The 144,179-nt window shown below is 43.0% G+C and overlaps 2 protein-coding genes and 1 long non-coding RNA gene across 8 annotated transcripts; 1 reads left to right on the top strand and 2 right to left on the bottom strand.

Moving 5' to 3' along the window:
* Positions 1-46,794: 46,794 nt before the first annotated feature.
* Positions 46,795-96,409, bottom strand: Fbxo15 (F-box protein 15). 3 transcript variants are annotated; one of them, XM_038329390.1, is made up of 11 exons: positions 95,658-96,409; positions 91,328-91,438; positions 86,671-86,775; positions 84,529-84,771; positions 83,692-83,901; positions 80,586-80,712; positions 77,256-77,338; positions 76,206-76,351; positions 51,114-51,238; positions 49,067-49,113; positions 47,002-47,167 (listed from the first exon to the last, which is right to left on the bottom strand). In XM_038329390.1, the coding sequence occupies exons 1-11, from the start codon at positions 95,783-95,785 to the stop codon at positions 47,146-47,148; spliced, it is 1,347 nt and encodes a 448-aa protein (XP_038185318.1). In that variant the 5' UTR covers positions 95,786-96,409; the 3' UTR covers positions 47,002-47,145. The 3 variants fall into 3 exon arrangements, with proteins under 3 accessions (XP_038185315.1, XP_038185317.1, XP_038185318.1); XM_038329387.1 differs by lacking the exon at positions 49,067-49,113 and having other exon boundaries at positions 46,795-47,167; positions 95,658-96,407; XM_038329389.1 differs by lacking the exons at positions 49,067-49,113; positions 86,671-86,775 and having other exon boundaries at positions 46,795-47,167; positions 95,658-96,406.
* On the top strand, positions 95,886-104,717 carry Timm21 (translocase of inner mitochondrial membrane 21). The gene is made up of 6 exons (XM_038329391.2): positions 95,886-96,926; positions 99,116-99,178; positions 99,264-99,361; positions 103,957-104,030; positions 104,113-104,218; positions 104,318-104,717. Exons 1-6 carry the CDS (start codon positions 96,632-96,634, stop codon positions 104,414-104,416), a joined length of 735 nt encoding a protein of 244 aa, XP_038185319.1. The 5' UTR covers positions 95,886-96,631; the 3' UTR covers positions 104,417-104,717.
* Positions 98,548-134,537, bottom strand: LOC119814090. Of its 4 annotated transcripts, XR_005285354.1 has the most exons (6): positions 133,837-134,537; positions 117,544-117,603; positions 110,584-110,737; positions 105,305-105,430; positions 99,087-99,844; positions 98,548-98,803 (listed from the first exon to the last, which is right to left on the bottom strand). It is a non-coding gene; the product is annotated as an uncharacterized LOC119814090 (long non-coding RNA). The 4 variants fall into 4 exon arrangements; XR_005285356.1 differs by lacking the exon at positions 105,305-105,430 and having other exon boundaries at positions 133,837-134,157; XR_005285357.1 differs by lacking the exon at positions 110,584-110,737 and having other exon boundaries at positions 133,837-134,156.
* Between the last annotated feature and the right edge of the window lie 9,642 nt (positions 134,538-144,179).

Below are 144,179 nucleotides of genomic sequence, written 5' to 3'. Positions count from 1 at the left end.
AATTTGTCAGAGTTCCAATCTATATAATTTCCTATTACATAGATTGAGAACTATATTTGTTTGCTGCTATATAGGTGAGAACTCTGACCAGCTCCTACTCTTCCGTGTCTGAAATTATCCCAACTGTGTATTGTTTTACTACTTATCTACTAGTTATCTCCTGACTTCTTATGGGAAGAAATTCTAACTTACCATTTTATCCCAGTATATAACAGTTTCTCAATAAAGACCAATTGATTGGTTTATTGATTGACTGAAATAGCTAAGAAACACCTTATATTTTATGTACTTCATGATGTCCCCTAAGACGTCCATGCAGATTTTTTTAAGACACTATATTTAAATTCTGGAAAAAGCAAGATAACTTTTGAAAGGATTCTTCGGTGGTGAGAAAACCAATGCCAGAACTAAAGCTCTATGTCTCTGATTCATCTGTTTGAATTGAGGCCAGAAGTATGTGAAGTGAACTCTAAATCTGGAATCTGGAAGTTATCTAACATTTTTCAAGTGCAAACCACTCAACATTTATCTCCCAGTACTGCGCTCTGTAAGGGGGTCCAGTGGAAGCTGCTTGAAAATTGCATGGTAGGAGCGAAGAGTTCCACGGTGGCAAAAGACCCACAGCTTTGTGCTCAGAGGGCTATCAAGACCCCAGAGGCCTGTTCTTCCTCCCTAGTGAAAGACACCAGGACTGGACTTCGGGAGAATGGTGCAAACACCCAATCACAGAGCACCCAGCATGCAGACACCAGAACCCTGCCTCTGTCTACACAGCATGGTTTATAACTTCCAGAAGTAGGAAGGAACTGTTTCCTGATTCCTGGTAGGTGAAATAACACCTCAAGGAGAGTAGGAAGTGAGACTGGCAAACACTGGAGAAGCTCTCAGATATCACTTCTGGGATAGCTTACATCTTTTACAGAAACTGCAAGAACCAATCAGCTCCACACAAGGCCAGACACATGGTCAATACCGAATAAGAAATCTCCCTAATTGCAGGGCTGAAGCGAGCAGAGTTTGCTCATGTTGTCCTACAGGCATCAAGATCTCTTTGTGGGACACCGTGAACGCAGTGGGTGCTGTCTTCTGAATAGCACACATCTGAAAATCCATGAGTATTTCACAAGCAGCGAATGCTGACCCAGTAACACCAGAAGCAAATCTCTATCTTCCTTGAAAATCCAATTGAAGATCTGGATTTAGCACACACTGTGGGACTTGAAGGAGGAAGCAGCAGGAGTGAAGCAAACTTGCTCTCTCCTGGGTATCAGCCTGCCTGTGTCTAGTGAGAGAGAGCAGCCCCACGCCCCAGGGACATGGAACAAGTCCATTGTTTACAGAAGGGCAGCAGTCAGGGACAGCAGAAGCCTTGCCAGCCAGTCCCCTGAGGTTCAAGAGAGCGTTCCAGAGTGAATGGGTTTCACTCTGCACATGTCCTGCTAAGACAACCACGAAGTTTTGAATGCAGCGCTCTCTAGATGTTATGCCCTAGAGAGTCCAAGCCCTAAACCAAGGAATCATAGGACATCCTGTTTCTGGGAAACACTAGATACAAACCACCTTGCTGGCCAGTTCCTCCTTATCCCAGGATGCTGCATCACCCCAGCATTCTCCAGTTGTTCCTGGGAAGTTCAGGCAAACAGGCAGGGAGATCCAGGGCAGTTCGCTCAACCCCCCCCCCCCCCAGGAGGGACTCTCCTTCAGAGGTAATGGAAACCACAAGAATCTGAGTCTGAGTGGCCCATGTGTCAAGAAGCATTATCTCTGATCCATGGTTTTTCGGGTGACCTGGCAGGAACTGATTAACCTGTCTCCTGTCTGCACCTCATCTTTGATTCATCAAAAAAAAAAAAAAAAAAAAAAAACTTGGTAGTGAGAATGGGTGACTCCGAGCTCTCATCCAACTGGGAAATCCAATGACACTCTATAGTCCTCAGTGAAAGTTCTCTCTGTCATCCTCAAGCCGACAAAGTTCTCAAGGAAAAGAAGCAATAAAATAAAATAAAATAAAACTGCTGGTGAAGTCTCTTTAGGAAGTACCCTTTTAGGAAGAAAAAAATAACATTTCCAAAAATAAGGTGTTCCCTTAAATAGTTATCTGGCTGTCTTATGCATGGCTGGAATTGTCACTTGAGAATAAATGTAAGAGTCAATCAAGAGGCGTCATAAATATTCTGAGCTCTTGCCTCCCACCACCTCTGCAAGGCATTCATTATATGGTGAGCAGAAAGGATTACCGTCTCCCCGCCTCTGTGGGGAGATAATTGCAGAGTGCCCGTTTGTGTTAGTGTGAATTAAAGGATGTCAACAACTTCACAACAAATTCTGGCCAAAAGGACTTCTGAGTCTCCTTAGAAGCCAGATTCCAGCTGCAGGGGAAAGCCCAGCTCAAGCCACGAAGTGATGGCATCTGAGGGCTCAGCCAGAAGCCACCAGCTTGGACTCCGTGGTGCGTGATGGTGCACTGTCCCAGAGAAGAATGCCTTACAGGTACGTATACAAGGAAACGGGAATGCAGCACTTCCTGTGTAGCTCTCAGCAGGCCAGCCTCTGCGCCCAGTGCATCTGACACTTTGTAACTTCTCAGGTGCATGCTGGAGGGAGCAGAGAACCGAGGCCATCAGCCTGGCTCTACGAAGACCCACTGTGCCATGTCCTCCCCTGCCCTCCTGCCATGCTACCTTCTACTCACAAGAGTCCAGTAATTTCATCCCAAAGAAGCTTGAGTTACAAGTCAATGTACTTCCCTTTTCCCCCTCTCTGCTCCCCCACCCTGTACCCCCTCTCTCCCTTGCTACTGAAACTGCACTAAACCTGTTGTTTTCCTTTGGATTGCTGCCTCATGTCCTAGAAAGGGCCCAGTGGGTCATCTGTACATAAGACTGTCAATTACTTCAAAGACACCAGGGAATTTCAGTTAAAAGATACATTGAGGAAGAGGGGGCAGACCCCTCTTCTGTAAGACCCATCGGCAGTGAATGAATACAAGGAAACAATGTCCTCAAGGCATAACAGAGCAGCTGCAGATGGACTCACAGAAACTGTGAGTTAGTATACACAGTCAGTCTACATAAGCTCAAGCCAAACCAGATCTCGGCATGGAAAGGGAGGCAGGCGTGCAGCTATTCACAACTAATCAAGCTGTTGAGAGAGAGAAAGTCAGTTTCTGACAACTTAAGCTGGAGAGGTTGTGAGGAAAAGACAACACTTTTGCATTGCTGGTGGGAGTGCAAGCTGCTACAGCCCTTTTGGATGTCAGTGTGGCGATTTCTCAGAAAATTAGAAAACAACCTTCCTTAAGACCCAGTAATACCACTTTGGGGTATATATCCAAAGGATGCTCAACTGTGCCACAAGGACATGTGCTTAACTATGGTCATAGCAGCTTTGTTTGTCATAGCCAGAACCTGGAAACAACCTAAATGCCCCTTGACTGAAGAATGGATAAGGAAAATGTGGTACATTTACACAACGGAGTACTACACAGCAGAAAAAAATAATGACATCTTGAATTTTGCAGGCAAATGGATGGACATCATTTTGAGTGAGGTAACCCAGATCCAGAAAGATAATTATCACATGTACTCACTCATAAGTAATTTTTAAACATAAAGCAAAGAAAACCAGCCCACAAATCACAATCCCAGAGAACATAGACAACAATGAGGACCCTAAGAGAGACATACGTGGATCTAATCTACATGGGAAGTAGAAAAGGACAAGATCTCCTGAGTAAATTGGGAGCATGGGGACCATGGGAGAGGGTTGAAGGGGAGGGGAGAGGTAAGGAACGGTGCAGAGAAAAATGTAGCACTTGATAATAATAATAATAATAATAATAATAATAATAATAATTAATAATAATAAATGTTGCCCTTGATGAGCCAGCCGCGCTCCAGTGCAAGGCTACCCATCCATGAGCATACGGGCAGCAGACTGGACATAACAGATGAAAAGGTCTTAAATGACATAAAGCTGAGTGGATAGGGAAAGGGGTGGAGCTAGGAAGAGTTGGGGGAAGGGCAAATATGATCAAAACACATTATATAAAATTCTCAAAGACCCAATAAACAAGAAAATAACAAAAAGTTTAGTAAAAGCATAGACTTCATGTTGTGTCTTAACTACAAAGTAATTTTTTAAAGTAGAAATGGACGTTTCGGGCATAATTAATCGTAAGTAAAGACAGCTGCCATGGAGCTCAGCCACAGTAAGACCGGCAACCTGATTTTCCACCCCACAATTCTTAGAGCTGTCTACACAAGAGAGGCCATGGGGCTCAAAATCAAGCTCATAGTGCACTTGTGGGAAAGTCCCAGGCTGTGACTTGCTGGAACCCCGTTTCCCCACCAGTCCTTGCCTTGTTCTGAGAGGTGACGGGGCTCAGAGGAGCAGTTGATGCTTTGGGTGGACTTGACTCCGAGCAGGAGACCAGCACAGGTGATGGGAGTTGAGCACAAGAAGCAAACTAGACACGACTCCCTGCTTTGTTTCACGGGAAGAACCCAAGCAATGAAAATGTGATTTAAAAAAGTAAGAGAGAGAGAAAGGAATGAAGGAGGGAGGGAGGGAGGGAGGGAGGGAGGGAGGAAAGAAGAAAGGAAGGAACCACACCAGCTATAGAAGGGAGGGATGTCATCAGGACTGACTGCGCAGGCCCCCACCTCTAGAACCATTTGTGGGAGGACCCCAATGGCTACCTGAGGCAGCCTGTAAGATTTTCGTGAGAACCCACATACATTCCTGCCCAACTCCTACATCCTCCGCCTCTGAGAATACAACCCTCTGAAGTGCTAAGATGTAGAAGTGTGAACTCATGCTATGTCCATTCATACTCTTGGCGAAATGACTGAGCAGCAGCTCTGGCTATGTAGGGCCTGCAGGATTTTACTAATTCCACTCCTCACAATACACAAAGCCTCCTAAGTGGACCAGCGTCGATTGTTGTCTGCTCTAAGACCTGGATCAACCTCCACCCTCCTTCACTGCAGTCTGAACTTAACTCAGAAAGGGTTTGACAACTAATTAACTCAGTAGCATTCTTGGTACTAACAGCTGACGGTGGCGCAGCCAGGAACACGTGGGCACTAACAATGATGGAGCGCTAAGGATGAGGAGGGTTTTTATGCGTTCTCCTGTCAGAGCTGCCAGCCCAGGGTGTGGCTCCCCCAGCACTCCGCTACACCCCGAAAAGCCCGTCTCTGCAGCAGACAAGTGCTCGCCCCATGAATCTCTATTGCTGCTCGCAGAACATCCCACTTTCATTGTTTTATGATGGGGATTTAACCAAAACTGCCGAGTGACTGGACTTTTTAAGCACGCAGATAAGTTAGTCGGTGATATTTATTGACTGCCCGCTCTCAGAGGAAACTATGAGGCGCGGTGTTTGTCAAGTAGATGGAAGCCACCCAGATTCCAAGACAAACAGTGACAAGCCACACGGCACCTCAGTTCTCTGAAGAGAACGTGTACCATACAACATAAAGCAGACAAATAGCATATTTATCTTTCTTCCACGAGCAATTAAAAGGAAGTTGAGCATGCTGGAAAATGGAGGTCTTGGAACTGGAGGTAATTTATTCAGACTTCCTACTCTCTGAGGATAATAAAAGGTAGTAAATCCTAAACTAAGCACAGTCGGCAGCAGGGAGCCTCTCAGAATTTATTTTGTTCTAGATTAGCAATGATTAAATCATGCAGTTATTCACTTTAAAATACCGTGGTTTTCCGCACCTCAGAGACTATGCTTAAAACATTAGTTTTTCTCTTTCAGCTTAAAACAAGGCTGGATAATGCTGTCATTTTCCCACACAATAGTTCTCGATGCTTCTTCCCTTGCACAGCTGAGAAAGATTTTGTGTCCAAAACCCAATTCCTGCATCTGTAAAACAAGTCAATTTTTTCTCTGTTTTGGATGAGAATTTACATGATTTCCCACACGAGGGACTTCGCATGAATTAACCAGAGCCTTGTCCAGGAGTCACCTGCATACATAGCTGGAGCTTCCGTTGTTAAGCCTAGAACAGACTAGACGCTTGGTATAGCCTTCCTTCCCTGCCCTCCTCTTCGTTTTCCCCTTCTGCCTTTATTTCTCAGTGTTACCACTGAGGTGTCACCCCCACCATTTGATGGTCTAAAAGAGCATGCAGGAAGGACCATCAAGCATGTGGTCCCCTAACTCACCCTGGCCGCCAGCTGAGAGGGGATGTTTTCTCAGCCCTCCCTACCGGAGTTTATTACTGTCTGATGCTACTACTCAAAGGTCGATTTATAGTGAGCAGGAAATACAATACAGCCTTTTGGTGAGCATTAATGGAATTAAATGTTTCAATCTGATAAACATGAGGATAAGCAAGTTCAACAGTATAAAATGAGACAATGTTCATATGTTAAAAATGGTCCATATTGGGTGTGAACATCAGGCCTGAGACGTGCTTCTCATGATGCTATTCACACACATTTAAAATCATTGACTCTGACACACACAGGCCTTGGCTGCTACTCATTTTCTCCCCCAGTCCTGTGAGATCTGGCACACAGCTCCCTCTAAGGCTAAACTCAGCCATTTGCCCCACTCATGTAACCTCGTCTAACTTGTGGCAATTGGGAGAGTGATATTCTGTGTCCCAAGAAGGCTGAATTATTTTCATACACTAGAATGAGTCACAAAGACTGAAGACGCTAGTCCATGGCTGACTCCTCTCTGACGGGGACCTGACACACTCCCTGCAGCCTCATGCTGGACGGCCGGGCGTCCAGCAGAAGTCTCTCTGCCCTCGTCTCTGACGGGGACCTGACACACTCCCTGCAGCCTCATGCTGGACGGCCGGGAGTCCAGCAGAAGTCTCTCTGCCCTCATCTCTGATGGGGACCTGACACACTCCCTGCAGCCTCATGCTGGACGGCCGGGCATCAAGCAGAAGTCTCTCTGCCCTCTGCTTTTCCAGATGCCTCTTTTCTGTTCCTTTGTCACTGTTTCCTCTGCTTGATAAATTAGAATGCGTGGGAAAGGAGGCTCCGTTTCTCTCCACCCCTTTGTGTCTCCATCATCCTTCATGCCCACTGGAAACACGGGACAGCTTTCCCTTGCTGTCCCACAGAAAGGTCATTCATCATTACCTTCTTCCTCCTGACCCACAGACTTTTCTATCACATCAGCAGCGGGGGTAGGGGGAGTGGAGAGACAGAGAACCACAGCAAGGTTCACCATCATGTCCTTTCTGTCTATTTCTCTTTCTTGTTACGCTGAACCTGAAAAGGCCTAAGTAGGAAGGGAGAGATTTAGGCAGTGGGATCCCGGCGCAGGAGCATGCTGTTCAGATTTTTTCCAAGACGACCCTGTGATTAAGAGGTTGGTTCTAGGTGATGTTTCTTGATATGACAGAGATCTTCATGCAGAGGATGGAAGTAGCTCTGAGACCCTAATCAGCAGAAACCAACAGAACCTGCATAACTGTGACGAGAGAGCAAATTCCATTCCCTTCATTAAGTAGCCTCGTGACTTCCCCAGTTAAAGGATGCAAATGTGTCAGAAGCCCATAGAGATACAGAGCACTTTTAAGATGTGTTTCAGCTGGGCTGGCAAGATGGCTCGGAACTCACTACCAGGCCTGACCTGAGTCCAATTCAAGGAACCCGAATAGTATAAGGAGAATCAGCACCCAGAAGCTGTCCTTTGGCCTCATGTATATTCACAGAAAATGATGATGATGATGATGATAAATCTGAAATGTAAAAACTGTATTTAAATTAATATCCAATAAAAGGTAGCTATTTCTTCATTTAGGTTACTTCATTAGATGACTTTTATCACCCTGAGGAAAAATTGTGGCCTTTTATTATAAAGTTAGTGTTGCTAATAGTCAAACACGTGACTTGGCACACTTCAGTCCAACAATGGCAACTAAGACTCCAGGTCTCCAGTGCAAGAGCAGCAGGGAATGTGGTAAGGTTGTCTTTGTCCTGGATTTGCTGCACATCATTGCAAACTGTGATGCTGAAGACAGACCCTGTGCAGAAGAACTAGGTAGGAAGCTTATGGACCATATGTTAGTCCTCGTGTTGTCTTAAACACGCCCTATGTGCAGCACACAATGAGGAGAGTGTGTTGTGAGATTAACAGAGTTCAGCCAGGATTTATTAGAAGTCTTTCCAATACCATGGCTTCTGAGGGACCTTAGATGCCTCTTGCCATCCAGAATCATCAGTTCCGAGCACTAGCCACCATGAGAGGCCGTCCTGGACTGGGGATTTTATGTAAAATAAGTAATGTGTTAACAGTCCTAGCCTATGATAAGTATAGTTTGGGGTCATTTTCATAAAAATTCTTTAAAGTAACCCATTAGAAAGCCATTATAGCTCTTATCCTTCTGGAAAATGTCATGCTTTAGAAACAACCTCTCATAGTATGAGAAAAATTGCCCTTTGAGACCTAAGGAAATTCAAGCATTGATAGGACTTGATTTCCCTCAGGTCAACCTGTAGGTCATTGGTAATGCTTAAACAAGCGACTGTATCCCTTCCCCATCCATCAGATGATGCCATTCCCCTGGTAAGAATTAGCCTCCAGTTCTCGCTCAAAGGAAGCAGAGCTCTTACACACTTCCTCTAGTCTTCTTGACAACTTAAACTCGTAGAATCGATGTGTTAGAGGATAAAGAAGCTTTAGAAATTACATCCTAAATAGTTCATAACTAAGCAGTGAAAATAGGATTTCTAAACCACACACTATTTAACTACAGACCTCAACAGTAAAAGCCTGATCCTCTGAGCCCCGGGCCAGGATTCCTTTACTTAACAACCTGAATAATTCAAACTGTATCTTAGCCAGCTCAGCCTTAAGCAATTACAACTTCTCTTCCTCTTTGAGTCAGTTCACTAAGTTTCCTCTAAGCTCTCAGACCATCTTGAGTATGTGGAAAAGCTAAATTTTAGATATAGCTTGTCATACTCATACATGTTGCTAGCCCTGGTTCACTGCTGGATAAAATGAGGTTAAAAAAAACAAATGAATCCAACTCTTAATGAGCTGGGTGTCACTCAATAGTAGAATGAGTTCATCAGGCTTCTTTCCTGTAATAACAACAACACCTACTCCATAAGAATCAAATACAGTTGCTTCTAAAGCAAAAAGTCATTCACCTTCCAAGTTATCTGTGGTGCTTACCTTAACTACAGACATGTTCATTCAGTTTGTGAAGGATGTAAAGGCTAGTGTGGGGTGAGGGAGAAGAAAATTTTTAAAAAATATAAAGAAAGAAATATCTGCAGGAGAACACCTGGTTCTCTGACCTGGTCTGCATAGACAAAAAAAAAGTAGCACTCAGTGCAGGGGCTGAAGCCTTCCTTTCCAGTAAAGACTAGTATACAGCCAAAGACATTTTCTTCTGTTGGAGCAAAGGAATCAAATAAGGTTGGACTACTGAGAGAATACCACAAGTAAAATGTTATGTGGCATTACAAACTACTAACTGTTGTGTGTGCTAGGTATGCCAGTTGTGCCCTGAGGCTCTAAGGAAAGATGTCATTGTCAAAAAAACTCAAGTCATATTCTGTAAGCACCTGTGATGTGGGAGCCCCCTCTGTATGCTGTGAGTACCATTAATGAATCATGAAACTGCTTTGCCAAAGTTGGTTGCTCTAATGTTGCAAATGAAACTGGGTGACTGTTCAGGCAGTGATGTGTCTCTGTCAATTCTAGAGTTTTGAAAGCTGCTTACAATGCACTTCCTGTTAACTTAGGTAATATTGTATCCTTCTGGAGTCTTTGATGGAGTTGAAGAATATAGTTTTCCTTAATCATGATAAAAGATAAAGTAGATATAAATGTTGTAATTATAATTCTTGCTTGATAGCTGTTTTGTTATATGTAATTTTACTATGTTAAAGTTAAAATCTTCCTTTTTTTATTTAAACAGAAAATGGGAGGTGATGTGGGATTCCCCCTCTGTATGCTGTAATTACCATTAATGAATAAAGAAACTGCTTTGGACCTACAGCAGGGGAAACTAAACTGAATGCTGGGAGAAAGGAGATGGAGTCAATGAGAAGCCATTGAGCTGCTGCTGGAGACAGACACATTGAAACCTTGCTGGTAGGCCACAAGCCTCATAGTAAAATATAAAATAATGAAAATGGGTTAAATTAAAATGTAAAAGCTAACCAATAAGACATTAGAGCTAATAGGCTCTAATTAATTAATTAATACAGTTTCTGTGTGGTTATTTTTGGTCTGGGCCGATAGGTGGTGAGGAAACAAACAAGCGGCCCTTTTACAGCACACCTGATGTGTGGTAGAAGCGCTCATTGCCTTGTAGACCTGGACTCCATGCCACCTTATGCTACCAAGAGATAAGCTGGTAAGTCCTTCCTTTTCCCAGGAGAAATTCACCTGCCTTGTAAGAAATCTAACTGCACCAAGCCATTTGTTGATGGGAAACCTGGCTAGTCACATGAAGAGACTGTGAGAACTGGAGTTCCAGATCTGGAAGTGAGATCTTCTTAGGGCAGATGGCTCAGTCCATCCACCTGCTGAACACTCTCCTAAGGAGAATCCCAACCAAATTCCCACAGGAGTGAGGTGCTTCTCCTCTAACTACCAAAAAGCCCACTTTACAAAAGCATAAGGAACAATAAATTGGTTAATGGCAGGGCTGTGCAAGCATGAGGACCTGAGTTTGGATGCCCAGGAGCTATGTAAAAAGCCAAACACAGTGGCCCATGTCTGTTAGCTCATAGCTGGAGAACAGACACAGGAAGCTACCTGAAGCTTATTAGTTACTGAGTCTCACCACAACAGTGAGCTCCAAGACCAGTGAGAGACCCTCTCTCCAATGATGATGACGACGACGATGATGATGATGATTATGAAGACGATGATGATGAAAATGATGATAATTATGACAATGATGGTTATGACAATGATGATGATGTTGATAATTATGATGACAATGATGATGATGTTGATAATTATGATGACAATGATGATTATGACAATGACAATGATGATGACAACGATAATAATTGTGACAAAAATGATGATGATGATGATGATGATGATGATGATGCAGAAAGCAACTGATGAAAATTCCCAATAATAGCCTGGCTTCCACATATGTGGTGTACACAAGTGCAAGCACACCTGCATGCACATACACATATGCACACACACATCACATATACATATGCACATATACCATGAAAAACAAGTAAAAATAAATAAATAAATTGGCTTACTCCATTGCATTAGATTAGGTTTCAGATTTCTCTTAGGGTTTCTATCGCTGTGAGGAAACACCTTGACCAAAAATCAAGTTGGGGAAAAAAGTGTTTATTTGGCTTACACTTCCACACTATAGCCCATAATTGAAGAAAGCTAGGACAGGAATTCAAATATGACAAGACCCTGGAGGCACGAGCTGAGGCAGAGGCCATGGAGGGGTGCTGCTTACTGGCTTGCTTCCTATGGCTTGCTCAACCTGCTTTCTTATAGAACACAGGACCACCAGCCCAGGGATGGCACCACCCACAATGGGCTGGGCCCTCATCCACTGATCACTAATTAAGAAAATGCTCTATAGCTGGATCTTATGGAGGCATTTCCTTTCAACTGAAGTTCCTTCTTTCAGACAACTCTAGCTTGTGTCAAGCTGACATAAAGCTAGCAAAGACAAGATTCTAGGATGTTATTTGCTTATTTGATAGTGTGTTTAAATGCACTTTGAAAAGCATTTTGTACTCTGATGTATTCACTTAGACACACTCTTCATTTTCATTAAATAGTTTCACTCTCCTGCAATGTGATGTTTAAGTGCTCAGAGGGTATTTTATCTGGAGTTACCACACTTTATACGATGATCCTATTGCACCCATGTGTTCCTGTCACCCATGACACCTATAAGGAGCACACCTGTACACATATTCAAGGACTTCACAACCTTCATTGGATGAATTCTGAATGTGCTATTAGATTATCAAGCATTAATAATTTTGGCAAATCATTCTCAGCAAAAAATTGTCCCTATGACCCTCGAATATCAGCTGCGAATGGAAACTCCTCTCTACACACAGTCGGGAAGGATCTTTTTTTTTTAACTCTCTTTCAGTTTTCAAGATGAAAACTGACTCCTCGTCTTGCTTTAATTTTTCTCTCATGGACACTAAGCCTCTCAATGGGGTGGAAGATGCTCATGCTCCTGCCTCCCTGAACTCTGAGCAGCTGATAAGGTCATCTATAACGGGGTGGAAGATGCTCGTGCTCCTGCCTCCCTGAACTCTGAGCAGCTGATAAGGTCGTCTATAACACTACCTGACAGTCAGATAAGTGGACATGGCTTCTGTGAAAGCTACATGACAGAGAGAAGATTTTTAATATAGGAACGATAGGAACGATTTTCATAGTCGAGCCTAAAGAGTCACAGTCAATTTTTCTGACAGAAGAATTTCACAATTCATTGACCTAAAAGCATAGGATGAATGCTGGCATTTTCAGAGCGGCTAAACCTGCCACTCACAATTGTTCCCTGTGTACCCAGGTAAGTCTAAGCCATTCCTTGGGCAAATCACTAGTTACAAAAATAGATTTCAAACTGATAATTGCTAGAGCAATTGTTTAACGTTATAAGCAATTTTTTCTCAGGCTTCTGTTCTACATTAGTTAACTTTTATCTTTTTAAATTCTATTTCTTTTTGAGGGTGTCTTGGTGAATGCATGGGCCACAGCATATGTGCATCCTCAGACTGTGGGACCTCGGGTTGCCAGGCTTGATAGTGATTACCTCTACACACTGGGCAATCCAGCCAGCCTCGGAGTTCTTTAAATTAAAACTCCATTAAGATATCTCTTATCTTAATCATTTGAAATATAATGGAGTAGGGCAAATGAAAAATGCTTAAAAGATATTGATATTTAAATTCCCCCAAAGTTATTATTTAGGAGAATAATACAAATGTAACTTTAGAATTAAGCTGCGCTTCCCAAATTTTTACTAAGAAAAGCATCTAACTTTGTTACAGACATCTGCCCATGCTTTTATTTTGTTCCTGATCACTCCCCCACATGCTCATTATTATTTCCCCTGGGTTTGGACCTCTTCTTTCTGCTATTGTTTATTTGTGTGCTCTGGGGTAGATAATAGGCTAACCCTTCCAAGACCTGTAATAACCACAGTAGCCCAAGGCAGGTGTTATTGGCCCCAACTGACACAAGAGAGAACGGAAAGTCAGAGAGTTCAAGGAACATTCTAAGTTGTAAGAGACTCTCTTCCAGCCTGTGAATGGAACTCACTCACTCCAGACAGTTCAAGAAGGTAATGCAGGGAGGTCTCTGATCTGTGCCTTTGCAGGCCCAAATTCATCTTGTGTTCCAGACCCATGTATCGGCTGCTCTTCCTATGCACACCTGACATGCAGTCTCATGTTCATGGCATCACTGGCTGCTTTCAGGATCATGCAAGACATGAAATGTGTGCACATGCTGCATGCCAGTCCATGTCAAGTCCTGAGGATCCGATTCTGAACAAGGACCTTTGAGTACAGAGATTGTGTCTCCTCAGAATGTCAGAAGTTACACCTATGAAGTCTCACCAACATGGCTGCCCAAACATGAGCTGAACAAAGACAACAATAAACATGCCAAGGTGGATGGACGAGACCTCACAAGACCTCAACCCTACTGATGTAACTACAGGGAGCTGGAGGGATACTGAGAATGGGAGGAATAGTCTCCCCAGGAAGAGCATGAATGGAAGGAATAGTCTTCCCAGTGAAGAGCATGAATGGGAGGAATAATCTCTCTGGGAAGAGCATGAATGGGAGGAATAGTCTCCCCAGGAAGAGCATGAATGGGAGGAATAGTCTCCCCAGGAAGAACATGAATGGGAGGAATAGTCTCCCCAGGAAGAGCATGAATGGGAGGAATAGTCTCCCCAGGAAGAGCATGAATGGGAGGAATAATCTTCCCAGTGAAGAGCATGAATGGGAGGAATAGTCTCCCTGGGAAGAGCATGAATGGGAGGAATAATCTTCCCAGTGAAGAGCATGAATGGGAGGAATAGTCTCCCTGGGAAGAGCATGAATGGGAGGAATAGTCTCCCCAGGAAGAGCATGAATGGGAGGAATAGTCTCTCCAGGAAGAGCATGAATGGGAGGAATAGTTTCCCCAGGGAAGAACACGCCAATTGGCTACACAGTATTAAATGGTCACCCCTGACAACATTCATACAATTAACACTAACTAGACTGAGCAGACTATTTAGGAATACATACATACATATGTGTGTATGTATATGTATGTCTATATACATATATATATATATATATGAAAAAGGAGACTATGAATTTGAAATGGAACAAGAAGGGTTACATGGGAGGGTTTGTAGGGAGCAAGGAGAAGGGGAAAATGAGATGTATATAATAATCTCAAAAATAAAAGAAATAATTTTGAAACAGGGAAAACGTAAACACAGACTCCATCATGAACTTACTTGCGTTCTACTGGTGAAGAATGAAAACGAAGGCCATCACTGATCAAAGGGAACACACAGGGTGTGGTGTAGACAAATGTCTACAAAGGCCATCATTGATCAAAGGGAACACACAGGGTGTGGTGTGTCAGGAATGAAGTGCTCGAGAAAATTGCTGAAGGTCTCAGCTGAGATGTGAAGGTTGACAGACAGTTGATGCCAGTAGTTAGAACAGCATGCTCCAGGATGCTGAAGGAGATAGAGTATGACCAGGGGGATCCTGAGCAAGGGCAAAGCAAGAAGGGAAATGTGGAATGGAGGTTAGAGAGAGCCAGAAATCAGATTAAACCGTCGGAATTCTTCCTCTAAATATTTCCCAAATTATCTCCTCCTCTCCTCTCCAGAGGGTTCAAGGACACCATGAGAACATGACCCATAGCATCAACTAAACAGGGCACATAGAGTCTCACAGAGACTGAACTGACAATCAGGGGGCCTGTATGGCTCTCACCTAGGTCCTCAGCATATATGTATGGTTGTATAGCTTGGTGCTCTTCTGGAATTCCAAACAGTGGGAGTGGGAGCTGCCTTTCCAGCCTAGTATTGTTGTTAATTTGTTGTGTCATGTCCAGTTGATATCCCTGCGAGGCCTGCTGAAGGGAAAACAGGAGAAGTGGATCTGGGAGAGAGGAGATGTTTTAGAGGAGGGGGAGGTTGCAGGGGAAGACTGGAAGGAGTGGAGGGAGGGCAAACTGTGGTCAGGCTGTGATGTATGAGATAAGAATAAACTATATAAATATAGAATATATATATAGAGAGAACATATATGTAGAATATAGATAGGATATATATACATAGGACATACACAGAATATATTTGGAATCTACATACAGTGGAGAGGGCAGTATTTCATATACAAATAGTCTGCCAACTGCCTTCTGTTGCTCACTCTCATTCTTCCTCATTCTGCTCACCTTGTGCACTGCTGTTGGCCACTGCCCACTTTGCATTCCCGTTTAGGAGCTCTCCTCTCTAAATTGCTTGCAGACTAGATTGGAGGTCCGCGGTGGGGCTGCTGCTGCACAGGGCAGGCTGGCTCTCCTGTGCATCCCTCTGGACTTCTAGTGCTCAGCCTCAGGGCGTCCACCCCCAGCACCGATCCTGTGTGAGGCTTCCCTTTCTCCTTTCCACACAGTTCGCCACACATCTGTGCAGGCTTCCCTTCTTCCTTCCTCTTCACTCTAAGGCTCAAGTCTTTCTGGTGAGTCATTTTGGCATTCATCACTTTAGAAAAGAAAATGCCTAGGAATTCAGTTCTCAGAAAAGTCAATGGTGTTGATAGGCCAAAGCAACCTTCTTTAGCCCATGACTCAGAGCTGAGGAGCCAGTGTCTAGGAGACTAAAGATCAGGCAGGATGATATGTTCTTTGGCCTCACCTCTCCATTGAGTTGAGGTGGCTCCATCCTGTGGAGTAAGCAACTCAGATCAACTCAGCCTGCTCCCAGAAAGGGCCCTGGAAATCATAACCAAATTGATAACCGTGGGTGGTGAAAGAAAATCACTCATGGTAACAATTAGTGTTTTGGTGAGCAAGGTTTTTCAATTCCCGTCTGGGTGCATATGTGTTGTTAACTAGTCTAGACTCTACTGTGCTCACCTTATATAACCACACACAGTAGGTTCACATCTTAGCAGACAAAGACAAAACCAGCACAGTGAAGAAAGGGGAAGAGAAACGACATATCACCTGCAGTGTGCATATAAATCACAGGAGTTACTTCCCAGTGACCTCCCTTGACAAAGACAACACAGAGATTAGAGAGGGTTTAGAAACTGTCATAGACGGTACTTCAGGGACAGACACATTTGTTCCTGAGCATGCTCAGTGTAAGAACAGAAGGGAAAACGGTAGATACATGTGAGGCTTGGTCAGTTAAGTTGTGATGGTTTTGACTGCCACCGATGTGACATGATCTAGAATAACCCGGAAAGAGAGTCTCAATGAAGTATTGTCAAGATCAGCTTGGCCTGTGAACGTGTGTATGAGGGATTGTCTTGATTGTATTCGCTGCTGTGAGAACACCCAGTCTAAAAGTAGGCAGCACTATCACTGCTTTGGGTCTTGAATGTGTAACAGTAGATGAAATGGGCTAGACACAAGCAGGTGTGTGCTCATTCTCCCTGTGCTCTTAGACCTTGTCATGTGACTAGCTCTTTCAAGTTCCTGCCTTGCCGTCTCCACAGGTCTCCACAGTGATGGACTGGAGAACCTAGAACTGAGAGCCAATCAACCCTTTCTTCCCTACGTTGCTTCCTGTTGGGGAATTGGTGACAGCAACAGAAAGGAAACTAGAAAAAAAAAACTTCATGGAGTTTGAGAGGTTAAGATGGTGGACACAAAAAAAACTTTGGGCATGTTAAGTTAGTGTGATAAAGATGAGCTGGCATACTTGGATTTTTCCAAAATGGTTTAACTAAGAAAAGGGAGAAAATTATTTGAAAGCATGTTAATAAAGGACTTCACCCCTCTGAAAATGGACTAACTTGTTGGCTAACCCAGGACCACAGCTGGTCATCTCACAAGGCAACCAGCCCAGCTATGCTTTTCCTGAGAAAGTCTACTTTCACCCTGTGCTCTCCTTGTGAGCTCTCCCAATTTAGACCCCAACTTTCTTAGCATGGTTGCCTAAAGCAGGATCAATTCAACACGTCATAAATGTTCCTCATGATGGTCCAGGAACACGCAGACAGCATCTGCTGGTTCCCACATGCACACAGAAGCTGCTTTCCTTCACATGCTCCCAAGAGGATGCTGTCTTCATCCCTCCATAAGCAGAGCCACCTCCATGATGACTTCTCAGAAGGAAGCTTTTCTCAACCCTCAACCTCAGCTGGAACTCAAAAGCTGGGACAACCTATGGGCTTCCCCTGTCTTGGGTGAAAGAGCAAGCCTCTCCTCAGGCTGCTCGGGCCTGGGCCTGGTACAATACAGTGACGAATTCTCTTCTGCATTCTTTGAGAGAGTTGGGTTAGCAGAAAGGACAACGCTGCATTTTAAAGTCAAACAGTCATTCCCCAGAGAAAATCCTTGCAGAAAAACTTTCTTTAAAAAACAAAGGGGCAGTTTTCACTCCCATATAATTTAAAACAGACTGGAGGACGCACATTTTCTAAAGGATGAACGTGTCAGACGTGGGAGAAAACACTGAATCCCATGCCTAGACAGCAGACTCTGGTGTAGTTTCTAATTGTTCTAGTAACTCGTGTTTACTGGGGGAATCGAGTCATCATCAAAGCAAATGATATCCTCTTAATGTCTTATTAATAACAGCTATATTCTTCAGAAATTGATATCTAAGGGAACTCAACTGGGTCAGATGCAACTTCAACTGCGTCACTGTGTGGAAGTGGGCTGCTCGCAGAACGTCCACAATTACTGCAATTCTGCTTCTTGTTCAAGTCTGAAATTACATGGCTGACATTCCCTTTGTGACAAAAACACGTTTAAAGGACAGAAAGTTTCAGGCATGCTGGTGAGAACGCTTTGATTAGAAGTTTCTTGGCCCCAGCTGCAGCATTTCCAAGCGAAGCTGTGCTTGAGTGTTTTCCTTCTGCTCAGAACATTCCAGGATCTGTTGTTTTGATTGCAACATTGTCCAGCAGGCCAGACTGATGATTAATTTGTGTTATTAAGATGACTAAACGCTCCTTTCAGATGGCCGTTGAAAATCTACCCTAAGCGCAGCCTTGAAAGTGACTTGATTGCTGATCCTGGGCAGTCCAGACGAGCTACGTGGTCCCTCCTTTTAATCAGTAAGCGCTGGTGTCCCGTGGGCCAGCATGGCTCCTTGAGGACCCAGTAGGAAGCGGGAAGAAAAGCCGCAACTGCTGCACTCCCAGGCATCAGTCCTATAAGGAGCACAATGACTGGAGGGGAAAAGTCGGTCGCTCACCAGATGAGTGGCAGTCTCGTGACACAGACACCAACATGGTTGATGAGAACGTACACCTTCTTCATGGCCGACACTCCAGCAGTCTTAGCTAAGAGGTCAGCTGATCAGCAGCGTGCCATCGTGGGCATGTGACCCAATGTTCTAGAAAACGTCCCATGATCCAATCTCATAAAGGCAATTCTTCAGCTGAGGTTTTTTTTTTTTTCCATTAGACTAAGGGAACTGTGTTTCCAGAAACTGTCGCCAATGCATTTACACAAAGACAAGCCCCAGTGTATCTGGCACAGAGTGTGTTCTCTGAGGAAATGGCTGTCTTTCAGATGGCCTTTGTGGCTATTGGGAGGGACAATGGGGTATAATATCCTGAAATTAATGTAACTCCCCACAAGAATTATCTGTTTCTCCATCTCAGTTTCCAAGCCCATTTTTACTGCTGAAAGATCTATGCAAACTAGAATCTGAGTATTTCTAATCTCTCCTTCCCCATTTTAAAATAAAATAATCAATTTTCAATGAATTATTTTCTTTTTCTATTTTAAAAAATTATACAACATATTTTGACTGTTTCTCCTTCTCCAACTCCTCCCAGATCCACCCCACCTCCCTACCTACCCAACTTTATGTTCTATCTATCTACCTATCCATCTATCCACCCATCATCTATCCATCTATCATCTATCTATCCATCTAGCTCAAAAATCAAACAGAAAAATGAAAATCAAAACAAAAAAGCCAACAAGACAAAAATTCCCAAAACAAATCATAAGGCCCACAGACAACAACATAGAGTTGATTTAGTGTTGCCCACCATGGGGCCTGCCCTGGAATATGGTTGATATACCCACTTGCTGACTCAAAATCTAAAAGCTTCTTACACGTGAGGTGCTGTTCTTGTATTGAGGACAAACTATTTAGGCAAAGGTCTCTGAGCTTCCACTCTAATGTGCTGGGGTGAGGAGAGACTTCAAACAGGTGATTGTGTAAACAAATAAATGAATATTCATGAATGTTAGGAAGAAAGGAGGTTGCACCATCTTTCCTGTAGTAAGGCTCTACCCTTTGTGTTGTTGTTGTTGTTGTTTTGCTTGCAGTGCTTGGCATGAATCAATCCTAAGCAAATGCTATCCCACTGAACTGCCATCTCCCAGGCTGGTCTGTTTCTCTGGTATCCTCTGGACTCCCTTTTAGTTTATCTCCCTCAAAACAGGACTTTAAGCCAACTAAGAATTCATTGAAGTTAATTTTCCTAAAATATAAATTTGATCACATTACTCTTACTTCAAAAGCTAGGTTGGGCTCCCATTTTGCATAAAGCGATGCTCAAATAATTTGCTCATGCTGACGGCCATGCACCACGTGGCCAGACCCTTTTCATCTTCATCCCCAGCACTCCCACACACGCCCTCCCTACAGCACCCAATTCCTTTTCACTCCGTAAACTCAGTTTCCTCCTTATTGTGTGTTACCAGAAGAAACCCTAAATCGATATTCTGGCTCTACTTGATTTCAGCTGATTTAAAAGTCATTGCTTTTAGAGGTTGCAAAGTTGAGGAGAAGAGGAGGAGGAGGAGGAGGAGGATGCTGCTCCTCTCTGCCATTCTGTAGATGATGCCTCAGACGGTGAGCCAGCTAAGCAGTTGAAACTGTTCTCAAGGTTTCATTCACCAGCTTGTCCTGACAGTTGCCTTCCAGGTACCTTCCCCTGTCCTCCAAGGGAAAGGTCTTTATCTCTCTCTCTTGTCCTCTTGGCCATTTTCTGTTTTCCCAAGAAAAGATAGCTTAGTTATGCTAATCACTAACTACAAATAGGGAAAGAACTAGTAAGAGAGGAGTCATCCAGTTTTCTCAGCGGCACCTTTTCTTTAAATGCGCAGAACCCACAATGCCCAGTCAGAACAGCAAGCCCCCATGTTTGCGACTGCCTTTGAGCTAACTATCTGCTGTGCCTCCCACAGCTCGGTATCTCAGCCTTATACCTGCTCCCTCAGGCAAGACAGTCCTCGATGGTGATAAGCTTCCTATTCATTATCTTCCTAGCTTTTCAAGTAAATGCTTTCCTTTGCTCCAACAATTTATCCTCAAGTAACTGTTCCTCCCTTGGGTTTCCAGTTACACAATCTTAACTTCTCTTCATGGCCAACCTGAGGGCTGCTGTATGACTGAGCTTCACACTGCAATAAGGGAATCAAACGTGAGTCCAGCTAACACATTACTAGTCAGCACTGTTTCTTTGTTAATATTTTTATTTAAATTATATTCATACATGTGTGAGGGCTTATATAAATGAGTGCAGTAACAGAAGGTTCCAGAAGAGGATGTCAGACACCTGGGCGCTTGAGTTACCACAGTTGTGAGCCACCCAACATGGGTGCTGAGACATGAACTCAGGTCTTCAGTGAGAACAGTGCTTACTCTTAACCACTGAACCAAGCCTCCAGCCCTCATCAATACTCTTTCTGAAATTACTCCAGAAATGTTTTTCTGCCCTTAAAGGTTAGAGTTGTTTTATATGGTTCTTAAAAAAATCACGAGTGCTTCATGACTTCTTTAGCTAACGGCACCTAATTCTGACTAACAAACCTTCTGAGGAATCATTAAGGTGTTGGGACAAAGCAGAATTGAGACCTTTCCCACAGGAAGCTTATGATGGAACGAGCACTCCCATTAGCCTCACTAATGCCGCTGACACAGGCAGGTCACACAGGGGCATGAGGAAAGTGAGAGGATCTATGAGCACAGGCAGAGAGGACACCTTGCACCTGAGGACAGTGGCAGGGGCTGTGGTCCCTGGAGGATGATCAGCATGGTGGAGGCAAAAGAGCCAGGGGAGAAGGAAAACGAGGGAAGATTTTCACAGGGGACTCTTATAAGCATGCATAGGAAGAAGTGGGGAAAGTCCGAGGTTCAGCTGGGTATGAAAATTAGAAGCAGATCCTTCAAAAGTTGCCTTTCATCTGCCCAGTGAGGACTCCCTACTCTGTGGGAAACTCATGAAGAGCGTGGGGGTTGGACCAGCCATATCCTCTATGGGCAGCATCTGTGGGATTTTCCCAGATGGTAGCAGAGGCACAAGGTCAGACAGAGACCAGTACAAACATCCTGAAATAATAACAGAACAAACCAGAAGTGTGTCTGATGTTGACAATTGGGACTACCTGAATGACAACAGTGTCTCTGATGTCGGAATGAATGGCTTACTTTCAATCACCAGCAGATTCTTCTTCTGGTGAATCTGTGAGTAGCAGGACTTAGGAACTAGCACACCTGCCCTCTCCTAGAGTACCAGCACTTGAGGGACTAAGGCAAGAGGGAACACCTTCAGGAGTTCAGAGTCAGCCTGCGTTCTAGATCAGCCTAGGCTACAGAGTGAGACTCGGCCTCAAACAAAAAACAGAAAACCTTGAATAGGACTTAGCACCATCTGAACCACACTTGTCGCCAGAGCTAAAACCTCTCGTCACTGCCCTCCAGTAATCTCTCTCCAAGTGTCAGTGCTTCCCGCTCCTCTGCAGAACCCCAGGGCCTAAGATTCTGAGTGTGCAGCACGGGACGAGCTCCTAGCACACTGGACAAGGAAGGGCTACTCTGTAAGATGGGGAGAACCCACAGCTAACACGATGGCGCTGGCCAGTAAAAACAACATGAAGGAGGACTTTAAAGAGTAGCACTGGAAGACCAGGAATGCTACTCAGACGGAATATTGTGGTGGGTGATATTCACATATGAGCACCAGGAGGCTTTTGTTGTTGCTATAAATCTAGGTTCTGCGGCAAACTCATCCACCAATTGCCGACGCCGCAGTCAAGTCGAATCAAGCATTGGCACGACGTCTACACAAGGTCACAGACTAATGGGAGATCACCAACTCCAGTTGGAATGGGACTGATGGACCATGCAACCAAACCCGTCTCTCTGAATGTGGCCAACAGCGGGGGCTGACTGAGAAGCAAAGGACAATGGCTCTGGGCTCTGATTGTTCTTCATGGACGGGCTCTGTGGGAGCCTTCTCAGCTTGGTCTATCACCTTCCTGGACCTGGGGGGAGTTGGGAGGACCTTGGTCTTAGCATAGAGTGGGGAACCCTGATGGCTCCTTGGCCTTGAGAAGGAGGGAGGGGAGGTATGGGTGGAGGGGAGGGGAGGGAAGGGGGAGGAGGAGGAGAGGGAGGGGGAGGAGGAGGGAAGGAGATGGAAATTTTTAAATATAAAAAAATAAACCATGAAAAAAAATAAATAAATTAATGCAAAGAAAAGAAAAAAAAAAAAAGATCCAAAGAGGTCTTGCTATGGCAGCTCAGGTGGCCTAAAGGCTAAGGGCATTGATGCCCTTCCAGAGGACCTGGGTTTGCATCCCAAAGCCCACACGGTCTCTCAAAAGTTTCTGTAGCATCTGCCCCAGAAGACCCCATCCCCTCTTCTGGCCTCCACAGGTGCTGCCCCCAATCGGTGCACAGACATGTATGCAGGCAAAAGACCCATATTTATAAAGTATAATAAAGATTAATTTAGAGAGGGGACAAATAATTAATTATATAGTTCTGATATGTGTGTCAGAATTCAATGTAAAATTCCTTCAATATTTCTTTAAGTTTGGACATTTTTATGATTTTAAAAAAAGTTAAGAAAATGCCTCTGACATTCTACAGGAATGATTTTTGCATTCCTGTTGAGAAGTCAGTCAGCACTAGGTGCTGGGTTCTCACGTGGTCTGATGGCCGACACCACAGAGATTAAAGAGCAAGGCCTAGCAGTTGAAAATAAAGATTGAACAATAAGGACTACAAGTCCCACGCTCCACCTAGCCATCCCATTCTGCCAGGTGTCCTGTGTCCTGTGAGGTTTTGTTTTCTCCATCCCTCCCCAACCCCCACCCCAGTGGTTTAGTTGCTAGAATTCTAGCATCTGACTGAGGAAAACACAGCTGAGGTCAATGAAACCTCCGGGAGCTGAGAAGTTGAAGGCTCTGGTTCTGAGTCCTTGGCTGGAAACAAGAAGGTCCTGCTCCGCAGCTTCAAGCTGTTCCGGCAGAGACTCTTTCCAGCAAGGGAACATTAGTGATGCCAGTTAGGTGCTGGTGGTGGGTGGTACATGCCACGTCTGTTACCTTCTGTCTCTAACATACTCATAGTTCTAGGTGGGGGGCACCGTTCAAATGTGTAACTCGGAATATTTCATTTGCAACACTGTATCAGTAGTGCATCCCACTCTTGTTTGAAGGCAGACTCTGGTGAGCTGTCTTTGCACAGGAGAAACTGATGAGCTATCTCTCTACTATAACTAGTTTTCAATACGTAAGTTATTTAATAATTACACAAATTTTAGTTTCGTATTTAGCTTAGATAGATGTTTTTTGAAACTCTCGCAGAGATGGAAGTCGGCAGTGTAAAGAAGAGATGAAGGACGCTCAAGTCACAGGGGTACAGGAAAGCAACGGACAGGATGCCAACAGGCTCCTCTCACCACCACACAACTGAAAACCAGCAACACTAGAATTTCTGGGTTGAATTACATCTACCCTGTTAAGGTTGGGATCTGGAGTGTCCCTGTGGACTCATGGTTGGAACACCCCTTCCCTTGCTAGGGATGACATTTCAGGACATTGTGGGAACTTTAGGATGTGGCACTCAGCTGACACAGTAGAACAGTAGGATGAGCCTCTGGAAGTCCTACCTGGCCTCTGGTTCCAGCTTTATTCTACTTTCTGGTCAACCTCCACCACTACACTATGCCAATGAACTCAGCTGTCCAGCTGTCCCTTTCCACATGACAGATCACAACTCGAAGCCTTAAATTGTTCCTTGAAAGTACTGTTGTCACAACAAAGCAAAGCTAACTAGTACAATCAACAAAATATGTTCAATTCCTAATTCTCAAAATTTCTTTAGAAAGATGGTCTTTGGCATTAGCCATATAGCTTTTTGGTAGAGTCCTTCTCTAGCAGGCTCAGTCCCTAAATTCAATCCTCAATACTAAAATGGAAAAGAGGGAAGAAGGAAGGAAAGGCAGGAGGAAAGGAGGAAAGGAATGGGAGGAAAAGGAGTGGAGTCTTCATGGGTGATCAGGTTGCAGTGAAACTATATTTGTATTGGGTGGACTCTAGTCCAACATGACCAGGTCTTAAGGAAAAGGGAGAGTTTGGATGCAGACTCAGATTACCAACTGAAGATGAAGGCAGAGATTAAGGGATGTTTCTGCATCCCCAGGAATGCCAACTTTTGTTAGCAACCATCTGGAACTGAAGGGATACCTGGAGATGGGACTTTACAACAGCCTCCCAGAGAGTCAACCCAGCCCACATCATCGTCTTGGATTTCTAGTCTTTGGAACTGTGACAGAATGAATTTCTGCTATTCCTACCCCCTCAGCCAGGCAGCTCTTAGTCACAGCAGTGGAGAGAAACTCACCCGGGAAGATCATGCTTTGTTCTCTTGCAGGTTTATGGTTAATGTGACCAAAACCTGATATCCTCATAAGAAGGAGGAAATTGAGACCCAAATGGGGAGGATGTACATGAAAACACAGGCAGAGACAGGAATGGTGGATCAACGAGGAGGCCACAGGCTCCTGGCAGGAATTGAAAAGGCAGGAGGAATCATCCTCAGAGCAGCGAAGGGGAACACGGCCTTGCTGACACTGATTTTGGACTCCTGACCTTCAAAGCTTCTGTAAGCTACTTAGCACCTAGAACTTTGCCGCAGCAGCCCTAGAAAACACAACACCACTGGATCAATGTTTTAGCATCCAGAATTCAGAAATATTTTTAAATGATTATAAAGTTTGGTCGAGTTATCCTTCCCCAATCAAATCTGGTTTACTATCCAAAAATCAAATACTTTAATAGATTATATTGATATAATAATATTCCAAAGAAAAATTACCCTGATAGTCACAAAAAATAGTATTTGACAATACCCCAAATTCATTCATGATTTTTAAGGAAAAGAAATTATCAAATAGAAATAGGAAACCAGACATGGCGGTGCACATCTGTAATTCCAGCACTTGGAAGACAGAGGTGGAACACATTTCAAATCTGAGGTAGTCTGGTCTACATAGCAAATACCAGGCAAGCCTGGTTTACAGGGCAACAACGAAAAGAAACAGAAGGAAATGCCCTTAACCTGACCAAGGACATCTATAAAAATTTTGGTGATATAGTTTAAAACAGAAATGCTTGTTCTCCCTGTTTGGGAAGACCAGAAATGTCCAACACTGAAGTGAATGGCCCTAGACAATGCAATACTAGACGCATCAAACTAAGGAGGGGGAGAAGCAGGAAAGAGGAGAAGGAGGAGGGTGGGAAACAGAAGGGAAGCAGAAAGAAAAATCATCTTCTGGGAAACAGAGAAATTATGTTATGATATTGGGTGTCCTGTGTGAATAAGTCTATAAAAGTCATGGAGCCCTCAATCAACACACAAATGATACGCTTTAGTAACAAACAATTTGAAAATGATATTGGAAAAAATCACTCTTTTCACAAAGCATCCAAAAATGAAACAAAGTTAGAAGAATGGACAAAATATTATCCTGAAGCTCTCGAAATTCCTGAGAGAGATTAAGATAGCATAAAAAATAAAGACATTTCATGTTGAAAGATTGACATATCTAATATTGTCAGGATGGTATTGCCCCATATTTATATGTAAATTATCCCTAAGCCATACTGAAATGCCAATGTAAATCTGTGTATGTGGAGGTGGAATCTACAAACTAGTACCAAAATTCAAATAAAAATATAAAGAAATAACAAAAAACAAGTTTAGTCCAGAATAAGTCAGAGGACTCACAGTTTCTGATCCCAGCACTCACTACAAAGCTGCATTAATCAAGATAGTGGCATTGGCACAGGATAGGCATATAAATCAGTGGAATAGAATTAAGGGTCCAGAAATAAACTCTTATGTAACAATCAGCTTAATTTTGACAAAGGTGCCAAGATAATTAATGGAGACAGAAAAGGAGTCTTCTCAACAATCGGGGCTGGGGTAATTAGATACACACACACACACACACACACACATATGCAAAAGAGTGGCAAGAAAGATCTTAGACCTTCAGCATACACTACACCCAACAGTTAACTCAAAAAGTCCATAGAGCTGAATGAAAGAGGTTAATCCATGAAAATTCTAGAATGAAACACTGGAAAATATCTTCTGACCTTGAGTTGAGCAATGAATTCTGGCAACAGTACCAAAAGCCTGACCCAAAGGGTAGTTGTAGCTTTTTAAACAGAGAAGAAAGGAGAAAGCTTTGAAGCGATCATCTAATGAAAACAAACCTAAGTGGGAGAACAGCGTAAAGATACAAGGGCAGGTTCAACGATATGGACAAGAAGAAATAGAAAGCATTTTCTAAATCAAGACCTATTTACTTACAAAAAAGAGAAAAATGTCCAGAATTATTGGAGTTTTTTGCAAAATTAGAAGCTAAAATTGAAGAAAATAAACTAGAGAGGCAAGATACTGTGTGTGTGTGTGTGTGTGTGTGTGTGTGTGTGTGTGTGTGTGTGTTAAGAACACTAGGGTCTTAAAAGGGGACATAACAACAGATACCAAAGAAATCCAGAGAATTATAAAGACGTACTTTATAATTAATAAACCTGAACTCCATGTTGAAACAGAAATACAAAACCAAACTGACTGACAGAGCTCTGGAAAACACTTCATGTGAGCGCAGGAGCAGGCCCCTCTCCAGCCACAGTGCTAGTGCTCTTCTGTGTCGATACATCAACCTGCAGGCTCTAAATTCAGAACCACTTGAACAGAACAGACTCACCAGCCAGGGTATATGTGGGGCAGTGTCTGGGCTGTGCAGCCGGAAGCTAAAGCTGTTTCTGGGTGAGTCTCAAACGCAGGAAGATGTCCCAGTGAGAGCCCTGGCTATAAGCATCTGTCTAATACGCTGCTCTGAACCCACAAACTGAATGGGACTGATTGACTCGAACCCTCACATAATGACCACATTTAACCCTAAACCCCTATGGAAACCATATTAGGGGAGGTCCTGTTATTACTTCAGTACTACAGTGCTTATTTCTATACTTGAGTTCTTAAGGACAAAAAGTAGGGGTGGTTTCAATAGCATAGTACACATATATATGCATACCATTTTATGACCTCAGAAAACTGACTTGAGACCTTGTGAAGAAATGCTCATGCTGTATATTTCTGCTACCTGAATCTTAATTTGATGGAATATTTTAAGTTTCAGTAAATCAAAACAGTAAATAAACTTTCTCTCAAAGCATACACACACACACACACACACACACACACACACACACACACACACACATGCACGCACGCACGCACATATGCACACACAACTTCACTCTACCAAATTGGAAAATCTAAAACAAATGGATAATTTTCTCAATAAATATCACTTACCAAAGTTAAGCTAAGATCAGAGAAGCAATATAAACAGACCTATTACCACTAATAAAATAGAAGCAGTAGTTTACCAATCAAAAAATAAGGCCAGGGCCAGATGGTTGTAATAAGGAATTCTACCAGTCTTTCAAAGGAGCTAATGCCAATACTCCTCACCTTAGTCCACAAAGTGGAAACAAGGAATAATGCCAAATTTATTTTATGAAGTCATAGTTATCCTGATACCCAAACCACATAAAGACCCAACAAAGAAAGAGAATTTCAGACCAATTTCCCTTATGAACATAGATGCTAAAATTCTCAGTAAAATGCTTGCAAATCAAATCCAAGAACATATCAAAAGGATCATCGACCATGACACCAAAGCCACCTACAGAGCTGGGGACAAAGCAACGCCAGCTCAGAAATACAGACACTTCCAAAAAATAGAGATAAGAGTTCCCAAATATACCTGTTATTTTACAAGGAAAATACACAATAAAGCAGACTCTTAAAAATAAACCGTTGATAGGAAAACTTGATATATTCACACTTGAATTCATATTTTACAGCACATGAAAACTAGCGACCTAGCACACGAGGAATGAAACTTGATGGGTATCGGAAGGGAATTACGCACATCCTGTCATGGGGCTAGTGAGCGAGCTCAGTGGGCAGACAGGCTTGTGCAAGAGCAGCTGAGCCCAATCCCAGATCCTACATAAAGGAGGAAAGAAGAAAACTGGCTGCAAAGTCGCCTTTGACCTCCCTGTGCATGCCAGGGGTCAGCAAAGACCCACAGTGGCCCTGACAATACTTCTCTGTGCTCTAAATAAGGAGGAGGTAGTCCCAATCTGAGATCTTTTCTGCACATTCAGGCCTGAGTGTCTGTCTTACTTTATATGTTTCTTCCTCTTTCCCAAGCCTGCTGGCCAGCCCCCAGGACTGTGCAGTCTCACAATGCTCAGGAAGGGTTCATCAAAATGGCCATATGAATTGAGAAAAGCAAATCTTTTCACGATGACTCATTTAAAATCAGAAGGAATGGAGACTGTCGGGGGGAGTTTTTTACAGTGTCATGGTGAGAATGTTTAGGTTTAAAGAGGAGGCTTCTCTTCTATGTTTTAGCCCCAGCCTCCCAAGGCCACAATTCAGCTGGGGCAAAGACAAATAGACAAGGAAACAGGAACATGCTGACTCTCACAGCACATTCTTTCCCGGCCTCTGCGCCCAAGTTCCTAGGTCCATTCCGCCGTTCATGTTTCAGCCCTACTATAAATAATAATATACCAGCGTGTCCGTTTCCAACACAGCACAATGATAACCAAATTTGCTGGTCGTTTGTCATGGGCAGGTACCACTGTCCTATTTGATACAGCCATCTTGTGAGGAATCTGCTGTCACTCTACAGGTGACACTTCACAAATGAGACAAGTGAGGACCTGAGAATTAAATCTCACCTGCAAGGTGACTCAGCTAGTGGGTGGCAGAGCCCAGGATGGATACTAGGCTGATCCTATGCCAGGAAAAAAGGCTCTTACCCATGGTACCAACTCCGCCCCGTGAGGAAGGACAGAGGCAAACAAACGGACAACACATCTGAGAGATGATCTCAGGGAAAGGAGGCATTCAGCTGTTTAACAGATCAGGTATCTATCGTGATTTTCGCTTCATTGTATTTTATTTTCATTGCCACACTAAAACCTCAAAATTAACGGCTATTGTTAAAATAGTAAAGTTTCTAAAAAGTGTAGGGAGAAGATGTTTATGCTATGACACTGAGCAACCTTTTCTGGTTCGACAACATGCATTTTTCTCTCACTCTTGAAACACCCACAGAACTATCTTTCCAACTTTCTATTTTCATTTTCTTATCTTGTCTCCTGAAAAGAAACAGGAAGTCTTAAAGAGACAGGAAGCCTTGCATCGAATTATGATGGGCAGAACACGCTAAACACAGGCACATAAATAGCAGCTACAAAGTATGTATATTTTAAGAAATGTCTCTTGAAAACATGCCCCCGTATTTCTAGAGTGCTAACGACTCCACACTGTGACAGAGGCAGGTAGAGAACTCAGCAGGATCCGTCGTCTGTTCTTACTGGCCGCTGGTGGATCCTCTGTCCATCTTTCTTTCTGTACCCCAAGGCATAAGTAGCTAGCTGACCACTTCCATTTACATAACCAGGAAGTGTAGAAAAATGCAGAGCACAAAATAAAAGCATAGTGCTATCACTTTCTGTCTAATATAGCTGAGGAACTGAAGTGAAAATGCAGGTGTGTGCTCACGGTGTGCTCACGGCGTGCTCACGGCGTGCTCCACACAGAGACTCACAGCCCGCAGGTCGTACGTGCTCTTAGATCCCGTTCACATCATTAACCTGGCCTCATTTTCATGCTGACTTACTAAGTTCCACCCTAAGGCAGGAATGCACGGATGGTAGGTGTCACGAGTGGGCAAGCACAAGGCCCCTCAGCTGGCCATACAATAGTCAGACAAGTACTGTCTTCATCATCTAAGTGAAGAACTGGGGCAAAAGAAATCAAGTGTCTCCCAGGTTACACTCTAGCAGCTGACCCGGCCATGATTAGAACTTGAACTGGCCTAGCCTCAAAAGGTCTGTTTCCGGTTTTACCTGGCCACCCCGACACTTTATAAAGGGTATTCTGTCTCAAAATGACTGCTTCAGTTACCCGAGAGACAGATGACACAGAGGTCAAGGAGCAGGACAGTCTCCATTGGGGTGTAAAGCTCTTCGGTTCGTGTCTACCTCATCAGAACACTGCCTGGCCATGTCCACTCACCTGTGACCAGACAGATCCCAAGGAACTGCCTCTTCTCACACTCATTACCTTGCAGGGCCATAAGCAGCAACAAATGCTGGCAATCCTTCTTCTGTTATCAGTACAAACTCAATAAGCAACTTGGGCTGTAGGGCCAAACCTTTCATTTACAAAATGTTTTTATTGTCTCCCAGGCACTTAGCCATGGGAGACAGCATTTTATTTATTCCCTGCGGATTCTTTAGGCTTTCTGATTCACAGTGCTTAGAACTACAAGGATGAGTCAAAAGAGTAAAACACAGAGCAGGAGAGCAAGGCTGCAAACCTTCACTATCTGAGACATCTGTTTGCTTTTCAGACATTAAATACCAGTTACCTCCTTGACCTACATAAAGCAGAAGAATGCTGCGGAGTTTGCCAAGCGCCGGAAACTAAGCTGTGGTATAGTCATAAATAAAGTCATTTATAGGGCTGCTAATGAGCAGAGCAATTAAGAACTCGCAGTGCTCTTACAGAGGACCCAAGTTCAAATTCCAGCACCCACATCAGGCAGCTTGCAACTGCCTGGAACTTCAGCTACGGAGGATCTGACGCCCTCTTCTGGCTTCTGTGGGAACCGCACTTGTAGACAAATCTATAGTCTCTTCTCTCTTCCTCTTTCCTTCTCCCTTTCTCTCTCCCTCCCTCTCCCCTCCCCTCCTCTCTCTCTCACACACACCATTCTTTAAATATATTTCAAATAAAATATTTTAAAGTCATTAATAAGTCACATTAAACCAATTTGGCTGACGGTAGCAAACACCAAGACCTATTTTCTTTGCCATTAAGTAAATAACATTTTAATAGGTCCTTACCATAATCTGTCAGTGCTTCGGAAGGAAGTGGAAAACCCACATGTCTCCCCTGCCCCTACGAGTCAGCAGCAGCTGGAATAGAAAGTGCTAGATACTGGGGGTGTTTCTCACTCTGCAGCCATAAGGATTCATAATTTCCTTTTCTCCGTTGCCTGGAACATATCCAGGGGATCTAAGTCGGTGTCTTAGTCAGAGTTCCCATTGCTGTAACAAAACACAACCAAAAACCAAGTTCAGCTTGCCCTTCAGCATTGCTGCTCATTACTGAAGGAAGTCGGAACAGAAACTCAGGCAGAGCAAGATCCCAGAGGCAGGAGCTGTGGCAGAGGCCATGGAGGGGAGATGCTTAATGGCTTGTTTCCCTGGCTTGCTCAGCCTACTTTCTTATAGAACCCAGGACCACAAGCCCAGGGATGGCCCCACCCACCATAGACTGGGCCCTTCTCAGTTGATCAGAAATTGAGAAAATGCCCTACAGCTGGATCTCATGGGGGCTTCTCCTCACCTGAGGCTCTTTACTCTCTGATGACTCTAGCTTGACAAAACCAGCCAGTACAGTCAGCATACTACATATCTCCCCTTTCACCATGGTATTGTCATACATGTACACAACATAAATATGATTACTTAGCCCATATTATCCACACTTATTCTCTCACTCCTTCCCATTGGTCTCTGCCCATTTGCTAGTGGCTAGTACCATTTCCACGCCCTTTAAGTTCCATAACTGACATAATTATGTGACCTCGTCTTTTAGATTTTAGACTATGCCACTGAACACAACAATCCTAGTTCCATGTATTTTTCAAGCAGCAGAGTTTTGGTCTTCCTCCTGCCTGACCAGCACTCCTTCCATCGTGTGTATATTTACTGTGTTCACCTGGCACTGATTCACTATAGAAATATGAGTCTATCGAACGCATTGGCACAGAAGACCACTTCCTAAATAGAACCTCAGCAGCACAGACACTGAGAGAAACAATTAATAAATGGGACCTCCTGAAACTGGAAAGCTTCTGTAAAGCAAAGGACACGGTCAACAAGACAAAACAACAGCCTACAGAATGGGAAAAGATCTTCACTAACCCCACATCAGACAGAGGTCTGATCTCCAAAATATACAAAGAACTCAAGAAATTGGTCATAAAAAGAACAAATAATCCAATTTAAAAAAAATGGAGTACAGACCTAAACAGAGAACTCTCAACAGAGGAATTTAAAATGGCTGAAAGAAACTTAAGGAAATGTTCAACATCCTTAGTCATCAGAGAAATGCAAATCAAAACAACTCTAAGATTCCATCTTACTAAGAATGGCCAAGATCAAAAACACTAATGACAACTTACGCTGGAGAGGTTGTGGGGTAAAGGAAACACTCCTTTATTGCTGGTGGGAATGCAAGCTGGTACAGTTCCTTTGGATATCAGTGTGGCGATTTTTCAGAAAATTAGGAAACAACCTTCCTCAAGACCCAGTAATACCACTTTTGGGTATATATCCAAAGGATGCTCAATTGTGCCACAAAGACATGTGCTCAATTATGTTCATAGCAGCTTTGTTTTTTGTCATAGCCAGAACCTGAAAGCAACCTAAATGCCCCTCAACTGAAGAATGGATAAGGAAAATGTGGTACATTTACACAATGGAGTACTACACAGAAGAAAAAACATGATGACATCTTGAATTCTCAGGAAAATGGATGGAGCTAGAAAATATTATTTTGTGTGAGATAACCCAGACCCAGAAAGACAATTATCACATGTACTCACTCATAAGTGGTTTTTAAACATAAAGCAAAGAAAACCATCCTACAAATCACAATCCCAAAGAATCTAGACAACAATGAGGACTCTAAGAAAGACATACACAGATCTAATCTACATGGGAAGTAGAAAAAGACAAGATCTCCTGAGTAAATTGGGAGCATGGGGACCATGGGAGAGAGTTGAAGGGGAAGAGAGAGGTAGGAAGGGGAGCAGAAAAAATAGAGCTAAATAAAAATAAAAAAAGAAAAAGAAATATGAGTCTAGAACTGGATCGGATATTAGTGGGGGGGGGAGGCACTTGTTGCTGAAGAAAACTGATTATCCCTCTTGTTACAGAGAATTTACTAAAGAGGACCACTAACTAAAGAGCCAGAGATGATACACAGAATGCAAATTTGATCCATATCTTGACTTCAAGACATGCTGACCCTGGAGGAATTTAAATTTCTACCCCGCAGCTTCCGTACAGTCTGTTTGTTTGTTTTTGTTTTTCAAGACTGAGTCTCAGTATGTGCTCACTCTGTAGATGAGCCTGGCCTCAAACCCGGAGACCCACCTGCCTCTGTGTACTGGGTGCTGGGATTAAAGGCATATGCCGCAACCTGGAAAAACTGACCTTCTGTGTCACTTAACCCTTTGGTAGAAGAGTGTGTTTCTTTTACGTTTCCCATGATGCCTAGAGTGATTTCACACCATGGGTATTATGAATGGGGGTCTAGATAGTGCAGCTGTGGACATGGACAGTTGGGGACAGGCAGAGGACAGGTAGGGGACAGGCAGGGACAGGCAGGGGGCAGTCGGGGGCAGGCAGGGGACAGGCAGGGGACAGGCAGGGGACAGGCAGAGGACAGGCAGGGGACAGGCAGGGGACTGACAGGGATGGGCAGGAGACAGGCAGGGGAAAGGCAGGGGACTGACAGGGGACAGTCGGGGGCAGGCAGGGGACAGGCAGGGACAGGCAGGGACAGGCAGGGACAGGCAGGGACAGGCAGTGTGCTGACTTAAATCCTCTGGGTGCATTTCCAGGATCGGTAGACCTCGAGCATATGGTTGTTCTACTTTTAGCACCGAGAACTTCCAAGTTGATTTTCACAGGACCGCACTGCTTAGGTTTCCACCAGCAGTATGTTTGGGCTTTTTTCCCAGCATCCTCACCGGCATTTGAAATGTTTTCCTGATGATATCTTTTCTGCTGGGACTTTTAATTTTCATTTTCCTGATGACTGAGGATTGCGAGCCTTTTCTCATGTATTGATCAGCGTTAAGTATCTCATCTTCTGTGACGTCTGCTCATTTCACTTGCTCTGGCTTCCTAAAACTTAGCTCCCACATCTGATAGCTTGCAGCCACTCCTTACTGCAGGAGCTCCTGCAGGTCAGCATCCCTGATAGATGCCCCGGAAAGAAGTGGTCTACACTTCCCTAATGTCTACCATCACTTCCCATTACTGGTTCTTCCGCCAACAGTTAACGTCCTTAAAGAAACAGCTCTTACCTCCAAAGAACAGAGGACGTGGAGCATACGTGAGTGGCCATGGCCTGGGAACATAAATTTGCATCGCCCTAAATACAATACTCTAGGATTTTTGAGAGCCATTTCATGAAATGTTATGGTTTTACGTAGCAAAGAAAGTCATAATTAAGTCAAATTTAAAATACTTTGGCGAGACTATCAGAGAGTGTCCAGGAATATGAGGAAGCCTTTCAGCCAGCCTCAGCTGCTACATGATGACATTCCTAGCTTTGGGGTTGGCAAAAGTTTGCGGTCTACTGAGGGTTTTCCTCTTCCCCTCACAGGATGTTAGACCTGGCACTCGTGGGCAAGGGACAGCTGTTCAAGCGGCTACAGCTAGCTAAAGCTAGCCTGAGGTAAGGTAAACGCTCCTGGACTGGCAACAACCCACCCTCTCCACAGAAGCTATCAGTCATCATTCTCTGCAGACACAGCGCTTCCCAGGAGCTGGCCCTTGGTTTACCGGGTTCGGTTCGTTACAGAGGCTGTGTTTTAAATCACTAGCTACCAGACTGCTCAGGCCTTAGCCTGGGGGGAGTTCTGTTCCCCTAGACAACGGCTCTGGTGCTGCTGGCTAACGGTAGCTCTAACTAAATCTCTATCATTCTAATAAAACTGAAGATTCAAAGGCTATGGCAAAATACCGCCAAGCTCAGAGTTAGAGTAGCAGCTGGCTAGCTTTCTCTCTTAGCTGGTGTCCCCAGAAGTCACTCCCTTCCACACAGCCCCAACTAAAAACATCCTACATGATGTTCCTTCCTGCTACTTCTTGTCAACCAGGTGTTAATCCTGCCTCTCTGGGCCCAGGTTAATTTTATTTAATTAGTGCAAATGCAAAACATCTTTACACAGTTAACAAATGCACCGTGCACAAATATAACACATCTTTGACCAGTTAAAAAAATCTTCCACGACGTTTGGTCTTCAGACTAGCCAGTTCTCCAAGCCCGCACTCCAGAGGCCTCGCTGTGATTTCCAGACACAGAATAATGCAAGGATTTTGACTGCTCATGCACAGACTCAGAAGTCAAGATGGCTTCCTACTTCTCTACCACAGCCGGTGTGCTGGGAACCAGCGGGAACTCTGCCCAGGAGGCAGTGTGCACAGTCCTCAGCACCCATGCTGCCTTAAAGTCATTGTTAATTTTCTGGGTCCGACCTTCCTTCCTCCCTCTCTCCTTTCCTCCCTCCTTCCCCTCTTTCCTTTCCTTCCTCCCTCCCTCCCTCCCTCCTTTCCCTTCCCTCCCCCCCCCTTCCTTCTTTGCCTCCACTCTCTGCCACACTCCCTCTGCACACACCCCATATATTGGAGCATGCTCTACCCCTACACTCTCCACTCTGAATTCCTCGTGTTTTGTTCTTTTATAAAAACCTTTTTTTTTTTGCTACTGAAGCTACAGTCTGTGCTCTTGGAGACTTGTCGCCTGTTGTCCTGTGCTGCACTGTCTCTGCTTTCCACATGAACACGCTACAACCATCTCCCCCGTCCTTTCTCCAAACTCTCATATATGTGCATGCACAGGAGCCTGTGTGTTTGCTACTGAGATTTGAGTTTCTTTCTGCTGTTACCCACTTAGGAAAGTAGCGGTTCTCCAGCTATTTCCATTCCATCCCCGAGATGGTCGTGATAGATGATGGGTAATACCATGTCTACCAACTACACCACAGAACAAATAAACATTTTATAACATTATCTCTCTGTTAGATCTACATAAGACTTTCACTGGTCCATACTTGCTGCGCTTCTTAGTTTTCCATCAATGTGATACAACCTAGGGTCATCTTTGAAGAGGGAATTTTAATTGAGAAAATCATCAAGTGGTTCTGTAGGCAAGAGATTGATGACTGATGTGGAGAGCCTAGCCCACTGTAGTCCTGGGATGCATAAAAATGCAAGCTGAACAAGCCAGGAGGAGCAAGCCAGTAGCAGCACCCCTCTGTGGTTGCTGCCTCAGTTCCGGCCTCCAGGTTCCTGCCTTGGCATCCATCAGTGGACAGTGATGGGGACACGTAAGCCAAATACACCCCTTCCTTTCTAAGCTGTATGTGGTCAGAGCACTTTATGAAAGCAAATGAGAACACTTTCACATAGTACTGCCAAGCTACATTTCATACGTTTTCAACTTGGTTAGAAAATGTAAGAATATTTTTATAAAGCGGATGCACCAATTTGTACTCAGATGGTTGCAGGAACTGATAAGTTCCACATCCTGGTCAGCACTTGGAATCGTCATGAGAATGGAGAACTCGCCCTGATTTCATCTGAACTTCTTTGAAGACTGGTGGGTGGCAGCTGTCTTCGTGTTTTCTGTCCACTCATGCTTCTGTCCCTGTGACTTGATGTTCACTCAGTCTCGTCTTCCCAAGCTGTGGTCTTTGGCTTACAGGCTAGAGGAGTTTTGTGCTTTGAAAATACACTGAGTAACAATCATAGCAGCTGCATGCTTTTTAGATACATCTCAATGTTTCTGCCGGTGGGTTCCTTTTTGCATGGAAATATTCAACTTGATCTGCAGGTTTCCCTGTGGCTTGTAGTTTTGTTTTCTTGCTTGCTCTGACTGCTTTCCTACCTTGAAGAATCCCTGTGTTTCCGTGAGACCTTCTCCAACACTGTGCTTATGTGCCAGTCCACTGGAAATGGATATTTTGTCATCTTGTGCAAAACAGGGACTACAGTCTTAACCATTCACTTACGGAGATCCAGAACCATTAACTGATGAGCCTTCACACGCCATCCATTCGATAATGTCATTCTGCCATAATTTCTTTTGTTATGCACGCTTTTGTTTTTAGGATCTCTAGATTGGAATGAAAGGGGTATCTTTGTCCCATGTGCTCACTGGCTTAGTATTCTGAAGACCTAATGTTGTACTATTCCAATCAATGTGGGATCCTGGAAACATCTAGTATCTGCAATGAAAATTTTGACAACCTATTTAAAAAAATGATTTTTCTCTAATGAAGACATGTGGATTAATCTGTTTTCACCACGCCCTAATATTCTGTAATAGATGATAGAAATGAAATTTATAAGGGAAATGATTCATTTGCTCTTAAGCAGGAGCCATTTATCAATATGTGACTGTACATTTGCCATGCCACTTAGTTGTATCCCAGTTTTATTTTAAATAGTGATGTGGTCTCAATCCATCACCATCCTGCATTTTAAACTGTACATCACTTACTAATGAGCACCGTCATCCTCGCAAGTCAGTGTGTGTCTATCACCTTGTCTCTTCTCTTCTCACAAGACATTTAGATTACCCAAGTATTTGTCTCTCCTTCCCCATTTCCCTTGGCTGTTAGGAAGTGAATGCAATTGTAATTCCACAAATGATAGACATGGTGATTTATCATTTACGAGGTTGGCAGATGGATAGAGGAGGGCCAGTGCTCGCCAGCGGATTCCTTTCCTGATGTACAGATGCACACTTCAGCTACAAAATGAATCTGTTAATGTCTGAGGACATGCGCAGCTGTCAAAGTTCTATGGGCAGAGACACGGGCACGATTCTCATTTCCATTTGCTTCTAAAGAGAACTCGCCTAATCACACACAGAAAGACTTTTCTAGCGAATACTCACTGTTTTAATTATTTGATTAGTTAGGAAAAGATGTGTAATTGCACTCAGTTCAACAAACTCAGTCACACAGACATTTGTCGGTGGTCTGGTACGTAAAGGATGACATCAGTTATTACCGTGACTTCTCTCCCTGGGCAAACTTTAATGAAGGATGAAGCTTTATCAACTCAACATGCCCTCTTGGCAGGGTTTATCTAGCATGCCAGTGTGTTCAGCAAGACTGTCTGCTTCTAAATGACATTCTGAAGGGTCATTCTGGAGTGAACTGCAAGATTCTCTCTCTCTCTCTCTCTCTCTCTCTCTCTCTCTCTCTCTCTCTCTCTCTCTCTCTCTCTCTCTCTCCCCCTCTCTCTCTCCCCTTCCCTCCTTCACTGCCCCCCCCCGTCTCACAGGCACACACACAGAACTTCAAGTTCAGGTAGCTGTAGCAAACACTACCCGCTATGTGACCATGATAACCCTAACTTTATGAAATTACATGTCTTCAGCCATATCCTGTCTTCCTCGTCTACACATCTAAAGCCTTTCTTCAACACACTCTAGCCGCTGAGGAGGGAGAGTGACACCTTAGCTGTCTGCAATGCAGCTGCTTGCTGATTAAGTGTGTGTGTGTGTGTGTGTGTGTGTGTGCGCGCGTGCGTGCGTACATTTATGTATGCATATATATACACACATATATGTGTATGAATGTATGTATGTATGTATATCAGGTTTCCAGTCCCCAGATAGACATAATATCCTTTCACATGCATTACAGCAAATGAAGAAAAAGTTAGGAGCCTGTCTTTTATTCGTGAGAGGTATCTATTTCCTCCTTAAAAGTTGTTCGATAACTTTAATTTGGGGTCTAAACATTTAAAAACTTCCATGAGTTTTCCATGTGAGTGGTGAAAATGGGAAACCTGCTACTCAATCCTGACAGACACTCTCTGGAGTGTGCTAGGGCAGATGCTATCCAGAGGCAGATTCTAATTTCTTCTTAGTGTTTGCTAACTTATCTGGGAGCATGGAGGAATCTGATCGCAAGCACCCGTCTTCAGTCTCGAATGGGGTTAGCTTCTGCTGAACATCCGTCCTCTGTCGTCTGTCCTCCAGCACCCATCTTAAGGACGCCCGCCAGCTCCAGTAGAGGTTTCCACTCTCCATACATTGCGTCCACGGGCCAGTGAGAACACAGTGATCTACCTCAGGAGGGTTCCTGGTAATCTTTATGACTCAGAATGACTCAGAACTCTTAGGAACTGCTTTCCCAGGACACTGACCCTGCTGACATTTCTGAAGGAAGAAAAGGGGGTGGATGTGCCACAGGACAGTCCATCTTTGTGCATTCAGTGTCGTGATGTGCTTGTCACCCTAAGGTGCCGAAGCCACTCTCCCACAGCCTCCATGCCAATGTCTGCAGCAGCAGCCCCGTCCCGAGCAGTGGTGCTGGTGTCAGCAGGCATTTGGATGTTATCACTCATCCGTCTCCTTGAGGGGCGACATCTGGTGCGAGGGCTCCCACTGTACTCGGGAGCACCTGGTCACCTTTCCAGAGAGCATTATTCATTGTTCAGTACCAACGGACGGGAAAGACAACACTCCTGGTATTAGGAACTATCACTTCCAGATACTCCAGCTAAGTAGGTACCATTTTCCCAAATATGAGGCAGTATGGTTCCTGCCAAGCAGCCAGGGATGTCTCTCACTAAAGGATCCACAGGCTGCTCAGCTCTGCCTATGTGGAGATCTCAGGTATTGGCATCTCTGACTAGGCTGTGTATGTCCTGAACACGTGGGGGGGGGGGGGCTCAGAACATTGTCAGTACACACACGATACCATGTGCCGGCACCTTAGCCAGAGCTCTGCGAGTGGATGAGTGAGTGAGAGGGGGCTTCCTTGGCAGATTCTGCAATACAGCTTAGCTTTCTGCTAGCTGAACTTCTCGGTGGGGTTGGGTATGCATCATCTGGTAGAAGAGAGGCAGATATAGAAAGGAAGGCTCTCTGCCTCAACAGAGTAGCCGTCGCTGCCTTCTTAGCCTGACATCTAGAGCTGACTTTCTGGGAAACATCATGTATGCAATCGATGAACACTTTCAGAGTAAGCTTGTGAGCAGAAAGAACCATGCTATGCTTTGGGAGAAACCTTCTGATGGAATTGGTTGCCTGTCTCGTCGTATACCCTTTGGGCCTTGCTGCTCAGCCAGGACCCACCATGTGCTGCCAATGCTCTCATGTCTGCAAGTAAATATCTTAAATTATTCTGCTTGGAATAAGTCAAGAGCACAGTCACCACCTGCCTCCTCTACCCAGGTCCTGTCTGCTAGTCAGTATCTTCACACACTCTCTGGACTTTGGCTGAGCCAGTGGCTGGGGCTCCTGTTGGGATGGAACAGGTACTAGGTATTACAGGACTTCAGTGGTCTGGTTCCAAATGTTTGGGGCATGGGATGGCCTTCCTTAAGAGGATTCTTCTTTCATCTTGCTCTTTTATGACTTAGCTGCTAAATATTCTCTCTCTCTCTCTCTCTCTCTCTCTCTCTCTCTCTGTTTTTAACACAAATTGAGTAGCTAAAAACATAATTATGGCCTGTGATAGCATGATAGGTTATCAATCTAACTACATCTAGAATTAACTAAAAACAAAGTAGTGCATTATGAAAGATTTTTTTTTCTCTTAATTAAATTATTTGAAGTGGGAAGAACCGCTTTTAATCCAGATTTCTTGAGGTTGGATGAGCCATACCTCCTGCTGGCAGCCTACACAGGGATGTGAGAGAAGGAAGCGCTCTTCCTGCTGTGGCCTCTCACACTCACTGTCAATCCTGCACTGACTCGTGAGCCTCCTCCTTCAGCACGCACTGAAGCCCAACTGAGACGTCCAGCCTCACGGACCGGACAACGGCTGGAGTCTCAGAGCTTCTGCTGATAGACAGCCACTAACTAGAACACACCCTGTACACCACTGTAATGAATACTGTGTGTGTATGTGTGTGTGTTCTAGAAGTTACATTCCTCTAGAGAGCTAATAGTTCCCCTGACTAATGCCCCCTAATTTATAGAACCCATAAACCCGGGACTGTATAGGTCACCAGCTCCAATAGTGGGGTCCGTGTCCAGGGACTGACTACTACAGAAGAGCTTCGAGAACCTGTGAGCTCCCAGGAGCTCCTGGGGAAGAGCAGACATGGCAACTCTAAGGCCAGAATCACATGGACCATTGCTGCCGAAGACGGAGCAAACGGTGAGCAGGAACGTGAGTGCAGCCACTCTGGAGCCCACATGGCCATCCAGCACTGAAGGAGACCAGTAATGGGGGGATAGCGATTAAGTGGCCGAGTGGTGGCCAACAGAATCTCATCACAGAGAAGCGGTGTCCTGTTACAGGAAGGCGGGAGGCGCGGCTGTAAATGTATATGCGGACTATCAGTGAAGAGCTCGCTCCATGACAACAACAACCCTTGCCTAAATGCAGAAAGATCTGCTCGTCCTAGAAAAAGCACAAGAGCCAGGGGGACTAAGGACTCCTGGAACTCGGATTGCGTGTGAACAAATTCAACAATTCTTACTGCAGGCCCCACAGCCAGTCATAGCAGAATTTAGTAATAAAGTTTATAGCCATAAACTAAATGTCTGATGTTTAACTATTTTATCACATTATGGTAACATTAATAGAATTACAAGTAAAAACATTCATAATCTTATGACCTCAACAAATCCAATTATATTTATTTGGTTATTATTCTGTCTATTGAAAAATATGTAATTTTTACTTAGGTTAAAGCACACTACACTTAAGAAGAACTTGGGATTTCAAATAAATACAAAGGGTTCAGTAATTCTTAACCTCACCATTTTCATCCTGAGGATGTTTAGACTATTTTTTAATAAAACATCTTTCTCAGAATCACAGCAACATTAAATACCATTAAAGCAACAAAATTCTTTGACCTGGTCCCTAGACCACATAAGTAAATAGCTTGCAATAGAAAATATGTGTGTTATATAAAATATACATATATTATATGTAATATATATTACAAGCTATTATATATAAATTTTACAATACAGATTTGATTAATTTATTTGATCTCTATCAATCTCATCAATTAGTATTTTTCCACTGAGCATGTTCTTAAGTAACCATTCTTTTTCCAGACCTCATGCTCCTATGTGAAGTTTTATTGACTTAAATGTGGTTAAATTTTACTAGCGAGGATTGTAGGGGATGCAAGAGGCTTTCCTTCACTGTGGGGCCCAGAAGGGAATGCAAGGAGTTCAACAACTGCTTCCTGATGACTTGGAACCTGCCTCCGGTTTCTCCTTTGTGAGCTGAAGTGGTACCAGGTGCAATTAGAAACCTTTATGTATCTGCAGTGGGGATTCGACTGCTGATTCATAGATTCCCCAAGTTTCTGAGAGGCAGATGTTGGCTCTAAGTTGGCCCAGTGTGAAGAGAAATATTCAGCAAGAGCTATCATTAGAGGTTTTCATGCTTGAAAAGAAAACTCTTCACCCACTGAGCCATCTTCCCAGCTGCTGTGATCGTCTTTATTCAGACAGTTTGTCCTCTCACTGCAGAGCCGGGGCTGCCCACACTGTCACCTTGGTGCTTTCTTGCTTTGCTCACTGCAGAGCTGGGGCTGCCCACATTGTCATCTTGCTGCTTTCTTGCTTTGCTCTACAGGTTTGGGTCTATAACCAACCTGGAACATGCCTTTGGGCATGGCATGAAGTAGGTGTTCCTCCTTCAGATGCTGCCACAGCTAACCCCATGCAATCTATTTAAAAGTGACTCACTTTTGCCACAATCATGCGTCTGTTCTGAGTTCTGCTCTGTCCTTCTCTTACCTAGAGTGAAAGGCAGAATTCAGAAAGTCTCCACCCCACCTCCAAGCTCTTGCCTGGAACTCTCAGTTCTGTGTTAAGGGACATCAGCTCCATATAACACAATTCTTTTAACAAGCTTAGTACTCAGTTAGCTGCACAACTCTTTACAGCTCCGCTAAAGACTTGTGCACTTCAATGTCTTACATGGTAATGTTCAGGACAGACCTTTGGCCCCAGCACCAGAGCAGACAGAAGTATGGTTTAGTGATCGGGCCCATGCCTTGGGACCAGGAGCAGACAGAAGTATGGTTTAGTGATCGGGCCCATGCCTTGGGACCAGGGAGATCCCAACTCTCACCACCCGATGTGCTCTTCTCCTCGAGGTATTCAACTTCCCAGATGAGCTCCTTGTGAAGTGTCGTTATCATACCATCTCCCCATAAGGTCTAGGGAGATCTGCAGAGCTGTGTATGACAACGCTACTGCTTAGTGCCTGGCGCACAATAAGCTCTCATCGTTAAAACAGAAAGCTACAATTATTTCACAGTGAAATTTTTATTTTCTTCCCCCACCCCGCCAACCTTGTCAATGAGAAATCACCTGTGTTTTAGCTCACTCTGAGAGCATTTTAGTGATTAGTCCTAGGGAGATGAGTACATCTCATTTCATTATGGCAAGCACATATGTTAACTAGTAGACACAAACTGGCCTTTGCTTGAAGATGGACACTGTAAAGTCATCCTACACTAGCTCAGAATTGAGCATAATAAAGGGTTCTTTATTTAGGGGTAGACTCACAAATCACAGTCCTCCGTAGGAATGAGGAACAAGAACCAAATCCAGAAGTCACAGCCGAGAGAAAGAGAGAGAAAGAGAGAGAGAGAGAGAGAGAGAGAGAGAGAGAGAGAGAGAGCGCTTTATGGCTGCATTTATAGTATAAGAGACAACGCCCAAGTGGGCTGGTATCTTAAAGACTACTGGCTGAAGGCATTCCCACAGCACCTCCCGCTTTTGTCTAAATAAGGGAGTTCTAAGCCTAATACAAAACTATATACAATAAGAACAAATAACAAGTACAAAAATTAGAATTACAATCAGCAAAACAATATCAAGCAAGAAACAAGTGATAAATGTTTCAATAATTATCCTATCCTAATGAGTTTAAGTCTTGTATTGTAAAAAACTTGGCCAAGTCATAAGAGGAAAGTAACTACAACTATCTAGTCTTCAACCCTATCAAAGACCCAAGAAGGAAAATAATATTAATTGAGTAAGCAGGAAGGACAATCAAGCAACTTCCAAAATGTACAATAAATGACAGAGACAACTGGCTACCTGGGTAATCACCCAAAGTCTCATTTGCAATGTTGGAACAATCAATTTTGGCTAAGGCCTGAAGTAACTAACAGGCCATTTTCAGAGGCAGGAAAAAATTCAGAACTGCCTTACCTTGTCTTGAAAAAGTTTGGCAATCTTTTCTCTTGTATCTTGCTTGTCCAGTCTGGATACCGTGCATTTTGTCAGTGGTGGAGGCATGGGCAGTTCTTTGGCCAAAGGTCAGTTTTGCAAAGAAGAAAACAAGCTCCAAGTGGAGTTTCTTCAGTGCCCAACATTCTCTCGGGAAAATAGATCAGTGCTGCCAGGAGCAATTGTGTCTCACATCGCAGAACCCTAAGTTATTTAATGTCATATTCTACAGTTCTTTGAAGTGGATGAAGATTACCTATCTATGCGGAATACAATCTCTACGTATCTAAAGAACTTGATTAGTCTAACTTTAAGTATGACAAACATGGATGACTATGGACCTATAATTCTTAATGCCTATATAGCTTAAAGAGTAAGGCCTCATATTAGAATATTAAACAATCTTTAAAAACTGTGCAGCAAATGCTGACAATGACCTCAAAATGTAAACAACGTAGAAGTATCTTGATCAGAGGTAAAAATCTATAGTGCAATATGATCAATGTATCCTAAAATTGTATCAATATACAAAATGTCTTAAGCAGAAGTAGAAGCATGCATGTATGCAATATGACAAAATAGCTTTGCTTAGGTGTACAAATGTTGTAAACACAAATAGGAGCATATTCAATATAACAAATATAATTTGAATCTATCAATATACAAGAATCTATACAAATGTAAATTATCTATAAATAGCTCTCAAGTATTCACTCTAGTACTATTATTATTAGTGTAAGCTCACACTAATCTACCTATTATCCCATTAAATTTCCCTTTTTTCAAGAAGATCCCTGAGCCTACATAATTTCCACCCTAACCCCCAACCCTATACCAGTTATAATATACCCCTAATTGATGTCCCTAGCTCTAAGAACAAACTGTTGGGAGAGGGGACATCGTCTTCTAGAATTGCTTCCAGCTGTCATGGGGGCTATGTTCTCTCTATGGGATCCTATAAAACTAAAATGATGGTTAAGTTTCAAGATTATTGTCTGGTAAAATTGCAAATATTCTCTGAGTATTCAGTAGGGCTTTTCTGAAGTTCTTATTTGAAGTTTTGGCCAGAACACTGTAAGAAGGTGCACCATTTCAGCTAACCAAGTTGGAATCATTTTAGCAGTTGGTACCCAAAACCAATCTTAAAGTAGCTCTATCAGCATCATGATGTCATAAAAGATAAAGTAGATATAAATAAATATTTTAACTATAATTCTTGCTTGATAACTATTCTGTTGTATGTAATCTTGGTATGTAAAAGTTAAAACCTTTTTATTTAGACAGAAAATGGGGAGGTGAGGGGGGATTCCCCTCTGTATGCTGTTAATATATTTTATTGCCATTGGTTAATAAAGAAGCTGCTTTTGGTCAATGGCTTAACAGAATATAGGCAGGCTGGAAAAGATGCATAGAAAGAGTAGGCAGAGTCAGAGAAATGTCATGTAGCCACCAGAGGAGAAAGACACCCGTGTGCCAGTACAGGTAAACCATGAGCCTCGTGATAAAATATAAAATAATAGAAATAGGTTAATTTAAGATATAAGAGCTAGCAATACACTGAAGTGATTGGCCAAGCAGTGTATAATACAGTTTCTGTGTGGTCATTTTGGGTATGGTTGGCCAGGAACAAACAAGAAGCCTCTGCCAACATTTGGTAAAATGCAGAGTCCTTTTCATGATCACTCAGAAACCGGAGGGTAAAGCAAGCAACGAGCAAAGCCCTTGATGGTGAGGCAAGGACCTGACCCCACAGGCATCCCTTCAGGACCTGAACGTGCCCTTCCATGCCCTCTCCTCTACACAACCTCCAGAAGGAGCACACTGTGCTGCCCAACTGAAGTCTGGGCCTGACCAGGCTGGCACTCACCAGTTCTGACTAACAGAAGGCCTGCTCGTCAACAGCTTTCCTTCCGTCTCTTTTGCCTCTCAACAGCCTAGCCTTGACTCTGCTTCAGCCATGGTGAGCACATGAGGTCTACCACCCAGGACTCTAGCCGTGCATTCTTCTAGGCAGCTCCCTTCCCAGGCACCCTACTGCTTGCCTTTCAGGCCTAACCCTACCAGAATCCAGCCTGGTGATGTTAACTGAGTGTGCCTTTCTGCCTGTGGCTTCTGCAGCTCACACTTATTCAAGAGCAATCTAAGTCCACTACAGCTGAAGAAATCTTCTGAACACTTTACTCAAAGACCAGAGTCGTTAATGGAAAATAAGAAGGCACCAGACTGCTGTGGGTATGCTTTATTTTAACTTTCAATAAGAACAAAATTGTAAAAATAAAAAATAAACACCTCAATAGTAACAAGACTTTGCCACCTATTTCTAAAACTCAGTATGTTGTCCCAAACCAATGGTTTATTTTTGCTACACTGAGGTAAAGGACCAGGCTGACAATGAAGTATTCTTCTGTCTCTTCGATCCACAACAGCTCTGCATGCACTCCTCCTTCTGGGTCCATGTAGTCCACATAGTAAGTGTGCCCCTGGAAATGAGGACCATCGGAGGGGTGTGGGGCAGACCTCAAGTGCACTGGAGAAGTCACACACCAAAAGGGCTTCCTGTACTCTTCCAGAACAGTCAGGTCCATGAAAGAGCAATTCTGCAATGAAGATTCACAGGCATCAGGATAGCAGGCTCATTTCCACAGGCCCTGCGACTCTGTACAACTGACTGCAAAGGCTGCTGTGGCATCCAACTCCAAAGTCCTTTATGCACATCAGAGGACCCACTTTTTATCCAAACCAGTCTGCACTTAGACTTCCTCTGCACGTGCTCATCCTCGTGTGTGCACAAGGAGCTGTCAGTGCTGGAGCCTGGCTAGAGGCAACAGGTCTTCCACAAGAGAGGCCTGCCTGTGCCACTGTTTAAGAGGGCGGCACCCTGCCCTGGACAGCAGTTTCTCAATGCTCAACCAGACTATCGCCTTCCGCTCTTTTGAACTGTGTCCTGGCGGCTCCAAACTTTCAGCTCTCCAACCCTGGCTGTCCCCCATCCTCTGGCTTACACTGTTACTGACACGAGGATCTCGCTCCACCTGTGTGCTCCCCCTCATTAGCTCTCTCAGGCCTCACCATCTCCTGAGTGATCCCAACTGCTAGTGGATCCAGTAACAGACTCTCAGTCTTGGGCTATCTGACTCCTGTATCTACCCGTCAACCTTACCTCAGTTATTCATACTACAGTCTGAATCAACACTGTGGGCCCTGCTTCTAGACTGGGGGTCTCTTCACTTGTCTCTACTCAGCCACTCCTAGTTCCCAGACCACTACACTACAGATTCGCCAGAATTTTGTCATTGTAAGCCACTGCATCCTGAATCACATGTTGTGAGGCACAACTATGTGTTAAAAGGAGAAATTATACACAACACTATCTTAGTAAATTCTGCTTAGATAACAGGAGTATGTGTGATTACATGCATGTTTGTGTGTCTGAAAAGGTTTGGGGAACATCATGGCCCATGACCTCTAGCCTACCAGCCTCCTAACTCTCCTCAGGGCTCATCTCAATCACTTCTGTTTCACCGTTCTTCACTGGATTCACTTCTTCATCAGTTATCTCCCTTTGGCTCCAGATCTACTGAAACTGAGCTGTGCATGAGCTGAGGTATCTCATGCGTTTCTAGATCTGATTGCCCTGCACAGCAGCAGAGCCACAGATAGCGCTATCCCCAGGGAGCCATGACATGCTCAGAAGTCTTCTGAATCTACTGCACATTGTGGGACAGCCCCTCTCCTCTCTGAACTGGCATCCTCATCCTCTCCCATGACCCTCTGTGCCCTACTCACAAGTGCCCCTGCACAGCATGTGCTCCTGCCACACAGATGTGAGAAGAGCACCTTCCTCTCTTTCCAACAGCAAATACACAACTATGTCCCCCACCCTCTCCTTACTTGCACATCTGTGCTAAGTGTGCTTTTATCGGGTGGATTTTAGTATAGCCCACCAACAAGGAGGTAGCTTCTGACACAGTAAGTACTGTCTCTTTTCTACCAGTTTTTAACATTCAGACTTGTTCAAGTGACTCTGGGGAGGGGGGGAGGGAGGGAAGGAGGGAAGGAGGGAGGGAGGGAGGGAGAAGAGAGAGGAGACAAACAGACAGACGCACAAAGAGAAATAAATCTCCCAGAGCCTAAGCGACACTCACTCTCTCTTCCCTCCACAAGCAGACCTATTTTGCCTGTGTCCAAAGCCTTACCTCCTGCTCATACTTCAACCCACTCTGGTCCCACCTCTTCCTAAGATCTCTGAACACAGTGAACATCTGTCAATTCTCCACTGGACAGATTCAGCACTGCTTAGCATTCTTTGCTTCAAATACAACCTTCCCAGAACTTCTAGAACCATGCATAGCTTCCACCAGGCAATTCTAGTAGCGGTCCTGACAGCTTGACCTAAAGCACAGGTTTTATTATACATAATCATTCTCTCCCTAGACAGAATTTGTCTACATCCACAACTCATAATAATCAAGGTATCCATGACTTCCAATACGTACCTCCAGGCTAAACCTCTTTCAGCTTCAAAAAATAAATATCCAAGTTGCTGCTCAACAAAATGACAAAGGTCAATTACGTTTGGCAAAATTTATTCAAACCCATGCTCATCCCTGCCCGAGAGCTGCACCTTGGGCACTGGAGTGGTCTGAAGTCTGGTGCCACCCTAGTTCCTCTCGCCCCGCACCATCCACCTGCCGCCCACCACTAGCCCTGTCTGATCTAGATTAAATTCAAACTGATGCCAAGCTCTATGTAGATTTCTAAGCCTGGGCTATAGTAAAAAAAAAAGGGGGGGGGGATATTTTGTAGTCACATATGACTAGTAGAAATAAAAGAATCTCTTTTGCTACAAGCTGCAACATTATACAGTAATTGCTCAGCCATCTTTTCACACGTGACTTATCGGAACCAAGGGATTTGATAAAGGCTAAACTAAAAAGCAAGGCTTTTTGGCGTTACTGCTTTATGAATAAGTGGCTGTCCTTTGCTGTAGATTCTCTATGTACCTAACTCCCTTTCTGGTACATATTTGGGAACTGATTCCCACAGTACAGAACTGTTTGGTGAAAAAAGTTTCCCACTGCCAGGCCTCTGTTCCTCTCCCCTATGTAAGACAGAGATCTGCCTTCCTGCAATTATCTTTATCAGCAGGCCTTAGGTCAGTGATTAGGGATAGAGCATCCCATCTAAGATAGTCACAGATCTCCAAGGACATGAATTACCACCTGCCCAAGCTGCTGTTGAGGTTATACCCACATAAACGATTCAAACGCCTCATGCTCATCACCACCTCGGCTCGCTGACGACTTTAGTTCAGGAAGTCCACTGCTTGTGTTTTACTCTCCGGGACAGCGGGAGAGGTCATTAACTGCAGCCCAGAGAAAAGCCCCAGGACCACGATCAACTGCTGATAGCAGCATAGTCGAGAACCCATCATTTAGAGGCCTGGGTATCTTCTTCACTTACAACAGCAAGTCTAACTCCAGACCTAGGCCCATAGAAATTACAGTGTCTTGTGTATGTGCTATCAGATTCAAGAGCAGCAGCTTCCCCCTGGCTGTTTACGTAGGTTTACCTGGTTAACTGGTAGCCTCTATGCATGCTGGGAGATAAGAAGCGGCATGCTGGTTTACAATACAATCCATGCCCTATTCATAATTTTACTGAAAATAAACCGTTAAGGGTTTTCTATGAGTCCCTGGAACTTGCTAGGGCTGGGGAATTACTGGTTTTAAGGGTATATATGACTGAGAACATTTGTTAATGGGGAGAACAAGGGAGAACAAGAAGGAACAAGAAATGGTGGATTGAAGAGAGAGAGAGAAAAGAATAAAGAAAGACACAGAGATAGACAGAACCTATTGTGAGTAGATTTCTTACCCCTCAGATGTTAACCTCAGATTTCTAGCATCCCATTTAGCTTCTTCCTCTTCCTCCACCGGACAGATTGAGTGTGTGAGGAAACAGAAGTACAGTCGGAGCTATCCAAACATAGCTACAGTCTACCTGCCCAGCCTTCTCCAATACACGCCGTGGACAACACAGGCATTTGTGGTGGTTTCAGTGAGAATGGCTCCCATAGGCTTCTATGTTTGAATGCTTGGTCCCCAGTTAGTAGAACTGGCTGGGAAGGATTAGGAGGTCTGGCCTTGCTGGAGGAGATGTGCACTAGGGGTGGGCTTAGAGGTTTCAAAGCCTACAGCAGACCTAGTGCCTGACTCATCTCTCTGCCCATGGATCAGGATGTATGCTCTCGGCTACTGTGCCTGTTTGCTGCCCAACATGACGATCAGGAAACCATAAACAAGACCCCAGCCAAATGCTTTCCTTTATAAGAGCTGCCTTGGTCATGGTGTCTCTTCATGGCAATAGAACAGTAACCAATATAAAACATTAAATAAATGCTTGATGAAGATACCATTCTGACAAAAGAATTCACAAATCTACAAAAAACAGAATACTTTAAGGGAGGGTCATACATACACATTAACAGACTTTTTTTTATTACACATAAAGTTACTTGAAGAAAAAAACTTTTGTTTTTACCTCAATAAAGCCATTAAAAATAGTAGTTCTCCATGCAAGGCCAACTTTCCCAATAAGAGGCAGGTGCTGTCTGTTATTGTTCAAATTTATCACCATGAACTTCGCATATCCATTCTCAATGCACTCTGAAACGATTTAAGGTTAGTTTAGTCGCTGAGCTTCAATTGAAGGGGGAGCATGTCTTCAGGCAGGCTACTCCTGAGGTATGCCTCGTACTGTAACGTTCTACTCACTGAGGACACAGTGCACTCTATCAGGCCTGAGTGATAAACCTGTATCTCAGAGACTGGAGAACAGATGTGGGGGTCTAAGGAATTGCCATAGGTGAGCGGAAGATGGCTGAGGAAACACATCCAGTCACTGAGGGAAAGACAAAGGCTCAAGCTTCACTGGGGGTGTTGGCTAGTTCATCAGAGAAGAAACTATCAAGGAAGGAAGGTTTTGAATGTTTCCATCTATGCGGGCTTCCCCACTGCTTTTGGGCTGTGATAAATACACAATGTAGAATACATGTAGAGCTAGCTAAGATCCCATCAGCCCCTCTAAGAGCACACCCCAATGACCTGAAGGCCTCCCCACAGGCCCCACTTCTGATAAGGTCCACTATCTCTCAATAATGCCAAGTTGAAAACCATGACTTTTAAAACACATGAACCCTTAGAAGAGGGGTCATTCCAGATCAAGGCTACATTACTTGGTCATGCCGTCAGTCATGAAAATGGAAAAAGATAAACACTGATAAGCTTAAGGAAAGAGATTCAATTATGTCCAAAAAAGGAAATCAAATGGAATGGAGAGATGAGAGCTGGCCTACCAAAGGAAGAATAAGGAGCAGGTGAACAAGAGGGAGGAAAGAAAGAAACCGACTGCACTCTCTCATGCATGGCCCCACCGTCCATCTTGACAATGTATCCTTTTAACCAGCACCTTGACTTTGTTCCCTTCCCTCCAAACAAAGTTATCTTGTTTCTTCTGCAAACCTGTGTGAGCTCTGGCTTTCAATTATTTGGACATAAGCCACAAACACCTTGTCTAGACTCTGATCAACAGTCCATGAGAGTCTTCAACAAGAAGAGAGCAGGAGACAGAAGGTCCCTATAGCAGCTGTGTCAGCCTCGTCCCAAGGTCCCTGCTACTGTGTAACACACCTCACATACAGCTGTGCCTCCAGTGGGCCCCAACAATGTAGTCCTTCAAAACGTCATCATCACCTGTATGCCCGTCAGCACCCTGCACTCGGTCCTCACCCTTCCTCTCCCAAGACCTCCACTGCACCCTGGCGTTTCACTACATGCTAAGATCTGCTTTGTCAAAAACAATGCTCTTTGGAAATAAAAGTCATATCCATCTGAGGCATATTAACAACATGCTAACAACACATTTTCAGCTAAGAAATAAACGTAACATAGAAAAGGTGTGGTATAAAGACTGTGGCGAGAATAGATTGATTGGTAATTAATTTTTCTAATGCACAGAGAAGAGCATGCAGGGGTAAAGATTAGAATGGACAGAAGCAGGAATCACCAGAGTTGCCTAAAGAGAGAAGCCAAATAAAGAAAACTAGACTCAATATTCCACCTGACAGGCAAACGGGGTAACACAGAGACACATAGAAAGAGCAACAGCAACCACCTCTCACACAATGAACTCAAGGCTATTTGCCATGTAGTATTAACCAGTATTGACCAGGCTACAGATACTACAAAGGGGCAATCAAAAACACAACGGTATAATTATTAGGTCGTAAGGATCAAACAGGACCAATTGGTACTGTCTCTTAAGGAGAGAAAACCTTTAGTGTTCCTCATTCCCTGTAATGTTCTGACATAAACAACTCACAGGCATATGCATGGTTTTTTCTACTTTTTTTGTACTTTCTATCTAATTAATTTTAGACACCTTTATTATTTCTCAAATCTCCAAAAGAGAAAAAAGTCAAGTCCCTAGACTCAGATGGAGAAGGTGGAGTACGGAAAGACAAGCTCCAAGCACTGTAGGCAGGAGTGTTCTCTCCTGAGCCTCTGTTACAGAAGCCGAAATGGCACAGGTGAGGAGGAGGAGAGCGACCTCCCCCTCTACATCTAGGTGCCATGGAGACACAACTTCTGAGTCACCGGGCAGTCTCTAAACCTGTCCTGTAACTGGATCTATATAGAGAGATACATACACATGCAGAAGGATGGACTTTCCTAAGAGGGATGGCAGTCACTGCAGGTTAAAGAGAATATACGCATTAGACTCTCAACCACTGGTCAAATTCAGTGGAGTCTGAAGCTTGCTTTTGTAATTGCTATGCTTATGGTTCCAGCTGGCATTTTCCTAGGTCTCATTTCTACTTTCCATGGTTTTGCACCAATCTCCTATCAGTTCAGTACACCTGAATATAATTTATTCAGGTTAGGAAAAAAATACATGGATACTTTTGGGAGGGTGTCTAAGCCCTACGCTGTCCTGGCTTAGCACACTCTTATATTCCTGACAGCAACAAGTCGGGGGGTGAGCACTGGTGAGAGAAGTGAACCCGGCTATCAAGTGTCCTCTCCACGTGGCTCCCTAACTCAGGGGTGAGTTCATGGCACACCAATCCCAAGCAGAAGTGGAAAAGATGCCTCAGACACAGGACCCAAAAGCCAGGGAGGAGAGCTAACTAAGAATGAAGCTGACTGCGAAGAATCAAAGTAGGACAGGAGATGGGCGGTCTTGGCATATGCTGTCTAGACACATCCTGTCCCATGATGGGCGTCAGTGGACCTGCATCAAAGCACACTTGAACTAAGATGTACCTCTGAATTCCTCAGCAGAATGAAATGGTTTGTTAGGTTGTGATAGGCTGTGGGTTTTATAGTTTTTAATAAAAAATTTTTAAAAATTACCTGACACAGAATTTGGGTTTTTTCTTCTAAAATAATTTTGACATGGAAAAGCACAGACAAATTTGTAAGCAGAAGAGGAACTGATAGGAAAGCAGCTTTGAGATGATGGAAGAGACAGAGACAAATGGCTAAATAAAGGTCTCAGAGCAGGCAGGAGTGGGTATATTTAGAAATTGGAAAGTTCATTTTGGAAAAAAGTGGGACAGCTTTTCCTCTGAAACAGGGAAAAGCAAGACTGAAAAAAATCTATGACAAGTGAAGATGTGAGGGCCGAGGAGGGAGGAAGCATGGCAGGAGGGCACGGGGGCAGGGGGAGGGAGATGCTGGCTGAAAAATGAAAGGTGCTCCTCAAAACATAAGGGGCCACTAAGCAGCTGACTGCAAGAATCCTAAGTAGCAAGAAGTGACAGCCTGGGTGGGAGGCTGCTCAGAGCAACAGATGTGGGCCAATCTATACAGGGACAGCAGGGACAACGAGGCAGGGGTCTCTGCCATGCCACATAGAGTATAAGATGGGAATTGCTGCACACCACGGCCCCGGTCTGCGCTTTGTGAGCTAGACCTCAGTTTGCGAGCTTTGGACAAGGGGCTGGAGGTTGAGGAAACACACGCAGAGACATACCGACATGCAGACCTTCAAACACTGGTACCAAAAGCCCCCCTTTAATAGCACTATGGAGGCTTAAATACACTGCAATCAATGGCCAACAGGTGAAAATCCCATCCTCTGATCCTCTAAGCTAGGCACAGCTTCTAGTAACTTCAATTAGAAGGTTCTAGCAGGGAAGAGCAGCTGAAGGCCAGGACTCATTAGTCCCAACAGGAAGAAGTCACTGGAAAGACCAAGAAAGAGAAGAGACCCAGATAATTTATTAGGAGTACAGAAAGTAGGCCCACCAACAGTTAGGAAGTTTGCAATACAAGGAGAGGCTCTAAGATCGATACCCTAGAGATCAAAGATCATGGTATGCAAACGTAAACTCACACCAAGGGAAAATTAGAAAGCCTTTCATTTACATTTTTGCACTTGTGTTTCCCAAATTATGTGTTTTGTATGAGATTCTATTTCCATAATTCCCTTACAAAATATCTTACTATCTAAAACATTTAACTTAAATAATTTCCTTGACAACAATGTACTTCAAAGAATTCAGATCACCAGCAAAGGCAAACAAAAGCTGAGTTCAGATCAAGCGGCAGCCAGAGCAGTGGAAATGACCTCAGAAAGGGCGGCTTGTTCTCAGCCTCACCTGGGCGACATAAGACTCACGAGGCGCAGCCTGTGTAGTGCCAAAGCCGGGACTTCTAATGCCCCAGTCTGAGCATCTGTAATCTTTCAACAGGCCCCAAAACTAAACAGGCATGCTCCACAGTAAGGCTCTCCTCCTCCAGGTAAGCTCTGGCATGGGCAGCGGTCGCCTGCAATGCGCACTTCTCGGGAGCCACCAGAAGTACAGAACAGAAGAAAGGTGGCACGTACGCCTAATGAAGATGCCATAGTGCGGTGACTGCTCTAAGTTTTCTAATAATCACCATCCAGAAAGGACACTGCTTCCAGTGACTCACGTGTCATGATAGATGATTACAGAGTACACCCTGACCTAGAAACACAGCAAGCAATTAATATCAGGGACAGAGGGAATGAAAAAGCCACCTATTTTTAGTATCACAGCCACAAAAATAAGATAATATGATGTATGCACAAGATCTAGAAAGGAAAAGCACTTCAAAAGAATTCACTTTCAGTTGTAGAGCTTCCTCTCGGTACAATGAAAAAGGAGAATCTGCTACTTGCTGACCTTTCTAAAGCTGTCTGCAATGTTTTACAGACTAAGCGCGAATGCTCAGCCCAGTCAGTATCTTAACAGTGACATGTAGGTGCAGAAAAGGGAGACCTTGCCCCAAGGAGTGCATTTATGACAACAACACAAAACCAAAGTATTCGTATGGAGGGGAAAGTATAGGATCAGCACAAAAACTGTTTTCTGCTAAGGTAGTGCGGTGAATCTTGTTTCAGTTGAGAGCATCTGGGGTGGGGAAACACAAGCAGCAGCGGCACTCCTATGAAGAAAGACGCCTCGCCCTAAAGCCGGACAAGAGGACAGACAGACAAGTTCATCTGTTCCGGCAGTTCTGGAGTGGAAGGGCTCCTGAAACACAGGGGTCACCTAAGAGCCACCGAAAACCACGGCACTTCCAGCACAATTCACAACAGCAGCAAAATTACAGTTAGGAAGCCGTGGTGGAAATAGGCTTCTGGTTGGGGTCACCATACATGAGAAACGGTGTTGAAGGGCCACAGCATCAGGAAGGCTGAGGACCGCTGCTCTACTCTGTTGTTATGGCATTCCTTTGCCCACGTTACAGCCAGTTCCTCCTGGATTCCAACACAGACTGAGAGCAGCAGCTCTCCAAGAACCCTCCAGGCCTTCTGCTCCAGCAACTGCTGAAATGCTCAGCTTTATGGTCTGCACTACTGGATTCTTGGCCTCTTCAGTGTGAAACAACTATTGCTGGACTGCCCAGACTACGTATGTAAGCAACCTAATGAATCCGCCTTTACTGTCTTTACAAACCTGTTCTATCCACTCTGTTCTTTAGAGAACCTTAATACAGACTGTAAAGGAAAACCTAAATAAAGAAATGAGCCAAAACTCTAACTCAAAATAAAGTATGTTTGACTGGGAGTGTACATACCACTCCACTCAGTAGTGGAGTGCTTATCAGTAAGATCAAGGCCCTAAATCCAATCTTAATAAAATCTTAATTCCTTCTAGATTAATGTACAAATTCAACAGGACTCTGTTAAGATCCCATAGATATTTGGTACTCTAGCCAAGTTCATGCACATAAAATAAATATTTACATGAATATAAAAAGCATAGAAAATAACATATCACTAACTTTCTAACTAGGGTAAAAGACATACATTTTCATAACACAATAATTAAATCTAAATGATCTGCTTCCTTACCAGAGGCAATCACCCTGAGAGAAAAGGGTAAGAACTGAAGAGAAGTAATTAACCTATAGGAAAATAAGGTGAGTGTATGTCTGATTTTAGAAAGTAGGATGCTCTATATAAAACAATTTTAAAACTAACTGAAAACTTTTGAGATATCTATATGTATAAAATTAAAAGGCAAAAGACAAAATGGAAGAACTATCTGTAAGAAGTATATGCACACAGTCACAACATTTAAAATAATGAAGCCAAACATAGATATGACTAGGACTGGAAAGGAAACATGAAAATAGGGGCCCATAACACCAGCTCCTTCTGGCGCTTGCAGTGACTGCCTCATCAGCAGCCTCCGATACCTACGTGTGCAAGGGCACAAGGATAAACTGCTCTCGTGAACAGTCAGAGGTGATGGTGAAGCCGCTTCGTAAGTGTGCTCACTGTGAGGACCACAGGCCTCCGGGTAGACTGATACACCGCTGATCTCTACAGTCATTAGAGATTTTTCAAAATAATATTGATGACAACAGTGCTTCAATCACAAGAAATGAAAGATTAAATGCCCAATTGGAAGAAGGGACCAAAAAATCAGATAAACCTGGAATTTCATACAACTTTTCAAAGTCAAAGTTTTCTAAAACTAGAAAATGCTCACAATGCAATGACAAGGAAAAAGAGAGAACATTTTCCAAATAATTTCTGCAGAGAAAGTGTTATGAATTTGAAAATGGACCAAGTTATGAGCAATAGTTGTCTTAGCGGTTTTATTTACTTTTTCTAATAATTGTCTACAGATTTCAAAATCTTATAATAAAAAGACATTCTGGTTTCTAGTTCAGCATTAGCATTGGAAGAGACCATCTGCCCTAAGAACAACCGAGTCTGAACAAACTGACAGATCAACTCCTGCTAGGTGAACAAGGGAACGACAGACAGAGCAAAGCCCCGTCCCAACAACATGATAGCATACAGACCACAGGGAGGTCAGATAACACAGAGCTCTGTCCCAACAACATGACAGCATACAGAACACAGGGAAGTCAGATAACACAGAGCCCTGTCCCAACAACATGATAGCGTACAGGAGAACACAGGGAGGTCAGATAATACAGAGCCCTGTCCCGACAGCACGATAGCGTACAGAACACAGGGAGGTCAGATAACACAGAGAGCTCTTAATACCGCTCGGAAACCTGAGCAGTAACTCACACATTGCTGAAATCAGGTGGACAAATCTGAGCCAGCTCTAGAGGAACTCCATCATGGCAAGAACAGTTTATTATCTCCAGGGGTCTTGCCACTTTTTAAGAGTCAGTACTGGAAAAAAATCAAAGCAACAAGAACTATTCTCCCAGTAGGAAAACAACCATAGTTTTAGCATAGCCAAGTCTGCCCAGGGAATGGGAAATATCAACTCTAGCCTCCTACAGCAGACTAAGCAGTTAGCAGAGAACCAAGAGGCACGGGTGAAACACACAGTACAGAGGCACAGCTCACTGAAGGGCTGAGAGGCTACCAAAGGACTGGAGGAACACATGCACATATCAACCACGTTCCTAAAGGCCTATTTCCTACGGTTCCTTTGACCCAAGGCATTATGGAGTTATTAGGCAGTAATAAAGTGATCAAAAGGATGCACCAACCCTCACCTGTTGTCACTGCATAGAACAGCACCAGTTATGTGCGCAAACAGAACTGCAAGGAGAGGCAAGCAACTTCGCTGACAGAATGGAGACATCAACACCTCTGTCAGAAGCACCCAGACCAGAGTTCAACTCAAAAACAGTATTAATTGCTTAGGTATAATGGGATCTATAAGCTGTTTAGATAATTTTGAAATTAATTATTCTGGAATTAATTCACTCTTCCGTGGCCTTCTAGCATGTAGAACTGCAGGTGGCTTTGCGTCTCTGGTGTGGGATTTGGTGCTGACAGTTCACTCAAATCCCTACATGATCTCATTTCACACACTTTGGTACGCTGTTGTGAGGTAACTCACAGCAGAATATATATTTTTCTCAAGCTCACATAGAATACTCAGCAAAAAAATAGAGCATCATTGGCCACAAAACCATAAAACAAAGCTTAACAAATGTAAAGGGCTCTAAATGTGATAATGGAGTTAAAGTAGAAAACAGTACAATAAAGTCAGTTGGAAATTTTCAGCATATCATGGTGATCAAACAAACTTCTACATAACACAAAGGTCAGATAGCAATTATCAAGAGAAATTTAAAAATATTTTAAATTAAATGATATAAATATATTAATTTTTCTCAATGTTGTAACAAAATGCCTAACAAAAACAAGCTATAAAAGAGAAAAGACTCGTTTTGGCTCCTGATTCAATGACTTTAGTGAATTTAAGAATTTCTATGGGTCATGAAAAGGGAGGCACAAAGTACAGAGAACGGTTCACAGAGCAGCAAGGAATAGAGGGGGGTATTGCCGCACTGTGCTGGCCTTCTGGCCAGGCCTCCACACATGGATCATGTCACCCGCACAGTCGCTCAGAAAAGCCCTGAAAGCCACACCTAGAGACGTGCAGCATTGTCCACAGTGATTCTATACAGAGTCAGGCCAACAAGAAGATCAAACCTCATGACAACGTACCAAAGTGTGTGAAATGAGATCATACGGGGCTTCGAGTGAAATTGACAGCACCAAATTACACACCAGGAAAGCAAGAGCCACCTAGAAACTATATCTGTTTCTACACACTGGATGGCCACAAGAGTGAATTAATTCTGAAATAAGCAGCAGAAAAGAAATAATAAAAATCAGAACAAAAAACAGTGAAACCACAAGAGGATAATCAAAGAAACCAAAAGGAGGTTCTTAAAAGATAAAATCAATATATCTAAGCAAAGTAAAAAAACAAGAGTGAACATAAATTTCATAATTACCAAAAATGAAAAATGGGACATCAGTACAAACTTGAAGAAACATTGAAAGGGCAATAAAGGAATACTCCAAACAAATCAGATGACCTAGGTGAAAGGGTTCAATAAAGGAATACTCTGAACAAATTAGATAACCTAGGTGAAAGGGTTCAATAAAGGAGTACTCTGAACAAATTAGATAACCTAGGTGAAAGGGTTCAACTCCTTGAAAAACTTTTGTCAAAACTTAGATGAGAAAATAATCCAGGCCTATCACTATCAAGGAACTGAGCCAATAATTAACAATCTTTCAAAAATAAGCATAAGATCAAATTATTTCACTGGAAAATATGTAAAAAATGATACCAATATTCTAAACTCTATTCCAAAAGGTACAAGCAGAGTGGATACTTCTAATGTGTTCTATCAACAAATAAAAACATATAATATCACCCATTCATGACTAAAAGAAAAATCCTGAATAAATTACAAAGAGAAAGGAAACTGATAAAGAATAGCTATTTTAAAAATTATACTTAACATCACAGTTATGGGAAGAAACCCAAAGCTTCCCCACTAAGACTTGAGAAAGAAAGGATGTCTCTTCTCATTGCTACCTTGAGGACTGTGCTGAAAGTCTCGGATAATGAAGTAAGACATGGACAGGAAATATAAAATGATTGGCTTTCTATCAATAAAGATCTGAAACAATGAACTTATGAAGAAAAGGGGTCTATTTTGACTACTAATTGTGAAGGCTTCAGTTCATAATCAGTGGGCCCTATGCTCTGATGTTGGGACAGGAAGCTCAACGTAACAGCAGCACATAGCACAGCAAGACAGCTCAAGCAAAGGGTACCTAATTTCAAGGAAAAAAGTAAAAAATTTTCCTCACAGATAATATTATTATCAATGTAGAAGATGCAAAACACTCAGAGAAGACAACAGCAAGTGCTGGCAAAGACCAACCAACAAGAACCATCACCGCTTGCTGCCTCTGGGAACACAAAGTGCCACGGCCATTTTGGAAGACAGTTGGGCAATTTCTTTCATTTGTTTGTTGATTCCTTTTGTTGTTTGACAACTCCATCCATGCATAAGGTGTATTGTTTATTGTCACCACCATCCTCCTGTGTCTCCCTCTCTAATCAATCCTGCCTTCCCCTCCTCCTCACAAGTGTCTTTCTTTCTGCTTTGTGACCCACTGAGTTTAACCAGGACCAGACATGTCACTGGATTTGGAAATATCCATTAGAGCATCTCGGCTCAGCAATGGGTAGACAACTGAAATAGTTCAGCATGGAGGGGCAGGACCACACAGGCCCCTCACCAAAGTTCATGACGACTGTTGACCAACAGTGTTGTACAGCCCAGTACAAGCCACCACAGCTGCTAGGAGACATTCACAGTGGCCGTCACACCCTGAAGACAGCACAGGATTCTCCTTAACTTCTGGCCCTTACATTCTTTTCACTGTCTGTTCACAGTGTCAGATCAACTATCATTAATTGTAAGCATCCTGAGCAGGCACGAGCCTCTGCACTCACCACTGTTCACTACAAACAAAAGCTTTTCTGATAAAAGATTAGTAATTATCTGAGTATAAACACAGGTGCTTAGAATGTAGTTTAGTACCACGTCAATTTATCTAAACAAGAGCCTATGATCCCCTCAGACATGTGTTTTTGACTATAGGGTTTATAGTACCAAGTAGGTATTCCCTCCTATGAACAGACCTTAAACCCAATAAAAGCACTGTTGGCTACCCACGTAAGTCATGCCACTATTGCATGAGTGGGCATATCTTGCCTTGCAATTTGGCATTATAGCTCGTATGATCATTGATGCCTAATGAGCCCCAGAGCCTGAGGAGAACCTCCCAGCATCGGAGGAAGCTTCCAGCTCAGTTCCAGCTTGATTTCTCTACTTCTCTGTGACCAAGATATCTTATTCAGTTCTGGTGGGCAATTAAGAGGAATAACTTGTCTGGTTTTTTTTGGGGGGGTGGGGTGGGGGGGGAGATGCTCTGGAACCTATCTAAAGTTTGGAAACTTCCTTAAAAAGTAAACATACTCTTGCTACAGGATAGAGTAATTGTGCTCCTCACTGTTTATACTCAAATATGTTGAGTTGAAAAATGTCTACACAAAGCCAGGCAGTAGTGGTACATGTCTTTAATACCAGCACTCAGAAGGCAGAGGCAGGTGGATCTCTTGAGGTCAAGGCCAACCTGGTTTACACAGTAAGTTTCAGGACAGGCTCCAAAGCTACACCAATAAATCCTGACTCAAAAAAAGAAAAAGGAAGGAAGGAAGGAAAAAAATGTCTATACAAAATTCTGCATGCATACTGATGAATATCTTGCATATCACCATAGAACCTTCACCTGGCGATGGATGGAAATAGAGACAGAGCCCCACAATGGAGCACCAGACTGAGCTCCCAAGGTCCTGATGAGGAGCAGAAGGACGGAGAACATGAGCAAGAAAGTCAGTGATGGAGGAGTGTCTATGTGTTACTTTCATTACTAATAAAGAAAACTGCCTTGGCCCTTTAAGAGAACAGAAAATTAGGTAGGCGGAGTAGACAGAACAGAATTGTGGGAACAAGGAAGCAGAGTTGGGGAGACGATTCAGGCATTCGCCATAGTGAGTCTCCATGCTGCTCCTCTCCGAGATGGACGCAGGTTAAGATCTCTCCTGGTAAGCCACACCTCGTGGTGCTACCCAGATTACTAAATATGGGTTAAAGGAAGATGTGAGAATTAACCAATAAGAGGCTGAAACTATGGGCCAGGCAGTGTTTAAAAGAATACAGTTTCCGTGTAATTATTTCGGGTGTAAAGCTAGCCGGCGGCGGCCCGCCGCTTCACACAACAGATTGGCACCCAACGTGGTGACTAAATCCACTTAAAAACCTTGCCCGCTTGGGATCGGAAAGAAAGTACTCTGAGACCATGCCAATGGCTCACTGCTCCCTGCCTGCACCTGGGCAGATGGCGGAATCAGGCTTAGGCGAGCGGGACAGCATTTGCGGATTCCTGCCGCCATAGAGAGAGAGATGTTTTCAGACTGCACGGTGCTCTGCGCTTCAGATTCGGCTGTGACTTGGATTAAGAGAGTTTCTGTGCTGCACGCTCAGTATCAAAATTAAACTGCTGAGTGCAGCTCCAATGTGGACTGCTGTGCACCTGGAACTTTGTGCAGCTCAGGGGCACCAAATGACTGAGGCAGTAGCAGCTTTGGCTCTGCTCCGCCATGCTGAACTGTACTGAGCTCAGGCAGGATCTATCGTAATTACCATGATAACAGCGCAGTTAAGGTTTAGACTTGGCTGGAAACAGGCAGTACCGTATTACCTATAAGTGGCGCAACTTAAGTTTTTAAGAAGTGCTTAACATTTTAAGAAATGCTCCTGGATAGTAAAAAATTACAGATTCACAATAGGACAGATTCAGACATATAAGACCCCCATATGGGTCACAATGTTGGATGACTGTACGTAGGCTTGAGAGAGAGAAAAAAATAAATATATAGAGAATAAAGTTAATGCCTTAAAAAAGGGGTAAAGTCTTTAAAGAGACAGAATAAAGTAAAGTGATAGAGTGAAAATAAGCCACGTAAAAATGGAAAATTCACAGAGAGTCTGGATTATGTATTTTGTTGTGTTTTCTTTGATTTTTTTGACTGTAAAGGAGCTAAGTACAGAGAGACATTTCATTATATGGGCTGCCAGGCTAGACCAGAATGGACATCTTAACGGTATGACTTCAGGATTTGGATCTAAGAACATGATGCTTTGGAAAAGAGTTTCTTCTTTTGTTTTCACAGAGGATGAGACTCTGTGGATTGCTTCTATCCCAATATGGTATGATAGACCACGCCCTCCTGAAAGGTTGCTATGAACATCTTCAAAAAATTACTTCACTCAACTGCCAACTGAGAGGAACCTAGCACACAGGTTACACCATAAAAGACCTAAATAACAGCGCCCCCATTCAGCAGGAAGCAGTTTGGAGAGAAATAACTGCGCCCATTTTCCCAAATATTGTTTATAAATGTTCTTTTACATTTAAAGGGGGAGATGATATAGATATGAATAATTTGCATTGGTATAGATTTTAAGGTCAATTTTGTTATATGTATATGTATTTCTTATCTTGATTAAGCTATTGTGATTGTAGTTCATTTTAAAAACTGTAATGTATAATTAGGAAATATAGGTTGTTAATGGATAATCATTGATAATAGTTAAGCTTGTAGTCAAGTTATTAGATTTTCTAGATATGTAGAGACATATTTCAGTTAGATAGACATTCTTCATATCTTTCAAAGACTGCAGAATATGGCATTTAATGTTTTAATAACTTAGGGTTTTTCATGACAATGAGACACGTCTGCTCCTGGCAGCACCAATCTACTTCAAGAGGAAGATGGGCATCAAAGAGGCTACTTATGGAGTTTGTTAGCCATTTGGGCAAGAAACTGCTCTTGGCTGGACTGTTCCATAAACTGGACACAAAGAACCCGCAGAGAGAGGACTGCTGAACTTGCCTAAAGGTGAGATGGTCTTTCGGGGTTCCTGATTCATGAAAGAGTCTGCGAGACGTTCTGCAGGACACAGCAGAAAGTGACTGAACTGTCTTTGGAATTTCCTGCTTCATGAAAAAGTCTGCTGGACACTATGGGCCTAAAGGCTGAAGATGGATGCCCCAACGGTACAGAGGAACTTTGGGTGACTGTCCAGGCAGCGAGTTGTCTCTGTCATTTCTAGAGTTTTATAAGTTACTTATTTCTTGTTTACTTAGGTAGCATTATATCCTTCTGGAGTCTTTGATGGAGTTGAAGAATAAATAGGTAGTTATAGTTTTCCTTAGTTATGATAAAAGATAAAATAGATATAAATATTGTAACTGTAATTCTTGCTTGATAACTGTTTTGTTATATGTAATTTTACTATGTTAAAGTTAAAGCCTTTCTTTTTTGTTTAAACAGAAAAAGGGGAAATGATGGAGGAGTGTCTATGTGTTACTTTCATTACTAATAAAGAAAACTGCCTTGGCCCTTTAAGAGAACAGAAAATTAGGTAGGCGGAGTAGACAGAACAGAATTGTGGGAACAAGGAAGCAGAGTTGGGGAGACGATTCAGGCATTCGCCATAGTGAGTCTCCATGCTGCTCCTCTCCGAGATGGACGCAGGTTAAGATCTCTCCTGGTAAGCCACACCTCGTGGTGCTACCCAGATTACTAAATATGGGTTAAAGGAAGATGTGAGAATTAACCAATAAGAGGCTGAAACTATGGGCCAGGCAGTGTTTAAAAGAATACAGTTTCCGTGTAATTATTTCGGGTGTAAAGCTAGCCAGGGGCCGGGTGGCGGGACGCAGCCCGCCGTTCCTTCTACAAGTCAGGACCGTGAGGGGAGCGTTCACCCACTGAGACGGTGGGACAGAACTAACAGGAGATCACCAGGACCAGTTGGAATGGGACTGATGGAACATGATATCAAACCAGACTCTTTGAATGTGGCTGACGGAGGAGGCTGACTGAGAAGCCAAGGACAATGGCGATAGGCTTTGATTCTACAGCATGGACGGGCTCTGTGTGAGCCTTGTCAGTTTGGATGCTCACCTTCCTGGACCTGGGGGGAGTTGGGAGGACCTTGAACTTAACATAGTGTAGGGAACCCTGATGGCTCTTTGGCCTAGAGAGGGAGGGAGTGGGGGTATGGATGGAGGGGAGGGGAGGGAAGTGGGAGGAGAGGAGGAGAGGGAAGGGGAAGGAGGGGAGGAGATGGAAATTTTTTAATAAAAAAATGAGAAAAAAAACCAAAATTCTGCATGAACATATATATATATATATATATATATAATGTATTTTAATCAAAATTCACCAAACTTAGAACTAGACATGATTTCTTTCAGTATATTAATGAAAAATCTACATCTAAGCAGTATTAACAAAGGATGAGCTATCACACTATAAAAAATAGAAAAAAAACCCTTACATGATAATAACTAAGTCAATCTGAAGTGTGTGCACTTCATAATTACATCTGTGTACCATTCTGTGTGAAGTGTGTGAAGAAAACACAAAGTATGAAGATAGTAAGGCTAGTGACTGCCAGACACCGAGGAAAGGCAAGAACAGAAGCCTTCTAAGGTAATGAAGTGGCTGCACAGAATACTTACAGCAGACACACACCTAAGAAAGGTGACTGCTGTGCACTGTGGTTCACGTGGGCATCGGCTGTGACTAACTCTCCTCTTTGGTGAGGCATGGTAAAGGGAGTGGCAAAAGGGATCATATGGGACGGTTCTGCATGGCCCTCCTCTCAGTTTTACTATGAACCTAAAGATGCTCTAAAAAGTAAAGCACACTTTCTTAAAAGTCAAAGGCTAGGAGCAGCGAGCTTTGCTATTAAAGTTGCTTCTCTCTGTTCTACTCTAACTACACCTCTGAATACTGATAAAAGACTACAATATACCATGGTGGGCAAAACCTTTCTCCTTCTGCTTCTGGAAATTGGTAATAATTAGCTTGATACTAAGATCAAATAAGTATACATTCCTTTATCCTCTGCGTTGCTGATCAGGCCCTTTGGCAAGCTCGATTTACACTTCAAAGACACAACTGGACTATTTCCTCTGTTCACCAGGCTGTACTGTAACCTAATCAAAATGCTAATGGAGAGCTGTGCAGAAAGAGCTCACACAGGCACAGCGTGCTGGAGCCCATCTACTCTTCACAAGCTCTGCTCCCAGGGGCAGGCTTTGACATCCAGGCGGACAGGATTCAGAGAACCCTCCACCTGCTTGATAAGGCTGCTCACTGTGCCTGGTGCCTGTGCTCTTGGTTTATACTAAGCGCCTCTTTCCTTGTAGGAGTCTGGAAAGACAGTAGTTGTAGGTCGCAGGGACTGACAGCAGCCCCCATAAAAATTTGAATCTACAGTAAGATTTGATCAGCTCTGCACAGTCCTGGGAGCACCCCCCCCCCACCCCCGAGAACAGTGAGCACTCTAGGCACTGGGTGGTTTCCAGTGAACCTCACTCCACAGATCTTTCTTTTGTTGGTTTTATCCACTAACACATCAGCATCCTAAGGACTATGAATTGTCCTAATGAGTCAATAAGCTTTGGAACTAATCATAAATGACATCAATCTATCTGCATTTTCAAACACAGAAGAAGGGAGGGAGGGAGGGAGGGAGGGATAAAACTACACAAAGGAAAACCCATAAGGCACCTTTTTAACACCCTCCAATACTAACTTACCAGTCATTCTGCAAGTATTTCCTGTGCTGTTATCCCTCTTTCTCTCTTACCCTCCAATAAACTGAATTCAGACAGCAAAATATATGCTCAGTTAATCTTCTCTTATACTTAATTTTAATGGGAATACACAAAAAGGTCATCAATTATGTGATATTCTAAGGATCATAATTTTTTTCTTTGAAAAAAAGATTATATAAATCACTTAAAAAAACTTCAATATAGCTATGACTTGTCAAAGTGGCAAAACACATAAAAATCCCAAGGAAAGAGTGCTGGGGAAATGGCTCAGTGCGTAGTGTTTGCTGTAAAAACATGAGGACCTTAGTCCAGATCCGCAGCACCCATCTTTAAAAAGCATTGTAGACAGGAGCATCATGCTTCTGCAATGTCATTACTGGGAAATGGAAAAGGACTCCCGGGGTTTTCTGGCCAGTCAGTCCAGTCAACCACTGAGTCCCAGGTTCAATGAGAACCTGTTTCAAAAAATAAGGTAGAGAGCAAAGGAGAAAACACTCAACACTGAACACTGCCCTCCACACACACACAGAAAGAAGTACACAAGCACTTATATAACCTCAAAGAAAGACAGCTTTGCAGTTCCTTAGTGAGCATGAGTCGGCTCCATAGAAAAGGAGTCAAAACAACCACAGGAGAAGTGGCCGAAACCATGGTGAGTGCATATCAAGTCGAGCTGAAAGGTAGCAAAATCTACCCAAACAGTAGTGTCCAGAAGCCTGGGCACATGAAACCAGAGGACTTAAAATAACTTCTGACCTTGCAAAATAAACACCATGTGCCTAAAGGTCAGCGACGAGAAGACAGCAAAGCAGGACTTGGAGGTCATGGCTGGGAGCTGGAGCCACAACAACAGGAATCAGAGGCTCGGCAGGATCTGCTATGACGGCAGCGCTGGGCATGGGCAGCTGTAGAGAGAGACCTGAGAGCACAGCTGCCCCAGGGCCGGCACCACTGCTATCAGCTCCTCAGCTCCTCACCACTGTGCTGCAGCAACCTAACCTCAGGCATCAAGAGCCACCAGAGACTCCTGATTTGCTTTTAGCAGCTTGTATTGAAAAAACTTCAAAGAACCTTTAGCAAAGTGCATGACATGAGTTACAAACAGAAAATATTGTGACCAAGATGTAGCCTGCACGAGATCCTTAGAACTTATTCTGAATACTTCATCAGAACTTTTCCCTCTGAAATAAATATATAATAAACTCTTTGAGGATTTACATTCCCTATAAATTCAACTCTATAGATCCTCTTTGCCAGTTATTATTTGCAAATTATTCTACACAACCTATTCTATACCAAAGTTTTCAAGAATTAATATACTCTACATGATGAAGACACACCCAGATATAAAGATATAGCATGTTATACTTAGTTAAACTATGTGATAATTATTTTCTTTAAGTAAATGTTTATCATATATAATTAAGTGGTTTAAGCTACTCTGATGGTTTTGAATTGTAAGAGATGAGCAGTGTCCTCGGCCCCACTGTCTGGGTCTCCCAATGGCAGGCATGCAGGCTACTGCTCGCCAAGCAGCCCCCGTCTCACCACTCATTTCCAAAGACAGTACGGATCTGTTCGGTGTTATCAGTTCACAATACAGAAAGGTTTCAATTTAATTTAAATTTTAAAAAGAAAAAGATAGGGGAACAATTAGCTCAATACAGAATGGTGGCTCCCTCTGGCAGAAGGAAAAGCAGATGGCAGCAACAAGGACCACACAAGGGCCTCAAATGTCGTGGCAACAGTCTATTTCTTAAATTTTGTCCTGACTCTCTGATTATTATCTCCCTGTTGTCTCAAGTCCTACAGCATGCACAGAAAAGATTCTAATAGCTCACCATTAGAATTTTAAGTCCAAGTTTTGCAGCCATCCCTCTATTCGTTTTCCCAAAGAGGCCCTCATCTGTCTACCTACTTACCCACCACCCACCTAACCGTCCATCTGCGTGGCTGGGAAGAGAGCCTGTGGTCTTGCACTAGGCAAGGGTTATACCACTGAGCTATATCCTAACCCCTCCAAATTCTGCAAGTTTTACAGTTCCCACTAAGATTTTTAAATAAACAATTGCAACCAATTTATGGATGAAACTGGCACATACATATGATCGTTGCTCACAGACAGAACACTAGAAATGGCCAACAAAATACTAGGCTCCATATATATGATCATTACTCACAGACAGAACACTAGAAATGGCCTACGAAATGACCAGGCCCGGGCTCTGTTTGTGTCACACCCTACTTAACTTTAGCCTTCCTCTGCTACAGTAACCTGGGTATTGAACGTGTCTAGTCTAGACACCACAACTGTCTCCTGTTCCTCCCTTGGCCCCACAGAACTCCTGGTATCTCCCTCTCAGCAGAAGTGTGTATCAGCACCTGGCTCAGCAAGCTCTAGGACTCACTGCTGAAATGCAGAAATTCTGTCTATTCCCATATGTGCTTCATCCTTGAATTCTGTCACTACTTGTTAATGAAGGACCAAACAAGTTGGCCTTGACTCTTTGACCCTGTGGGCTTCTCTGAAGCTGTCTCATTAGTGCCTGGCCAGGTCCCTCCTGTCTCAATGAGGACAAAGAAAGCAGAGAGCAACCCAAATTCTAGAGACATGATGATAAAACATTTCATCCTTGATAGGGACAAAGAGTTTTTTTTTAAAAAAAAAAAAAAAATAGGGATAACGTTCTGTCATCCTGAACTGCAGTGACATAGCTGAGATTTACTAAATATACTACAGGGTACCAAGAGAGTTCCTCAAAAACTGTAAAGGACAATCCATTTGTACTTTTAAAAGACATTACAAACTCTGATGGCAACAGCTCCCTCTCCTGACTCTTAGTGGAATCACATGAAGAGGGAGAAATGCCCTGAAGCCACATAGGAAAACCCTTTTACTATATAGAGCCTTAAGCATGGGAAGGATGTGAATGCCCACACAGAGCACATGATCTAAATAAGACAAATTACTTAATTTAACATTTTCCTTCGCTAACTTCAACTTTTACATGTTTAGGAACCATGTTATCACTGACATGGTTTTTCCACCCTGTACAGAGCTGGACTGAACATTACTGCAGCACATCAACACAACAGACCCTGCTTTGACCACATCTAGGAAACCAACAACATTGGAAAGACAGTTACAGTCTCACACACACACACACAGAGAGAGAGAGAGAGAGAGAGAGAGAGAGACAGAGAAAACCCTAAAATGCATATATAGTGATACTTTGTATTTTAATAAATAAAACTTACCTCAAGTTCAGAGAGTAAAACAGCCACACTGATCACCCTTACAGACCAGGCACACACCTTTAATCCCAATAGCCACACTAGCTCGCCATAGAAACCAGGTGGTAGTGCTGTACACCCTTAATCCCAGAACTAGAGAGGATTATAAAACCGGAGCAGACAGCTCTCAGTCTCATTCTGAGATTCCTAGAGGCAGGATCGCCACTTGGACTGAGGTAGAGGTAAGAGCCAATAGCTGGCTGTTTTTGCTTTTCTGACTTTCAGGTTGAACCCCAATTTCTGTCTCTGGTTTTTATTAATCATGCTATGCATACACTTAAAATACAAACATATCCCGATGGTTATGTAGCCAGGTGTTTGCTCTGGAGTGAGGTGGATCCAGATTTGCCTTATGGAAGCAGAAAGGTCACTAGCTATTAGCTGCAGAGGCCACATCAGTGACACAGGACAGGCTCTATTCCAGTCTCACAGTAATTCCTGAAGACATTAAACTGCAGAAGCAGCTACAATGAGTGCTCACGTGTACTTGATCACTAACAACTCCAGCACAAACAGATGGAGACCCACTCAGCAGTAGCTAGTACACTCTACATACATAAACATGTGTGTATAAGACACGTACACTGGAAGAGATGAGGACAACACAATGAGGAAAAAGAGTAAGTCGGGAGATTCTGTAAACAGGCAGTACTGGCGTGCTCTTTATTTTTACAGTGTGAAACTTTTCACATTTTCAAAGCTGTAAAAGCTTTAGAAACAATTTTATAGACTGGTTGGTAATCTGTACAAACCATGTCTAGTCGGTGCATTTATTTGGGAGCTAGGTGGTGGGCCCCAAAGAAGAAAGAAAGAAAGAAAGAAAGAAAAGAAAGAAAGAAAGAAAGAAAGAAAGAAAGAAAGAAAGAAAGAAAGAAAGAAAGGAAAAAGAAAACTACAGGGAGTGGTGCAGGAGGTCCTTCTGTCCTTCTGTTCACGTGCTGCTTTCATTGGTTAATCAATAAAGAAACTGCTTGGCCTGATAGGGCAGAACTTAGGTAGGCAGGGAAGACAGAACTGAATTCTGGGAGGAAGAAAACAGAGTCAGAGAGAGTCAGGAGACACCAGGTCAGACATGCTGAATCTTTCCTGGTAAGCCACGACCTCATGGTGATAAACAGATTAACAGAAATGGGTTAAATGAAGATGTGAGTTAGCCAATAAAGGCTAGTGATAATGGGCCAGGCAGTAATTTAATTAATACAATTTCTGTGTGATTATTTCGGGTGTAAGCTAACCAGGCAGCTGGAACAAGGGGCCCCGCTCCCTACAACAAGGGAGGTGTTTATTTATTAATTAATTACTTTATTTATTTTGTCAACTAAACATGAGAAGAGGGAACATGAACTGAGAAAAAAACCCCATTAGATTGGCCTTATAGGCAACTCTGTAGGGTCATGTTTTTGATTGAGGACTAGTAATTCCTAACTGATAACTGATGTAGCAGAACTCGGAAGACAGGAATGCTTAAAAAGATAGAAGACCAGGGTGACTGAAGAGTTAGCTATGATAAAAGATCAGCATCTCTGAAATAAAACATCTGTTTTAGTGGGATAACCGATATTGACTAGCTGAGACTAAGAAATCAGATGTGATTAAGAAGAGACCAGTATCACGGAGGCAAAGTCTTCTTAGAGTACTTCCTCAAGGTCAGCACAGAAACACTGTCCAGGGTGACCAAACCAGCATCTTGTGCAATAGCAAAACTTGGCAATGGTAAGAGTTATTCAGGTGGTGCTGGTCTGATGGCATGAAGGGATCATGGAGAAAAACTGAGGCTTAACAACATATGGCAGGGCTGGGGTCCCTGAGGAGAGGATGGGAGTGGCAACTGATGAAGATGCAGCCTCTGTGGAAGCAAAGATCCCAGCATATGGGAAATATCAGTACTATGGGATGATTCCCAAGGACATCAGCAGCTGTGGAGTAGAGCTTACATGAATTTATGAGACAAGTTATGTGAGCTATGGATTTTAGTGCCAGAGAGGTGGGGTTGCTCAAGCCCCTTGTAGCCCAGACCATATGTGGGTCCCTGATGTCAAGCACTGAAATTTTTACATTGCTGATGTAAATTTTTGTTTTGTTTTGATTTGACTGTGATTTGTTCCCTGGTTCTTGCCTCTTAGAATAATACACTACATAAAATTATTATTATTTATTATTATTATATAAAAGCCTACAGCTGAAAGACTTTGGACTTTTAAAGAGACACTGGGATTTTAAAGAGAACTTGGACTTTTAAGACTGTGAGAACAGAGAAGACCATGAGCAGCCTAAACAACAGTAACAACAAGAATACTTTGGATGTTATCACTGTCCCTGATTTCAAATTGTACTGTAGAGCCACAGTAATAAAAACAGGATCACACTGGCACAAAGACAGACCCATGGAGCAGGGTAACAGAAAGAAGAGGGGAGAGATGCAAGTCACTGCAACTACAGACACATGACTTTTAGCAATGATGTTCAAAATACTCAGAAAAATGGCATCTTCAACAAATGCTGTTAGTCAAAGTAGATATCTACATGCAAAAGAATGAAACTAGATTCTTAGCTCTCATCCTGAATAAAATTCACTCCATATGGATCCAAGATCAACTGAAGACCAAATATTTTTAAACTGCTAAGGAAAAAGTAGTAAATAAGCTTCAGCATACAGATATGGGTAAGGATTTTCTGATAGGACTCCAGCAGCACAGGAAATAAGACCAGCAATTGATAAATGGGATCTCATAAGACTACAAAGCTTCTGTACTGAGATGGAAACTGTCAATCAACTAAAGAGGCAGCCCAAGAATAGAATAAAATCTTTGCCAGCTACACATGTGACAAAAAGATTAGTATCTAGAAAATACAAGGAATTAAAAAAAAAACTAAGCACCAAGATAACAAACACGAGCTAAGCATGGTGGTGCACGCCTTTAATCCCAGCACTCAGGAGGCTCTGTCAGTTCTAGGCCAGCCTGGTCTACAGAGTGAGTTCCAGCACAGCCAAAACTACGGAGAAACCCTGTCTAGAAATTCCAAATAAGAGAGAGAGATAGACAAGGACAATGGCACTGGGTTTTGATCCTACTGCATGTACTGGCTTTGGAGGGGCCTAGCCTGTTTGGATGCTCACCTTCCTAGACCTGGATGGAGGGGGGAGGACCGTGGACTTCCCACAGGGCAGGGAACCCTTACTTCTCTTCGGACTGGGGGGGGGGAGTGAGGAGAGAGAGAGGGAAATAGGAGGTGGGGAGGAGGCAGAAATTTTTAATAAAAAAATAATAATAAAAGAATGCTGAAAAGAGAGATAGAAAAAAACAAACACTACAATTTAAAAAATATACCATGGAACTAAAGAAAGAGTTCTCCAAAGAATAAATATGAATGGCTAGTAAACAGTTTTAAAAGTGGTCAACATCTTTAGTCACCAGAGAATAAGGATTAAAACTACTTTAATATCCTATCATAAATGACCACCATCACAAATACAGATTATGACAAACAGTGGCATGGGGAAGCAGAACGCTTTACAGCACTGGTGGGAATTTAAACTAGCACAGACACTTTGAAAATCAATCTGGACGTTTCTCAAAAAAACCAAAAATATGATCTACCATATGACCTAGCTGTACCACTGGGTATATATCCAAGGATCTCAATACCCTACTACAGAGATACTTGGACATCTATGTTCATTGCTGCTCTATTCACAACAGGCAGGAAACAGAATAAAATGTGGGACATATACCCAATAGAGTTCTACCCAGCTGTACAGGAAAATGAAACTGTAGGTAAACGACAGAACTGGAAAGAATACGGAGTAAGGTACTCAGGCCCAGAAGGACAGTGCTCCCTGTCCTCTCTCATGCAGGGAGGCGGGTGGGCTCTGGGCAGTGAAGGCCATGAAAGCAGAGGGCGGACTGCTGACAACACAGGCTTAGCACAAACACAGAGGATGAGAGACCCTGGCAGGGAAGGGAAGGGCTAAGCAAGCTGAAAAGTGTTTGGAAATCCATCCACACACCTACTATCTTGTAATTCAATTAAGAATCTTTTTTAAAAAGCTAAAGGGGAAACTGCTGATAATGATAGACAATGCTGTTCCTAGAGAGTCTGTGGGTCAACAAGAAAACACCCCACTGCCAGGTGGGGATACTTCTGTAAGGGATGTTGGTCACGGAGGTTCCACTGGCTTCAAACACAATACAAGCTCTATCGTTCCTCCTGGTTACCCCCAGAACTAAGGACCTACTGCTGAAAATATGACACACCTTGGCTGCAACACAGAGAAGACAAGACACGCACTGGGTCTTCAAAGAACTGGCCCTGTCCACAGCCAGCCATGGGGGAGGGAGAGGTTCATAGGCCCTACTCTTTCATGCTCAACTACTGAGTACCAGTGGAATTTTGGTGAGGCCCCATAATCGTTTTCATTTGTGTATCGAGGGGGGAGTCCACTAAGTCCCAAAGGATAGTTTCAAACCCATGATTACACAGACAGCCCTGACTAACTCAGTGGATCATAAAGCAAAAGAAAAGGTCATGAAAGCAGGAAAGGGATTTGCAGAAGGGTGGATGACAGGGATGGGGGAGACGGCGGGGAGCAATCATGTACATTACACCCATGTGGAAACTATGGAAGAGCAATTTTAGTGAATAAAAGGAAATGCCAACAAGCACGAGAATCTTCCTCAACCCAAAAGGCAAGGGAGGCTTGCAGATTAACACATGTGAAAGGCACAGATCACCAGCTGATACTGTCCTGGTGACAATCTTAGCTTCAAAAGGAGGGCCGTCTACAGCTAATTATAAGTCATTAAGTAAATAAAAGTTCTAAAGCCCAATGTGACACTAACCATGAATGAAGTTTTAGTCTACCATAAAAGGGTGTCGCCTTCTTAACTTACAATCTGTGGCTGAAAGGGAGAGAACTGAGTGCTTAGCTGTTTCCGTAGCTCACCGGGTAAAAAGAGAACATGCTTTACAGAAAAGCTCAGTCAACAAACCTAAAACACACGCCATAATTTTTAAAAATCAACATTTTTCTAAACTCAAACAAGCAAAGCAAAAAAAAAAATGATTTGGACAAGAGTCATTAGTGGATGGCAAGTCCACCAAGTGGGAGAGGATTGTGGGTAATTATGTTTGAAAAAGAATACCTTCATAGTGAGGAAATGCAATCGTCCTCCTAACCAAACGATTCATTCAGCATTACTGACGGGCAGCCTGACAGCACGCCTTGTAATATGATGCGGAATGAAGTTACATTTTCCTCTATAAAATACACTCACCAAGCAGAGCTACACCAGACTTCAAGTTTAAGAATTCCTAAAGCAATCCCAAAAGGAAACAAGCAGGTGGATAGGAACAGGGCACGCATTCTGAGCTTGAGTTTCCCCCAGCCCTTTTCTTAATTTTGGAAAGTGTGGCAAATGGCAAACACCGAGGTAGTGCAAATATGAGAAAAATTGGTTTCTCTTTAGTCTCACTCTGCAAGGCTAAGGCATTCACCCGGTGATCACATTTACCAAATTCCAGGGGCAAGGGAAGATTTGGAGTTAAGAAAACTCTCAGGAACATCGACAGAAAAGAAAAGGCAAGCATCCTGCAAAGTTGAGAGAGCGGGAGACAGAAACAGCCAGAGAGGCTTGCTGTGTGCTGCAGTGCTTCACGAGGCCCATGCACAGGGAGGGCCAGAGAACACAGCCGGGCTGGCGGACTACAAAGGACCAGCTAGAAGGGTGATTCCTCTCTCTCCCCTACAACCTATCAATCTCAGAAACAGAGTTAACTTAACTTCACCTTTGCTGGAGAAGAGTGCGTAAAGTGTACTGCACAGGTAGAAAGTCCCACCGCCGTGCATGTCAATGTGCAGCTGATAGCCTTGCAGTCCATATTCCGGGCTGTCATCCAAAAAGGGACCATGATGCTGAGGCGACACATAGGGGCTGTAAAACAAATCAACACACACACAAATCTGTCAACATCACAGGCAAAATACTTGGTTGTAAAACACTCCTAAAATTTATTATCTATTCAAAACACTACTCCCACCAATGACACGCTATAGGAACCTAATAACCTTCATTCTGTGAACTCAAAGGAACTGTTCCATGCTGTTCTCATCAACCTCTAACAAAAACTGGCACAGATATCGAGTTCCATGGGCAGCCACCAGACCAGCACAGCCACTGTGACTGAGATCCGCCCTACAACAGCAGGTCTACAAAGGCCACCATGCCCTCGGTCTTCTCAGTGACCACAGACAGGGGCACCAACACAGACCTACAGGCCAAGAAATCAGGCTAAGACGCAAGCTAAAACCAGCCAATCGTTTCAGTAAGAAAAACCACCATGGAAGGCAGCACACTTAAAAGCATCCAGAAGCTTTACATATACTTAAAAACTGAGTAAGGAGGGAGCAAGGGGAAAGCTACAGGGAGACAAAAAAGATTGTTCCCCACCTATCACCAGGCTGATATATTAGAAGACACCCACAAAACAGACCAGAGTCAACCAGAGGGCCAAAGGTCTGGACATTTTCCAAGTTCGAAACTTTAGATTATTAAATATGAGAACTTGAGGGAGGATGGTAGCTCTCAGAACAAAGCACTCCTGCCTCTAAGGAACACCCTACCAGGTATACAGTCCTGAAACTGGAACAAACTGAGTTTGTCCATAATACAATTTGTCCATAATACAATTTTCTTAGCCATAGCTAATTTTCTTAGTCATGTCTGATGTCTTGAGTCCACTGGATACAAAATACTTTTACAGCTATCCTAAGAATATTAAGATGGAACTGACTTCGAACCTTATGAGAATCCAATTCACCCATATACAGATACATACAGAGTGGCTGAGCCTAATGTGCTTCTCTCCACAAGGTGATGAAAATGAAGATTTGCCATGACAAAAGCCAGTCCTGCGTCCTTCTGAAAAATTAATTTAAAAGAACATAGTTTTATCACCTTGAAGATGTATGCATTATTGTTGCCAATAAAGTGTTACTATAAGACTTGCACACAATACCAAGAGCTGGATCATGATTCACTCAATTTGCAGAACATGTAGCCCCAAAAGAATTAATGTCCTACACATGTGCAATAGCAAAGTGCCCTATTAAACACAATGATTTCCATGTTATTTATATGTATACATAAATAATATATAATATTCATATATTCATATGCATGTATATATATATATACTTGTGCATGTGAACAAAAGAGAGAGATGATTTCAAGCTACTTCAAACTATTTTCAAAAATGAAGACAATCTGATAAGACCCTACAGATATCTGGTAATTTCATAATCTGAGTATTACTGGACAATGTTCCTCCTAGTTAGCTTCAGCTGTCAACTTGATACATCCCAGAATTACCCAAGAGTCCCAGCTGAGATTCTGTCTGGATCTGACCAGCCTGTGGATGTTTTCTCAATTACTAATTGATGCAGGAGGGCCAGCACCCCAGGCATGAGGTTCTGGACTGTCTATGGTAGCTAGCTGAGCAGAGGCTAGAGAGCAAGCAGGCAGCCTTCCTCTACAGTTGCTGCTGCCTCTTACCTGACCTAACTTCCTGCCCTGATCTCCCTCAATGATGATGGGCTGTGACTTGTAAGTAGGAAATAAACTGTTTCCTCACTCAAGTTTTGGTCATGGTGTTTATCACAGCAACAGAGAGCAAACAGAACAATGTTTCTTTTGCAAATAACTGCTTGTTGGCAAATGCAGTAGAAATGACTAGATCTCATTTCTTCACTTGCCCAGCGGAAAATGTGGTTGTAGGAGAATGTATGCTTACTGCTGTAGCTATTCCTGAAAAATAAGCTTGAAGGTGCCACTCTCCAAACAGTCCTCATAATTCTAAAACAAAAATGATCCATAATTTAAGTCACAAAATGGATAAGCAAACTGCTGCTCCATCCTCAAATCACACACACACACACACACACACAGAGAGAGAGAGAGAGAGAGAGAGAGAGAGAGAGAGAGAGAGAGAGAGAGAGAGAGAGAGAGAGGGAGAGAGGGAGGGAGGGAGGGAGGGAGGGAGGGAGGGAGGGAGGGAGGGAGGGAGAGAGGGAGAGAATAAAAAGGAAAGAAACAATGGCTGCCATGGTCAGCTGATAAAAAGGACAAGATGGATGAAAGCTGCAGAACACAGAAACTTGATTCTGTCCCATCACTGCACACAGAGGCACAGTACTCTCAACCAACCCGTGAACTGCCCTCATAAAAGCGCCAAGAGCCAAAGCCTCAAAACTAAATAGATGAGGATGCATAGAGATTTATCACACTGTTCTGCAATCCACAAGTGACCACCCAGAATATAACCCATGAGAACCTTCTTCTGAATGGTTGGTCAGGGTAGTATAAGTCGCTCCCTAACAATATAGACTATTGCTGTTGCCTTGGCTGCCTCTCGGAGGTTGAAGGTAAGCCCCTATAGCTGAATACATTGCACACTTAGGATACAAGGTTCAGACTGACTCAGATGATTCAAGCTGGATCCGACCTGAAAGCCTCTTTACTGTGGTCTAACTTCTGTGGTACCAGAAAATACCATGCAAGGGAGAGACACTAATAGTCCTACCCAGCTGCAACACCCATAAACACAGCAACAACCAGCACAGTAAGACATCTGCAAAGGTGAAAAACAGTGGTACTTAAATGTAGGTGGCACAGCTGCTAATTGGACTTAAGGCCCCACTCAACAGGAGGGAAATCCTGCCTGGTACTAAAAAGCAAGCCAACTTCCTAGGGCTAGTGAGGTCATGGGCCTCAGGAAAGAATCTACTGTGGCCACTTTGCTAGACCAGCATAATTCTCTACCCCATTCTAAACCTTATCCTGACAACCATAAGTGCATGTAGCTACCACTCCTCATCAAAGATGCTTCTCTTTACAGTAAATGGAGACCATGCAGAGATGAGCAAGTGGTTTGGAGCTCAGCTCTAGTGGAAACATTTACATCACACCTCTTGCAGCTATGGCTCAGGGAACATTGCAGAAGAAGAGGCATAAAGATTGTAAGGGTCAGAACATCAGTAAGTTCGCTGTCAGTCTGTCTCAGAAATGACTGCATAAACAAGACCTAAACAATAGCACAACCAATAGGCATGCTGACATAGAAAAAGGAAATTGTTGTACAGTCCCACGTCTAGACATAGAACTACAGGCAAAGAATGAGAGCTGAGAGACAGAGAATTATAGTTTTTCCCAGGACTGAGCTCCCTGGTTGGTTATCCAATAGCAAGTTCTAAAACTGTAAATACACAGACAACAAAAATGAACCCAGCAGGTTGTATTTATATATGTCTGCATGCATACTGATACATGTATATGTAACAATAATAGAAGGAGGCTATCAGTTTGAGAGTGGGAGGAGCATGAAAGGGGTTGGAGGGAAGAGACCTGTGAGTGGATAGGAGGGGCAAAAGGAGGAAGTGATATAATTCCATAAAAAAAACAGGCGCTGGTGACACAGGCCTTTAATCCCAGCACTCGGAGGCAGGCAGATCTCTATGAGGCCAGCCTGGTCTACAGAGCTAGTTACAAAATAGGTAGGGCTGTTACACAGAGAAATTCTATCTCAAAAAAACAAAAATAAAAATAAAATTTAAAAAACAAAACAAAAAAACAAAAACTCAAAAGGATCAGAACTCAACCTGGCCTGGTGAAACAGAACACACAACCTGAAAGAACAACTTCTTAGATATTTGACCCTGAAGGCAGAGTGTGTTCCATGTCACATCCACAAGTCAGAAAGATCTTAGAGACCTCCATGTTGGGCATGTACTATCAAGAAACTTTGGCAAAGAAAGACTTGAGAGTGGAAAATAGACTTACTGGGAGAGGAAGGGGGAAGTGCCCTAACGTTAAAGAAATAACTGTCAGTAGAAACAGGAAGACAGAGGAGGTGCCCATCATCCAATCAGCACTGAATGCTTCCAAGTCTACATTCAGTCTCACATGTAACAGTGTGCAAACGTGCAACTGTCAAGGGACATGACACAGTCCATGAGTGAACGCCATCTTACATATATAACAGTGTGCAAATGTGGGACTGTCAAGGGACATGGCACAGTCCATGCATGAACTCCATCTTACATATATAACAGTGTGCAAACATGGGACTGTCAAGGGAGACTACACAGTTTGTGCATGAACTCCATCTTACCTGCCATAGCCCCACCAGAAGGCCAGGATTTAGAGAGAATATCCGGACAAGTCTGTCACAGCCAAAGATGTTAGGCTCCCTCAAATGATCCAGATCATACTTTGCAATTAAAGACAGCCAACGTGGGCTTGGAACACCATGCCAAGAAAGAAGAGAGATTGTGAACATTCCAATATGTCTTTTTGTCAAGTCTTATTCGTGTAACTAAAAATGCTTTTGAAGAGCAATTTATGCACATTGACATGCTCAAACCAAGTGACAGAATTATGGAGCCTTGTACAACTGAGAGGCAAATACACCAAGTTTTTCACCCTACTATCTCTTTCCTTCCCTCCCTCTCACTCTTCCTCTGAGAGCAGATGTGCCTTTTTTCCAAAGTTTTTATAAGGTAGAGCTGAGTAACAGTGAAAACTGAAATATTAGAACAGGAATGTAAGCTGAAATCATGAGTGTTTTCATGAGAGAGTCACACAGAATTCTCAGTCTTAATGTCCAAGAGTAAATACTCAAATATGTGGGAGACCCCTTCAATATGTTCCACATTAAGACGTTAGACACCATCTACAAATACAGTGTAAGACAGACAACAACATACAGCTCAGGGAGCTGAAAAGGAGCTGAGACCTCAATGGTCAAGCAACAGAGCCAGAGCACTAGGCCAAAGTCCCCAAGGTCCTGGACCACAGCACCTGGAATTGATTCCGCACCAGGTACTCAAGACAGCAGTGTAAATACACAGATGCTGAGAGAAACAAGCTGGTCAGCTGTGGCACTGCTTCAAACAGAGGACTGCAAGGCAGCAAGCCAACCGCAGCTCTCACAGGACAGGATTCTAGCACTGTGTTCATAAGGGATTTTTATGCTGAGAACAATAAGTAGGTGGCAGAACTGGCTGGTGAGAAGATTTGTGGCACAGGAACTAAAACCGACTCCGCACATGAAGAACACGTCTGGAGGATGACAAACACGGACCAGTGACACAAGAATAAATTCAAGAAAACCCAGGGGGACCTTGCTCCAGCTGACAATGGCTTTACAGCACCACAGACTGGGTCCAACCACGTGACAACAGCTGCTCAGAGGGATGCCAGACAGTCCAGAGAAAGAATGCCATGACGGCACAACACCCTTAACAGGTGCTCAATAGCTGGCGGCCATTGCTGCTGCCACGGTCAAGAGATGGCAGGAAGCTTCTTCCCTCACCTTCAATGTAACACAGCTGGGAAACACTCTAAGGATGGCTATGAAAATGTTAGACAGACTCCAGGAACAAACTAAGTCCTCATCACCTTGGCTTTACAAGCCAGTCATGGCCACTGAGGCCTCGGAGAACATTCATTAGACAACCATTCCCACAAACTTGGAGGGCACAGGGCACAGGGACTGAGTACAGCTGAGAGCTCATCTAGAAAGGTCTAGGCTACAGGGCAATGATCTGAACAGGACTCCACGAGCACTTGCAATATTCCCAGAAACACTGCACAGCAGAACAAACGCAAGCTTAAGTAAAGGAGCAAAGTCTCGCCTGGCTATCACAAAGACACAGACAAAGATCTATTCTTCATGATGAATGCACTGGCCTATAAACTGTAAAGAGGGGCCTATCAAAGCAGATCCGTGGGACACATTTTCAGCTCTGCTTATTACTAGTGATCAAAGACTGGTCCATAGAGTTTAAATGGAAATAAATTACATTCGATTAACTTTCCCCAATGAATTTTAGCATTCATTGCTATGCAGTAATTAGTATTCCTGACCTTGGTAGCAATTTCTGGGAGAACTATACTTTTATGTGAGTTCTATAATTCAACATGACATGATCTGTAATCCATAGCCTTTCAAGATCATTTTTTAACTGTTAACTAATTTGTATCACTGCCTACAAACAAAAATTCACGATACACCATCCCATCACAACAGTGCATTGTGTGGATTCCGACTCTGAACACGATTTCAGACTGTATACGACTTACCTACTATATCAGAAAAACTTGAAGTTCATCATACAAATTTTAGATTTATCCAGATAACAATATCACTTTAAAAAGTAACTGTGTTGTTAAAATATATCTAGTAATCTAATTAGGAAAATAACCCATGTTTTTACATTGATATTTTCAGAACTCAGCAAGCATGGGCAGCAATGAGAGGTCTGAGTATGATCACTAAACAGCCACAGAGCTGGCACTACAGAGGAGCCAACAGCAGGCCCACTGCAGGGAAACCATAATATTAACATCGTCTCTTCTCATAGGGACAGAGATGAGAGGGAGCCATAAGAATTACAGTAAGCAAAGACGGAAAGAAAAATCACCGTAGAAGACACTGCTGCAGAGTCAAAGAGGTGGGACAGAGCAGCACAACCACGGAGAAGGCATCACTACCACACGCTGCAACACATCTGACACAAGGATCTACACCTCCACAATCCAGTTCTACAAGACAATGGCACTGATGGAGGTGGGATGTGCTGTGAGAAGCAGGAGTGAGCCTCTTAGTGCATGAGGGCTCAGCACAAAGCCATCCCACAGTAGGACAAGTGATCATCTGACCTACGGACTTCACAACTAAGTCTCCTGATCTTCACCCTAACAGCCATCTGCATCATATCAAAGTACGGGTGTGAAGACGGAGGCGGAGTCAGGTACACATGGCCACATATCTAGTAAATTCAAGAGAAAAATCACACAAAATAAGTGATAATTGTATTTATAAAGTACTTAAACAAAATAAGTGATAATTGTATTTATAAAGTACTTAAACAAAATTAGTATATAATTATTGAAGAATAAGCTAATCTTATATTGTTTGTTAAAATAGTTAAAAGTGAAAATGCAGAAAAGCCACACATTTCCTAACAAACTATAAAATAATAAAAATATTTTAAAACTAGACTATCATTTTTACTATTATAAGATTCAAGAAATTTTAATTTAGACCTAATGTGACAAGCCCAGTATCTTCTGTTCATAGCAATGCAGAATGACAGGAAGTCCTCTGACACACAAGTGAATGAAAATACACGAATGGCATTTTTTAATTTCAAAGAAATACAATATTTAGGTTCCAGGAGTCCTTGTCAATGTGCTGATAAATTAGTACTTACCCATATGGGTCAAAGGTTTTATGCCGATCTGCAAAAACTGGCGTCATCCCACACAAATCCAGGGTGGACAACATGGCAAGCTTTGGCCAATTTTTGCCATACCACACAACAGTGACAGATGTATCATTGAAGGAAACATCAGCATGTTGCATGATGTGTTCTTTTCCACTTTTCTCTCTTAATATAATTGCAAAACGTAGGCCAAATACTCTAGAAAAAGAAAAGAAAGCTCAAAGTGCTTTCAAAGAAAAAACTCTGTATCAACACACACACACATACTTTATATGTATTTCCATAATATCTACTTCCTTAAAGACAAAGTCAAAACCCTTGGCACACTCCTGACATATTTCACCCACAGCACCTTCTGAACCTTTCTTTCCTCCAGCAGATAATCCCTGCTCCATGACTAGCAGGTCAGGCAATGGAACAGCATCTCCAACACCTACTCAATATCATGAGGCTGAAGGGATCTCCAACACCTACTCAATATCATGAGGCTGAAGGGATCTCCAACACCTACTCAGTATCATGAGGCTGCTTCTTCTGTTTATAAAAACGTAAGCCAATACCAAAATGTCTCGTAAATTTTACACACACACACAAAATCAGAAACAGCACCCTCTAATATAAACTGTTCACCTAGTCTAGGAATGTAGCTCATGGTATCCACTTCCCTAGCACATGTTTCAATCCTTCAGTCTGTAAACTAAGTAAAAACCTTGCACATCCACTGTATGTCTAAAACACCTGGATATGACAACATTGGGTTAGAACCTGGACGATCCCGTGGTTCCGTCCAGGAGCCAGTGAAGCGTCCAAGAGCAGCCTACACACCTGAGGACCTCTTTGAATTTCGTAGGAAGACCTGTGTAGGAGTTAACAGGTTTGGCAATCTGGGTTAGTGCTTCTTTCACAGATGAGATTTGCTTTGTAATATATTCTTTCTTCCAGTATCCACCTTCTTTATCCTCAACTGACAGTAAGCTCACAGACGTGGCTGTCTCCTCCACTGAATGAACTTTCCAATGGGATCTTTTTGATGAAAATGCAGCTGAGTAGATTCTTCTCCAAGTAAGACTGGAAGAAAGGGATAAAGTATAGCAATGTGGAGGCACTGTAAAGTACCTGTAACAATATATACATTAGAGATGCACAATAATTTTTAATTTTCAAATAGACCAATTAAATGAAGAATTTGCCTGTCTTCATGTGTACAGTGGACCACAGTCTGAAATGAAATGTTTTAGATCCACAATCCCCAAAAGCACATAAAAAAGGGAAAAGCCTATTTCCAGAGTCAAGTTTAAATTAAGAATTCCATGTTACTTGGGATCATCAAATGTTGTTTTTCTGCTAGATGACTGAATAGGAGTTCAATCACAGGAAAGTCACAGGGGTACATAAGGGTGAATCTGGTTTTACTGTGGGTATGGACGTGTGTAAGCGCTGTACACACATGCAAAACAATGAGGAAACATATTCTACATCCATTTTGCTTCCTATCTTTAAATTTTAACAATGAACATGCCTGCCCCAATTTCAAAAAGATAAAATAGTGAAAGTAATTAAAATATAACTTTATTCAGTGTTTGTTAAGCTTTCCTGAGCACACATGTCAATTGTCACTTAAGTAATTCACACACATTAACTCATTTACTCCTCCCAATAAATACATGAGGTAGCTACTGTTTTCACCCCCACTGTACCACAGATCATGTAATTGCAGCCAAGACTGGGATATTCAAATATGCATGAATACATACACATTTTAATGATTCAAAATTATCTATATTCATTCCAAAATTATTGTCAAATGCCATCTAGTAGTTGATGTAGATAAAACATGTATCCTCTCGCATAAGAATTTCTTGTATCTTTTTTAATGAAAAGACAAGAACCTCCCTCCTCAATTGGAGCAGGTGCATGTTCCTGTGGCAGAGTGAGAAGGGTGGAGGACAACCTTAGTGTGAACAGAGGGTTTACTATGGTTCCTCACTTAAAGGGCAAAAAACACCAAAGCATCAAAGATATATTAGACCAGTCATTTCAGAACTAGATTATTCATTACTATGACCTGAATAAACTGTAAAAATATGGATTCCAAACCACTAAGTCACAATCCAAAGCACTGAGCTATAATCTTCACAGATGCAGAGTTAGGAACCCAAAGTCTTACATTTTCCCAGCTGATTGTGCATCTTCTCTCATGGACTAGAGTCTGAGAACCACCATAGAGAATGTTCCCCGCCTGCCATGCTCCAGAATAGAAAACCCTGCACCCTATCTGTCATTCCCCATTTACCTTCCACATCGAACCAACTACATTCCTGCAAGGTCTATATGGAGTCAATATTTGCATGGTCTTTGATGCTGAGTAAGAGAGAACCCTAAAAAGCCAAAAAGTGGGCACAACATGCTCAGTAGATATTAGGGGCACTCCATCTCTCTCTGTATAAGAGGAAATTCTAGGTACAGGCCAAGCTCACAAAGAAAAATAGAAGCTGTGACTCCTCTTTATTCATAGATGCCCAAGAGTCTAACTGAGGAGTCTCCCTGGTTCCCAAGCCTCCACATGCTGTGTCTCTCTCTTCCCCTCTCTCACTCTTTCCACGTATCAAGTACATTTGATTGGCAGATATTGGAGGAAAAGCTATGGTAATTTCATAGTCCCACACACACACTTCTTTTTCTATGATCTGTATGACCGCCAGTAGAGAGCACACCATCTGCCCAAGAACTAGGTGAAAAGCTCTGTGAATGAATGAGAGGAATAGGCTTTATCTTCAATATCCACAAAGAACAACCTGATACTAGAAATGCAAATGTTTGGAAATACATGACTACATGTAGCATTAGACACATTATTGTCTAAAATAGGATTAAAGTTAATTCTCTTAATTTTTAGCAAATGGCTGTCTACTAATTTTCATGACTTCTATTATCACACAGAACAGACAGACATAGTAGTCCCCTTACTTGTCACTGGCCAAACGATAAAAGCGTCTGTTCACACATCCAGTGCCCAGCAAGCTCACAGCATCCAAGTAGGAAAATATATTCAGCAAGACTTCAGAGGGCATTCTGAGAGAGGAGGAAGAAAATTAAACAAGATAGCAGATACTGAATCTACAAATTACCCAGAATACAACTGGCTATGCATCACTAAAGAGAGGGCTACTACCATACTCATCTATTTAATAGGCAAACTCTTCTCTCATCCTTGATTAATTTCTTGATTGCAATTTTCTGGTTATTACAGTTCTCATTGCATAGACCAATGAAGAGAGCATAAGACACAGAGAACTGACTTTTTCAGTATGTCAACCACATCAGTTCAATGACTCTATCATGATGGTATATTTCTGCTGAAATACTGGAACTAGAAGATGAAAACACATTCTCGCCATGAATAATGCTGCTAGAATTGGAAACATTAACTGTGTTTACACCTAACCTGCATTTCAGGTTCTCATTCACCAGCCTGCTAAATGTCCTCATAGAGGGACACTAACTGCTTCCTCTCTAGTTCAAGAAAACTTCAGGCTTCATAGAGTCTTCTGAAGGGCTTTATGCCCAAATGAATGTTATACTTTATTATCGAGATTCCTTCTACTTTCATAGTTGCAGAATTCGACACACACCATAAGAATCCGGCAGCATGAGGAAATCAGGAATGGGCCTCCGAGCATCTGTATCAGCATTTAGCTGAAGGGCAAATGAACAGGGCTTTGAAGACTGTTGCAAGAAATGGAAGAAGGAACACATAGCGATAAAGGACTAAGAAAACCCTTTGGGGCCAACTTCAAATGGTTTGGTCAGTCTCTACTTGTGACTTTAATAATTAAAATAATTTTATTTATTAATAGAATTCAGTGATCAAACATTTCATAGGGAGATGTTAGTTCTAAAATCCTGAAAATACTAAGAAAGAATAATGTGGATCCTTGGAGAGAGCCAGCTAATTCTTCACATATTTGATCCCTGTCACCATGTGAGTGCACCCACTGTTCAAGGCTTCTGCAAGAACAGGCAGCCTCACCTTAGTTAAATCTTCCCTGCCCTCGCCCATGAAATCTTTAATATTCATAATCAGTGTTAGACACCTTCAATGAGAAATGGTAGAGACAACAAAACTGGGGTGGGGAGTTTTGGTACCATGCTGGCTAGTTTTAAGCCTACTTGACACAAAGAGGGTCACCTGAGGAAGAGCCCTGAATTGAGAAAATACGTCAGTAATATAGGCAAGCCTGTAGACTATTTTCTTAATTAATGATTGATGGAGAGGTCATAATGGGCTGGACCCCAGTTGTGGGTGGTACCATCCCTGAACACATGGTCCTGGGTTCTATAAGAAAGCAAACTGAGCAAGATAAGGAAGCAATTCAGGAAGCAACACCACCAACCCCAACCTCCCACACCCTATACCCTTGCATCCCCCATGGCCTCTGCATCAGGTTCCAGACCAGTTTGCATTCCTGCCTTGGCTTTCTTCAATGGACTAAGATTCCAGACATGTAAGTCAAATCCTCTCCTCCCTAAGTTGCTTTAGGTCATGGCGTTTCATCACAGCAACAGAAAAGTACTAAGGCAGTCACCGTCAGGACTAGCCACTGCCTGTCCTTTCATATTTTAAATTCTTTATAAAAGTCTCTGCCTATATTTTTAAATTATTTTAATTCAAACTAAGTTGATCATAAAAACATTTCAGAAAGGTATGGAGTAACTGTAGGAATTTAACTGAATAAAGACCCATGCAAGTGAGGCATTGAGTAAGTTCCATCTTTGTAGCCACCAGAATTGAGCATGGGGAGATGTATCTTAATCCCATCTATCCTTCACTGTTCAAAGTCCTTTGAATAAGTGCTCAACCATAAATGAGACATAGCTACATAACTCCACTCCTCCCAAGGCTCAGGGGACATCCTGGAAGACAGAGGGAAAGAATGGAAGAACAAGAGAATACAGAAGAGTTCTGTGAAATGCCGTCCTCTGGACATGACACGGCTGTTACTCCAACTCACAGCAGCATTGGTGACCTACACAAGACCTGTATAATACATTCATATTTACTACTTAATGAATTTGTTACTGAGCTGGACTAACCAATGTTTACACCCACACTGGGTTTCTTTTTATTGGATTCTAACTATTTCACATAATCCCTGGAATGAAGATAAGGAATAACAAAGACAGAAAGGGCATGAGTGAGTGAGACAGAACAGAAACAAAGATGGGAACAAAAGTTCTGCTTTTAGCGAGTGGTCTTCCCTAAGAAACTCAGCTGATTTGTATATATTCATTTTCAATACTGTGGGGATAGGTTTGAATGGGAAATTATACCCCATAGTCTTAGGTATTTGAATAGTTGGTCCAATCCAGTTGGTACTGCTATTTGGAGGGGCTTACGAGGTGTGGCCTTGCTGGAGGAAGTGTGTCACCACAGGCAAACTTGGAGAGGCCTTGCCCTCCACCCTGTCCCCTCTCTACTTTGTGTCTGCAGTTCAAGATGTGAGCTCTCAGCATGCTGCTCCATGGACTCTTAACTCTCTGGAGCCATAAACAAAATTAACTTTCTTTCCGTAAGTTGCCGTAGACAAGGTGTTCTATCAAAAGAACAGACAGGTAACTAATACAGTGACTGAACTACAAACATGGCTTTGCCCACACCATATACAACTAATCCACTCCAATATGCGTACACTCATCATCCCCACCCTTAAACCCAACCCAGCTTCTTCAGAGAACTATCGCTTCTGTCTATCAAACCACCTTGGCCCTGGATTCCCAGCCACGTCCTCAAAGCCTTCAGTCTTCTATTCGGGCCTCCCTCTTCTCCATCATCACATCAGCCTTTGAACCATGACCAAAATGTCTCACCTTAATATTTACCTACTGACCCAAGCCCAGCTCTCCCTAAGCATTCTCTAGCTGCTACATAACCTCTGCAACACCACTGGCTGCAGAGCTTCCAGGGAAGATAAACAACAAAATAAAACACACCAGCTTGTCTCTGCTTACTGTCTCTACATCCTCCTCTTCTTTGTTTTTCATAATATAAATACAAAACACAAAACAACATAAAAATAAGTGATTGGCCCTCCCCTCTCATAGGTCTTTCCTGGATCCTTGGTTGCTTCTCAATGTCCCAGTATCTCTGGGCTTCCTCATAAGACAAGTTTCTCTGTTCTTGCCCCAAATCCCCCAATACTTCCAGGAGAGCTAGCACTGGACCTGTGGAGTCTCTGCAAACTCCTTGTCATCAACAGGACTCTCTCCTGCATCCCCCACTCTCCCCGGAACTCTCCCATCTCTGCGGCAGTACCTCCATCCACACATCTGCTGGAGCTGACAGTCTATTTACTCCTCACAAGGACATCTATTTTACTTATGAATAATGTCAGTTATACCTCCAAATGTTCCACACTTGCCTGTCTCACTCTATCCCTCCTCCTGGAACAGAGAGACAAGGCATGCAAACAAGATATTTTAGAAGTCCAGCTTCTACCCAGGATCATGGGAGCCTATGCCTCACACTAGCTATCAGGGTGCCTCTTATAGTAAGTTTGTCTCTGTACCTCTGGGTTTCCACTCTGGTACCTTCTTCTCCAAGGTCTTTAATCTCAACTTTTACTTTCCATCTTCAATGTCACCTCCCCAAGAAAGCCTTTCCTTACCACCTGATTGTATTATTCTACAGTATGGAACTCATTTCCTTGACAGCATGCACTCCAAATTTACAATTTTTCATTTAAAAAAAAACTCTCTCTCACTAGTCTATCAGCTTCTAGAAAATACATGTAAAGGTTCACTGTGTGTCCCCAGCATCAGGTACAGCATCAGATCCAATTCCCAGAATAAAGGGTCTTAAAGGGACGTAACTGATGTCCTTAATTATCTCTTTTGACTTTATGTGTAAAAACATACTAAAATAAGTACATTGAAATGTGCATATATAATATGGTACTGTTGACTGAACCAAGTATGATACAGTATTAAATGTCCAATTGCGAATTATTTTTGCAATACACAGAGTCTTCAGGCTTTGCATCCTGAGGCAAAATGTCTCTCCATGAAAATACCAACATTACAGGGCTTCAAGGGATGCTAATTACATCAATGTATTCCACAAAGGTATTGCAACACACATCTATAGGCATGTTAATACCAGTTCACAATTTTTATAAAAAGACTGAATGAATTTTGGTTCCAATGGTCACAGTATAAATCTCACAGTGACAAAGAGTTCCAAACCACTGATCTAAAAAAAAAAAAAAAAAACAAAAACAAAAAAAAAAAAACATTCCATAGGCTGTACAACTTCAGAAAAACATGATCTTCTTTTTGCTTTCCACTGGTTCTTATCTACCAAGAACTGAATAATTAAGAAGAACAATTTAATAGAAGGAAAATTCAGTGTACTTGTCACCTTTAGAAGTTTAGTTTCATAAAACTAGTCTAATAAGGATAATGGTGACAGGCTCATGACTCATGTCAAACTCTGTGTTGTACATTCTTCCTACACAATCCTATTCTTAGAAAGCTCAAAATAGCAACTTGGTATATGCTGCACTATAATTTTCTCTAAAAACCCCATGCTTAAAGCCCACCGCCCCGTGAGAAGCAGGCTACATACCTGTCCAGGGATACAGAACAGATGGAGGAGGACTTCTCACTGTACTGGCCATGCCTTGTATGCTGCCTCACCACAGGTGAGCCTCTAGCAAACTTCACTCCAAAACCCTTTCTGAAAGTAAAAGTGAGAAACTCAAGTTATATAATAATTACCAAGAGTTATCTGTTCCCCTTTGCAAAATTCTGAAGGATCAATAGACTCCAAAGATTATTCAATGCAAAACTTCATCTCTGAAATTAAAGAGGGAGAAAGGGGAGAAAAGAATGGAGGGGAATGGAAGGGAGGGGTCCAAATCAAGTGTGTGTTAGGTTAATAAAGCTAAAATCTGCACTTTACAGTGCAGTACTGGTGCTCATTATAGACGGCCAGTCCGTCACCAGGGCATCCCCAAATAGATGGAGGGGAACGAAGGGAAAAGGAGAAACAGGCTGTCCTAGTTTAATTTTACAAATGCTCTAACCCAGAAACAATTCAGAGGAGAAAGGGGCACATTACAGGTTATAGTCCATCAGTACGACCAGGAAGCTAGAGGAGCTTGAGAAGCACAACCCGTGGAGCTCACTCACAAGCTCGGGCTTAACTGGCTTTCTACACCTAGGACCGTAAGTGCCCAGTGAATGGCGATGCCCACAATGGGCTGGGCCTCCTCCATCCATGAACAACACAGCAACTCACAGCCCTGCCCTGGGGCCAATCTGATCTGGGCAGTTCCCAACTGAGATTCCTTCTCAGGTGGTTGTGGGCTGTGCCAAGTAGACAATTAAATCTATCTAAAACAGATATATTGAAAGGTCACTTTCAATAATATAACAGAAACCTACTGAAGGTAGAATCCTTAGATTTTTCATAACTTCCTACCTGTGAGCTAGATCTGTCAAGGCAGCCTACAACTTTGTTGATCTTCAAAGCAATTTCAAAGGATAGCATGGACTATCCTTTAGTTAACCTTTGGTTTGCTATCTTTAGTTAGGCACAGAAGTCCCTCTATCCTAAAGTTTCCCACACTTTAACACCTTATAGTCAATAAATAATATTTTAATTAGCTATCTGTTTAGAGATACATAAAACAATGTATCTTATAATTAACAGCTTTTTAGATGTGATGACATAAATATACTCTTTCAAAGTTCCTAAAACAAGTCTGAATTGGGTGAGTCCTCAACTGATGTTCGCTAGCAGACTGAAGGAGATCTGAAACAACGGAGAGTCACAGTCCACAGATCCCATTCTTAGGAAGTAGCCCTGCTGAGTGCTCTTAGTGAATATTTCATTTTTCTTGGAAATCCCTAGAAGCTACTTCTTTGAGCAATGTACAACATACACACATCAGTTGCTGATACACCCCACACCCTGCGTGCTATTTAAGGTACAATATAGAGTGCATATTACCCATTTCTCACTCACCAATGCCTAACCACTTTCAGGATCAACCTGGTTCCTAAGACATATTTAGATTAACATCTAAACACATTTTTTAAAGTCAGAATTCCATTTCTAGAAATATGATTTAACTCAAGAAAATGTGCTCTGATAGTTCTCCCAAAAAAAATGCCCAGCTCAAAGCACCAAGGCTAATTCACTTGCTGAGCAAATCTCATGAAATGAACAGTTATCTCTTTTCTATGAGTGCAAAAACTGTAGTTAATGTATATTATGGCATCCGCAAAATCAAGCTGTTTGCTCTCCCTAAACAATAAGTAATGATTAGGCAGGTAGGTACTTTCTGGCACCAGTTATTGAGAAAAGAAAAAGGTACCAAAGGCTTTTCCCTAATCTGATACCACCAAGCAGAATGCCTGTCTGACTAAAACATTTACTGCAGCTTACTTACCAGTTTATTCTTCAGATGCATCTTAATGACATATTCTGTACAAAGGAATGTATTAAATGCTTTAAAACTTACTGCATCCTATATTTATAAGAAAAGCAAGAGTATTTTATTACAGACATGTTTTTTAATACTTTTCTTAAAACAGTGTGGCTCCTTTCTAATGGCTTTCTTCTATCTGCCTTTAAAAAAAGACCCCCTTGCTGAACATTGGCGGTGCAATCCTTTAATCCTGGCACTCAGGAGGCAGAGGCAGGCGGATCTCTGTGAGTTCAAGGCCAGTCTGGTCTACAAGAGCTAGTTCCAGGACAGCTTGAGCTATACAGACATACCCTGTCTCAAAAAAAAAAAAAAAACACTCAAAAAAGATCCCTTCCTCTCATTTCATAGAAAAGACAACCAAGTCTCCGACTAGATAATTAAAAAGATATCATAGTCCCAAGCTAGAAGAGGAACATCCCCAAGATTCCCAAGATTCTCCTGACCACCCTTTTGGAGTTCTTTTTACCATTTCAAATATTGATCAATTTAATTTTGGCATGATTGAAAAGCACATCTCAGTTCTTCCTGAAACTGGCTTGGCATTGTAAATGGGCCAGTCCACTAAACAATCGGTGAACTGAACACGTATCTTCAAACAGCTCCATGTCAAACCCACTGTGTAGTTTGGAAGCATTTTTCAAGTACACAAAGGTCAGAGAAAAGAATGACAATGGATTAGCAGTAAATACATCTCGAGTGAACATTTTTCCTGAGAGCTTAGAATAAGTGCAAGACATTTGTAAAAATAATTTTAAATTGTATTTGTTAGTGTGAAATAAATCAGACTAGATATAAATTAACTAAACTTGACATGCATTCTGTTGTATTTCTTACAGTACATAATATTTATAAGTGTTAATTCTCTTTGTAGCCATGGCTGTCCTGGAACTCACTCTGTAGACCACGCTGATCTTGAACTTGGAGATCCAGCTGCTTCTGCCTCATGAGTGCTGAGATTAAAGGCATGCACCACAAAAGGGCTAATAACTGCCTTCTCAAAGCATAGTCAAATTCACAGGCTGAGAGGGAGCAGGTTCCCACACCATCATGAGAGGTACTTTATTTAAATGGACCTATCAGAAGGCTCACCCAGCTTAAAAAGAAATCAAAGACTCTGACAACATTCTTCCTGCCCACCCATGCAGACCACTATGTAAAGAGTAAGTTGAGGAATAGAAGAAAATTAACTCAAACTTCAACCTTCCAGCTTAAAGGCCAGTCTTTCTCGTCATTTTGTAAACAATGTCACCATTCTGTCACAAACCTTATTTGTCCAGCATCTTGAGAACTCATTCAAGACCTATTATAACAACATCATCTTTCTAAAATGGTAGAATGGGGACATAGGAAGGACAAAGGACAGGGCCCTGGAGTTAGGGTCAAAGGACCTAAGTAGTTGACATAACCCATTAACAGGTTATTTATGCCTCCACAAAGATATCTGGGTACTTTAAAAGCATGTACTTGACTGCTGCATCTATACATCAAGAAGCCTCAGGAATAAAATGAAAATCCTCAAGATGTAAATTCTTGCCAGGCATGGGGGCACACACTTCTAATCCCAGCACTTGGAAGGTGGAGGCAGGCGGCTCTCAGTGAGTTTCAGGACAGCTAGGGCTACACAGAGAGATCCTGTCTCAGAAGAAAAGAAAATTCTTAGCATCATCCCTCCCCGTGATCTAACTGGAGTGACAGTACAGTGCTAGAAACAGCCCACAAGGAAGCAAGTTAACTAAGGTGCTTATTTGGGTGAATAAAGATTTCAGAGCCTTTCCCCCATGTGTTAACATTGTTCTCTCACACTATGAGACAGGAATACCTTTGGCTTAGAGAAACTCCTTGAGAGAAACAGAAAACCAACCTTGAGCACAGAACAGTCATCGTGCAGGCTCTTACAGTTACTAGAAACACAGCAAACTACAACAGGGCTGCATATAACAAGATGTGGCTGCCTAGAAAACCTCTTGGCTTGGTGGGAGACGTGCACAAAAACGCCAAGGAAAGCCTCGAGACCGTCCCGATGACAAGAAACACCTCCTTAGTACTGGGTTTCGATGGATCCATTCTACTCCAAGTTACAGGGCCATAGAAAAAGCTGATTCTCATTCTAAAATCTCTAAAACGCAGGTCTTCACCTGCCTTCACACGTGCGCTGCTGCAGACTTCCAGCTGTTGGAAGTCTCCACAGAGCCTAACCACAGGGCAAACCAATGAACGAACGGAAGGCTTAGTAATACCAGTTACCTCCTTAGAAAGCACCTCTATTTGTGTCCTAACTTGAGGTACCCTAGGTTTCCAGGATGGAGAGGTTTCCTTTTGTCGTTCTTAATGTTTCCCGCGTTAAAAAATTAAAACTAGAAACAGCAGTCACATGCCAGACTGGGACCAATGAAAATACTCTGGAAAGAGCAGCGGGATAGGATTCCGAAGGGAGACCCACCCGCGTGCTCCGAGCCTCACCTGTACGCGGAGCGCCCCGCGGCCGCCCCCGCGCTGTCCCAGGCACAGCCATCACCGTGCAGGGACCCGCGCAGCGCCTGTTGTCCGAAACGTCCCGACCGCTGCATCCGGCTGCGTCTGGTCGCCATGGAGACACAGTGCCGAAGTGAGGCACCGCCCCTCGCGCATGCGCAAGACGGCGGCCAGGCTCGCGCGGACTGGGGTCGAGTTTCCCCGTGGACAGCTCCGCCTTTGCGTCCAGAACGGCGTCCCGGCGCTTCCGGGTCGGTGTCTTTGCCGTCCCGGTCATGCCGATGAGGGTTCGCCGGTCACAGCGCGGGGCCATTGGCCTGTGGCCCTGTTCACCTACGTTTGTCAGCTGATTTCTAGAGAGGAAACGGACACGCTGAAATTGTCCCTTTCTCATAACTATGGCAAGCCCATGACACGGACTTCTCAGTTGACAGTCCTCTGTAGAGAGGCCATGAGAAGACTCAATTCACAACCAGTCGGAATCTGCAAGTTCCAGATGAAAACAAGCAGCCATTAACGTCCCCGTCTCTGCCTGCCCTAAGGACACTGAGCGCACGCGCTGGGATCCGCGCAAAGGCGTCTGGGAGTGCCTCCTGGACTGCGGCTTTCTCCGTGCATTGTGGGAGACGTAGTCCATCATGCCTTCCCTTCTTTGTGGGTACACAGGAAAAAGTGAAGTCCTTAAACTGCGATTCCCAAGGCGCATGGGGCTTCCCAGGGTGCTTTGCGAAAGCATGGCGGGCAAGATGTGAATGTCAATAGTAAGGTAAATAGGGCGTTTTAATTCCAGAGAGAAAAAAAAAATATAAAGGCGTGCGTAACCTCTCGGAGATTTTTCATCTTGATATCCGCCTAACACACTGCGGAATGTGAATGACTGGATTTTATGACTCGTTCACTTGAGTGTGTGAATTACTAAGCTTTAGAAGTTGCAGTCCCGAAGCCCCGCGGTTTTTGTGAACATGCTTTGTGCTTTTCTACGAGTTGTGCAGCATATGGAGAAGCTGCCCGGGTGTTTGGGCGGGCAGTTGCTGCCACACTTTGTGCACACCAAAGCTTGCTTGAAGACTCAGCCTTTGAGATGGGGGCTGCTCGAGCAGAAGAAAACGGTGCATCCTAGAACCGTGCTTGGATTCACCCGGAAAACCTTCTGGACCCAAGGACCAGACCCCCAGAAAGCGAAAGAGGACAGCAGCAAGCAAGTGTCTGTTCACGGAAATCAGAGAGGAGAAACCGGCCTCTCAGTGTCTCAGAAAGGTAAATAGAGTGTATACGTACGTACGTACATACATACATACATACATACATACAGATAGATACTACTTAAGTGAAGATCTGCCTCTCCAGCTAACCTGCCAAATACCATTCCATGCCTAGTTCACGTTTAAAGATGGGATAAGGAAATTATACAGATTAAAATCATTAAAAAGAACTGTTAAACATATAGTTTACAACCAAACAGTGTCGACCCGCAGTTTTCACAGCTTTATAAATGTTTTGAAAATTATCTTGTATTTGGTATAGTTATTGCATTGTGAACAATAAGTGTGTGGATAAATAGGAAGAGATATCATTGTCAGTCAATAAAGTGTTTTGTCATTCAGTAAGAGAGACAGAGGACTTCAGAAACACAAGAAATGAGGGTCTTGTGTGAGAATATTAAGTCAAGTCAGAAGAATGAAGAAAGCTACAATGTAATATTTAACAGGAGTTTTTAAAACTTAGCAGATGTGTGTAATAATCACCTTTACACACAGTAGATATTACAGAGCTCTTGGTGCTTGAATTAGAAATTTTCTGTCAGGACTGAGTGTAGGGAGGAACAGGATTCTGGGTTGTTCAGGCCAATGACCTGATTTGGAAAGCAAGAACAATTATGGTTATGTCTTAGTCTAACTGTTACTGTGCTGTCAACTTGGGGCCTCACATGGTGGTGTCTATTGACATGTAGTTTATGACGTTATGGGTAATGGAGTAGAGATTGTCATTGCAGCCAACAGCCACTGAGCCTAGTAAAGAGATTGGGTTTGTGAAGCAATTACTGTTGAGATCAGTCCCATGAATTATATAAATTTTAGTAGATGCAATGCAATATATCTTTTTCTCTATTTTTCTTTTTTTTTTTTTTCAAGACAGGGTTTCTCTGTATCTTTGGAGCTGTCCTGGAACTCATGTAGATCAGGCTGGCCTCGACCTCACAGAGATTCGCCTACCTCTGCCTCCCGAGTGCGGGATTAAAGGCATGTGCCACCACTGCCTGGCAAGATGCAATATTTCTATTTTCTTTTATTTTTTTAAAGGTTTTCTGTGTGTGTGTGTGTGTGTGTGTGTGTACATTAATGTAGGTGAACATGGAAGCCAGGAATGGTTGTCAGATCCTCTGAACCTGGAGTTACAGGCAACTGTGAGCCACCAGATGTGGGTGCTAGGAACTGAACTGCAGTTGTCTGCAAGAGCAGCAAATACTCTCAACCTCTGAGCCATCTCTCCAGCCGCCTGAACACAGTTCAGGTTAACAACCAGTACTAAAACCCAAATATATTACAGTAAATACTACCTTTAAATGAGTGGTCTTATTATAGTATTTTACTGTACATATGGGGAAAAGTGCAGAAAAAATACCACCTGTTAAATTTTTTATTTCCTCATTTTTAAGGACTGAAGTCAGAGAAATATGGGTTCCTAATGTGACTGTACTAACCCCTAAGTGTACCAAAGATGTAAATGTTCTCAGCATTCGTGAAAAAGTACACTGTGATGATGTAGCTTTTCACACATAACATGCACTTGTGTAAATAATGTGTGTCTATATACATAATATATCTTGATTGACTATCTTTAGCTCCCCACATGTTCTTACTTAGTACAGAAAAATAAGAACAGTCTCTGTAGGTTTATTTGATTCATAGACCATCCTGGCCAACTACCTTCCAATTCCAATTTCCGTTCACTAACTTCATGCACCAGTCGGTGGGGACCTGTGAGGTGGTACCATTAAGAGTTGCTTCCATTTGGATCCCTCTGTTCCCTTGTCTTCGGGTTGATTGAACCTTGATCCGGACAGGGCAGACCTCTGTCCATGTTGCTGCATCTGTGGCCGTTCTCACTCTGGAGACTGATAGGGTTTTATGCCACTAGAAAGGAAACGGTATCAACATTATGCTACTCAGTGAAAGAAGTACACAGATGGCTCGGCCCTGTGTGCAGCCGTGCCATACTGAACAGCCCATTCTCTTCTGCTTTTGGAAGCTAAGCGTGACTAGGCCTGGTTAGTGCTTGGGTGAGGGATTCTTTTGAAACACTAAAGCTCAGGAGCATTGAGATCAGCTGCTGAGAATGTTCCATTGGGCCTGACCACCACATGCTACCTGCTAGGAACGCCCAGATCCCCCAGGGGCCAGGGTACTGTGGACACACCTGTAACCTTTCAACATTTTTCTTTGCAGTGAAAGAAGCCGGAAGAGACTTCAGCTACTTGATAGTGGTGTTCTTCGGCGTCAGCATTACAGGTCGCAAAGCCCAGCAAGTGCCTGGATACCTTTCCCCAGCCTCTCACCCCATGGCTGTGCTTCATCTTTCTCTCTGCTTTTTCAGGTGGCTTGTTATATACAGTTTTCAAAGAACTGTTTTCTTCATCCAGTCCTAATATCATCTATGGGAAAGCCTTAGGAAAATGCAGAGCACATCCTGAGGTTAGTTCCCTGATGAGAAGGTGTTGGGGAGCAGGAACGCGTCACGTCTGCAGCAGTGACATCGTATGATGGGCTGCTTGGGTTGCCGTTGTGTCGTTAGGTCCTTGTGCACCGATTCACTTTGATCCTGGCAGTCGGAGCTCACTGCGCATGCTTTCCTCCCAGCTGCGGCAGTGACCATTGTCAGTTCTTCCTGGGTGCTGAATGCCTCTGCCTCAGGGTGGGTGCTTCAGAAGCTGGTGCTCTGTGGCATTTTTCCTTTTGTGTCCTCAACCACAAAGGGGAAGACTGAGAAGAAGTGTAGCCAAGAGAATGAAATGTGGCAGATGAATGTGTTCCACTTTGTAGAATTTGGAAAACTAAAATCTGTGCACTACACCATTGATACCTACTCGGGTTTTCAATGGGCAACTGCTTCAGGTTTGGAAAAGGCTGATTCAGTGATCACACATTTGCTAGGAGTTATGGCCATCATGGGTATACCTGCACAAAGACAAACAGACCATGCTTCAGCATATGTCTCTAAGAAAATGAAACGGTTTCTTGCTTATTATAATATAAAACATAGTACAGGTATACCAAATAATCCTACAGGGCAGGCAGTTATAGAAAGATCAAATCAAACTCTAAAGGATGTGTTAAACAAACAGAAAGGGATAATAAAGGCCCCCAGAAATAGATTGCCTAACACTTTATTAACTTTGAATTTTCTAAATGCTAATGAGAAAGGAACAACAGCTGCAGAGAGACATTGGATAGCATAAAAACTGCAAAATTAAATCAGCCGAGATACATTAAAGATGTACTGACTTCAGAATGGAAGCCAGGACATGTGTTATATTGGGAAAGGGGTTTTGATTTTGTTTCCACAGGAGAAAAAAAGCTATGAGTACAGCATCAAAATTGATAAAAATTTGATTTGAACCAGAGATAATAATTACCATATTTGTAATATGACAATATTGATCATATAATATTATCAATAATAATCTCTTAATTAGAAGAGATGATAGTTCATCAAACAGCATGACTGTTTAAACTAACCTATAAAACCAAGAAATGCTTTTTATTTGATCACATATAACTTGTCAAAAGATAATCTCCCCAAAATTAGGGTTGGGGAAGGGTTTTGTTTCTGTCTTTTCAGAAGAATAAAGTTATCTAGCTAAGGGATCTGAAGAGCACAGGTGAGGTATATGAAGAAAAAGGACAAATCACCCAGAAAACATATCCCTAGAGACATAATACATTGGCCTATTATTATATCATATTTCCAGCAGTATAAAATTTCATAAATCTTCCCAAATGTTTGTGTCTGCTATTTTCTACAGACATGTAAGACAAATGGTCTTTTGTAATCTCATCTTAATTAAAGATGAAAGCTGAATTTGGAGTTGGAATGGGACTCTCATCTCTAAACTCAAGCATGCTTATTAAAGTAATCCAAAATCTCTGTTTCATGTCAGAAGAGCCACCTGATATGGGACAAAGAAAAACAAATACTTAAGGACTACTTTATTGCCACTAATCTCACAATCCTTTGGTTTTATATTGACTTTTCTTAAGGTATAAATTTTATAAGATTAATATATATTGTATATATATATTTTTTTTTAACTTTTTGTCATGATAGTAATGATCCTATAGAGTACTAACTAATTCTAGGAAAAGGTTTCCTCTACCTTTCTGTACATGGTTTTGGGTTTGAGTTTCTATCAGTTTGCTGCAGTGAACCATGAGCACGCCTAACAGTGGCCTTTGAAGCCTCCAAAAGAAGGATGGGGCCCCTCAAGGACGACTCCTCCAGGATTATGATAACACCACTTAACTGCAAACACCACCTAAAGATCAGCTTTGGACTGTGACGTGCTCCGAACAGTTTCTAGGTAGCTAGCTGAGATGATCCAGTCTAGCCAGGACTTGAGGCAAGCCCTCCACTTTCCCATTGTGCAGAGACTGGACAACAGATGATACAGCTACCTCTCCCATGACTTGACAGTTAACCCAGATTTTTCTTTTCAGGATCCCCTAAAGATACCATTGCCCCCCCCCCCAAGAAAGCAGGAAGTAAATTTAAGAACATGACGCCCACATTCCCAAGAGAAGGAGTGGGTGGCTTTTGGTCTTTCATTGGGTTATGGATATTTGTCATTATTTAGGATAATTGATTACAAGTTGTTACTGGTCATGGTCAGGAAAAGAGCAAAACAAAGGAGATAAGATTCAAGATTCTTGACTTGAAAAGCAAAAGGGGGGATACAGATATGATAGGATAAAATGGTAGATTATTGAATCTACTCTGAAAAGAAAAAAGCAAGAATATAGATATGATAAGTTAAAAGGTAGATTGTTGAATCTATACTTTTTAAAAGCAACTACTAGTTTTAAATTTTTTACATTAGATTAGACTTTTATATATTTGGGATTAATTTTGTTGAAACATACCATACATATGTTTCTAATCTTGTTCAAGGTATTGTACCTAGACAGCTTATTTAACAATGTAATGCAAATTTCTAGTTCTTGAAAGTTACTACTACCAACTGTTTAGGGTAATAAGGAAATGCAGGTTAGTAGTTAGTCACCTATTACAGTCTAACTTATACTCACAGTAGGTGTTTTTTCAGGTCAAACATATATAAATATAATATAATGTATATAATATATAAATATAAATATGTCTAAATAGGTCATCTTCAAACACTTCAGAGATCTATAGAATATATGGCATTTAATATATTTTAATACCAGACTCTTTTTTATCTTTTTTGACAATGAGACACGTCTGCTGGCAGCACCAATCTACTTTGGAGAAGATGATGGGCATCAAAGAAACTCCACAAGGAGTTTATTTTCTTTGTGGCAAAAGTAAGCCACTGGGCAAGAAAAGGCCCTTTCCTTGACTGCTGACAGTGTGCTGTTGTAATTGGACAAGCAAGACAAAAAAAAAATTGACTGCCAGACATTGGCAAGACAAGGAAAGGAGCCCTTCAGAATATCCTGCTTCACAGAAAAGTCTGTCATATGTGCTAGGCCTGTAGGGGGAAAATGGATGCCCCAGCATTGCAGAGAAATCATGAGTGACCGTCCAGGCAACCAGCTGTTTTGTCACTTCTCACATTTTTTGGAAGTCACTTGCTCACACTTTCTGCTTACTCAGATAATATTTCCCTCTTGGGTCTCTGAGGGAGTTGAAGACAAGGTCTTTATAGTTTTCCTTGCTTACCAGATGCAGAAAGCAAGTTTTGTGATAGAAAGTAAATTAGGTACAAGACTTTGGACTCACCAAGATAGGATAGATATGGAGTAATTTCTCTGAACTTGTCAAATGCTAATGGACTAGACATTATTGATGTACTTATTGCCTGTATATCTTGTATATGGTTATTATATTTATTATATATAGTTTTATATTAGTTATAGCCTTCTTTTTTATTTTAGACAAAAAAGGGAAATGTGCTGATAATTTTATTTGTATTTTAATAAATAAAGCTTGCCTGAAGATCAGAATGCAAAGCTAAGCCACTAGAGGCCAGGGAGTGGTGGCACACACCTTTAATCTCAGAACTCTAGAGACAAGGCTGACTGATCTCTGGAAGATGAAGGCTACCCTTGGGCTACACAAGATTGACCCAGAAACAGATCCATGTGATAATGGCTTACACCTTTAATCCTAGTGTTTGGGAGTCACACATCTTTAATCCCAGCACTATGGACGTGGAAACAGGAGCCATATGGCTGGGTGGAGAGGAGAATATAAACGGGAAGAGGCAGGAACTCACTGGAGTTCTGAGTGGAGTCTGAGGATTCGTGGAGACAGGATCTTGCCCATTCAGTCTGACTATTTGGTAAAGTTTAAAGGCCTCTCTCTATTAGTTGGCTGCTTTGCTTTTCTGGTCTTCTGCTTGAACCCCAGTATCTGTCTCTGGTTTTTTATTACTCGTGCTACAGAGGTTTTAGGTGTCTGGTACTTAATTACACCTTCCTTTTCATGAATGCTTGCAGTAATAGGGACACTCAGCAATATCATCTGATATTCTATTTGTGCAATGCAAACTTTCTACATGAAGTGAATTTTCTCATTAGGAAGAAAAGATTTGCACGTTTATTCTAGCAGCATCATTATTGATATTTTTTCCTCACTGTGATTAGGGCTTTAAAATTTCATTTTTACCTCACAGCCTTTAACACTTGACACCTAATAATTTCATTTCAAATGTCTGTCCATTTTATCTTCCAAAGTGAGTGTTAGTAGAGAAATATTTCAATACTTTGGTTTATTTTGTTTCTTGTAAGGAGAGGGGACAGGTTCACCTCAGCCTGTATCATTCTCAAGCTACAACAGAGTGGCCCATTTCTGTCCCTGTGCATGAGATGTTTCCTTATTTACAATATAATTTTACATAATGCCCTTTTACTTCTAGCTTTCTTGTTTGAGTCACCATTTTTGTAAAGGGGCTTCACCATGCTGATTTTTTTTTCCGTAAAATCACTTGGAATGTGCAAACAAATAATCACTTGATTTTTCAGAAACTAATTGTTATATAGGAGCCATGAAAAGAGTCATTCTAAGAAGCATGGTCTGTGTTCTGCAGGTGATCAGCGTGTTTGGTGAGCCTCTGAAAGGCTACGGGGAAATGTCAGGACGTGGGCGGAGACAGCACGTCAGGTAATACAGTGTCCTTGGGAGAACTCTAGGATAAACTTTAAATAAAAGGAACTTGGATGGCATCTTTATGTTTTCTTGACAGTTTTGTTGAATATGTAAAAAATGGGCTAAAGCGCATCCGTGTGAAATTCTACATTGAGGGATCTGAACCAGGGAGGCAAGGAACTGTGCATGCAGAAGTGGAAGAGGTACGCCCGTCTTGGGTCATGGGGCCAGTGGGGTACGTGGCTCTGAGCATAGTGCTGCCGAAGCTCTGGGAAGGGTAATAACTTCTGCCTGTTTTTCAGAACCCACAGAGTGGCCAATTTGAATTTCGATACGTATATGTGAACGTGACTCCCATGAGGTCTATTATCATTGAAGATAACCGTTCCCAAGAGAGTTAGAAGAATGAAGCCAACCCGCTGCCTTCTGCAAGGATAAAGGGGTTCATCACACTGTGCTGTTCTTCACAACTCTCAGAATCTGTTCAGAAAAATAAGAATAAAAAGTATGTCACACAGAGAGTGAGAGTTCATGAGTTTGGACAAACCAAGCTCAGATTTTTCTTGTGAAAATCGTGAAATGTAGCAAATTTTACAGTATCATATCAAATTGCCAATCATGACAGTATTTCAGCTCTATGTTCATGAGAAAATTTTGTTACTGAAATTTATACACCACATCAATAAAAGTGCCAGTATTTTATGTTTTTCAGTATTGTATGGTTTTTTTTCCTACAGCCTAAAAAGTAAAGATGAAACTAACAGAAAGATGTCAAAACCTTTTTAATATACTTTAGAATCTGATTGATATAAGCATTGTTAGGAACTTTTCCTAATGCAAGCTCTCTGCTGATGCAAAAATCCCAATCAAGCCAAATGACATCAAGCCGAAAAGGAGGTTCAGGTTTAAAGGGATTTCTGCGCTCTTGAGTGGCCCTGAGGGAAACAGGGAAGCCCCAAATGTGACCACTGTGGAGGGGGGGTCCGGGGAGCAGTTTAAATAGACTTGGAGAGGGGTCAAGATTTGGTTTGGTGGGCACAGGGACAGGGCCTCCAAAGATGGAGGCCAGAGACGGGGACTTACAAGCATGTGAAACTATTTAAGAACAGTGGTAAAACCAGATAACAAATACACTGGGAAGGTGGCATACACTCATGATCTCGGGACTCAATCTGTGTCCCCCTCGTGAGCTGAGGGCACTGTGCACAGACGAGAGTGCACAGCCCATGAGCAGGGGAATGGCTCACTCCACCTTTGCTGGTGGACACAGGAGCCAGCATAGGTCTTACCTGTCAGACCTCCCTCTGTGCTTAGGGAGACTGAGCAAGAGTTCCAGCACTGCGGATGCCCCGTGGACAATCCAGCCCTGCCTTTCAGAATTTAAGGCTGATATTTCCAAAACAAGAGTGGAACTCCTAAGGGAATTGAGTGAACATATGAGAGGGTCATTTAAGTGTTTGTTCAAATAAAACTCTAATACAAGTTTGCATATCTTGCAAGAACATTTTACAAGAAAAATCTCTAATTTAGCTTGTCCAAATATATCAAAACACACAAAACAATAAATAAATAAATGGCCTGTTCTATTTGACGTATTTTCTGGGTGTGTTTTTTTAAAGGGGTCTCGTCTTGGAAGTCTTGATTATATAAACAAGTGTTCTGTGCACTGGACAAGTATGAGAACTTTTTTATCCTCAGGAGGGTTTCCTGGCATGTGCTTCTGTCTTTGGAATGGGAGGTGAGAGATTTTAGAAAATGTGTTCTTGAGATGATTAACTTACTTAGGAGAGGAAGTACCCGTCCAACTTAGTTTATCTCCTTGCTTTAGTTACCTGATTTTTTTTAACTTAAACAATTTTGTCTCAACTATTTTCAAACTTTTTTTTTCTTAAAATGGTGTCTTGCCAGCTAGAGAGCCTTCATGGGACCCACGTAAGCATGTGTGTGACAGTTGTGTAGCTTGATCTGCCTGTGGAGCTCCCAGCAGTGGGATCAGGATCTGTCCCTGGGGCTTAACTGGCTTTTGGGAACCTGTTCACCATGCTGGTTGCCTTACCCAGCCTTGATGCAGGGAGGAGCTTGGTTTTGCCTCAACTTCCTGTGCCTGCTTTGTTGATGCTCCTGGGAGGCCTGCCCCTTTCAAAATAGAAATGAAAAAGTGGATTGGGAAGGGGGTAGGTGGGATGGGAGGCTGAAAGCAGGGGTGGAGTGGAGGAACAAGAAGAGAGGAGGAACAGAAGCTGGTCGGTGTATAAAATAAATGAAAAAAAATAATAATAGTAATAAAAAAAGATGGTGTCTTGCTAAATGGAACTGGCTAGCCTTAAACTCTTGACCTGCCTGTCTTAGGTTCCTCGGCCCTGAGAGTTCTGTAATCACAAGCACAAATCCCCACTCCAAGTTGAAGTGATTTCTATCAGAAAACTTTCACCCTCACTGAAAATATCACAGCAGCGCTCTTGTCTTCCTGTATCTCACGGTAAGTGGCCAAGTAGGCTCTTAATTTAGGCTTCACCAGTTAACCAGCTTTTCCTGGGCTTCTGGGTAGAACACTCAGTTTCAGTGTTGTTACGAACCTTTACTGAAATAAGTAACAAGCTGAGAAAGTTCTGTGCTTTATCTTAAATAAAGCAAAACAAACAAACAAACAAAAAACAAGCAGAAAAGCAGCCCTGCTCTTCCTGGAGACTTTCAGCCTTCCTGGATAAAGAAAGCTGACGTCTGCCACATAGTACTGCGCCCTGGAATCTGGTTTAAAACCGTCACCTTTTCTGAATACTTCTGGACGTACTTCCCACTTTATGCCCATGTCCTTTCATTTCTGAGCTGATCAAGTTGCTTTTATACACAAAAGAAATTTTTTCAAAAGAAGAATATCTGCTTATGGTTCTTATATAGAACACACAGGAAAGTGTGTGTGTGTGTGTGTGTGTGTGTGTGTGTGTGTGTGTGTGTGTGTGTGTGAACATCTCAGAGTATCATAAAATTTTCTAAAATTGATCTGTCATATATCTAATGAAGCTGGAAATGTGTTTCAACGATCATAAAACAGTACTCTAAAGCCGGGCGGTGGTGGCGCACGCCTTTAATCCCAGCACTCGGGAGGCAGAGGCAGGCAGATCTCTGTGAGTTCAAGACCAGCCTGGTCTACAAGAGCTAGTTCCAGGACAGGCTCTAAAGCTGCAGAGAAACCCTGTCTCGAAAAACCAAAAATAAAAAACAAACAAACAAAAAAAATACAGTACTCTAAGTCTAGATCCCAAAGTATTCTGGCTCAAGGTCCTCATTGTCCACAATACCTGCAGTAGTAGGTCACCCCCAGTAAGACTTTAGAATAGGTATTTGAACCCAGGCCTGCCCAGTTTTCAAATCCTCTAGTGTTTCTTCTCCACATTTCACTCCCTCATCTTATTCTCGATGTAAAATCTACCTCACAGGACATTTTTAGGGCAGAGGAGATCACACAGAGCCGCTCCAGCGAGAGCCAGCACCCAGGCACGCACAACCCCCATTGTAGCTCTTCTCTCTGGTGTCAAATGTAGAGAAAATGCCTTTTTGAATGGTTTTACCTATTCAGTATTTCGATGGTAACAGATTCTGAAAGCTGTCTAGTGACATCCAAATATCGTATTATTCGAAAGGTGGCTGAGGATGTGGCTGAATTCTGAATACTCTAGGCATAAACAAATAGAAGACTGCAAAAGTGTATGTAGTCTTGCCCTTTCCAAAATTAAGTCTGCCTGAGTAAATGAAATTAATAACCCAAACAATATAACACAAATGTCTCTAGAAAGTTCAAATTATGCCAGGAGAAGAAATGGGGGAAGGAAACACTCATCTCCAGAGAGTCAGCATAGGCAGTCATAGTGGAATGAGGAATAGCCACCCTGTGAGGTCACTTAGACTTCACTACAGCAAACAAGATTCCAGGGAAAAAAGACATCACACCAAATAGTTATTTGAACTACCCAGTAGATTCTGGTTCCATTTACTGACTAGAGCTCCTATATTCTGTTCCCATCTAATAGAAATGTCTTATTTACTTTTAAATAAAATGGTTTTATGATTTGGAAAGAAATGTATTTCACTGCACTGGGAATGGTTTAGCTGTGCAGCTAAGCTACAATCAGGGTATAGACATAAAAAACAAAATTTGGTAGACAGAGGCAGCATTCATAAAAGCCAAAACTTGGGAAGAGGGGGCAGAGTACCTCAGCAAATCTTCCATCTTACAGGAAAGTTGAACTATACATTTTATCTATGCTAAGTCTCTCTAAGTTCCAAGCCAGGTTGTCTAAATAGTGAGTTCTAGGATATATGGGGCTACACAGAAAGATGATGTCTCAAAAAAACTGTAGGGCTGTATATATCTCACGTGAGTACATCTGCTGTTCATCTCCCTGTGGACTGTCTTGAGTGTCCTCATGGCCCCACTTTGCTTTTCATTGTGTGCTATATGATTGTGGTGGCTCAGGGAGAAGTACTGTTATGAAGTATGGCTTTGTTGGAGTAAATGTCTTTGATGGAGAAAGTGTGTCCCTGGGGATGAGCTTTGAGGTTTCAGAAGCTCAAGTCAAGTCCAGTGTCTCACTTTTGCTTCCTGCTGCCTCAGGATCCAGACTCAGAGCTCTTAGCTACTTGTCCACCACCATGTCTGCCGGCATGCTGCCATGCTCCCTACCATGATGATAATGGGATAAATCTCTGAACTGCAAGCCAACAGTAATTAATGTTTTCCTTTATAAGAGTTGCCACAGTTACAATGTCTCTTCACAGCAATAGAAACCCTAACAAGATAATGAAGTGTATGAGTAGCATAGATAAAAAGTATAGTTCAACTTGCCCTTAAGATGGAAGATTTGCTGAGGTACTCTGCCCCCTCTTCCACTGACACCCCATTGTAGGGCCCGGGTCTGCCCTTGTTCCTGGGGCTCACCTTGAGGATGGTTTCTGGTCAGATGACTAAGCATCCTGTTTGTTCCTGTGCTCCCTCTGCCCCGCCTGGTGATTTGTTGTAGGGCATTGTTGACTCTATTGTTGGTATGGTAATTTCCCACCTGCCTAGGTGGGAGTCCTTGTGCAGCAGTTAGATATGGTAATTTCCCACCTGCCTGGGTGGAATTCCTTGGGCTGGAGTGGGGTATATAAGATTTTCCCCAAGGCTAAATAAACGGCATTCGGCTGATCTCCTTTCGAATGACCCAGGTCTCTTTGTGTGTTCTTTCAATCTCCAGGCCCTTGTCCGACTCGCATAAGGTACAGTGGGCATAAGGTACAGTGGCGCGCGAACTGTACCGAGGCGCGCGAACTGTACCGAGGCGGTAACACAGAATCGGGTGTTACACCCCATTTCCAACGTGCTCACCCAGCCTGCAGTGGGAATAGTCAGGGCTTCTCTATTTTACAGCCCTAGTTCTAGTAACCTTGAGAAAGAGTATAAAATGCTCCTTCTCTCTTCTTTTCCCCTCTTCTCCTCATTCTCTGTACTCTCCCTTCTTTGTGACATTTGCAATAAACTGTTTCAGACAGTGAACAGAAAATCAGATACATCATAAGATACTTAACATGTACTGATGCCAGACATTACCTTGGGATCTGAGAGATTTATCTGTTTAAGCAATAGAAAGAATATTAACACAAAGCCTATTTGTAAACACCAGATTCATCAACTACAAGGCTCTGTCTTTATTCCCTGCAGCTACTACCAACAGCTACATCTATCTTGCACAGAGGGATGACACAATGAACCACAGGGGTCAGACTGATCACGATACTGCAGTCTGAACAGGACTCACACCTGCAACAACTTATTTCCACTCCCTTGCTGTGGTAGACTATTCACTTCTTTAAGTATACTCATCAGCATCATTTTACATATAAATGACATCACTATGTAAGTGCTGAGGGAGGCACATGTCTTTCTCCTCTAGCACAGATGCTAAAGGAACATGTATTGATTTCCACATGAACCTTACAGAACCACTTGTCTTTCGCACAGAAAGGTGGACATCAGCTGTTTTTCTGAGAAACCACGGGGTACTGTGTAAAGACTGTGCAATCATTTTCCAGCTGCCTAGACCCAAATAATCACACAGAAACTACGTTAATTACAATACTGTTTGGCTGATGACTCAGGTATATTTCTAGCTAGCTCTTATATCTTAAATTAAGCCATTTCTATCTGTGATTCACCATGAGGCTGTGGCTTACCGGAAAGGTTCTCGCAGGTGTCTGTCTCCTTCAGCAGCTGCATGGCATCTCTCTGACTCTGCCTACTCTCTCTATATCTCTGTTCAGACTTCACACCTGGCTTTACTCTGCTAAGCCATTGGCTGAAACAGCTTTATTCATTATCCAATAAAAGCAACACTACTGTGTGTGATAGACTACCAAGAAATGCTATGGATTTAATTTAGTAAAAATTCAGATGGGAAACAAACAAACTTATCAAATCAAAGACCACAGTTATTGATGACACTTTGTATTTAGCCTGTAGACAACTGAAAAGTAATAATACATAAGCACCATGCAATATCCTTTCAGGTAGTTTCAAATCACATAAACAGACCTTAAAATGCCTAGCTTTCTAGCCCTCTTCTTGTGGTAGAACATGAGGGAGCAAGGAGACCTGTTGACCTGATTGCACCCAACTCTTGAAGGGTCCTTGATTTGACTCCCTGAGGACATTTCTTCAAGGAGACTTGAAACATCTTTCTTCCCTCCTATGAAAATGGAAATATGAAGACTTAGGCTTTAGGCTAGAGAATGAGAGTTTGCATGTGTGGAGTGCTCGGGACTATACAAAACATTTCCAAGTACAGATAACCTCACACCAAAGCCCACATCCCAAGGAAACGTACACCGCCATTTCTGGCTAGATCATCATTGGGACCCATCAGGCTGCAGCTCCGTATGTTGCCCTCTGGGCCCCCTCTCTCTCTCTCATCACCATTTCTGACTCTCTAGAACACCTCTCTCCCTAGCATACTGCTCCTGCTTCATGGCCTCTTCTCCTACTCTCCCCTAAAACATCGTGAGAAAGCCCCGTGCATTCATGTCCCTTCTTGTTCAGGTGAAATGAGTTTTTAGGATACATTTCATCCATGAAAGAAATCATAGAATCAAAAAGCTGTGATTTCATGAGGTCAGTTGAGGGTATCAGAGAATCCTGCTCACTTTTCTAGTGTTAACACAGGACTTCACTTTATTCTCAAACTATTTCTTTACAGTTATTTTCCTTATTTGCAATGAATAGGTCAAAGTCACATTCAGCATTTTTTTAAGAGAAGATAGAACTTCTTAGTTGAGCCTTTGTGCTCACACTCAGATGATCTAAGCTTTCCCACTGCGAGAGGCAATTTATAGAGAAATAAATTGCCTATGTGTTCCTTATCTATAAGCTGTGATAATAATAGCAGCTATAGCTTTAGTCCTTTTGAGAACTACTAGCTTGTAAAATATTTTGAAGATAAAACACACAGGAGGAAACTGAGAATCAGGCAGGATTTTCATAAGGAGTGATTTTTATCATTGTTCTACAAAGGGAGTTGAAGGAAGACGGATGCTCTCTAATAGGAAAACTATTAATTCCTCAATGTAAATAATCTTTCTGTATTGCATATCTCAAACATTCAATAAGAGAAAAACAAAAGTATGGGTCCCACTGCCCCACGATTACAAAAGGAAATGTCCTACTGTCCTGTGATGAGAAAAACAAAGATAGGAAGAACTGAGTATCAAAGCAGAAGAAAATTCCGAGAATGGACAAGTCAAGCTCTGCAAAACCAAAGAAGAAAGTGTTATGGCCACTAGGGTATGACTGGGGAGGAGCTTCCCAGGAGAGCAACTGTTCCATCCCTGGACTAACAGAAGGACATGGAGAGAACAGGCTGCAGATGACCTGCAAGCTCTGGGCTGGCCCACCAGTACACTGCCCTAACTGAAGCACAGGAGAGTGCACAGCTTCACAGCCCTTATTGCCATTGTCTGCCCTTGCTGAGACCTCCCGTCCAGGGCCTCCTCCTTCCTTCATCCTTGACCTAGACCTTCTAATGACCCTCATTACACATGCCTCCATTTAATGATGGGATTTTATCTTGGCAAATCCACTGTCCATTAAAAATATTATAGTTCAAAACTCATTAAGTACACACCATGTATTGTCGGGGTGTTTTCTGTCTCACCCAGTCCTTATCCTGCCTGGTTCCTGCAGTCCTTAAGTCCCAAAGAAATCACACAGAGATCTACATTAACTACAAACTGATTGGCCTATTAGATCAGGCTTCTTATTAATTCTTATAATGTATATTAGCCCATTATTCTTGTCTATGTTAGCCACGTAGCTCAGTACCTTTTTCAGCAGGGCAATCACATCTTGCTTCTTCTGTGGCTGGTCAGGACTGCAAAGGGAACTTCCATTTTCCTAGAATTCTCCTGTTCCCCTTGACCTGCCTCTACTTCCTGTCTGGTTGTCCTGCCTCTGCATCAGCTCCTGCTTCCGGGTTCCTGCCCTGTTTGAGTTCCTGTCCTGACTTCCTTCAATGATAAACATTGATATGGAACTGTAAGCCAAGTAAACCATGTCCTTTCCAAGTTTCTTTGGTCATGGTGTTTCATCACAGGAATAGTAACCCTAACTAGGACACATGGTAAAGTTGGAAAACTTTTAATGGAGCCACCGCGAGTGTGCATTCTACTCCTTCCGGCAACCATCTTTGATTATAGTCTCTGGTGGGTGCTTTCCTTTCTCCTTGGACCAGCTTTGCCAAACAGTGGTGAGCTTCAACACAATCCCCCTCTTCTCCTTACCAATACCTCTACTGTGAAGTTTGTCATAAGAGACTCCAGCTAAGATGCAGCTTCCTGAGGACAACACTTCTGCCTTTGAAAAGCAGGGCATCCTGTACTGAGGAGGGTGGGTTTCCTTCCTCTGTGTGACAGGGAGCCAGTGGCAGTTTCCGTGGGGGTGGGGATGCCTATGTGGGAGAAGACTATGCTGTCATTCAAGTGAAGACAGAGGGGACAGAGTAAAGAGTTCTGCTCAGGGATGATGCAGTAGTCCTTGGAGGAGGTGAAGAAATGGGGAGATTGGGAGATCCAGATCTGAGAACTATTAAGAAATAAAGTTTGTGAGGCCTGGTAACTGACATTTAGCCAATAACCTGTAAGAGGTTGGACCAGGTTAAGGCATGACCTTTTGGGTACCCAGAGAAAACCACCAGCCCGCCCAGGGCTTGCTCTCTCTGGGGTTTTCGTGCTACACAGCTGAGCTTGGACTTATTGTTCCTGTTTTGTGAGTTTGCCCCTTATAATAATGAAAAAAAAATTATATAATTGTAATATTTTGGAGTTAGCCTGGGATTTTTTTTTTTGACCTCTGTCCTCACCCATCAACATTTGGCACCCAGATAGTAGGGTTTGGGGACAGGTACACCCCCTTTTCGGGACCTCCGCAGCTCCAGCCAGCCACCACTGAGCACCGCCGGGCATGGTGCATTTGGGCATTTGGTCCCTGACTCTCCTTGGGGCTCCTGCTGGCTTCTCCAGGATCGCTCCAGGGATCCCCGTGGAGCACACACCTGTTGTTTGCAAAAGGCTCTAGGTTTTCTCTTTATCCTGATTGTTTTGATTGCCTTAATAACTGTTCTTAATTTAAGCACATTTTTCAGTGTCTAACACGCTAAGACCAATTTAAACTGTTCAATACTTGCATTTCCCGGCCTTGTGGTTACAACTGAGACACCTGCTGGCTGGTAACAGTTATTACACCTACTCCAGCTCATTACAGGTGAGATTTATAAGGTCAAATATATAATTTATAAGGTCAAAATGACAAATAATTTAACGATCCAAAAATTCAGCAGCTTTTTTACTTATACTATAAATGGTATTATGCAAGGCTTATGTAATTTTCCTCCTACATCTCTATATTTAATTCTAGGAATTAGCTTTGCCTTTCATATTTTCTCCTTAAAAAATGGTTTGATAATAGAGCCAAGAGTGAGGCACTTTTAAAAGTGATACAGTCTTTACAAACTAAAAGGACCAGCTAAAAGGAAAAATCAACACTCTAAAAAAAGATACGGCCAATTTGATGGACAAAACCCAGTCAATGACAGAGGGTGCTGAGATATTGTCTAAGAAAATTCTTGCTATTAAATGTAATAATCAAAATCTGTTAAACACTTATGATAGATTAGCAGATAGGATGTCTCTCCAAAAATGTAACATGTACGTCATAAAAATTATACCCAAGGATGAGACGTTATCTTTACTGGATAAACTTCATAACTTAAAATCCTCAGTGAGGACGTTAGAACAAAACACCAGACAGGAGATCTAAACTTTACAAAAGACGGTGGTAAAAAGATTTTAAAAGATTTTTTTAAATTATCAAAATTAATGAACAGGGACAAAAGGTACAAAGGCAATTTTTAGCTTCATCAGTACGTACTAGACTCCAGGATGGCTTACCCAAAGTTCTAACTGTCTATCCAGTAATATCAAAAATACCATCTGGCACTAAGTACCCTAAGGGAGTTAAAGACTATATATAAAAACCTATATGTATGAGTAATTTAAAAAACATTAAACAAGCAGTAGTTTTTTAATGGCGTACATTCACCTTTTCTTAGGAAAATGGTCAAAATGTGGGCTTCAGACAATAAGGCCACCCTACACATTGGCTTCAGTTAATCTCAGCGGTCCTAGAAGATGGACTGCAGCTTCTCTAAAAATGTTATTTGAAAAAAAGAAGCAAAAATTTTAAAACAACAAAAAAGAGAGAAAATTGAATGGGATAATAGGTAATATAGTATGAACTTATTCACACTAATAATAATAGTGAGTAATAGAGTAAATACTTGTGAGCTATTATTTACAGATAATTTACATTGGTATAGTTTCTTATATATTGATACAAGTTCAAATCATATTTGTCATTTCTGTTTACAATTTTTGTACACCTATACAAAGTTATTTAAGTTATTTTGTCAGATTGTATGCATGCATGTTTCTACCTCTGTTTAAGATGTTTTATATATTGATACAATTTTTAGGATATATTTATTATATTGCAATACACATTTCTACCTCTGATCAAGATACTTATACACTGTTTACATTATGAGGTCATTGTCCTCCTTTACTGCACAGTTGTCTAAAGATTTTGAATATTCTGATTCTTAGTCTTTAAGTTACACAGGTATAAGTATTATAAGTCAATAGTCACTCATGTCTGTTATACATATAGTCAGATGAATTAGGTTCTTTAAATACATAGAGATTGTATTCTGCATAGATAGGTAATCTTCAGTCACTTCAAGGATCTTGGGAATATGGAATTTAAATAACTTAGGGTTCTGTTGACGTGAGACATGATTGTTCCTGACAGCACCGATCTATTCCCAAGAGAATATTGAACACCAAAGACACATCACTTGGAGCTTGTTTTCTTCTTGGCACTGCCAATGCCTCGGCCACTGACAAAGTACATGGTGTATAAGCAGGACATAAGAAAAAGACTGCCAAACCTTACCAAGACAGGGTAAGAGAGTTCTAAAAATTTTCCTGCCTCTAAAAAATGGTCTGTCACTCTAGGCCTTATCCAAAGTTGGTTGCTTCAACATTACAAATGAGTCTTTGGGTGATTGCTCAGGTAGCCAGTTGTCTTTGTTACATACTGCACATTTTGGAAGAAGCTTGATTGTACTTCCTGCCTACTCAAGCAATATTATCTCCTTTCTTAGACCTTCAAAGGGGTTAAAGATTAAATAGTCATAGTTACCTTCCTCTTATGATTTAGCCAAGCCATTTCCAATGCAAGACTTAGACTCTTTAGGATAAAATGTTTATTAAAAAATTTAGCATGTGTTCCTTGCTTAATATTGTTTATGCTGGTTGTAATCCTAATTTTATACTTGATATCTGTTCCTAGTGCATATAGTTTTGCATTGGGTTTGAAACTTTCTTATTTAGACAAAAAGGGGAGGTGATGGGGAACCTCTGTTAGTCAATAACCTTTAAGATGTTGGGCCAGGTTAGGGTGTGACCTCTTGGGTATCCAGAGAAAACCGCTGGCCTGCCCAGGGCTCGCTTTCTCTGTGGTTCCCACACTACACAGCTAAGGCTGGACTTCTCATTCCTGTTTTGTGAGTTTACCTCTTATAATTAAAAACATTGGACTATTTTGGGGTTAGCCTGGGATTCTTTGACCTGCGTCCCCATCCATCAACACTCTCTGACCCTCACTGACCCAGCCTGACCCCTCCTAATCACATGGTGGGTGATCACATAATTTTAAAGGTTTTATTTTCTTATTGCTCCATTGTCTCCCTTCTGTAAAAACTACTAGTGATTTTACTCCTCAAAAGGAGCCCAAGAGATGGGTTCAGGGCTGCTTTTTTTATCCCGGCTTAGGAGGCAGTTGCGGTGAGCTCTTGGGTACACCCCAATAAAAATCAATTCAGCTCAAGTATGGTAGTGATTTTATTCTTGTCATTGGGATTAACATGATAACAACAGAAAGGTATTCTCCCACACTCTGGAGATCCGGGCAAAGCCAAGGTGTCTGTCTACAGGGCTATAATCCCTTAGAAGGCACTTGGGAAGAACCCTTCCGGCCTCCACTACCTCTTAGTGGCTCCAAGTGACCCTTGGCTATAGCTTCCTCCCTGTGCCCTCAGCCTCCATATCTAGGTTCTTCTGCCCTTGGTCTCCCCATCTCTTCCCTTGTAATAACACCTGTCACTGAATTCAGGGGCCACACATATGAAACCTGACGACCCCCAATCTTAAACCTTTAGTTACACTGCAGAGATGCTTCATGCAGTATAGACATGAGAGCACAGCCATGTGTTTGGAAAGGGCAACTGGTCCAACCTTGTTATCATGGGAGGATATTCTAATGGGATTTTCAAGTAAGATGGAGGATGGAGGCCACTAAGCTAAAGAGTGCTTTCACAGACAGTTCAACACCCATGTTTCCACCCTGACAATGGCCTGCGCTCTGACTGGGGACTAGCAGACACTCGGTGAGAGCTTTGTCTGAACTCTGCAGCTGAAGGCTCCACCAAAGAGCTTTCTGTAAAACTGCAAGTGCATGCAGCTCCCTTCTCAGGCCCCATAGCTCAGGAATCCACAGCCACCTGTGGATCCCCCACACACCTGCAGTCATTTAATAAAAGCTGACACATTGAACCTGCTGAAGAGACCAATTATTTGACTCTCCTTGGTGAGAGCTAAGAAAGATGTCATTGATAAAGCTTTTACCAGGCTTCTTGGATGCCCAAAGGGAAATGGAGAGAAAGATGAAGCCCAGGACTCGACTCCCCTCCCTCCAGCTGAGCAGCTCTGTGCTGCAGGCCAAAACACTGATTGTGTTCTTAGTGTTGAAATGTAGAGAGAATGTATTTCAAGCTGCTTTTCTGGAAACTGTAAGGGAATACCTGTCAAAGCAACTTAAGAGACAAAGAATCTATTCTGGCTGGTGGTTTAAGGGGACATATGTGCGTCATAGCGGGGAACTCACGGAAGCAGACGGCTCCAAGGCAGCAGAGCTTGTGAGCAGGGTGTTTCACCTCTTCACAGTCTGAAAGGACAGGAAGGGAAGAGAGGAGAAGAGAAAGTACGTATATGTTCATGCCTAGGAGAGAAAGGGGAGGAAGTAGGGAAAGAGAAGGAGAGGAAGGGAAGGGCAAGACAAGGGAGAGGACAGAGGAAAACTTGAAGATGTGCCCCCAAAGTGGCCCTCTCCTCCCCATCAGGTCCCACCCCCTAAAAATTCCACAACCTCTCCAGCAACAGCTGGAACAAGTGTTCACGCAAACATATGAGCCCATGGGGGGGACATATTACATATAAACCATGACAGAACAGGTTCTGATGGAGAATGACCCCCCCCCAAAAAAAATCTTCACAAAAGGAAAGCACTTTTTAAAATGTGTAACTGAGTAGAAACTTAAGAGGCCATCCCCCAAATATTGACATTCATAGCCCAGCTCTTTCCCTGTCCTAAGAACAGGGATGGTGACTCCCCTGGAATATTGTGCACTGCAGGATGACGTGGCTGGACAGACATAGTCTAGGTCAGAAGCCATCAAATCAGCACAGAACAGCCCAGCTGCCCAGCTGCTAAAGTTGAAGCACACCAAGTTTCCTATCAAAATATAATTTGGGTCTCTTTTTACCTTAATGCATTGACAGGTGTCACTATGAAGTGTTTTTGACACCAGAGCCAGAGGGAAATCCCAGATGTGATTTTTCTGCCTACCTGAAATGGATTTTGGAAATACCCTTTTTATGGAAATTGCAGCGTTACGATGAAGCGCTCAAAAAAAAAAAAAAAAAAAAAAAAAAAAAAACTAACTGTTCATTACAATTCACAGGAGACCAGTCTTCAGATTTGGGCAGGCTTTCAGAACAAGAAGGAAGATTGAATTGTTTAATGTGCTTAAAGGATTTAGCTTAATTAGATTCTGTCTTTTGGTTGAAATAATTTAGATAGCAAAAAGGAAATAGATTCTTGGCTCTGGAATATTTTAATATACCATCCAAGTGCTTTGTTCAGATCCTATTGAGCAGAACTACTTGCAGGGTATTAAATCTGCCTTGCATGCCTTTTTAAAACTGCGCCATTGAGTTTAACAGTGTTTTAAAAGTTATGTTCTGAATTTGTCACCGCAGAGGAGAAATGCTGTCTTCTTGCTCCAGAGTCTCGTCCTCTGTGCTCTGCAGGGAGCTGTTTTTGTAATGTTTGTTTCTCTGTTCCCATGGCCCTTGTTTACCCCTAGACTCTTTCTCAAAGCGCTTCTGTGACCCACACATGAGGACATGAGTCCTCACCCTCCAGGGGGTAGCCCTGGAGGTCAAAGGGCTGCTGGACCAAGGGGAGGGGAGAGGGGCTACCTATGATTTTTGCTTTTACAATTTTTTTCTACCAGGAGTTCGGTACAACCAGTGGGGTGGCCTACTGTTCTCTTCACTGGGCAGATGTGTTTGTTATGCTTAGTTAAATGTTGCAGCTGCTATTGGAAGTCTCTGCTCCGAATGGACTCGGATCCTGTCATCTTTCTCCAAGGTGGACGGTTCGCTACACAAAGCATTATTTGGATGATCTATTGTGAAATGTTGGCGTGAATGCTTGATATTATGAAAGAGAACAATCCTGGAACGCATAAAATATGTACAGCTTGCTGTCCGTTCTGCCTCACTGGAGGAAGATCCCCCACTTACACGTGGAAGTTCTTGGGCTCTGGGGCGCAGATGGTGAAAAGTGTTAAAAACGACCAAACAACTGGAGGGCAAGGACTGAGTGTGATGCCCACCACAGCACCATTCTTGGGCAGAGAAACTGTCTCTTTCAGACAAAGAAAGCAAACTCACACTGTGGGCTCATTCTATCGGCTTCAACCCCTCACTGCTCATCAGTTTGTATAGACTTCCTCCTTCCTCCGTTGCCCAAGAGAAAGCCTCCTGCAGCACTCGTCACCCCAGGGGGCACAGGACAGAGGTGCCCTGTGACTGTGACGCCCAGCACGTCCCCTCTGTCAGGGGACGTCTTTTCCATCTTCTGCCTTCCAAGCCAACGCTATTTAGAAATAGTCACAGACCACCTGAGGCCTTCCTCCTCCTCTTGCCAACCCAGGCTGACCTAACAAAGGTGGCTTTTCCAGAATTTATATCAAGAGGTCGCACCCTTGCTCAAACACCTTAGTATGACTTCACAGAGTCATTTCACCTTCAAGGCTTCAAAGCAGGGTGAGGCAGCCCACTCAGCAGCCAAAGGCCACTATTTGCTATGCACACTAGCTGGTCAGTGCAGTCTAATGGCTACCTAGCAAGCCCCTAACCCCTTTGTTACAGTCAAACACATCCCGGAACTGGAAGCAGTGTGTCGTTTTAATCTGGACTGGTTTAGCTTTGGGGGTCAGTAAGTCAAACTATGTTCTCTGAGTATTTCAGGGAAAGTTCCTATTTATTTTATACGTATGCATGATTGGGTATACACTCAGTTAAGATCAGATACAACAAGGGAAATGACATGTGCAGTAAACAAGGGTTTGCAGAACCCAATTCTTCCAACCACAGCAGGAATCCACCCACACCTTGCCCTTAGCAACCAACACTGACTCCTCCTGGACCCACCAAGAGCCTTGAAAAGGAACCTGGGACTCTTGAGTAAATCTTGCTAAGGCTGGTTTCTCCCTTGCAATAGATTCTATGTGTGTGGGTGTGTGGTGATGAGTGTATATACATTTATGTGTGTGTGCACATGTGTCTGAAGGTCAGAGGTCAATCTGGATGCCTTCCTCTCTCACTTGGCACCTTGTTTAATCAGACAGACTCTTACTGAACTTGGACCTCACCAATTTTTTGAGACTTGTAGTGGCATTTCATTGGTATTTTAATAAGTAAAGCATGCCTGAAGTTCAGAGAGTAAAACAGTCCCAATAGACCAGGCTTTAATCCCAGTAGCCACACTAGTTGCCATAGAAACCAGGTGGTGCATACCTTTAATCCCAGTGATGTGCAACTTTAATCCCATCCCTATATAGTATTTTAAAATGGGAGGAGATAGCTCTCTGACAGAGCTTCATTCTGAGATTCCTGGAGGCAGGATCACCATGTCTGAACTGAAGTTGAGGTAAGAGCCAGTGCAATTTTACTTTTCTGGTCTTCAGGTTCAACTCCCATTTCTTTCACTGAGTTTTTATTAAGCATGCTTCATAATAGCTCAATAGCATGAGACTCTTAATCTCAGAGTCATGGGTTCAAGCCCCACATTGGGTGCCTTTATGTAATATAAATGCAGACTGCGTGTTGGTTTCTGTGCCACCCAGACCCAAATAATCACACTGAAAATATATTAATTACAACACTGCTTGGCAAACAGCTCAGGCATATTCCTAGCTAGCTCCTTCATCTTAAATTAACCCATTTCTATTATTTTATATTTTACCACAAGGCTCTTGGTTTATGGGTAAGGTTTTGGTGTCTTTCTTCTTTGGCAGATACATGGCATCTGCCTGACTCTGTCTCCTTTCCTCCTCTGTCTCTCCTTGAATTTCCTGCCTTGCTCTATTCTGCCCTGCCATAGGTCAAAGCAGCTTCTTTATTATCTAATGCTAATAAAACATATTCACAGCATTCAGAGGGCAATCCCTCATCATTGACTAGTAGGGCAGCAACTCCAGTGAGCCTCCTGCCTCTACTTCCTAAGCACTGGTATTACAGGTACACATTACGTTGCCCAGAACTTTACCTGAGGGCCAGAAATCCACACTCAGTTCCTTACACTTGCACAGCCATCTTTCCACACCATTCTTTATTCTTTGTCTGCATTATCAGATAAAACCTCTGCTCCTTTGCTATTTGTGTGCACTTCTTCAATTCTTTGAACAAGACACCAAGATCATGGAAACACCAGGTCCACACAGCAAGAACAGAGGGCTGAGGTACTGTCCAAACCCAAGTCTGCCAGCAGAGGCATACCTTGCTTTCCTGTCACAGGATTGTATAAACAAGCCCTCATTTGTTTAGAGGATAATCCAGGGACCATGAATAAAGATATTGTCATGGAAAAGAGGAAGGCCAAGGCTGCCTGCCTCTTAGTTGGTCCCTGGAAGAAACTGCAGACCACTAATGCCCCTGCTGGCTTGAGGAGGCCACTTTTTCTGATTAAACTAGTGAAAATAACTTTTATGGCAGAAAACCAGGGGCATTTGAAGGCTCTGCTCCTTTGACTTCTGGTTATAGTTGAAACCCCTCCCCTCAAAAAAGCCCACAAATGTTTTAAGGAAAGGGGAAAAGCAACGGGAGAAAATAATAATGCCCCTCAGGATCAGAAAGATTGAGTCCTCAGGTGGCTTTGTCTTTGCTTCGTCCATCAGAACCACCAGACAATGAAAGCAAATCTGTGTAAACTCTGACTTTTTCCCACCTGGGAGAGACTCTTGGGTTCTGTGTGGCCTGGACACTATTTCATGTAGAACAAAATTGGGTGAAGGTTTCTTACATAACAACAAATCAAGGAGAAATGAAGTCACACACACAACACACACACACACACAGGGACATGGATACACAGACAGACACACACACACACATGGACACACACACACGGACACACAACACACACACGAGAATACAGACACACGGACTCACACATGGAGATGCACAGACACACACATGGAGACACACACACACACGGACACACACAGAGACACACACACAAGCTCTCCAGGATGATAGAGAGCAAGACCTCTCCCTAAAGCATCACTGAGAGACAGCACAGCAGGGTTCTGTGAGAACTGGACTAATGGTAGAGTTAGGGCGTCTGTGAGTGCAGTCAAAGCCCCATTGCAATGATGCACTCACCCTACGAAAACCAGTCAGCACCCAAATTACAGAGTGGCAAATTCCCTAAAGCTTACTGCAGAGGGACCACAGTGGAACAGAGAAAGTGATGGATCAATGATGTAGGCAAAAGGGAAGGATATGGGAGGAATCATTAGCAGAAGAAACAGCCATATTTGTACCAGTAAAGTCTCAAACCCTAAGAGTGGGGTTTGTGGTCCATCATGGACCACAAGGTCCAATTTGGGTTTGAGTGAGTGAGTGTGTGTGTCTGTGTGTGCGTGCGCGTGCACACGCATGTGCATGCATGCATGTGCACCTGTATGTGCAGGTGTGAGCTGAGGCCCTAGGACAACCTCAGGCATCATTCCTCGTGAAACTGACCCCCTTACTCCGGAGACAGATCTCTCATTGACCTCGGGCTTACTATCATGCTAGGCTGGCTCACCTTTCCAGTGCTAGCATTACAGGCTTAAATCACCATGCCCAAGGTTTTCACATGTGTTCTGGGTCTAACTCAGGTCTCAGGCATCAATTGCTTACTGAGGCATCTTCCTAGCTCCCATTTGGAGATATTTAAGTGACCCAAAGCTACAGGTCTTCTTTCTCACATATTATGAGCATATGACATGCAATTCTATAAATTTTTACCTTTATAAACCTTGAGACAAGTTGTTTAGAATGATTAAAACCAAGGATCTATGAACTAAAGTGAAATACTGAGTCCTTGCTGAAGAATTCTAATCATAAATCCATCTTGGCAACTTTGTCACAGTAAAGCATAAATTCAGTGAAAATCCATGCTTTTACAAAAGAAAAATAATTAGGTGTTACTTTATAGTTTTATTTTACAAGGGCTATTTTAATCTCTCCATTTCCTCCTTCTTGATAGTAAAGGAGTTATTTTTCCTTACACTTATCTATTTAATCTGATATTATTTGAAATCTTTGCTGTAATAGAGGGTTGCTATAACCCCTACACTGCTGGTAATATATTTTGTTTTGTTTTTATTCCAGAGCTAGAATTGAGTCCAGGACCTTGCAAATGCCAAACAGATGTTTTAACACTGAGCCACACCCTCATTCAATGCAGTTTGAAACAGTAGAATTCTTGATCTATGCTTTTCTAATAACTAACCTTTAACAGAGAACATTGAAGTTCAAACAGGAATTCCTTATATTCTAGTTTCTTAAGCAAATGTGTCCACAATGTCCCCTAGACTCGTTCGTCCAGTTCGCCTGCCAGGAAGTTCTAAACCGTTAGAGGCTGTTGGTTGTTTCTCACCTTTGGAAGTTTGCACCGAGCAACTTCTGGCACCAGGGTAGCTCGTCTCTAAGGTCAGTCTCAGCCCGGGAGCCTCTGGGTCCCGCATCTTCATCAAGGACTACGTACCTTCCATCTCCGGGGGCAACCAAAGCAATCACAACAACCTGTGGCGTTTGGGAGGCTCTCGGACAGCCCTGACCGACAACTCAGAGGGGGCTTTTCTCATGTCTGGTTCTGGGAGTCTCGTGGACAGCCCTGACCAACAACTCAGAGGGGGCTTTTCTCATGTCTGGTTCTGGGAGTCTCGTGGACAGCCCTGACCAACAACTCAAAGGGGGCTTTTCTCACGTCTGGTTCTGGTTTTGTTAGATGGTCCATGACTCTCAGAGGGAGTATGATAAGCCCAGGTGGGAAATTTTCATTTAATTTCTGTATTACAAGAATCCGTTTGGTCCTGGTCTTTATTAGTTAGAAACTTTTTATTACTATTTCAATCTCCTCATTTGTTTTGGTTTGGGGGCTTGTTTGTTTGTCTTGAGAGTGACCTTATCTTTGGAGATCTGCCTGCTGGAACTAAGGGTATTGCCTTCGCACCCAGATAACCTACTCATTTGTTACGAGTCTGTTTAGATCGCTGGCTTCTTGGTTTAATTCTGGTCATTTGGCTGAATCTACAAAATCATCCATTTCTTTTAAATTTCCCAATTACATTGGGTACTCCTTTTTAATGTTCTGAATTTCTTTGCTGTTTCTTGTAATGTTTCCTCATTCATTTCTGATTCTGTTCATTTGAGTCCTATCTTTATTTTTTGCAGGGAGTGGTATTTGGCCAATAGCCAGTCAATCTTGTTCATCTTCTCAAAGATGATTTATTGATTTCTTCTTTCTCCTCACAGGGTCAGGGGTTTCCTGAACATAACTCATGCTATTACTCTCAGAGCCACTAGATGGCGACGGATGCCAGCATATGAGTGGACACAGACATTCATTAAAATGGGTTTCAAGTATTTACACTACATGTAATGGCATTCTTTAGGCCTTGTTACTTTTTCAGATGTTCCCTCAACATTTGTTAAAGGTTTATTGTATACGCTATTTATTTACATTACAGCATTATTTAAATCCAAGGGGATTTAACTAGATCAGGTTGGCTTGTGGAAATATCTGTGGGGCATTGTGTTAAATGCATTTGTTGCTATGGGACAATCTACTGTACTGTGCTATTCCCAGTGCAGGGGATCCTGGACTGTCTACGTGTCAAAGGTGAGTTGAGAACTTACAGGCCCTCCTTGGTTAAGGATGTAGCCAGCTGCCTCAAGTCCCTGCTGACTTCCCTGCAGTGATGGACTCTGGTGCAGAACCGTGGGCTGACATGGGCCCTCTCCTCTGTGCACTTCTCCTTGTCAGGGCATTCTGACACGCAGGTGCCCTGATGACAAAAGAGAGACTGGGGTACCCAGTGAGCCCATTTAAAGAAGAACCGTTCACAGAGCCTTCAAGAATTCAGAGAGGTTTACCTGCTATACTCCACACACTTCATAAGCCTGTACTGGGCAGTGACGTCACAGACTCGAGAAAGACCTGATCCCATCTTCAAGAGTAAACATATTAGAAGCACAATGATTAGTCACTTGTGAGTGTCAGAGTCGGTTCTGCAAGCCAAAGAGACACAGCAAGAAACGCATGAGCTCTCTGGGGAGGAAAGAGCATCCTTCAGCCTCGAGTGATGTTGAGAGACCGTGCATCTAACATGGAAAGAGAGATGCTGAGGGACCGTGTATCTAACATGGAAAGAGAGATGCTGAGAGACCGTGCATCTAACATGGAAAGAGAGATGCTGAGGGACCGTGTATCTAACATGGAAAGAGAGATGCTGAGGGACCGTGCATCTAACATGGAAAGAGAGATGCTGAGGGACCGTGCATCTAACATGGAAAGAGAGATGTTGAGAGACCGTGCATCTAACATGGAAAGAGAGATGTTGAGAGACCATACATCTAACATGGAAAAAGATATGTTGAGAGACTGTGCATCTAACATGGAAAGAGGCAATGCGCAGCTTCAGAGAGTGTCTGTTTAGAGAGGGTTGCAAGAGCTACAGCATCAGAATACTGAATAGTCACAGGGGGACACACTGGTGAGGTTTTTCTCTCATAAGAAATTTAAGTTGTAAAATTATTCTATGATTTGTCTGAATTTGAGGAAGCTTTGTTGTTGTTGTTTTGTTTTGTTTTCAAATGTATTCTCCAAAAGCCTTGTTGATCTGTTTTGGAGACTTCACCTACCTCTCTGAGTAGCCAGCACCTGCTGATAAGGGCCTGTGTCCTCCTGTCTCCTAGTCCAGTGAAGGAGGCACACTGCGTCTGCTGTGATTAGGGAAGATGAAGGTCCTCCAAATCAAGGAGAGAATGTGATCGTGTAACCTTTGACCAGTCCAAAGACCTAAATCCTACCCTTTGTACTATAGACCTCAGCCCTGGGCAGATTGACCTCTGCCCTTGGAGTTGAGCTGAACTATAACCCAGCCCAGAGAGGAGAGCTGGGGAATCCCCCAAGCCCTAGAAGCCTCTCTGTAGTAACTGTGACTCAGGGAAGTCCGCCAAATTGTAGAATAGACCCAAATTTCCTGAGCACTGAGAATAACCTGGAAGTTCAAGGTGAATCTCATCCAGTTTCTCTCTCCAGTCCCCTCAAAGGGACTGAAGTACAGCAGCCAATACAACATCCCACCTTCCATACTATGCAAGCTGCCAAGGCAGAAGCCGTTGGTAGTCCTGCCCAGCTGTTACGGCCATGAACCACATCAATGGCTGTAACAGCAAGATACCCCAACAGTACGGTAACAGCACTTTTAGGAATAAGAACATCTGTCTGATGGGACATAAACTCCACTCAACAAGAGGAAATCTGTTCCTGGTGCTGTAAAGCCAGCCAACCCTCCACGACCAGAGAGATCAAAGACCTGGAAGGGGACCTTCTGCTGCCGTTGTCCTAAATGGATTCAAATTCTAGCGGCATGACAAACCCTTGCGCTCACAGATGCAGCTCGCACCTCTCATCAGAGAAGCTTTCCCTTGCAACAGAGACACACAATCAGCCAAAGTGCAGAGAGTAAGCGACTGTGGGATGCCCAACCCCCACAGATACATCCGCAGCACTGTGTCCTCTACCTGAGGCTAAGGGGAAATGATGGAAGGGGTACAGAAAGATTACGAGAGCTAGAAGACCAGAATGTCTGCTATGAGAGAGGTCTTCAATACAGGACAGGGAAGTTGAACCCATGAACACTCAACAATACTGTTTCCCGGAGAAGGTCAGCATGGTGACAACACCAGAGGACATGCTAACAAGGACAGGGGGATTTCGTGAGGTCCCACCCTTAGATGAAGAGCCACATATAACCAATGTCCTCTGAGAGTAGAGGAATCAGTTCAATGCCAAGTGGTCAGCACAGGACACATTACATATTAATAAAGTTAAATGGACTCAATATGTTATATATACGCATGCATATATTTATATATATGCATGTGTATATTTATATTTATATACATGTATATACACATAACAATCATAATTTTTATGCAATAAAGTTTTGACGGGGGCCAAGGAATCAAGGACATGAGGTAGTATGCCAGGTAGGAGGGCAGCCATGCACTTAGTTGTTCTGTGTGATGTTCTCACTCTGTAATAACTAAAGTTGGGATTAGTGTTTCTTCAAGAAAATATAGAGACCCGTTAGTTCTATGGCTCCAAGTACTCAGACTCCCTCGCGGTCACTTGGATACAAAGTCAGGTAACAGACGGTGACTCTGGAAGCACCTGCTGTCTGCACCACTCCTCACTTGTGACATGGCTGGAAGTGTCTGGAATCCACCTCCCTGCATCCCCAGGGCACATGGCAGAGTTTTTCTCAACCAATTGGTATTCCCATTCATGTTGCCTATTTACAGGGAATAAAAATCCCATGGATATAGACCTAAGGTAATGATGGAGGGCGTCCTAGTCATATTATATGCTGTATGCACAGAGGCCAACTGTCCTTGTCCGGGTGGAGAGGATGCCAGCAGTCCAGCATGCTGTACCACTGGGCAGGAGTCACAGTCTCTGATCCAGACAGAACAGGCTTGAATCCTGTTTCTGCCTTTTCTGAACTAAAGCCTGGCAGAGACCTCACTGCTTGAGACCACAGCTTCATCTCCTACAAAGTAGTGACTGGTGATTTGCAACATTGCGTTTTGAGAGCAGTGGCGTCTTTGTAGATGAACTTAACATGCAAGTGCAGATAAGCCACGCTTAGTTCCCCCAATCTAGCCGGCACTGACGGCCTCTGAGAAGACAAAGCGCAGAGAGTAAGCGGGAGAGGGGCTGGCTGAAGGCAGAGGCAGAAACTGAAATGAACGGATCCCCAGCCACCACGGAATGAGGGAAGCCTAACAAAGGATGCTCCTCTAGGGCCTCTGGAGGCAGCACCGCCTTGCCCTGACTTGACCTTCTGACCTCTAGAACTGCAAAAGAACCATTATTTCTTGTTTAAACCAAGAATTCTGTGTACTTTGGAACTGCAGCATTGGAAAATGAAAGCAGAGACGTAGGCTGCTCGTGGGCTGGTTGTAAGGTGTAAGTGAGATTACATAAGCAAGCTCTTAGTAGTTTATCATCGCTCCTTTCCTCTTGCCCAGGACTGGGAGAAATAAATTCAATGTTGTTTTGATATCCCTGCTGCTGTCTGAGAGCCGAAGGCGGGGCCCCCGAGCTTGGCCAGTCTGGCTTACAACACATGAAACATTTGACATTCAGAGGCTTACAAATGGAACTGAGGGGTCTCTCTTCTGACAGATGTGGGGGTGTTTACCTCCTCTCTGAGGGTACAGTCCTATGACACTCTGATCTGGAAAGCAGGCAACAAAAGCCTGTCCCCATTGCTGCTGAATGTCACGCACAGCTCCCAAAGCCGCACAAATCTCACAGAGACTCTGGCTGCAGTCTCAGGATGAGGGTGGGATCTTAGCTGTGTTCATTGATGTGAGAGGACCCAGCCAAAATGTTGACAGCATCCTTTCCTAGGCATGAATGCACCGAAGGTAAGGAAGCAGGTGTGCCTGGATTCACTCTCTGCCTCCTGATGTGTGTACTGTGGACGTAATGATGGACCTGATGCAGCAGCTGCCTCAAAGCTCCTGCCACCTGGATTCCCCACTTGATGAACTGCACCCACGAGCTGTGAGCTAAAATAAACTTTTCCCCCCTTAAGTTGTTCTTTAGAAGGATTTTATCACATGAAGAGGCAAAGAAAATTGAAGACAAAAATTAAGAAGGAAAAACCAACTAGAGCTGTCATTCTGGGGGCAGTCCTGGCCATCAGGATACAGGATGGCTGGCCAGGTGGTGCACGCCTTTAATCCCAGCACTCGGGAGGAAGAGGAAATCGGATCTCTGTGAGTTTGAGACCAGCCTGGTCTACAAGAGCTAGTTCCGGAAAGTCCCCAAAGCTACAGAGAAACCCTGTCTTGAAAAACCAAAACGAACAAAAGGATACAGGATGGCTGTTTTCATGCCAAGCTGAGTGCATGTGAGCTCTTGCATGTTCTAATTAGAACAGGAGAATCTGTGAAGAAAAGAGCATGGCACGTAGCAGGAGACAGAATTTCAGTACTCTGGTAATACTTCTAACCAGCTGCGTAAAACAGCCTCATGTTTCCCGGCATGCTCTTAGGAAGCAATTAGCTTTAACGACAAAGAGTTGATAAGTACAAAAGTATTTCATGTATCCAAATGGAAAAGGATGCTACCCCACCAAGAAATGTATACAAAGGTGCTGAGATGAGCTGCTTTGCATCTGAGGAAGGAGAGACTGGTCAGCTCAGGATGTGCTCCTAACCAAGGAGGGGTTTGTGTGACTCAGACTGACAGATGCTAGAAGCTGTACCCACAGGGAGTGAGCACAGCAGCCTCCTCTGGGAGGACTCAGGTCCATTTTCACCTTACAATCACTACTTCTCTGTTTCAGGACAATGAGTAGCAAACACCAGCTGTTAACACAAAACCTAGAAAATTAATCTTGCATCTATTAGATATTTTTAGCTTCAAGTGTCATAAACCCAATTCAGTCAAACTATACATAAAAATATGTTAACAGCCTTGGGACCAAGGGAAGGACTAGCAAGATGTAAAAAGGTCACAAATGCAACTATTCTGAAGGAGAGCTGGAAGAAGCCTCGGAACCAGCCGGAAGCTGTGTATGTGTGTGTGTGTGTCTGTGTGTCTGTGTGTCTGTGTGTGTGTCTGTGTGTGTGTCTGTGTGTGTGTGTCTGTGTGTGTGTGTCTGTGTGTGTGTTCTCTCTCACTGCAGCCAGCTCCTGTTCATCACCAGAAACAAAGTCCCAGGACCCACAGCAGGCAAAGTCGCAGCCTGGTTCCTTCTTGGTTCTATTTCAGGAAGATGCCACACTCAAACCAGCCAGCTGTCTTGATGAAGGTGTCACAGGCAAGGCCCACAGTTCATAATTGGAATCAGCAATAGCGATGGGAGTGGGAGTCAGTCCCCCAAATTGATGGCAAGTTCTTTAGGGAGCAGGAAAGCTGAGTGGAAGCTCTATCCAGGATACAGAGCAGGCATTTGCCAGCCCATGCCTAAGTGGCTCTGTTGCTTCTCTTGTGGCAGAGAAGTACACCATGGCAGGGAAGTTGGAGCAGATAGGTGTGTAAATGTGTGTTTTAGAAATATGGTGTTTTATGGTCAGGAAGTGAGAGAGGATCAGGAAGGGCTAGAGTTCCACTATCCCTTCAAGAAAGGAGATGCCCATTGGCTGGAAGCTCCCCCACAAGACCTTGTCTTTTAACATTTCTACCACCTCCTCAGAAATTGGGTACTAAGCCTTTTATGTGGGCCTCTGGAGAATATTTCAGATCCATACCATAGTAGGCACACCTGGGTATTTCAGATATCTAGAAGAATTATGAGAACCTAGAGATAAGGAAGACTTACCATTCTAAAGAAACTCTTAAATGGTTCTTGACAGGTGGACAAAATTCTTAGAACTCAGGTTTGCCCATAAGAATAACTGAGGTAATTGGAACTCAGCCATAATGAAGCACAAAGGTGATCAGTTCTTACCACTTCCCAGAATATCCAGGATCTGCTATATTTTACAACTAATGTGTGTAGGTGTGTATGTGTGAGTGACAGTGTATTGTTGTTGTTGCTGGTTTTTCCTAAAGAATAACTGATTTTAGCTCTTCCTTACTGTTGCCAACTTAAAATTAATTAATATGGAAGCTCGAAAAAAATGGAATTCTGTTAACGCTGTCTGCATAATCAGGGAATGTTTTACCCAAGACCAGGAGGTAAAGACAACTATAATCAAAGAAAAAGAGCTGGGTCTTGGGCAGAAATAAAAAGGACTGGGAAAGGCCAAATTTGTCGTGTTTGGACAGTGAACAGTAAACAGTAAATAGTGAAACTCCTGTATGCCCAATTCAGACTCTGAGCTAGAAGCAAAAGCAAAAACAAATAGTCACATTTGATGAAGACATGCTTTAAATACTACGTTTTATTCCTTGAAAGTGCTGTACATTTATACTGTGTATGCTGATCATATCCATCTACTGCAATCTTCCTTCAATGCCCCCATGGCTCATTCCCATTCCCTCCCACGTTCATGCCTTATTTACTTATTTATTTATATGTGTTATTAATATAACCCCCAAGCCCATTTAGTGCTGCCCTCATCTACATGACTAGCCACTGGGATGTGGGCAACCTATCCATGGCCACATCCCCAAAGAACAGTGACTCTCCTTCCCTCCTCATCCGTCAACTCCCAGTAGCTAGCTTCTCTAATGTGGTTGGATCCTATGGGACCCCTTCACATCCCACGTTGGAATCTTGACTGGCTTGATCTTGTCCAGGTCTTCTGCAGGTAACACAGCTGTGTGGGAGAGCTACGTCGTATGCAGGAGTCAGCATCCCACCCCCGGACTCTTAACGTTCTGTCCACCCACTCTTCTAGGAAGCTCCCCGAGCCTTGGGTGGTGGGAGGTTGACAAGCTGACCCACAGCCCTGCACTCAGAGTTCCTTTTACTCAGCAGTTAGACAAGTATTGAGTCTCTGTACTAACCCCTGCCCACTGTAAAAAGAAGCATCAATGGGCAAAGTTGAGAGCAGCCCTAATCTATGGGCATGGGCATAAGTATGCAGGATATTTAGCATTGCATGGCTATTTAGCAAAATAACCACAGTAGGTTACCCACTTGTGGGGTTTGAATTAGAATGCCCCTATGGGCTCCTCTCCAGTTGGTGGAACTGTTTGGTGAGGATTGGGAGGTGTGGTCTTGTTACAGGATGTGTGTCTCTGGTGCCGTTCACAGTGTGGTCCCTGCTTCCTTGTCTTTGCTCTGCCACTATGATCTCTAACCTTCTAAAACCATCAGCCCGATTAAACTCTGTCTTTTATAAATGTCCTTGGTTATGGTGCTTTATCATAACGATAAAAGAATAATTAATACAGTGCTAGACTCTATGATCCCCCTGCTATGGGCTTTTGACTGGGTTTATAATACTAGTCCTGGAATCCCTCCTATTAAGCAGTTCTCATATCCAATCATAAGCAGTTGGTTACCCCACAGCTGCCTAGCCACTAATACAGCAGGGAGCAAATTTTGCCCCGAGTCAGTGTTAACTTCAGGGTCCAGGACTGAGTAAGGCTCCCTTTTCTACCCCAGGCCTACAGAGCCTTCTCTGACATGAGGTGAGCTAGCCTGCAGAAGAGAACTTCCTGGGCAGGCGGAGGTCTCTTTCTCTGTTTTATCCATCCAACTGGGTAGTGTCTTTACCAATAGGGTCTCAGCTATGGTAGGCGACCAAAAGCAATGGTCATAGCCTCTGTTATTTTGGGTGCCATATGGACCTCTCTGACCAATAATTTATAGGGAATTTTATAGAATTTGACATTGAGATTTTCATTAAATAGCTCATATCTTCTATGAGCAGCATTGCCCACTCACTCCAAACACTGATGCTCAAACTCTCTTTTAAAATGTTTTTAAGATTTATTTATCTTTATGTATAGGGATGTTTTGCCTGCATGAATGTATGTGCAGCACATGCATGCAGTGCCTGTGGAGGCCTGAAGAGGGCGTCAGATCCCCTGGAGCGAAGTCACACAACCAGCTTGTGGATGCTGAGAACCGAATACAGGTTCTCTGCTGAGCAGCAAGTGATTCAAGCTACTTCTCCAGCCCCAACAACTCCCTTTTCTCTATAGATACTGAGAGAGAGAGAGAGGGAGAGAGAGAGAGAGAGAGAGAGAGAGAGAGAGAGAGAGAGAGAGAGAGAGAGAGAGAGGAGAAATTAAAATGCAGTGGAGAAAGGTAAGAGCCCTCTAAAACATGATACTGAAATCTTGTGGATGAGATTTTAATTACATATTTCATTTCTTTAATATTATTTGTTTACTAATATAATTTCTGTTTATTCTGGAGTATAATTTATCCATAGTTCAATTTATAAAAATAAAGACCATATAAATATCAATACATACCATATTTTAAAATTAGCATTCAAGTTAGTAGGTTTCTAGTGGATTTTTTTAAATGTATCCTTAGTTAAAAAAAAATTGAGTTTAACAATAATTTTACTTAGCCCTTTGTAAACAGTCATGAACAAGATGACATAATTTTATCATGTTCTATGCACTCAGAATTATTGAATATCTTCATGAAAGAATCCTAAGTCACATTAATGGAATGTTGTGGATATTGGAATAATGGAATAATGGAATGGTTACAGAATGTTTAATTTGAGTTAGCACCTCTGTATAATTAATATTACTTTTGACACTACAATTGTACATCAAACAATTAAATGCTATTCTTACTGTAGGAAAGGATGTATTTAAAAAAAAATCCTAGCTTTAGACCTGCATGTTCAATAGTTGTCTTATGATTTTGATCTTAGCCAGTATGTCAGAATTACAATATTTTCCAGTTTCTAATAGGGTATATGTATCACTACCTCAGTGATGCTGTTTTTAAAAACCTAGTAGATTCAATCCCAGATAAGGCATGCATAGCTCCAGAGTGTTCCCTAGACTCAGGGTTCACCAGTCTGAACACGCAAAACTCCAGGCACAGAAGATGTATCTACATACACCCCACAGATTCAACAATAGCGCTGAAAACAAGGAAATGGTCCAAACCTTTGGCAGGAAGTAGCTCATTTACTTCTCACAACCTAAAAAGTAGGCAACATTACACTCCCGAGTCTGAGGCAGGAAAAACAAAGATAGAGACTTTTCCTGTGTTGTCCAAAGTCACAACTGAGGACGGTCAAAACCAAGTCATATGACCTCAAGTACTGACCCTGAAATCCACTGACGTCACTGGACACACGTGTCCTTAGAACGGAATCCATGTCTGTACCCCGTCACCTGGATCAGAGACCTGCTCTAAGTCCCAAGACCTCGGACTTCTTACTCTGCTCTACCCCTTTTGAAGTGAAACACCGGGACAGCAGAAAAGACAGTAACTCAGCATTAGAACAACGACCCCTCCATAAGTCGCTGGTCACAGGATGACTGAGACACCTCCCAGCACTGACTGCCTACCACCCCCGGATAATCTCAACACTGAGATGGAACTGGGATAGATACAAGTCGCGGTCCCCTCATGGGGAATTAGCTAGCCTGGCTCAGCCACTGCTCCAGCTTCTTGGCCTTTCTAATGCTTCCTCTGAGGCTGCAACCCTTGGAGCCAGAGGGAAAAAGTGAGCCCTGATCCTTCCTCTGCCCAGAGTCCAGAGAGTGAATTCCAGAATCTCTTCCCCACTTCCCTTAGTGACTTTCCCTTCTGGCTGCAATCCTCGCTTTCCCCTCTGACACTGAGGGTTATGACAGGCATACTTTGGGAGCTTTACATAACCTAATATTATGGGAAATCCAAAGAGCACAGTACACTCCTCAGGAACACAACAATCCCTAGCTAGCAAGGCACCTCCTTCAAAATCAACAGGGACCCACCTCTGTCCTCCTGGGCCCGCAGCCTTGTTTACTGCTTCCTCCTGTGCTCAGATACCTTTGTGTGGACTTTGGTTAACAGTTGCCCAATATTAACCTTCCCCAGGTAACCAAACATGGAACTGCCCTACCTCCAGAGTTTCTCACACGCCAAACGCTATGTAAACAAGCTTGGAAATACATTTTATGGAATGAAAGGTTGAGAGAGCTGGGCTGTGGACATTCTAGTTTTCCACAGGCTCATCTCAGCGTCAGGTCAGAACACCAGAGGACTGGAGTAAAAACCACCTCCTCAGCAGTATTTAAACTCAGGAGACAACCGTGATGCAACCAAGATCAGAACAAGTCATGTAAAAGTCCCCTCTTCCATCTGTAAAAGCACATCACCACCCACTCAAACAGGTGAGCAGCTGGTCTAAAACTTTATCTTAAAGGCCTCATCTTTGGCAATACCTCTAGTAATAATAACAACTTTATTATTCAGGATCCAGCTTTAAAAAAAAAAAAACAGAGAGATCATTCTAGCACTTAAAACAGACAGAACTGGGGGGGGGGGGGAGGTCTACAGCATGCTTGCCTTGCAAGCATGAGGAACTGAGTTTGATTCCCCAAGACCCACAGAAATTCTGGACACAGTGGAGGGTACTTGTGATTCCAGCACTGTGGAATGAGAGACAGGCAGATTCCCAGGGGTCACTGATCAACCAACTAAGTCTACCGGCAATCAACAGGCCAGTGAGGAACCCTGTCTCAGAAAACGTTGACAGTACTTAGTGAATGTTCCAGAGGTTGTGCTCTGTTCTGCTATGTACACAAACACACAGGCATGAACACATACACACAGAGCACACACATACACACACATACACCACCTACACATATACCCATATGCACATCAACAGAGAATCACACATAGACAACTAGTAATAAAGGTGGCAAAGGAGCAGAGAGACCAGAGGAAGGACACACTTAGAGAAGAGCAGCACAGGAAGACTGTCCTGGGTTGGAGGGACAAAGGAACGGGTCCTAGAGTCACAGTCCAGTGCTCCACGGTGGAAGTAGGGACCACAAGGGGCCTGGCTAACTTAGACCACAGCCAAGTTGCTGCCATTGCCTCAGACACCAAAGCAAACACAGGGAAGGAAAACCCTCTCTTCATCTTGCCTTTTCTCTCCAATGGCCAATACACTGCCTGAGAATTTGGGTCATGATCCAGAGTTACCCTCTGATGATCAGAACCTCCCCAGTGGGCAGGAAAGAACAGAACTGGTGTGGAGGCAAGGCTAGAAAGGCCAGGAGCTATGCACATAAAGCCTGTTGTGTTTATAAACAAACAAGCAACATTGTCTCTGATGGTGGGGTCTAGTGACACTAAATAACCTCTAACAGTTCAAATGGCCTCTTAGAACATAAATAAGCAAGAGGAAAGAAAAAGAGGCCAGAGAAATTTAATAAGCCAAATTCAAGTGCGATAAGTTCAGCATTTCTGATGTGGTATTCTAGATTGGTGGATGCCTTTGATATAAAACAGATGATGACATGATATTTTGTTTAAAGTTGAAACAGAAGGCGGGAGTCTGGCCCACTCATCCTCACCCCACTGCCTCTGAATACCAACAGGTATATCGAGAACATTAGGAAGATAAACCAAACTTCAGGTTTAAACACTTCCTCCCTGAAACTAGACTAAAAATTTCATGCCACTGAATGTCCTAAAAAGGTGTCAAATTAAACCTTAGATACCACATACCACCTGAGGTATACAAATTTATAAAGAGGGAGTTCTGAAGATGAATTATCTATGTATGTGCTATCCTAATGTAATATACTAACTCCCAAGAAAGAGATGCCAAATATTTAGTTCAAGAGCAGACACAATATTGCAACTTCCAATTCAAAAGTTATCATTTCTTGGGGTGTTAGAGAAATGGCTCAGTGCCTAAGAATACTTGTGGCTCTTACAGAGGATCTGAGTTCAATTCCACATGGCAGCTCACAACAATCTGTAAATCCAGCTAGGAGGACCTCATGCCACCTTTTGACCTACAGAGGCACTAAGTCTTCACGTGGTACATGTACATACATTCAGGCAAAACACTCATACACATAAAATAAAAATGAATAATTTTTAAGTTGTCATTTCAGAGCTGGGACTGTGCCTACAACAGAAGAGTGTTGGCCTAGCTTACACAAGGCCATAGCTCCATCTCCCAGCACTGCCTAAACCCAGAATGAAGGAAATACTCGTACACCCAGCACTGGGGGGAAGCAGAGGCAGAGGGTAAGATTTTCATCCTTTGCTGCATGTTAACTTTGAAGTCATCCTGAAATATATGAGACCCTGTCTCAAAATAAAAGGAGAGGGTGGGAGTTACCATTTCTTGCTTTTAAAAAAGATTATTTTACTTTATGCATACACATAAAAGGCAAAAGTATGCATACCATATGCATGCCTGGTGCCCACAGAGTCCAGAAGGTACATGATCTCCTGGAATTATTACAGATGGCTGTGAACTGCCAGATGTGGGTACTGGGAACTGAACCTGGGTCCTCTGCAAGAACAGCAGGTACTCTTAACCATGGAGACATCCCTTTGCCCCCTTGTTTCTCTTAAACTTCCTCCGATTCAATGAAGTGTTACTTAGCACATGGGGTTTATTATTTTACAAATGGAGAAACCTGGACCCAAAAGAAGCATGTGACTCCTTATCCAAGGTCACCCAGTCATTTAAAGGGAAAAACCAAGTTTAAAGGCTGATTCCGAACTCCTAAGCCAGTGCTCCTTCTGTTTCAATAATCGAATATTGCCAAGAGGAGACAAGAACAAGAGCACCAGCTGCTGCCAGCAGTTGAGCATGAGGCAATACCACGCTGCCTTCCAACACATCTCTTGGGTTACACCGAACTAACCTGTGTTGCAAGCTGGCTTCAGATCACAGGCCAATCTGTAACAGGCTGCACTTTGATGACACCAATGTGTGCGTGAGAAGAGCTCTAACTCTGGCCAGCTCTAACTCTCATTTGGAATTAAGGCGTGATCTTTTTCAGACACTGCATTTCAAGCTTGAATTCTCCATCTTTGCTTGGCCTCTCATCATGGGCTCTCCTGGGTTCGGAGCACACCTCTGCCAGGTCCATTGCCAATGGATTGCTCTTCCTTGCTGCAGCTGTGCACCGCCCTTCCTTGCCCCCACACACCCAGGTGCTGGCAGCTTTTCATCTCAGTGGCCAGGTTGGATTCAGCAATCCACCCTTCCTGGAACTGAGTGCTCATTCACACCCACCCCTGCCTCCTTTCCGACTGCCAGATCTGGGTTATCACACCAGCTCACTTCTAAGAAGCAGTGTGAAGATGTGGCTTCCCATCGTCTAGAGAATCAAGACAGCATTAAATCATTTCCTTTGGAAAATGTACACTATTTGATCCTGTGTGTTACCTTTATAGCAGAAGTATAATAAAGACTCAGAGAGGTTAAATGATTTATAGAAATACTTTGACTAAGAAATATGTACAGATTGAGGGCTTTCTTCCAAGTTTTTCTCTCTTCTTTTTAGCATATGCTTTTATTGATTGTCAACAGAAAGGTTTGAATAAGCTGAGAAGTAAATCCAGCAAAAGTCTCTTTGTGAAGGACACCATTTTTCACATCTGAACATACATAGTGGAATCATTTGTGCCTAATTTTGTGAATTGCATCAAATCCTGATGAGATGTTACCGTTATGTTTCAAATCTGTTTGGAATAACCCATGTATTTATCCAACACATATTTGAACCCTTACCATCAGGCAGCCCATTGGATCTGGAGGACTGGTGGGTATGGAAGTCAGACCAGTTCTACCCTTGAGGCGCTCAGAACCTACTGCTCTTCATAGCTGTGATGCTTTCTGTGTTCCCAAAGATCCAGAGCTGATTCTAAGCTCTATGTTTTTTTTTCCAATTTATTGAAAATGTTTGGTCATTTCACTGACCTTAAACAGGGATGGCAGAAAAGATGGAAGCAATACCCCATCAATCCATTTCTGTAGCATTTAGGCATATCAAATTGTACACCAATGGTTCAAATGCCAAGAATAATTGAACTGTTGGATACTTTTACTTTATATTTAGAAATAATTTTAAACTTATGGAAAACTCAAAAAAAATACCTCTCTACCCATCACTCAGTTTGTCAGTGACTCCCATGTATACTGTTTGCTTTATTGTTTTGCTGCCACCAAGCATGGAATCTTGGTAAGCTGTCTGAGAGCACACTGCATACATAGGGCCTCCTCTGAAACATACATTTATGTTTAAGAAAAACATGTGTTTCTTAAGGACTGAGAGCCCCTTAGGTAACTTCAAGACAGTCTGTTCTTCACCAAATTTAATGTCAATATATTTACCCCATCTACTATCTACATTCTTCTGTTTCATTTTTCCAACTACCCTATCTTTTCTCTCTCCCCTTTCTCCTTTTTTTCCTCTCCTCCCTTTCTCTTCCTCTTTCCTCTCCCCCCGCTCCTTCTCTCTTAGAAACTTGGCTTCCCTGATCCTCTTGACAGCCCCTCTCTCTCGAGAGCAGGGTATTTCCAGGATCTGCCACTGCTTTTGACTCCTTGGAGTCTGGAGGACTCTCCCACCCTTGGCTTATCTTTAATGACAGTGTATTTCTGAAGGGTAGCCCTGCCGCTCCAATTTTCAGTAGAGCTGCCCTCAGCAAAAGCTCATCCTTGTGAATTTAATATTCATATTTTCCTTGATGGTTCACAATTTGTTACTGGACTTCATTGTTTAGATATTCAGTTTGCCCCAGACTCGATCACGGATCCCTCAGTTTCTCCCCCCATGCCCTAATGTGCTCCCCTTTTATAACATTGGCAGTGTGACAATGCACTACACACATATGCTGTACCAGTACTACTAATGCTGAAACCAGCCTCTTCTCTGAGGACTCCTGGATCCCTGTATGAGGAGGGCACTGAGGAACACAACTGTGTTTATAGCTTTGCCTTTGGGCCCTTCCAACAGCCAATGCCCAACAATTTCAGGCAAGAATGAACTAATCAGAGCATTTCCATCAGAGATGAACTTTCAGAAGGTCAGTTTTTTATCTAAACCACCGTTATAAAACAGGATTCTGTTTCTGCCCTGGAACAAAGAGTACCAGAGTTCAAGCCAAGGGAGGAGATCGATACAGATGCAGTGAAAGGATTTGACGAGTCACTGTGTGAAGGGTCTCTCCAGGATTTGATGAGTCACTGTGTGAAGGGTCTCTCCACACACACGGCTGCTAAGACCCAGGGGCCTCAGGACAAGGGTTTCAAAGTTGGAGCCCAGCCCAGCTGACTTGGTTCCCATCTCTCACCTCAGTCTGGGCAGTAAGACACTAGATTGCTCTAACTAGAACTTTGTGTTATGTCCTGTCTGGGACACCTGTGGAACCTTGCCTTTTGTGTGGATAAAATAAAATCAGTGACACTTCAGAATATTCTATAGCTTGGGCACCTCCATAAGGATAACTCTGTTGTAGTGCTGATGCCAATAGGACAAGTCCACTTGCTGATTTAAAAGCAAAACAAACAAAGAAAAATGTTTTGATGGGTCTGGGAGGTGGTTCGGTCAGAAAAATGCTAATAGTACCCAACCGGTTCTTAATTTCTCCAATTATGTTGCAAATATGTTCTTATACTTTGCTTAAGTGAAGATGTAAATAAAAAAAGACTTATGTAGTGTGCTTAAGAATTCTATTTTGCTTTTGTTTTATGAGATAGGGTTTTTCTGTGTATTCTTAGCTGTTCTGGAACTTGTTCTATAGACAAGACTGGCCTTGAACTCAGAGATCCAACTGCCTCTGCCATCCACATGAAACATTTGTTCTTTTTTTTTTAATGTTCTGTCCTTTTTGGAGAACCTGGGCAGTGTTATGGGACTTTCTACTGATACTCTGCTCTGGTGAGGACCATTTAGCACAAGAAAACGTGTTCACCGACTCAGAGAGTGGCAGAGGTGACTCAGCAGTAACTAAAGGACGAAGGACAGACTCCTAGGTGCCATTTTAGTGGGGGGACAGGGGTCCAAAGGAAAGAGAGGAAGGCAGACTGCAGTTCTAATCAAGGGAAGCACTGTTGGGACTGGGACATGAAGTCATCTCACCAGGGAGTAGGTAGGCTGAGCACTGACCAATGAGCTCGCTCTGTTTGTCACAGGAAAACCAATGACCTGTTTTCCAAACTTGTGGGAGCTGATTACAGAGTGGCTGCTCTGTGGCATTCCCTTCGATGAGCTGTGCTTTGGGGGATGCTCATATGGCCAGAGGTTATCCATACTTTCATTAGTCTTGCCATGGGCAAATTCCTCGCTCGTTTTATAGTCTTTCAAACGAAACAAACACAGCGCTTCTGAAAATCGGTTGCTTTATCACGATTATTTTTGTTTAACTCACACCTTTACCTTAATCTTTGTTTCATGGCTGAATATGAGACAAGGCTGAGTTCACAGGAACAGAGAGGTCAGTGAGGCAATAAGCATCCCTCGGGAAGAGGAAACCAATTTGGCCCTTCAGGATCTGACCTTCCAGAGAAGACGTGCACCATCCTCTTTCCTGGAAATATTTCCTGGAGTTGACTAAAACAAGGCCAACAGATCCTTCTTAACACTCCAGAAGCCTGAAGTCTGGTGTCAAGCTGTCAGAAAGGCCCTGGTCTCTGAGACCTGAAGGGGAGATCTCTGTCTTTTTCCAGCGGCTAGTATTGACAGCATTGGCTCGTCCGTTGTCGCCACAGCCCTCCAGTGACTGTTTTCTCTGTGTGTTGATCCTCAGTGGTTATTTTCTTATAAAGCCATTTATCTGATTGGATCAGGGGCCCACCCTACTCTGGCACAGCCTTCTCTTAACTAATTACACCTGTGCTGATCCTCTTTCCAAATAAACACGAGGGCTTAGGACTTCCCTAGCTTTGGAGTGCCATGTAATTCACCATTAACACCTTTCATAAATAAGTTCACTATAACCTAAGCACCCACAGTCAGGTCCAAATAAAGGTCATGCCAAACCCCCTTTCTATTTGTACTTAAGTGACACTCTTCTTAGAAGTGGCACAATAAGGTTTCAGTGCCCAACCTGCCCAGGATGACTGTTTAAGTCACTTCCTGCATTCCAGGTTAGGAGCGCTTGAGGGGAGGTTGTTAATAAATAGATTGAAAATATAAATAGCAAATAAAAATAAATAAGGATGAGAACCAAGCATCATGAAGCTTGCAACCTAATATGCAAAGTAGCAAGAGGCGATGTAAGATCTGGAGCCCCGGAGCCCCAGAGCCCTGGAGTCAGGTGGCAACACCTGCTGCCTGTCAGATATTGGCAGGTCACTTGGCTGTTCTGAAATGAGGCAGTACACACCAGAACCTGACCAACAAATTGAACCCTTTCACTGATACAGAATTAACCCTTCTATCAAAGGTCTGCAGGGTAGTGCAGGAAACAGGATCAAATAAATAACCACCACACTGATAAGAAATAGCAATAGAAACTCTAAGGCAGTAAAGCTTCATGAGTGCTCCTGACAGTCAGTGCAGTAAGCGCATGCGTTCCCTGAGCTAGACTCGGGAGGAATCACGACTTTGGCCTGCCACTGGTACCCTATCTACGGTGAGTGGATATGTACTCATTTAAACCATCATCCGTCAACACAAAAGTATCAAACCATGCCTTTGAATTGGGTTGCATTAGAATGTTTTACTTTTAAAGCAGATGAGTTGCTGAACTGAGCTTAAAAAAATTCATTGAACTGGTGTTGGCTTGGAATTGGGGTGAGATTCCTAACAATTTCTAAAATGGTTCTAAACGCCATTTTGTGTTATACTGTCGGGTGAACATTAACACACATCCACTTACCACAGATACAGTACAGGGACAGAACAAAGTCCTGATTCCACTCCAGTCTAGCTTAGGGAACCCATGCTTTTACTGGACAGACTGACAGGAGCGTCCCTGAAGGATTACTGTTTTAGGGTTTCTATTGTTGTGAGGAGACACCATGACAACAGCTCGCATAAAGACACCTTCAGTTGAGGTGGTGGCTTATTATTATCAGGGCTCTGGAGCACGGCAGCGTGCAGGCAGACATGGTACTAGAGAAGGAGCTGAGAACCCTACATCTTGCAGACAGCAGGTAGTAGACAGAGACACTGGGAAGTGTTTTGAACATGTATGAAGCCTCAAAGCTCACCTCCCCAGTGACACTTTTCCTCCAAAAAGACCACACCTACTCCAATAAGACCACACCTTCTAGTAGTGCCTCTCCAGAGGTAACACCACAGTTACTTATGGCAGATGGACAATCCCCAAACAGTCCCATCACTGAAAACTCTTACCCAGGCAAGGACAACTTCTGTGTACCTGCATGGATGGGGTCCTTTCCCTTAGTTAACCTTCCCCATGCTACATAATTTAGCCTTTCCTGAGTTGGCTACAGGTGTGTCAGAATTACATACAGCTGGGAGAGTGTATAGGCAGGAGTCGAGTCTCCTAAGAGGGAATATCAAGAGGCTAGATCCTGAGAGTCTCTTATGAGTAGCGATTAAGACATTGCTGGCTGATATATTTGCACAGAAGACAGCATTGCATCACATTTGTGTAGATGTACCATGGTAGGCTCAGCATTGACCACTATAGAATCAAACCACTGGTCAGCTCTGAAAATGTTCAAGGGGCTCCATGTCCTACAGTGTCCGCAGTCAGTCAAGACTTAATTCTTCATGTAAAAATAAACAGACATCCATCTCACCAGCACGCAAGTTTCTTTTCATCTTTAATAAATGATGAATTATATGTATACCAAAGAATTGTTTAAAAATAAATTGTTGAGTATGATCAGTCAATGTTTGATTTATAGCCCTACTTTTTATAATTATATGCTGACATAAAACTTTATCAATGCAAGAGTCACAAGCAGACAAAGTTTACGAAGCCAATTGCTAGAAAAAGCCAAAGGCATGAACCACCAAGGGTGAGAAGTTGAAATCCCAATTCAGGAAGCAGTGTTGTGAGATCAGCAAAGCCACAGAGGGGAGCTGGGGTCTTTGGGCTTTCAAGGCTTCTTCCCAACCTTAAATATGCACAGTCTCAAAGTTGGGACAATAAAGTAGTTGGTAATGTGCTTGTCATGCACGAGAACCTGAGCTACGTTCCCAGGATCCAGGCTTTTTAAGAAAAGCCAGGTGAAGAGCAGGAGAGATGGCTCACAACTGCCAGCAGCTCCAGCTCCACGGGAACCTGACTCCTTTGGCCTTCTTAAGCCACCTGAACTCATATGAGCAAATCCACACACATAATCAAAAACACTAAAAGTAAATTTTGCAAATAAAGAAGACAGACACAGACACCTGTAGCCCCAGCACTGGGGAGAAAACAGATCCATGGGACTTGTTGGCCAGCCCATCTAGCCAAATCAGTAAGCACCTGTCTCAAAAAAAAAAAAAAAAAATTCAGGTGAAGATCAGGTGGAGAGTAACTGAGGAAGATACCTGACAGCATCCTCTGGCTT

The sequence above is a fragment of the Arvicola amphibius genome, chromosome 5, assembly GCF_903992535.2.
Source record: "Arvicola amphibius chromosome 5, mArvAmp1.2, whole genome shotgun sequence".
Classification (NCBI taxonomy): Eukaryota; Metazoa; Chordata; class Mammalia; order Rodentia; family Cricetidae; genus Arvicola; species Arvicola amphibius.
The sequence above is the reverse complement of the archived record's forward strand: the minus strand, read 5'-3'. Positions and strand labels throughout refer to the sequence as shown.

Excerpts from the sequence above, each read along its gene's own strand:
- Fbxo15 (XM_038329387.1), bottom strand. The coding sequence starts at position 95,785 with ATGGCGACCAGACGCAGCCGGATGCAGCGGTCGGGACGTTTCGGACAA. Across the intron at positions 86,776-91,327 it reads TGTTCTGTATCCCTGGACAG|AATGCCCTCTGAAGTCTTGC; the intron begins GTATGTAGCCTG and ends CTCCTCTCTCAG. Across the intron at positions 51,239-76,205 it reads CGCACTCTTCTCCAGCAAAG|AGTGCATTGAGAATGGATAT; the intron begins GTGAAGTTAAGT and ends AAATCGTTTCAG.
- Timm21 (XM_038329391.2), top strand. The coding sequence starts at position 96,632 with ATGCTTTGTGCTTTTCTACGAGTTGTGCAGCATATGGAGAAGCTGCCC. Across the intron at positions 96,927-99,115 it reads CCTCTCAGTGTCTCAGAAAG|TGAAAGAAGCCGGAAGAGAC; the intron begins GTAAATAGAGTG and ends TTTTCTTTGCAG. Across the intron at positions 104,219-104,317 it reads TGCATGCAGAAGTGGAAGAG|AACCCACAGAGTGGCCAATT; the intron begins GTACGCCCGTCT and ends CCTGTTTTTCAG.